Here is a 144,179-nt window from a genome sequence, read left to right on the forward strand (position 1 = left end):
CAGCACTGGGGCTCCTCAAGGCCGCGTTCTCTCCCTACTGCTCTTCTCCCTCTACACCAATGTCTGCATATCTAAACACCCCTCTGTCAAGCTTCTGAAGTTTGCAGACGACACCACACTGATCGGCCTCATCCAGGACGGTGATGAGTCTGCTTACAGACAGGAGGTTAAGGAGCTGGCTGTCTGGTGCAGTCTTAACAACCTGGAGCTCAACACGCTCAAAACTATGGAGATGATCGTGGACTTCAGGAGAAACCCCCTGCTCTCCCCCCACTCACCATCATGAACAGCACTGTGACTGCAGTGGAGTCATTCAGGTTCCTGGGCAGCACATCTCTCAGGACCTGAAGTGGGACATTCACACTGACTGTATTGTCAAAAAGGCCCAGCAGAGATTGTACTTCCTTCGCCAGCTGAGGAAGTTCAACCTGCCACAGGATCTGCTGAAACAGTTCTACTCTGCCATCATTGATTCTGTCCTCTGCACTTCAATAACTGTCTGGTTCAGCTCAGCTACCAAATCTGACCTCAGAAGACTACGGAGGGTAGTCCGGACTGCTGAGCGAATCATTGGTACAACCCTCCCCACTCTCCAAGAACTGTACTTATCCAGAGTGAGCAAAAGGGCTGGTAAAATCACTCTGGACCCCTCACATCCAGCACGCTCCCTCTTTGAACTGTTACCGTCTGGTCGACGCTACAGAGTTCTGAGAACCAGAACGACCAGACACAGGAACAGTTTCTTCTTATTCTGTATGCTTAAGAGGTGTTTGCTGTGCGGGGTCCAAACGCACTGGATAAAAGACATTTTGTCTAACTGATAGTCGTTGTCACTCTGTTGTGCATGATAGATATGTTAAACGACAAACGTGTCAAAAGCCGAACAAAATAGCGGTACTGTGCGCCACACCGACATTGTATCCGCTCGCCTCAAAAGAAAACAGCGCAGCGCGAGCTTAGAGCGAATGCGTTTATTACAGTGACCAGTCGTGATCACGCGCTAAACAATGCTGTGAGTTCTCCAGAACAAATCACGTCTCTTTAATTTGAACTACTTTAAAGCCAAATAAATCGGAGCTATTATTCTCATCAACACTGATGCAGAAACAGTGCAACAACGATCCAGTTAGAAGACGTTTCAATCTACAAATCACCCACATTTACCATAGTTTTACTGTAGTAACACTGATGGTAACAATGATAAAAAAGTAGGATATTCATATTGAGTATTATTATATTATTAATATACTAAATATGTTAAAGGAGTAATGGAATATAATTACATTATTTTGTTAATTATTCTATCAGTTGATGTGGATTTGTAATTGACAATGTCTTTAGGCTACTGTTCTTCAATGCAAACTCCATAGAAACCATATAGTTAGGCTACTTTTTTACCATGGTAATGAGGTGCTGTTCTTTTGGTTATGTATAAAAGATGAGTCTGTTACAGTTTTCACAATGGTACTGTCAAATGTACATCTGCATCCCAACTCAAAAGCAACAAATGTTCAGGAAGAGTGTTTTCAGCCTTTTTTAAAAATAATATATTTTATATAAAAAATATGGCATGCAGCTTCAAACAATGGCTTAAATCTGTTTAAAATAATCATTATTAATAATCGCAATTACAATCTCTAGGGAATAATCGACAATTATGATTTTTGTCATAATCGTGCAGCCCTACTGTTAAGCCCATGTAAAGCGGAAAACACTCTACTCATATCCTGCCTGATCCAAATAAACACACTTGCTAAACAAAGATTACAGTAAATGTAATTTAATTAACTTTAATTATGATGCTGCTATTAATAACAACCCATAGAACAATTGCAAGTCCATTTCCCTTAAACATCTTACAACTTGAGCAACATATCATACATATCATATGTGTGTTTTCTTTTTGGAAAAGTTTATATGTTACATACTGCAACATCAGCTAACATTTAATATAAATTAATAATAAAAAGTACAATAGAAAAATTAAGCAAGACCTTACTGTTTTTATATAAAATCCTGATCTGTTGTTGATGAAGACTGGCAGGATGAGTTAGAGCTTATCTTCCACTTGTTCCCTTTCGTCCTCTGTGTTCATGGAAATGAGTCTTCATGAGGCAAACCAGTTTCAAAATGAACATACATTTCAGAATCAAGCCTCTTTATAACCGACCCTTGCATCTGTCTTTCCCTTTTCCCAACAACTTCATTGTCATCTTTTTCTTTTGGTATATGTTACATTCTTCAGAAAGAGATAAAAGGAAGTGCTCTTATTTTTCTTGTAGTAATATGTCAACTCATATCCTGAAATCTCATATGGAGGAAAATGGGCTCAAATTACTGTTTCCAAGATATTACATATAATGAGTGTGGAAGGAAGTATTTGTCTATAGATGCGTTGAACCCAACCCTAGAATCATTACAGCAAAACAAAAGTAAATTAGGATGTGAATCTCTACTTATCTACTTGCATAAATAATTACACAGAAGGACACATCTGAATGTTAAAGTAAATGTTTCAATTAAAAGGTTATAAGGCACTTTATAAATTGTCATAAATAATCAGCTATTATACAGTATATGCATTAACATGATTATTGTCATGAAACAGGTCCATGGACTTCCATTCGCTCGCCACCAGAGGTCACTCTTCCATCAAATCGACTCTCACACCACACAGACCGTCATATATTACCCTGGACTTCATTTCCCATCATTCATTGCACTAAGTACGCACAGCTGTCTCAATCACACGCTCACACCTGAGAATTATCACACAATCACACGCCTTACTCAAACGATTGACTTCCTTTCACAGATCGCCGTGTATTGTTCTGCATATAGCACTCCCCTAGTGTTTGTTGACTGTTGGCTCACTATTCACTGTGGGTGTCACGGATGAGGATCGCGACACCGCATCTATGACTGAAATGGTGGTGGCACCAGAGCACACTCACAAAATGGGCGTCACAACAACCGGTCACGTCATTACTACCATTCATAAATCAAGTCAAGTCACAGCTGCGATTTCTGAGTCAAGTCACGTTCCGTTGACCTTCCAGAGTCTCTTCACGTCACCACTGACCATCCAGAGTCTCTTCACGTCACAGCTGATCAGCCAGAGTCTTGTCACGTTCTGTCTGTCACACCCAGATATTCAAGGTCAGTCCTTCAGTATCCTAGTCTGGTATCCAGTGTGAGGGATGCACCACTGGTGTCTGCACGTGTAGCTGGTATCCCCAAACCAGCTCACTTTAACCCTCCTGTTCCTGCACTAATTTCCCTGTCCGAAGCGCTTCCCATGATGGGGATCGCGTTGTGTTTGGGCAGCGCAAACCACTTCAGAACTGCCCCAGGCGATGGCACCCGCTGAAGCTTCTCCAGAGGTGGTGGCGCTTGCTGCAGAGCCTCCGGAGGCGGGGGTGCTCGCTTTGGCTCCTTGTATGGTGGTGGCGTCCAGAAATGCATGTCCAGCCCGTTGTGTCACGGTCGAAGGAACTGTAGATAAGCACTGTACCTGTCCTGTTAATGAACTCTACCTGTTTCCTGATGCTACCACTGTAGAACCTCCAGATGTGGCGGCATCTGCTGCAGAACCTGCAGAGGTGTCAGTGGTAACCGTCTGTAAATCCTCATCCTCGTCCTGTCACGGCCAAGAAAGGCTGTCTGTGAACTGTTATCCAGCCCTGAATCGGCCACAGAGGCCGCTTATGAATTTTTCTCCTGTCCCGATCCAGCCGAGGAGGCTAGCTATGAACTCTCAGTCTTGTCAATCACAGCCAAGGACTCTGTCAGCGAACTTTATGATTGTCCTGTTACTAATGAACTTGCTATATGCCCTAGTAACCCTGTCACAGCCAAAAAGGTAACCTTTGAACACTTAACCCTGCCTGCTATGAACTCTGAAACCATGAATGAAATCTCTATTTGCTCCATTACGTCTGTCTTTGCCAAAGAGGCCACTGGTGAATTATCTGTCTATCCAGTACCTGCCAATGCTTCTGGTTTTGAACTATCTGTCAGTCCTGATGTAGTCATTGAGTCTGTTGTTGAACCATCCATCTGTACAGTTTCCTTTAATGAGCCTGATTATGAACTGTCTTCCTGTTCAGTTTCAGTCAATGAGTCTGATTTTAAACTGTCTGTCTTGCCAGTTTCTATCACTGAACTGTCTACCAATTTAGTACCAGTCAATGCATCCAATTGTGAACTGTCTGTTGGTTTAAATTCTGCAGTCAAATCTGATGCTGACTTATCCGTTTGTCCAGTCTCTTATAAGGAGCCTGAATGTGAAGTATCAATCTGTCTGGTTTCAGTCTTTGAGCCTGATTTTGAATTGTCTGCCTGTTTGGTTTCAGTCAATGGACCTGATCACGAACTGTCTACCTGTCAAGTCTCAGTCAGTGAGCCTGGTTGTGAACTGTCTGCTTGTTCAGTGGGATCCAGGGAAACTGTTGATGAACTTCTTGTATTCCCTTTCCCGGTCTTTGAGACCGTAAATGCTATGTCTGTCTCTTGTGTCTCAGTTTTCCCTAGGCTCTAATCTCTGCTGTGTTCTCCTGACCCTTCGTGGTTCTCTCCTGCCCTGTCTGCTCCGCACTGCTGGGCTCCTGCTCTGTCTGCTCCGCCGTGGAGGTCGGCTGTCTGGCTCTGGTGGTCTTCTGCTCCGCCGTGGGGATCCTCGGAACCATCTGATCTGCTATGGTGGTTCTCTACTCCACTCGTTCTGCCGGCTCCATCATGGTCCCCTGTTTTGCCGGTCCTGCCTCAGTCCCCACCTTTACATGGACCTGGCCTGCCGTCCCTCCCCTGTTCCGTCTCCGCTCCTCCACCCTCGGCTTTGTCATGAAACGGGTCCATGGGCTTTCTTTCAATCACCACCAGAGGTCACTCTTCCATCAAATCGACTCTCGCACCACACAGACTGTCATATATTACCCTGGACTGCAATTCCCATCATTCATTGCACTAAGTACACACAGCTGTCTCAATCATACGCTCTCACCTGAGAATTATTACACAATCACACAGCCCATTTAAACTATGGCCGTCCTTTCACAGATCGCTGTGTATTGTTCTGCGTATAGCACTCCCCTAGTGTTAGCTGCCTTACCGAGCCATTCTGCGTTTCTGTTTAGTCTTATGTACTGTATAGCGTATATCACTCTCCTAGCGATAGCTACTCTACGGAGCCCACACAGATATCATAGTCTTGCCTTGTGTTTTTTCTAGTGTTTTGATTCTTGTTTTTGTTTCCTGGATTTACCCTTTGCCTTGCCATTCGGACTCTGTTTGCACCTCTCTTGGACTATTGCTCGTGTACCTGGATTATCTCTCTGCCTTGCCCTGTTGGATATTGTTCGCCGATCATTGACCCACGCTTGCCCTAGGATTACTCTTTGTCTTGCCTGTGTTGTTCCTGTTTGCCACTGAATGAACCTTGCTTGTTTTGTGACCTCGCCTTTGAATAAAGCTTGCAAATGGATCCGCACATCTCGCGTCTCGTTCGCCCCGTAACAATTATATTATATTATGCAAAAGTTGCATGTCTCGTGTCTGTCCAGAGTCTCATTATTATAATAAATTATTTTAACATTTTATTAAATTTAATTTCATGTTCAAATGTTAATTTCTTTATTTATTTTTGTAAGTAACTAATATAATATCACATTCTATATATATATATTAAATTGAGTTTAATAATAAATAAATATAATAAAATAATATAATAAATTCAATAAATGTATTTTTTTTTTTACTCAATTTAATATTTAAAGTTAATTTCTTAATTGTTCTAATTAACATTGTAAATAGTTAAGATAACACTCAGCAGGTCATTGTAAGATTTATACTGTATATTATATCAATCATATTACATTATATTTTTGTGGATATTTCAGATGTAATTATATTTAAATTAAGATTGTGCACTGTTTGTACAAAGGCCTCCTACCAAAGCATATTTTTAAAAGCTCTTATTTTAATCAAGAACCACAAATGTGTTATTTTAGGATATTTCGGGCCTGTAGCCCAGTGAGAGGCACGTGACAGGTTGTGGTTGATGCCTTGATCTCTGTGTTCAAAACATTCTGAGAACTCTGCAGTGAACGCTGTGTTTATCTGCCTTTCTGCTCTTCTTATGAACTCTGCAGCTGCTCACGTGCAGGGCAGCAGCTCTGTTTTCACCAGCTTTACACAGTTTTGAAATGAAAAGAAACAGGTGCAAAAGGGGAAATCCCCACATGGGAACGGCCATTTCCTCTTAAATGAAGAGCTAATATTCATTGATCCTCCAACTCATATTTGACCTACTAAACTCGTTTACACACGTACAGTACAAACATACAGTATCTAGATAAAAACATACATGCATTTGCAACAGGTCCTGTTAATTCACTCAATATGCTGAGGGCAAAAGGAAGGGTGGTTTGATATTTTAATGAGACCATTTTTCATCATTAATTACCCAGCCTCATGTAGTTACAAACCTGCATGACCTTCGTTCATCTTAAAAACACAAATTAAGATATTTTTGATGAATTCCAAGAGCTCTCTGACCCTCCACAGACAGCAAGGGTCAAGGCCCAGAAAGGTAGTCAGGACATTGTTAAAATAGTCCATGTGACATCAGCAGTGGCGGAGGAAGTACTTAAGTTTAGTACTTAAGTAAAAGTACAACTACCCTGCAAAATATATACTTAAGTAAAAGTATAATTACTACATCAACATCTTACTTAAGTAAAAGTCCTAAGTACATACTTTTAAATTTACTTTAAAGTATTTTTTTAAGTAAAAGTACACAATCGGTTGTCTCAATGTCTGGGCTGTTCAATTGTAATAATCACAAACAATTTCTATTGTGTACTGGAAAGGGTAGTTGAGCAAGCTCTCTGCAATACTGACACACTGTAAAAATCTGGTTATTTACTTATTATTACTCATTAAATAATAATTAAGCTAATCCAATTATGACATACAATTTATTTTATTTTTAAAATTGGTTTGATATTCGCATATACTTCGCGCTAAATTGCTAATATATATATATATATATATATATATATATATATATATATATATATATATATATATATATATAAATATAATATATATATATATATTTGCAAATTCTAAAAAATGTCATGATATTGACGAAAAACAACTGTCATAGTGCAAAATTGTTCACAATCGAATCAAACCTAGATATAGTTTTAACTGCATGCTTACTTGCGAATGTCAACTAAATACCCAATGTTGAATGGTAAAGAAGCTAGGGGCTGTATAAAAAGTTTGAACATTTTTTCATCGAGTCAAAACAAACAGCTATTTTAGCCAACTACGAATGTACAGATATAGCAGTAGTTTGCTCATCTCCAAAAATGTAACGTACTAGCAAGCTATCGTCCCTGCTGTGCTAATAACCAGCTAATGAAGTTGCCCTGTTAGGGTACCACTAACTTACGTCAAACAAATATTATACTGGTGTGATATTTTTGTTATGTTGACATCCGTTTTTCTATAACAGTCATAGCACCATGTCATAGCAAGTTAGTAACTTAAATATTAATAGCTACCATTGCATGTCTTACCTCTATATGTTTCTTCAAATTTGAAGGGGAGTTTTTAAACGCCAACAGTTCTTTGCGTTGAGGTAGGCACTTGACACATTGAAAACGCCAGGAGTCATTCTTTGAACCTTTAAATTCAAATAACTTGCTTAAATAAGGCCAGGGGTGTCTCTCAGAATCAGAGCTGCAGGGCACAGGCTCAAGCTCAGTCGACGTTGTTGGCTCTTCGTCCATGTTTGATATTTGGTGTCCTTTTCTTCGATTTACATCAGTTCCGCTTGTGTTGTTTCAAAACGCGCGCTCACTATTTTCGGCGTGAGTTCTTTGACCAATCAGATCTCCGATCTGTTTCAACATGCATTGGCCAGCAACGTCAAAACGTCAGTCGACCAAAAATTTTTTATGCAAGATTTGGAAGGATGTAACGACACGCATTTTAATAATGTAGTGGAGTACAAAGTACAGATAATTGCTGAAAAATCTACTTGAGTAAAAGTATAAGTATGCATTATTTTTTTTACTTCAGTAAAGTATAGATACGTAAAAATTTACTTAAGTACAGGAACGAAGTACAAATACTTTGTTACATTGCACCACTGGACATCAGTGGTTCAATTGTAATTTTATGAAGCTACAAGAATACATTTTGTGCACAAAGAATTTGTGTTCTGAAGGTGAATGAAGGTCTTATGGGTTTGAAACTAAATGAGGGTGAGTAATTAATTATATCATTTTTATTTTTGGGTGTACTATCCCTTTAAAGTGTCAGAAAATGCGATATCTGTCAGATAAAGGAGAAAAATACCATCAATTACCATTACTGCAAACGCTTTGAGGCTGATTAGGACAACTTTTTGATTATCCAAATATCAAAAGTTTTTTTTTTTTTTCTTCCTTCTGTGAAACACAGTTTTAAATAATATGGCCACTGTTTCATGCAATTACAACAAATTGGAGCTTCCAGACTTTAAATTGTTATTTACTGATAATCTCCCCCTCCAGTGATCAGTGGGTCACTGAGCTATAATTTAAGTAGTAGATCAGTCAGCTTTGTGAATGAGTCATTCAGACTGGTTTCATGAATTGGATCAACGATTCATTGAAAATGAATCAGACATCGCTACATCACTTATGAAGGTGCCACAGAGAGCTAATTTTAGCTTCAAAAAAAATTACTGAACTGCTTCAGTATACAATGACTCTTTTTTTCTGTAGATTGTCTTTTAAAGCTTGGCATACATTGTCAAATTGAAGAAAGTGACCAATAAGTCATGGGGTAGTCATGGCCTAATGGTTAGAGAGTCGGACTCGTAATCCAAAGGTTGCAGGTTCGAGTCTCTTGGGCCGGCAGGGATTGTAGGTGGGGGGAGTGAATGTCCAGCGCTCTCTCCACCCTCAATACCACGACTGAGGTGCCCTTGAGCAAGGCACCGAACCCCCAACTGCTCCCCGGGTGCCGCAGAATAAATGGCTGCCCACTGCTCCGGGTGTGTGTTCACGGTGTGTGTGTGTTCACTGCTGTGTGTGTGCACGTTGGATGGGTTAAATGCAGAGCACAAATTCCGAGTATGGGTCACCATACTTGGCCGTATGTCATGTCACTTTCACTTTCACTGTCACTTTCATATGTTCTTCAAACGTTGCATTCCACAAAAACTAAAACTAAAATAACCAAATACCAGTTTGAAGCAACAAGAAAGTAAAATCATGACACAATTTTCTGACAGAATCTTCCTATAAGGCCCTCCCAAAAAATTCTAAAAATATGTATGCATGTATATTTCTAGAAAGTCATCACAAATATTTTTTTTTGCTCATTCCCAGCAAATAGGATTTCACTTTTTAAATTAATTAATTAAATATAAACAAATAAGACAGGACTAAATCTTAAAGATGCTTAAGATAAATTGCCCTACAAGGACAAAAATAAATTAGTCTCTGAAGCTTCTGACACATTCAGTTGGTTTCACTTACAAATAATGCAAATACTACTCTCATCTGAAGCCAAACAATCTGGAACATGCAGTTACAATTCTAGAAAATATAGCTACAGTGATTCAACTAATATAACTGTGTTCCAGAACTAAATAACTAACTAACTAGCAAATAATATCTAGAGCCTTGAGGTTGAACACGGTGGTGGGGTGGGGGTTATGTTAAACACGACATGGACATCTTTCTCTTTCGCAAGGGTGAACTTTATCCCTCTGGTTTTGTATTTCCTTCCTTATGCTTCCTGTTCTGTCTTATACAAGACTGTCTTATACAAGACAAAATAAAGGTATTTTATTGTATTCTGAGAGAGGAAGTCCATGAAGGGCCTGTGATTAATGCACCTTTTGTTTAATACCCACCAACCAAGTTGCCCACCACCCTGCTGCATTCCACCTATTGAACAGCAGAGTGCAGTACGAACCACATGCACATTTACTTAAAACCGATCCTCCTCCACAAAGTGTGCACTGTAATGAATGAGAACGCAAAACCTCATTCCATCTGATTCATAACCAGACAGGTGACATTAAACTAGATGACAAATGTAGGTGTATATAAGAAGACGGGGTGAAGACATGCTGTGGCGTACTTCACATTTACAAGAACAGAACATATCTGAAAACATTCAACCCATTTGTCTCCAAATGAAAAAGGAAACGTGAGTCTTGGCATGACTGAAAAAACTGTCGTCATCACTAAACTAGCCAATAAGCTAAAGAAGCAATCGGAACAAGTGATAGTAGTCAGGTGAAAATGAAGAACCATTGTTAAAGGGTGGGCCTTTTAGAAAATGTCAAAAAAAAGAGAATGAAGACAGACCAGTTTAGAAAACGTCAGCTTTTCCCGGTCAACAGATGTAAACAAGGCTAGTTTGCGACACAGAAAGCTAGCACTGTCTTAGAAAAAGACTTGTTTCTCTGATTAAAAAAGAATATCTAACTTTTCTTCTGAAAACACAAAGTAAAAAAGTACAGCTGCTCTCAGGACAAAGGAATCATGGGTGAGAAACTCAATTTGTCAGAGTGTGGCTATTGCTGTTCACAAATAAAGTCTTTTAACTTGAAGATATCACATTTCATAGATTTAAAGCAGTTAAAAGTGCTATGCTAGTCTTATGAAAAATTTCATGTGAAGTTGCTGATATTCCCAATTAATACATTTACAGTGTTCAGAACTTCAGGGACACCGTGTTAGTGTCTTTGTCAATGTGTTTGTGCATTTGTTCGACTTTTAACATTACACAATACATGTGTTAAGCTAATATGCTAGATTTGAACAAATAGCACTTAACATTCATAGCTAGCAATAGTTAATAGTGTGTTCTGACTAGTAAGTATTTGTGTGTTTTTTGTCAAACTATTAGTCACAAGCAGTGTTGGGGGTAACACAGTACAAGTAATGCGAGTTACGTAATATTACTTTTTTCAAGTAACTAGTAAAGTAACACATTACTTTTTAATTTACAAGAAAATATCTGAGTTACTTTTTAAAAAAAGTAACCCCAGTAACTTTTTTCCCATTTATTGACTGACAGTGCACTGTGTGAGCATGCTGTTACTGTAGTTCTAGACTAAATGTGAATGTGCATTAATTCATCCCACTCACAAAAAACAGATTTAGTATTCATCAAAATGAATTAAAACAGTGAAATGCACACTCAGAATATGACACAAACCTGCAATAATTAAATATGTTAAACAACATAAATGTATGTAATCCCATTTTATTAACCAATGTCTTCGCTGCTGACATTTGATGATCCAGTTCAACCATACTAATAAGCAAAAATGACTTTAGATAAACCAACAATTGTGCTTCATTGTTTTTTTTAATTGCTGAAGAGTGTTGAAGCTTCTTCTCCTGCGTTCTACTGTACAGACGTGAATTTACTCTTCCTTCAGCCTGAGGTTTATTCATTTCACTTTTTGGTGTGAAAGGGCTTTTACGTTTGCTATAATTAGAACTTATTGTATTAAAAACAATCAAGCCCTGCTCATATTTAAAAAGTAACGCAAAAGTAACGTAACACATTACTTTCTATAAAAAGTAGCTAAGTAACGTAATTAGTTACTTTTTTAGCGAGTAATGCAATATTGTAATGCATTACTTTTAAAAGTAACTTTCTCCAACACTGGTCACAAGTTGGTAATTTAATACAATCACAGACTTCTTGCACTTGACTGTGGTGATGTCACATATAAACAACCAAAATGGCAGCAGTCAATAACAAGTAGCATAATATAGTAAGTAGCATAATATAGCTAATATAGCTGATAGCACACGTACATCTCGGAGATGTCTATTTGATGTCTGCATTTACATCTGCATGTATGTAAAACTGACATCTGAAAGACGTCTGTCAGACATTTGTAGACAGCAGATGGTTTCCAGATCAAGAGATCCTTAAGAGACATCTTGCAGACATACGTGCTATCTGGGAAGTAGCCTAACAAGTAGCAAGTAACAAGTAGCATAATATAGCTACCGATTATCGTTTGATAAGTCATTCTTTTAATTCAATGATCTGATAGCCTAGTCTTATGTTTTGCATTACAATGCATTTAAAAGGTAAAAGGGATAGTTCACCCCCCACCAAAAAAAAATAAAAATTATGTCAATAATTACTCACCCCCACGTCATTCCAAATGCGTAAGACCTTTGTTCATTTTCAGAACACGAATTAAGATATTTTTGATGAAATCTGAGAGCTTTATGACCCTGCACAGACACCTATGGAACTACCACATTTAATGCCCAGAAATGTAGTAAGGACATAATTAAAATAGTACATATGACATCGGTGGTTCTACCATAATTTTATAAAACTACAATAATACTATTTGTGCGCGAAGAAAACTAAATTAAATGACTTTATTCAAAAGAAATCTTCTCTTTCATGTCAGTCTTTGATGCACATTCATGACTTATGCGTGAGCATTCCACGTAAACATGACGCCAAAAGTTACCAAATACACTGATAAAATATTACTCTTTTCAGTCGCAGTATAAAGATCACAACACTTTACTGTCACTCTTCACTGTCATTTACAAAGAAGTCTTCTCGGGTGATAGATTTCCTGTTAAGCAATATTATATACAGTATGTGATGGAAAATGGATTTTGACTCATACTGTATATCATGATCTATATATCTGATTCTAATTTCAAAGGAAAATGTTGTCATATTTGGTCAGATTTTTTTTTGTCTAGTATATTATCCTCTAGATTTGATCAAAAATATCTTAATTTGTGTTCCAATGATGGACGAAGATCTTACGGGTTTGGAACGACATGAGGGGGAGTCATTAATAACAGAATTTTCATTTTTGGATGAACTATGCCTTTAATGGCCAAATGTTTCTTTATAAAAGTCCACAATCTGGTTGCAGTCAGATTAAACAAGTACTTTTCATTAGGTTAGATATTTACTACTTATCACTCAAATCCCTCTATCTAAATCTATCTCTACATAGCCTTGCATCTGCTATGTTTGCAGTTTTTTTTTTTTTTTTTAGTTTTTTGCTTTTTTACACATTTTATTAATGTTTATGGTTCTAAAGTGAAATCTTTGTGCAATGGGTTGAGGGAAATCTTAGCCATTAGAGTATGCACAGATCTATACATTGTATTCTTAAAAGAAATTGTAGACCACCCAGGTTCCTTTGGGACATTCTTTTCAACATACTACAATTTGTGACACACAATTTCTACAATTTAGGACGGACATGTGAGCTGGAGTTTGGTATAAATCCATAAGAGCCCAACATTAGTACTTAGTATCTTTGGTTTAAAGAATATCTTAAAATACTGACAAACGTAAATACAGTATGTGTGAAATTTAAAAGTCTGTGATGGAGTTCTGTAGTTTGTACATATATTTTAAGCTGATTATGTGATGGAATCTTCCAGATAGCTCCACATCAGAGGCGATTGGGATAGCCGCGGCGTTTGGGATCTTGGGATTGTTCGTGCTGATCTGTTTGGTGCAGATCTGCATCAAGAAAATAAAATGTTGCAAAAGTAAGCAATATCTTCATTCCTTACTAATAAACCAGCATTCATCAAAGTCCTTGAACTAATAGACAACTATGCAAGTAAACAGTGAGGATTTTTTTTCTATTCTTTGACAGAGCCTTCAGTGAAAGACAAAATTTTAAAGTAAGTTATAACTTACTGATATTTGTTTATGTTTATTTGTGGAATCATGTTCATCATGGCTTATTTCAATTGTGTGTATCTTTACAGGAAATTTGGGATTAAGAAATCCTCACCTCCATTTTCAATCAGCAGAATCGTTGACAAGAAATAATGGCCATCACTGCTCATATGATATTCTCAGAATGTCTACAAATAGTGTACATAACCACCTTTTTTTATTTTACAACACTTGAAACTAATTATTTCCATATTATTATGAAATATGTTGATTTATTTATTTTTTTTTTCTGTGAAAAGTGTGAATCTCGTTTCTGAGGTAAAGGTGTTAGTGATACTAGGGATGTTGATGATTCATAACTGGTTAAGATCATTTTCCCACAGCTAGGGAAAAACAGCACACCTTTATTGCTTTTTGTGATCGCTTCTCTTGTTGTTTTTCTCATTCTCTGACATTCTCTGAACTTCGTCACCGTTTCAGTGTCACCACAAAAACACAACAGAGCCTTCTTCTCAAGCCAAACTGTTTCCAAGTAAAAATTAGTGACTCAAAGGTCACCATATACAATGATAAAATATTAGCCTCTTCAGTCACAGTAGAAATATCACAACATCTTCATTGTGATTTATAAGAAAGTCTTCTCGGGTGATATATTTCCTGTTAAGCAATATTATGTATGTGATGAATTATGGATCTTGATTCATATATCATTATATCTGATTGTAATTTCAAAGGGAAATGTGACCATAATTGGTCGTATTTGGTCAGATTTATTAGTCTAGTATATTATCAATTCAACTTTCCACTCAAATTTGTTTTGTTCATACTATTATATATATAAAAAATAAATTTAGAAAAATCGAAGCATTTTGGACTCCATTGAACATTTCTGTTGTGGTTGCTGTTCCTCTTTGTTCTTTGGTTATCATCTTTGTTTTTCATTTGATTCACTTTATGGCTGTATCTCATAGCAGAGCACTAAACCACAAGCCAGACAGATCTTCATTAGATGTTCAACTCATGCAGCTTATGCAAACAAGTAACACGGAAAGCATTGTGGTGGTCTGTGGGAAGTGAGAGACAGCAGATAACATTTGAGATTCAACAGCTTTTTAAACCCAGCGACTTTTTTGAGACCAGGCCTGTCAGAAACATCTGCTGGTCATGCATCTGGTCATGCAAACCTCACAGGATAATAATAATAATAAAAAATAAAAAACTTTCTTTAAACCACACAGACACTGACATGCTACAATGACTTTACAACTTAAAACACTTACAAATAAAATTCTGTCATTATTTACTCACCTTCATGATGTTCAAAACAAAGTCATAATTTACCCAATTTACTCATCTGTTAAATCATGAATGAACTTGGATTATCCACAAATGGAGAAAACTTGGAAGAGTGGTGAACCTTCCCAGGAGTCGCTGGCCAATCAAAATTACTCCAAGAGCACAATGACGACTCATCCAGGAGGTCATAAAAGAACCCAGATCAACATCTAAAGAACAGTGGGCCTCAATTAAGGTCAGTGTGCATGATTCAACAATAAGAAAGAGACTGGGCAAAAACGGCATCCATGGGAGAGTTCCAAGGCAAAAGCCACTGCTGACCAAAAATAACACAAAGGCTCGTCTTACAGTTGCCAAAAAAATATCTTGATTATCCCCAAGACTTTTGGGCAAATATTCTGTGGACTGATGAGACAAAAGTTGAACTTTTTGGAAGGTGTGTTACATCTGGCATAAAACCAACACAGGATTTTATAAAAAGAACATCATACCAACAGTCAAACATGGTGGTGGTAGTGGGATGGTCTGGGGCTGCTTTGCAGCTTCAGGACCTGGAAGACTTGCCATAATTGATGGAACCATGAGTTCTGAATCTATCAGAAAATCCTGAAAGAGAATGTCCGGCCATCAGTTTGTGACCTCAAGCTCAAGCGCACTTGGGTTATGCAGCAGGACAATGATCCCAAACACCAGCAAGTCCACCTCTGAATGGCTCAAGAAAAAATAAAGTTAAAGGGATAGTTCACCCAAAAATGAAAATGTGATGTTTGTCTGGTAAAAATAAATATATAAATACTGTTCAGTTTATTGCACAGACCAATTGTTTCATGTCTTAAGACGTCAATGTATCGTCACGAGCCACAGGGTTTTATTTGGTTTTGTCTGTGTATGTTTTTTTTTTTTTTACTCTCAAAGCCGTGGGTCCCATTGGCATTATATGACTGACAGATTGCAACGGTTTGAGTAAAAAAAATCTTCATTTGTGTTCTACTGAACAAACAAAGTCACCTACATCTTGTATGACCTGGGGGTAAACAGATTTAAAAAAACATTTTTGGGTGAACTATACCTTTAAGGTTTTGGAGTTGCCAAGTCAAAGTCCGGGTTTAAATTCAATCGAGATGCTGTGGCATGACCTGAAACAGTCCTTTCATGCTTGAAAACATTCCAATGTGGCTGAATTAAAGCAATTTTAAAGTAAAAGAGTCGGTCAAAATTCATCCACATTGATGTAAAAGACCCATTGCCAGTTATCGCAAATGCTTGATTGCAGTTGTTGCTGCCAAGGGTGGCACAAACAGTTATTAGATTAAGGGGGCAATTACTTCTTCACGCTGGGCCAGGCAGGTTTGGACAGCTTTTTTCCCTTAATAAATGAAATCATTATTTCAAAACTGCATTTTGTATTTACTCGGGTTATCTTTGTGTGATATAAAAATTTGTTTGATTATCTGAATCTTTTAAGTGTGACAAATATGCTAAATAAATAAATAAATTAAAAAAACAGAAAGCTTTTCACACCAGTGTATACACACACATTTTTCGTAAGGTGTGCATCTTGCCCTATTGTTAAAGTACTTTACACTCCCTTTGTGGTCCATGGAAAAAATAACAGCATGTGGTTTTGGAGTGACATGAGGGTGAGTAAATGATGCAGCTTCCACTGACTGTGAGTGTTCTTTTTAAGTAATCATGTAAGTCATCATGACATGCATAAGAAGATTTGTTCATCCCATGTCATTTATTTGTGTATTATTCCATTACAGTTTCAGTACACACTTCAAAATTACAGCGGCATCAAATTGTTACCATGAATTAATTATTATTTTGATTCTTTGCTATGAAACAGGTTTGCAAAATGGTCTGAATCTTCCAACCTCACTTTCATTTTCCAACGATTCTCAAACCATTTGTTCAAAGCAGTTATAAGATTGGATGTCACGGAAGTGGGATTCAAATGATGACTCATTTTGACTGTTCAGTGTCGATTCTTACTTTTGGGAGAGAAGAACTTTATTTCTATCATGACAATTCTCAGAAGATTTTAGCATGGTAACGGATATTACAATGTTAATGTATTTGGTCTTGGCAGAATAAATCTAGCTACTCTGCTGCTGCTGGTTTTTGCTATTGTTGTAGATTATTGCTGCTACTGCTACAAAACAAGTACAAGAACTTTATACTGTCAATACATGCACCGATACAGTGCTGAGAGTATTAAGACAAACTGCTGCGGCAAAAATAGCATATATAATAATCCACAGCAGATCTATACAGGTGGAGCTGGGGAAGGTGGAGGGCTTCAGAGGAACTCTGGAAGCATGCCCCGAACTGCTCTAGTGAATACTAACCAGCCATTTAAATAAAGCAGTAAATTCATTGCCTTCATATGCAATGTGAACCAATCAGCTTGTGCCAAGCGCTGTGAATATTGTCAGTTTGCATTAACGACCCATCAGCCAACGCAATTTCATGACAGAATTTGCCATTTTTTGTGCACTTTCAACTTTATAACTTTGCAGATAGTTTTCACTCACATACAGCTACATTACACACTGAATGAAAGGCAATATTTGAAATGGCAAAATAGGGGCACTTTACACCTGGTCACTTCATGCGTTTTCTCTGATCGGATATCTATATCTGACATAAATGTGTCTTCACAAAACGGATATAAATCTGTTCTTTAATTCCCACGCTATATGCACATTTAATGGAGTTCACGTCAATTCTGATTCTGAAATCAATAGATATGCTCTGCATTTTATTCATTATCAGCCAATTTCAAGATCAGAGACTGCAACAGAGCACGGCATCAGCACTGGAAAGGTTAGTCTCACTTTTAATGGAGATGATTGTGTGTTGAGCATCTGTGACTTACTTACTTTACAGTTTCATTTGCGTCAGTTTGCGCGTCGGCTTGCTGAAGAGATACTAGCCCCAGATAGCACACGTACGTCTGCAAGATGTCTGTTAAAGATTTCTTGATCTGGAAAGAATCTGCTGTCTACAAATGTCTGACAGACGTCTTTCAGATGTCAGTTCTACATACAATCTAAATCATAAACATCTTAAAGACATCTAATAGATGTCTATTTGACATCTAAAAGGAAATGTCCTATAGACGTATTGCAGATGAGCAAACACCCTAAAAAATACGTCTTGCAGATGTAAATGCAGACATCAAATAGACATCTCAGAGATGTACGTGTGCTATCAGGGGCTACTCATCCACGGCGGTGCTTGTTGCATTAGAGCTGTCATATCTGACTATAACATGCCATATAGCCTATAAAACGCTCTCACACGTTTATTATTTTAATATTTTGGGAGGAGTGAAATTAGTATATGTGGTTTCAACAACCAGATGCATTTACACTTGTCCAGTTTCGTCTGGAATACGGCCCAGACCACCTCCTGAAGTGGTTTGAGCGATCGGATTTAAATGCATCTCGAATGCGTTTCGGAGGGCATTTACACCTTGTCTTTTCACAATCGGATAGCAATTAGATCAGAAAAAACGCATGAAGTGACCAGGTGTTAACAGCCCCTAAGATACAGACCACTGGATATTTACGATTAATTGAAACAAACGGCTACTGTTTGAGTGGTAGCTGTGAGAAACTACTGCTCTGTTTTGTGAATAGAGCGCTGTTTGCAGCAAAATTAATTGCTCAGATGTACCGATGTGATTCCATTAGCATAAAAAAAATGCTTGATCTGACGATATTTAGCCAATAGACCCCACCTTAAGGAAACACTTTATTAACTGGCCAGGTTTGTGTATGTATCCTCAGTTGAAATTTGCAATTGCCCCTGACAACAGCATATGAATTCATTGCACTTGTGAACAACTGGTTTAAATAGATGATGGCCTGATAAAAGTTCTAGTGAATTCTGGAATGCTATTGTGATATTTAAGCATGAGGCAGTTGCGTTCTACAATTAACTTGATACATTCAATATATATATATATATATATATATATATATATATATATATATATATATTTTTTTTTTTTTTTTTTTTTTTTCTCATAGTTACTGAGAAACTACAGCTAAAGAAAACCACAGTCTTCCTCAGCCCTTCCTACTCACTTCCTCTCTGATACTCAACCCATGCATCAGTCCACGTAAATGTCAAAACATTTTGAATTTGAATCTTGCCAAAACTTGCACTGAGAAACTGAAGTTCATCTTCATGATTAGCTACTTTGTTGAATCATGAAAAGTTGATAACAGCAATGATGTGTGTAGTAGGATATTATCTTATATCTACATATTAGGGTGGGGCAAACCCTGGGATGATACACTCAAAATATTTCCTTTCAGTGTCGGTCATGTGTGGCAGATACTATCTGTGAGGGCGACACAGAAGCTGGGAAACCGCAGTCATGACTAAGCTGATAGAAGTTTTTCTCATGTGGGAGTGAGATGTCAGCTTAACCCACAAAAACTCTACAATTTCCTCATTTTCTTCTAACCTGTAGGCATCTTTACTTTAAAGGGTGAGGCAGATAAACAAACGCCATGTCTGTGGAGTTCACTAGATGACAAGAATAAGATTTCTGCTACTGTAGAATTTCCAGAGATCTAGTACTTTTTAAATCCTATTGAGATCTTAGTTCTAGTTTTTTATGTTAGTCATTATTCTCCATTTGGGTAGTTGGGTTGATGTGTCAAGCAGAAAAGTGGTGACATTCTATACATCTAAATTATTGTATAATTATCACAGATGTGTTGAGCTGTGACATCAAAGACAGAAGACAGGAAGTACATTCTAAACCACTTCCTGTGCTTTGTCTTTAGTGTGTCTCAGTAGCTCTATAGAACTTCAATGAAGTTGATTGGTAAAGTAAGTACACAACTGTGTAAAGCGAAAATTAAAGCACAAATAAGGATTTAGACAAAATTACTAATGATCATATTTAGTTTCAGTCGGCTTTTTAAAGACGTTTTGGAAATCATGAGTGTTGAATAATGAGTGTATGAGTATCATGAGAGAATAATTGAGAGAGTATTTTATTCTATAGACATCCTTATATTTTTACCAGTAAAAAGTGATTTGTTTGTCAGTACTCATTATTAGTGCGTAGCGCTGAAACCCTACTGTAATTGGTAGAATGGCCAAGGATCAGCGATCTCCATTTAAGACTTGAAATTTGGAGGGATGACAGTACTCACACCTCCTACAACATCACCAAGATGGTGGGCAATCACAGAGCTTGGCCTTTTGGTGGTGCTACAGTATCAGAGGGAAAAAACATAAAAATGGCTATAACTGAGCAACAATTTGTCCTATCAGCATGAAAATTGGTGTGCACGGTCTTGGTCAAATGTGCCACAAGTGTCTACAAGGGAATTTGCATATCTCAAAAAACATGGCTGCCATTGGCTGACGAAGTTTGAGCACCTATTAGACAAGGTTAACAGAGGCTGATCAGAATGAAACCATTACTTTCAATAAAATAATTTGTTAAATGATTGAGATGTAAAAAAAAAAAAACTACTTTTGCGAACCTAGGTTTTTCACTCAATATGGACAAAAAACAATTGAACAATTCATCCATGCAAGTCAATCCACAAACAAAATGAGTTTGCCTTATTAATCTTTAATCCAAATCTGAAAATGCTTCTCCCCTCTAAAATGATGGGCCTTCTCTGATGACATCAGTTTGACTGCTTGGGCATGAGCATGACATCCTTACCCACGCCCATCCAACTGTCAGTGTTCATTTCTGAACGAAACGCCTACTTTACTACATGTTTGCTAGTTCTTGCCGTGTTTGACACACGTGCTGCACAACCGGTCGAACAAAGAATGTTCTCATTAGCGTTATTGAAACGCAGCATGGAGAGTAGCTTTTGATAGGGAACATATCGTTTACCACATATCGTTTCAGTGTCTGTAGTACAGAAAGTGAAACATTTTCGCTATTCATCAGCCTGACAGTTTAAGAATTGAGCATGTGTGATTTTAATGACAAAGTGTTAGGTGGGTACAAATGTTGTAGATGTGTTCTGTATCAGTTGAAGTTGTGTGGTTTCTTTGAGCAACTGATTTGCTATTGAGATTTCCAAACGTGCCTGCCATTCTACAAATGACTGCAAACACGACTTTTCGGAGAAAGCAAGTTTTCATATCAATCCTCGTGCTGTATTGCAGTCCATATCAGAATGAGGTCTTTCTTTGAAAAAAAAATAAGATCTGACAATTACTACAGTGCCAAGAATGATTTCTAAAGCAGTATGTACACTGCCCTGAAAAAGTTTTCAAATATTTCCACAATGTGGAATCGCCGTGATCTTTTGTCTCCAAATCAGTGTTTCCAATTTCCAATTTTATGCATAGAGCCTTGTAAGCTTCTGTGAGAATGTGTTAAATCTGATGTGGGTAAAGGACTTTTTGTTTCCTTCCCTACCTGAAGATGGAGGTCAGTGATTGCGGCTGAGTTTCGCTCTCTTATTCTCATTCGCTCTCTCAGTCTGTTTCGTCATATAGTGTATACAGTGACTGTATGGAAATACTGAGTAATGGGTTTGCACAAGATCTGTGAGTTCTTGCTTCAGAAACTGTGTTTATATCCAGGACTTTACCAGGGTAAAATGCTCATGGACTCTCCACCAGCTTTTTTTTATTCGTAGTTAAAGTTGTTGTGGTTTGCATTAGCTATTAAATGCATGCCATATCACAAGCATTTCCTGCCATTTTAATATGCAAAACAGTCACGGGTTTTTGTGGGTTTCCACTAGAGGAAGTGCTGTTTTTTCCTGTGTCATTAGTATTTGTATACTTATTATTACATTGGAATTTCATACATATATTCCTGCCTCATGATTTGCGTATGTTCTTGCTGGTGATATGCAGAATGAGAGGTTACACATTTAGACCACATTTGGAATTTTGGAGAAAAGCATTTGATCTGTATTTTAATTTTAAATTATTTGTGTCTTTTCCTGAAATAACACTAAAGTAAAAAAAAAATAAAAAAATAATAATAATTCAAACAAACAAAAACACAGTACAGCATGGTGTTACAACACTAAGGTCATGGGTTCGATTCCCAGGGAAAGCAAGAACTTGTGTAAATGTGTAACTTGAATGTAAGCTAAGTCGCTTTGGATAAAAGTGTCTGCCAAATGCATAAAAGTGAATGTAAAAAAAAAATAATAATAATAATTACTGGTTCTTGCTGAAGCAAAATGCAAAAACACTATAGCAACCACATAGCAACACTCTTGCAACCACCATAATTACCATGTTGCTGAGTTCTGTATAGTTCTGTATTCTGAATGCACTTTTTTATAAATATATATATATATATATTTTTTTTTTTTATTATTATTATTAACACTTTTTCCATTTCATCACATTCAACACAACTCAATATTCAGCAAATCAAAAATGTCAGTACATCCATAAAATGTAAATTGCTAAATTGTGCAAAATTGCAAAAGTGTGTATGTACAGGTTCTTTATTGTCACCTACAAGAACATTTGACCATTTACAAAACCTTTCCATTGTCCAAAAGGTTCTTTATAGAGAAAAAAAAGGTTTTAGATAATTAAAATATGCTTCACACTACACTCTTAAATATAAAGGTTCCAAAATCGTGTTTTTGCAATGATGTCATAGAAGTTCCCCAAATAAACTTTTAGAAGAACAATGATTTACTTTATTTTTACTTTCAAAAAACCTTTTCTTTTTTTACTATGAACTTTTTGTGCAGTGGAAAGGTTCTATGCATATTAAAGTTTCTTCATGGCACGATCAAGAAAAAAGAAAAGAAAAAAATATTTTAAGAACTGATCACTTAAAGGTTCTTTGGGGAACCAAAAATGGCTCTTATATAGCATTGCTGCAAAAATTCCTCCCTTTTTTTGAGAGTGTAACATAGATGAGTCACTGTATCAATGGTGGGGAAGATACATGAGATTAGACTCAGCGTCATCGTCATCATATTCTGATAGAATCTCACTCTTGGTCAACCAAGTAGAAGCTTGAATGTCTCCTATATAGTCAGCATATGGGCAAAATTATGACCTGATGCATGCAGGAAGTCACAGAGGGCAGCCCTACTTCTGACAGCCCAGTATCAGCGACACAGCCGTATTTAGCATCTCTCTGCTTCCGCTCTAAACAAGAAATAAACGCCGGCTGGACACACACCATGAGGAGAAGCAAATATGCTTTGTTCAGTGCTTTCACAATCATGAAAAAGTCTCACATCTCACGTGATTGTCAGTTCTACGTCTCCTAATTTAAGAGGCAAAGTGTCCAGCTGGCAAGGGTCTTGTAGAAGTAGTGGACAGGTGATAAAAAGTGACGACTCGCCGCAGTTCTCGTCTGACTGGAAGGACGAATCTTCCAATCCTGATACATTCACAGACTGTAAAGGTGATTTTTTCAAATAGTTTGGTCTGTCCCTGTCATTATCGGTTGTGAAAGTACAGCTGGTTTGCTCATGAGACAATGTATCGCTGTCTGTTAGAAGCTTCCTGGTTTTGCACCACATGCAAGTCTCAACATCAGAACACAAGCACGTCACATGACCAGACCGATAACCACAGCTAGGTCTGGCCATGTTGGCGTCTACTTCACATGGAATGGTGGCCTCGCTTTCAGCATCAGCTGAAGGACTCTGACTACGATATCCATCCCCAACTACTACTATCTCAGACAGGAGGTCACCGTCTGTTCCGTTGAGATTGTTGGAAGCATCCTGATTTCCCATTCCCAAGCCACTGTCCTCTTTTCTTTCACTTTCATTGCTGATATTTACTTCACCATCTAGAAAAGGGAGCTCTTCCAGGCTTCTTCTTCCACTGCTGAGACTGTCCTCGGTGCCTGTCAGACTTCCACAGCCGCTGTCTTCCTGTCCTGTAAGTCCATCTGTGCCTCGGTTCTTAATCGAATGCTGCTGTCCGACACTCACTCCGCTGTCTGTACTCTCTCTTCTCTCTATGTCCTCCCCCAAAAGGTCCTTGTTCTCATCAAATCCTTTACTGTTTCCCGCCATTTTGTTGCTAGTCAGGAGCCATCCCTTGTCAGTAACTGTTTCCACTTGGATCAGTCCAACATTCATAGGGTTCCATCCATTCACAGCAGATTTCTGTTGAAAACAAAAATTTAATAATAAAAATTAAATAAATGTTTGAATTTAATTTTGTTTTGAAAGAAATTATTATTATTCAGCAGAGATGCATTCATAAAAAAATCATTAAATAAAATAAAATAAAATAAAATGTATCGTTGCGTCCACAGAAACAAAAAAAAAAAGTTAGGAGCAAAACTGTTTATAACACTATTAATTACTAATGATAAAATGTTTCTTGAGAAACATCAAATTAGAATAGTAAAATTATTTCTGAAGGATCATGTGGCAAAGACTGCAATAATGGCTGCTTAAAATTCGGCTTTGTCATCACAGAAGTAAATTATATTTTAAAAAAATATTCAAATAGGTATTTTAAATTGTAAAAATATTTCACAATATTACTTTTTTTTTTGTATTTTTGATCAAATAAATGCAGCCGTGGTAAACATGAGAGACTTTTTTTTCAAAATCTGTATACAGATTTATTCGTATATAATGTATTTGTTTATTTGTCAACCAGAAAGTGTCAAAATAGTTTCATTGTGAATGGAATTGTGTTATCATTTAAACCAAACACTGAGATGATATATATGCAAGACAAAAACAATCCCCAGCATTTCCCTTTTCTGCTGCTGTTCCTTTAAAGGAGAAGCGAGACTTATGACACTTTATTCCTTTTTTAAGACTCCGAAACTGGCTTGCTCTAACACTTTTGGTTTTGATGAAAATGCATTTCTTTTAAAATCCCCAAGTTGACTCACCAGAACAGCAGGCATTTTACCAGGACGCCTCAGGAAGAAACAGACTGCGAATATGAAGAAGGACATGACTCCAGCTACACCAATAACAGCCATGGAGATCACCAGGGACACATCTAACAAACAAGAGAAAGTGATTTCAATTTCACAAAGAAATAATTTTAGAAACATACACAGGGAATAATAAACCCAAACACAAATCTGAATGGTCTTGAATCACCCTGAAGTTGTTTATGTTGGTGCTACATACTACTAATTAAATAAATACTGAATCATCTTTTAAAGGGATAGTTCACCCAAAAATGAAAATTAATTACTCACCCTCATGTCATTCCAAACGTAAGACCTTCGTTCATCTTCGAAACACAAATTAAGATAATTTTGATGAATTCCGAGAGCTCTCTGACCCTCCCAGAAAACAATGATCCTACCACGATCAAGGTCCAAAAACGTAGCAAGGACATCGTTAAAATAATCCATGTGGTTCAACCGTAATTTTACGAAACTACGAGAATACTTTTTGTGCGCAAAGAAAACAAAAATAACAAATTTATTCAACAATTCACCTCCTCCGCGTCTAAAATGGCACAAGGATGATGCAGAGCAGACAAATTGTTGAATAATGTCGTAATTTTTGTTTTCTTTGCACACAAAAAGTATTATTGTAGTTTCATAAAATTACAGTTGAACCACTGATGTCATATGGATTGTTTTAACGATGTCCTTGCTGGACCTTGATCGTGGTAGTAATCTTGCTGTCTACGGGAGGGTCAGAGAGCTCTCGGAATTCATCAAAAATATCTCAATTTGTTTTCCAAAGATGAACAAAGCTCTTACAGGTTTGGAATGACATGGGTAATTAATTACATACTTTTGTTTTAATTACATTAATTTTTGGGTGAGCTATCCCTTTAATGTTTTGTTGACATTGTCTAAAAACAGCATCAGAACCTTCTTCTATTTGAGAGACCTATGTAAAAATAGATGATTGTTTATTTAAATAGTGTCCATGTGATCTAAGGTACCTTCTGATGGATATATGCAGCGTGGTAATGAGGTGTTGCTCATATCACTAGATTTCATCTCCACTTTCACATGGACACAATACTCCTGCCATAACGGTAATGAAGTGAACTCTACCTCTCCATCTTCATCATCATCAATTACTGTTAAAACCTACATCAGAAAAAAAAAAAAAAAAAACACTGGTTCAATATAACAAGCAAGTTAATTTATAGCAAAAACACTTTGTAAAAAAACATTTTTGGGATAGTCCACTAAAAACCAACCTGACTCTCCTGTCCTTTTGGGTAAAAAATGACAGAGTAAATTGATCCATATGCAAAAATCTCATTGAGAAATGGCTTTCTGTAAATCTTAACCTTCACCGTATTAGGGGAGGAAGAGAGCTCAAACTCTGGAGCCAACAATTTGCCTAAAACATGGAAGGAAGATCACATTACCAATTGTACAACCTGTAGACAGTAAAATCGGATGTTCTTTATACTTAAAAGAATGTAGTATTAGCTGTGTTTGTTGCACTTTTTTTGATAAATAGTAGTCCTGCGTATACTTACTGTCATATAAACGAATTCGTCTTCCTGCTGACCAGGAAAAGTTGTAATTTCCATCAAACAGTCCAATCTTTATTTTCGTTTGTGGTTTGTATAAAAAGTTCCCAAGTTCACATCTAGTTTCTGTAGTCATGTTGCATTCTGGCACAATGTCCCATTCATTAGGACGTGAATATCTATCAAAGAAAAGGCAAGTAGATTAGCTTTGGAGTATTGTAAAGTTCATTCAAGCAAAAAAGTTGGGCAAAATAGTAAGAATAGTAAAGAAACATTTCTGCTTACTGTGCTGTGTTTACTTGATAAAGGGCATATGCAGGGGCTCCTTTAGGGGGGTCCCAGAGCACAGTTACAGCTCCCTCCCATATGTCTAAAGTCATATTTAATTCCAGCGGCTCACCTGTGAAAAAAAAGAGGAAAATAATCAGAATTATCATCAGACTTTCCCATACTTTGAATCAATGCTCTGCTCTTCCCAATAGAGAAGTGGTTTATTTGCGCTTGATCCAGTCAAAGCTGAAGTCTCACACTTGAGATATACTGTATTTACTGTGAATAAATCGTGATCAGCTGTACTTTCCAGGTGTAGGTGAAAACGCCTTCTTTTTAGTCATTTTACTAATATGGATCTCTACTTTATCAAGCAAACTGCCAACCAAAATCTTCCCAAAAAGAACTTACACAATGCTGTACAATACAATGTATTGGCAAAGGTTAGCTAGTCCAGTAAAAAATCCAATTACACAAATTGGTGTTTTCTCTAACTGTATTTTCTATGGGGGTTTTAACATGGAATAACACCTAAAGAACCTGACGGATATTCACTGGAGTCTGTGTTTAAAATCGATATCCTTGTCAAATAAAGAGTTAAATTAATAAATGAACACATATTGTCTTTGCTGTATATTCGTTTTGAAAGGTTTCAAGAAAACTGGGGGTGGGCTGGGGGGGTTGTGTCAATTTTTGCAAGGAATTTACATCGCTCACGTCATCACGGTGACAAACTGGGGACTTCAAGTCAAGCGCCCACTTGCACTTGTTTTTTTGTATGTGTTTTTTTTATCTCAGTATTACGGATACTATATTTTTATGAATATGTAATGTAAATTTTAAAATATTATTGTATATACTTACTTTATATTAGTATCTAGTAAAATACCTTGTTATTGCCATAGAAAGAGAGAGAGAGAGAGAGTGTGTGTTACCTAGCAAAATTAAGAATAAGCTTAAAAATACATTAAAAATAAATAAATGAATCGATCTTACCTGTTATGGTCACTGGGACATGTATTAACGCAACCAAAAAATTAATCCATGAAGTCCAATCCATGTTTATGTTAGTTGAGCATCATACCCAATATTAAATCCTGATTCCAGTCCAGCTCCACACAAAAACACACATAAAAACTGATAACTAAATAACTGTTCTAACAGAGCCAGTTCAATGTTCAGTTACTGCTCAGTTCCGTCCGCACCTCTCTCTCTCTCTCTTGTGAATGTGAGGTTGAGTGGTTGACTGGCTCTCTATGTATTTGCACTGTGAACTTCCCCTCTCTCTGTTTTGCTTTAGTCAGTCTTCCGTTATGGCAGATATTTCCCCCACTCTAAGAAAGCTCTCTCTCTCTCTCTCTCTCTCTCTCATGGTTATAAACATACCATCAAGTGCAAACTGTAGCCATGTACATGAACGTGTGTAAACACAGAACATAAAAAATCTACACTGTATGTGTGAATCTATAAATGCTATCCCCAATGTAAAGGGAAATACCAGCGCACACATTAATTAGGGAGAGTACCAGAGTTATCATGTTTCTTCTTGGTATTTACAAAGGAATTTTTTTTTGTTAGTAATAGCTAATTAAGTTCTTAGTGTTTGTGATTTACACTTTTTTCCCTAATCTATAAAAACGGCTATTTCTCAGTACTGAACTACAGGTATGTTTGCATATCAGCATATGTGACCACATGCACATGTGTGCATGCATATCTGCGCCTGAAGTGTTAGTGGTAATACCTGCACAGTGATTTTATGCATTTTTGCTCATCCGATTGACTATCTTCCACACATTTATTGTTTGCAGAATTATTTTTCTGAGTACAGAAAACCAACTTTGACATTTGACGGGGTGTGGTTGGAATTTGTAACCAAGTTCTGAGAAGAGAACTGAGAGTAACACTTTATTTTACGGTTACATCTATTAGTTGTTTATAAGCATGCATATTACTAGAATATTAATGCTTTATTTTACATCTCTAATCCTACCCAATACCTAAACTTAAGAACTACCTTACTGACTATTAATAAGCAGCAAATTAAGAATTTATTGAGGGAAAAGTCGTAGTTAATAGTTAACAAGTGTTACCTATTCTAAAGTGTGTCCATACTGGTTTATAATTATGTTTTTAAAGTGTGTGTGTGTGTGTGTGTGTGTGCGTGTTTGTACAAAGTTAGTGTTAGTGTTTTTTTATTTGTTTTTATATATGTTGTATTATATACTTTGACTTAAAACATAATAAATGTTTTTAAGTCAAAGTATATGTAGCATTTTGCATTTGATTTAACAAATCAATCAGTCATTAGATTAACAGATAGTCACAGACCACTCACCCAATACACATACTGGTGCCAGTATGTCTGTCAATGACTTCAGGCCCCCGGTTCCAAGGCAACCCATCTGATAACACTAGTTTTATTACTCAAACGAATGTGGGCAGAGCAACATTTCCTCTTAGGAAAGACACATTATGCCATAAAAATGGACTCTTCTCTAATTAATTAATAGATTAGAGAACGATTTTGAGCACCCTCACTACATGCTCTAATGCATAAATAGGAAAGTATTTTCTGTGGCCACGGAAATATTAGTTCTTCGAGTTTATATGAACATACACTGAATGTTCGCTGGATATTAATAATTATATTGTAATTATTTATATACAATTCCCTTTTGAACTAATTTACTACATATAGTACTACAACATAAATAAATAAAAAACATATAATAAAACTATAATATATAATAAAATATATTGTTGCATTAACTTCCATTAATTTAAGCTGTTATACAATTACGTCAAATTGAAGTGTAAAATAATAAAACATTAAAAAGTAAATAAATATATATTTGCATCAAATGTTTTAATTCTAAGCATGATGAAATACAAAGTATTAATTAAAAAAATATTGTTGTATTAACTTCCATTTAAAGTAAAAAAAGTCGTGACGTATTGTCAAGTATGGTGACCCATACTCGAAATTGGTGCTCTGCGTTTAACCCATCCAAGTGCACACACACACACACACACACTGTGAACACACACCCGGAGCAGTGGGCAGCCATGCTGCAGCGCCCGGGGAGCAATTGGGGGTTCGGTGCCTTGCTCAAGGGCACCTCAGTCGTGGTATTGAGGGTGGAGAGAGCGCTGGACATTCCCTCCCCCCACCTACAATTCCTGCCGGCCAGGGGCTCGAACTCGCAACCTTTTGATTACGAGTCCGACTCTCTAACCGTTAGGCCACGTTAGGCCACGACTTCCCCCTAATAATTTATTGATTCTATTATAAATTATATGCTCAGTTTGACTCACTCGGTCTGCTTGTTTCACTTTCCCGTTAGATAAAGAACTGAAAAGCTGTGTGGTAATCAATCCAGCTCATACCCATAGCCTCAACCAGGCCTGGAGACATTTATAATCAGTTCCCCTTGACCATGTGAAGTTATATTCTTCACTATTTGAAGAGTAAAAGCAGGTCCAAGATCTTACAAAAGAACTTTCACACACCTGATCTAAGGCTGAATCACATGGAACATGACACAAAACTCACTCAACAAGTCTGCTTTGGGGGAAAAGCTATTTTGCAGCCAGACATATTTGGTCATCTAATTATGATCTTATTATAGCCAGTGTGCAGTTTCTTAAGCAGAATCATCTCAACAAGCAAAACCATAAATAACAATAGTCGGCTCATGCATGCTCAGCCACCATGTTTCAAAATAAAGTAATTTTAATGATTTGAAAATTTAAAATATATAAATAAATAGTGTTTGACTGGATCATGTTTTTTTTGTTTTTGTTTTTGTTTTGTTTTTTGTTTATGTACTGTATGTATGTAAAATAGGTCAAACTCAGGATGAATCACATACTGAGGATCCACAATATCTAGGGCATGTGTCTATATTTAGATTCAAAATCCACATACTACTCAGATCTCCCTCGAGAGTACAAATCACACTGAGATCATCACATGGTCTCCCTGAGAAGGTTCACTGAATGAAGTTGAAGTTTAATTCAGTTACTAGAGCATTGATTGACCCAGATTAAAATAATTTGACATGAGGTGCAGTTTGTGTCCATGGCTCTCTGGAAGATCTCTGACCCCTCTTCTCATTGTCACACAACAGAACATACACAGCACTGGAAAATAACCCAAGCTAGCAGTGTGAAAACCACACGTGGTGATGAAAATACGAAAATAACGTGGTGACACAGTTTCCCATTCAGCTTGGTACATGATGTAAGGACCCATTCTGTCAAATACTTTTAAAATTAAAATTAAATTTTAACAAACCACTCGAAACTAATATTTTGCAGCCTTTTTCACAGGTGATGCAAAGACTAATAAACCTTTAACTTTCAAACTGTACTTTGAAAGTTAAATTAATACATAATCTGGGGTTTTCTATTTCATAATGTTTAAATGTTTTGCTTTAGTTTCAGTGCTGTGTTACATAAGGAAGTGTATTTGAATTTTCCTCATCACTGGGTTTCGTTTTTATATTTGGTAAAACGTGCTGGTGCTTTCTGACTTGTTTTATGGTGTTTCCATTGTTTCACTGCTGCTTTTTATTATTATTATTACACAACGTCTATTTCAGGGACGGGCCTTGTGTATTTCAGCAGGACAATGCAAAACCACATACTGCAGCTAATACAACAGCATGGCTTCACAGTAGAAGAGTCCAGGTGCTGAATTGGCCTGCCTGCAGTCCAGATCTTTCACCTATAGAGGACATTTAGCCCATCACTAAACAAAAAATATGTCAAAGACGACCGTGAACTCTTCAGCAGCTGGAAACCTATATCAGGCAAGAATGGGACCAAATTCCAACACCAAAACTCCAGAAACGCATAACCTTGATGCCCAGACATCTTCAAACTGTTTTGTAAAGAAGAAGAGATGCTACACCATGGCAAACATGCCCCCGTCCCAACTATTTTGAGACCTGTAGCAGGCATCAAATTTGAAATGAGCTCATTTTGTGCATAAAATTGTAAAATTTCTCAGTTTAAACATACCTTATGTTATTTATGTTCTATTGTGAATAAAATATTGGCTCATGTGATTTGAAATTATTTTAGTTTCACTTTATTCAAATAATAAAAAAAAAACCATCCCAACGTTTCCGGAATTCGGGTTGTAAGTCTATCCCTCAAAGCCTCGTTTTCAACAGAATTTAATTCAGCATGACATCTAAACTTGTTAAAGTCTATAGAAAAGACTGAATGCAGTCTTCATCTCACTCGAGTGTACGCCACCCGGATGACATTAATTTAATAATGTGTAAAACTATTTGATGTTGTTGTTGTCATTATTAGTCTCATTTTGAATGTCCCTATTCCATCTTTGGAAACACCAGCACTTCCCCAGAAACGATCATGGTCACCGCTGGAAGCTCCTTGCCCAAAGCAAAGAATAGCACTCAAAAGAGCCAAGACAACCTAAAATAAATGTCAAACATTGCCCTCTTCTGGTAAGATATTTTACACTCACCAGTGAGCAAAGATTATTTAATTCACAGCAGTCCCGTGTAGACAGACCTTTGACTAATAGCATAATGTTTGGTCCATTAGTAGCTTATTCTGATCAAAAGACCACCTACTTTTTGTTTTACAAGTCATTTTGGGGCAAGATTATCTAACATTACATTCTAACAGTAGTAAACCCACCACAATACTGTAGTACTGAAGTCATATTGATTGCTTACAGATCATAAATGTGTGAACTACAGAAAAAGTAGTTCTCACTTGGGCTGGACAAACTGTATTTATGATGGCTGAATATGTCTTGTCAAATGAGAGGGAACTTTCTGCCAGGAATGGCTGTAAGAGAGGGAACTTTCTGGCAGGAATGGCTGTAACTTCCTCTTTGTCCTTCCTTAGAATGCTTCCTTGTGACAACATTAACACTTCCCCATGTGCTTTCTCCTGACATAGGTTATTTTAGTGCGCCGCTTGCTGCCATATAACAATGAGATTTTCTAAATTAACTGCTTAAGTCATCAAAACACTTATACATTTTTATTATTCTCATTTCTGCTAATATGTGAGGCAGAAACTCCTTCAAGGGTGGAATGAAGCACAACACAACCTCCATGCTAACAACAATAATATTATTATTATATTTTCACACACTCACACTATGAGGTTAGTTTACATGGATAACTAATCCCCTATCATATGTAATTACATTTATTTATTTATTGCAGTAATTGATTATTTTTTTTACCCCCCTCCCCTCTTTATATAATTTCCTTCCTGTCCTACTGGCATCTCCCTGTTCTAATAGAAAGTGTACTAAATGTATTTGTCAACAGCGTCATTTGACAACACTGTATCCAACGAGCATAACTCGTGTCAAACTTAAAAACCTTCATTTTTGCTGTTTTCAAAATGAACAGCCTTGATGTTTTTTTTTTTTCTTCTGCTTTTACTCAAAAACACGAAATGCTCTCATTGTGCAGCGGTGACATCATGAGGTCAATGTGTTAATGTGATTGACTGTGAGCATGTGAGTTCACTGGGGTTGAAAGTGAGACATTCCAACTTCAATGTTCCCACTTCTGACCTCTTCTGGAACATGCCATTAATTAGTTTGTTCAGTTGTGTTTGATCAGGGTTGGAGCTTAACTTTGCAGGAAGGTAGATCTCCAGGAATAAAGGTATCCTGGTTATCCAGGTTAAAACAAAGCTTCCCCTAAAACGTGTTACCTTGAAAGATATTCAGAATGGTTCAAGTGTTTTTTTTTTTTTCTTTGTCATCAGTCAAATGTCTTGCCATGTCCCAACCCTAGCTGTCCTCATCATGAGTCTAAATATATATCCCCTATGTTTACCTGAGTCTTTGCCTGCTGTTGAATGTGTAACCTAAGCCTTTTGAAGTGCATTTTGCATCACAGTAATACTCATAATCAAATACTCACTGAATGTAGAGTCTTCAAAACTTTAAAATGATAGTACTTTACACTGTGAAATTGTTATCTGATATATTAAATAACTATAAAAAAATTTAAAAATCTAATATTATCAACCAAGTGTAATGTGTGCTGTATAACGTGTATGTGACATCACTAGTTACTGTAAATAATAGATATAATGACAGCAACAAACTGTAAATACTGTAATTACAATTATGTGACAAACTTTTGTTTTTGTTCGTTGTACATGATCTTTAGGTGGAAATCAGTGAAGCAGTAACAAGCTTGTATACGCTCACCCCAAAATATTCCAGGTGCAGAAAGTTATGCTTATTAATGGCATAATGTTGATTACCATAAAGATTTAGACATGACCACCCCTTCTTTAACAAAGGAGTTATAATGAGGCATTTACAGTACAGCTGAAGTGAATGAGCCCAATCAATAAGTATTATAGATTATATACATAAGCAGTTTTATCCATTACAACATGATTTTATTAAATTATACGCATTACATTTCTGGTTTTATGTTCTCCAAAAACTAGCCCTGTGAAAATACATTAAACGTGTATTATTGTGATATATTATTGTTATTACAATAATAGCTTATTATTTTAAAATGTGAGCATCAGTACTCCAGTCTTCAGTTAATTTCTTACTATTATCCATAGCTGAAAACAGTTAGGTTTCTTAATATTGTTGTGGAAAACATGATTTATATATATTTATTTGTTTATTGGATTTTTCAATTAATAGAAAGTTCTAAAGAACAGCATTTATTTAATTTACTAAATCTTTTGTAACACTCTAAATGTTGCTACTGTCAATTTTGATTCACTTTTACCCAATGTTATGCATCCCTGTGGAATAAAGGAATTAATAACTTTCAATAAATAAATAAATAACCCCAAACTTTAGAACAGTAGAACACTTAATGTATACAGTGACAGTTTCAGTGAGTCAGAGTTACAGTCGTGTTTTCAGTCAAATCATGTGGATCTTAGTTTCAAAGTAGTCACTTTTCTCTTTTGTTGATACAATAAATATCTGAATATACATTCTTTATCTCACTGTGTTTTAAGCTTTGTGTTACAGTGCAAATAGCCAATGAAAGAGGTGATGTAACCTATCTTTTGCCTTCATTATAGCCTGCCTTAATTTGTCAGTTTTTCTAGAATTCATTGTTTGGTTTATATTCGATTACATAATTCAATAAATAAAGGTTGTCTCACGTCTGTCATATAGAGATGTGTTCACAAAGCGTGTTCATGGTCAAACATATACTGTACAAACAAGATAAGGAAGTTCAAATAAATTCTAAGAATTCTTTCCTTGACCAGAGGCGATGGGGAGTGTAATGAAAAGAAGCTCAGTGACGGTGGATGACTGATGGAGAGAGATGTTGAATTACATGCTTCCTTTTCTGCCTTGTCATTCTCCCTTTGTGAGGTTCAGTGTTGATGAACAGATGATCACATGATGATGAACAACTCTTTCACTCATGAGAATGTTCTCATGCAGTGATTCTGAAAAAAAAAGACTGAAAATAGCAGAGATTCAATGTTAAACTGGTCCAATTTCATTTCAGCAGCGTTTAAACAACAACAACAACAATAATAACAGTAATAATATAAATAATATGTAGAAGAAGAATGGTTTAAAATGAGAGCGTAACAAAATAGAGTGACGGGAAATCTTATTCTGCATAAAATGTTAGCTTTTTTGTTTTTCTTGGCTTGGTTTGATCTGTTTGTCCATTTTCCAAACCACTTGTAAAAGCAGGGAAACATGAATGGCTAGCATTTAAATTAAATTAAATTAAATTAAATTAAATTAAATTAAATTAAATTAAATTAAATTTAATTTTAATTTTAATTTTAATTTTAATTTAATTTAATTTAATTTAATTATATTTTCGTTTATTTTATTTATTTGTATTTATTTGTATTTTATTTATTTATTTATTTTTTAAATTTATTAGATTATTTATTCTTTATTTATTTATTTATTTTTTATGGGGTGAGTAGAAAGTGCTGCAAAAATGTGCATCTAATATATTTTGGACATTTTTATATCTAATTTACTGTATATTAGATGTACAGACAAATTTCAGATATTACCATACAACCATATGGTTATATAACCATAGCAAAATGTAATTATTCCTGTGATGGCATATTTCAAACTTCCTTTCAACTTTTCAGTTAAAGTTCTTCATTATTTAATTAACCTTCATTTCATTGTGCTAATTTATTGTTTGTGATATACCTGAATTATTAAACATTATTATAATTTTAGACAGTTTTGAACTAGGCGTTTGAAACCAACTCAACCACAAGTATAAAAAGTACTAAGTAAATCAATGTTTTACAATATTCATTAGGTCTGCTTATTGCACAACAATGATTTTGTTTTAAGAACTTTCCAACAAGGACTTTATTTTGATGCAAGGCTATTTTGAGCTCATTGTTTCCACATGAGCCAGAGGGAAGGTGAGGGTAGAGCGTCCAGGGCTCTAGTGTCGTGAAACTGGTCGGGCAGGTAGATATGACACTGGCATTCCTCCTATGAGACTAAAAGAGGGAGGATAAGAGGGCAGTCCTAACTATGTCTTGAAAAGCAAGTCAGCAATAGAAAAGAGGGTCTTTGGTATTGCAGAGACAGATTGAAATCCCGCCCACCCTACACAGACACTTTGGATCTAACCATAGTCCTCATTCCTGTTTCCAATGGCAGACAATGATACGGTAAGACAGAATCACAGAGATTTGGCTGCAAAGTGAAATCTTTCAGTTTTATTTGACCTATGTTTTTTTTTTTTCACGTTACAGATTTTAAAGTTCTCTATTGTGTGGTCTATTTCAGTGGTCTGTTCAAATGAATGCATTTTTATTATAATTGCACCTGGTCATATAAATGCATTTGAGTCTGGCTTGCATGTACTGTCGGGGTCTCGAACACTCAAGAGAGACTTGAGCTGGTTTTGCTTTGTTAAAACAATGAAATATAAATTATGACTGCAAATAAAAATATAAAGCCAGTCAAGTAACTAAATAATCAAGTGTACATAACCTCGTGATTTTAGATAGTTAAAACATTAATAAAGTCCCACTAAAGGCTTTTATTTTTGTAAAGTGGAACTTTTTTAACATGCATACATTGTTTCACTTGTGGCATCTCATTTTTTGTGCATTTTCCTCCTTCATTGTTTAGCCTGTTTACTGATAAATATTTATTTGAGTTATAAATGAACTAACAATTAACAATACTTTTAAAGCATTTATTAATCGATGATAAATCCAACATTTACTAATATTTTATTAAAATCAAAAATTGTATCAGGTACTTAATGAATCTGAAATAACATTTAATTTTTGTATTAACGTCCATTAACAAAGGTGAATAAATACTGCAAATGTGTTGCTCATAGTTAGTTAATGCATTATTAACCGATACTAATTGAACTTTATTGTAAAGGGCTACCTATATGATTAGATTTATTTAAGCTTATGGTGATAATCTACTGCTCATATAAAATCTTACTATAAAGAGTTAAAGGTAATGCATTCAAATATTATATTTCATTTATTATTTACTGCCACAGCTTGCTGCTAACTGTTTTATATAATTGCTAGTCTCTCTCTTTTAGATAAGGGTGAGAGTTTTGACAAACCAGTTCCTCCACATTGAACTGGAAACATTCTCATTCTCTATTTCAGCTTCAAACACAACAAAGTGAGACCTAAACCACATCTCATTTGTCGAATGCAGGCGCAAACCTTAAGTATTATTATTTGATGGTGTTTATCCTGATATTGGATAATTTCAGATGTCTACAGTAGATCACCTGCAGAAAAATGACATGTTTTAAAGCCAACTGAGCTTTAAGAATGAATTTAAAGAAATCTGGTATGTTGAGGTAGTTAAGTAACACTCTCATTATCCTACATGGACAGAGAGAAACCCACTGTTCATTCTGGACTAAAACTGGTCTGTATTGTTTGGGTATGTCAGTTGAAGACTGTGACTCATTATTCTAGTTAAGTAGTTTTAATAATAGTAGTACTCAAGAAACCATTACTGAAATATTTGCTCAAAGGTTTCAAATTAGAATTACTCACAATAAATATGACATTAATTAATAATATACTCTCTAATACTCTTTATTATGACTGATTCATATTTGACATCATCAAGTTGGCACTGCACTAAAAATGTGACTGGTCTAGTCCATTTTTGCTGACTGGACAGGTTGAACAGGCTAAAAAAAAAAGGATCAAGCAGGCAGACAGTAATCAGAAAATCAATTCCTGGTCGAGCTTTATGCTGTATTGTGACACTACATGAGTGGTTTCTATGGTGCATGTAAACTACATGAATACAACATGAATTCAATACATCTAAGGACCAGGAGACACACCTACCAAATCCTGGCAAGGTGTGAAACCCGCAGCATTGTGGTGACATGGCAAGTGTAAACAAACGGTTTAGTATTATTATTTGGTCAAGCAGTGCAAGCACTTACACACCTACTCACTGGACTGAAGAGGGACATCTTCTGAAAGTGACAGAGAAAGAGGCCATTGAAATGGAAATTCAAGTGAGGTAGTCTGTGGCCTTCAAAGTACACTGTAAAAAAAAAAAAGTTGAGCCAATTTAAAATTTTAAGTCAACCAGCTTCAGCAGATTTTTGAGTTTTCTCAACTTATATTTGTAGGCGATTCTCAACTTTTTTCTCCACAAAGAGTTGAGAATCTTCTCAACTTTTGAAAGGGTAAACAACTTTTCTAAGGGTAAATAACCGGTGACAGAGTGTTTAGGAGTAGACGAACACTGCCACGACAATATTACATAAATACTGAAGTGCTATGACGTAATTTTTCTACAGTCATTATCTGTGATAGAAGATAATAGCGTCAGTTGCAAAAACCCAAATCAGTGCTCATTCACACGAGTGACAATCGTTACATTTTTAGAGACAAGCTGATGCATATCTAGAACTGCTCGAGATCCAGGTCCTGTGGTGTGTTGTCCACATCCTCAAATTTTTGGGAAAACCATCGAAATCAACGTGAAAATCTTGAATGATTCTTTTGAGTCTAGTTCATTTCATTTGTGGGAAGATTTGATTCTCGAGTTCAGCTCATTGATTATTGATTCGCTAGCAACATTGAAAGGCTTGAGGGAAATATATAGTATAATACTAGACAAGACCACTTATATTTGCATAATTTTTAATGTCATCATCAGAAATGAACATTTTGCATTACACAGAAGAAATAAAGTTATACGAGTTTGGAATGACATGACAATGAAAACAATATACTTTTACTGAACTATTCCTGTAAATATAAATACTTCCTGTAATATATACATCCAGAAGAAGAGGCACTCTGCATTCCATTGTTGCGCTCACAAGGAAGCAATCCATTTCATCCTAGTGACCAAACTTGTTTATGTAGGTTACAGATCAGCATAGTGACATCAACACTTAGTCTTGAGGAAAGGCTGGCAGATTGCCTTTGACAAAGTCTTTCGTAATAAGCAGTTTTCCAAGCTGCATGTCTAATGCAAATGGTATTTTAGATGAAGTTTCAAATATTGAGCAGATTGGCAGCATAGAAGGATTTTATGATGGAGCATGCGGTCAGTGCAAACACTTGGTCTCAATAATCAGGTTTCAGTAATCACCCCAATTCAGTGACCAAAGAATCTAATTATATGCTACAAAAAATGATTTTTTTTTGTTTCAAAGTTCAACAAGAACAAAGATTATTGGAATACTTTTTGCAAGAAAATACTTTTTCAGTCTTTATTCTTCAAAATTTTGAATTTATTATAATGTGTTACTTTCCGCTTTGTAATTAACTGTGACATTTACTTGTAATTTTACTAGTGAAAATAGTTTGTACATCTTACTATTTTTCAGTGCACTTTCCGTTCACATTGATCAGTTTCTGATCCATAAATCCATTTGAGCCATTTCACATGGCTATACATCAAAAAAAAAAAAAAAAAAAAAGATTTTATGCCGACGTTGATTTTTAAAGCATATCTTTTTTTGAAGAGATTTTTCAAACTATAATCAAGGTTACGGTGAAAGAAAACAAAACTAAAACTAGACCAGAACTACAAGTATATTGACATATCTGTTATGGCATTTGACTAGAATGTAGAACTCAAAGAATTCTGGTGTGGGAGGAAAGTAAAGGCATTTCAATTATTTAGGACAAGGTACACAAACAAATTGTAAGAGCACTGTGTGGCATCTTTCGTGTTTTAAAATGATAATGCTTTTACAAAAAAAAAAACTTCTCAAACCTCACCAACCATAATAGAGCTAACTGAAAAGTTTATAATCATTTATGAAAACTTTCACTTTTTCTTTTGTAGAAGGACCCTCCTCCACCATACTACTCTGTGGCAGCGGACCCACAGACACCTCCTATGACATACGAGGAGGTAATTCGTCAGGAAAAATATGGGTTCACACAGAAATCTGTGCCATATTATGTTCCAAAGGATCCAACACCAGTACAGGTAGACGCTGTCATCATCACCACACAGCATGTTGTTGGTATGTACTGAATCTCTTCAGTAACTCCGGTTTGGTGCAACTGTGAAAAATAGCTTCCTATGTAATCTGCTCTTGCTAATTGAAGCTAATATCTGCAAACTGTTTTTACAAATTGATCATAATCAAAACAGAGAGGGCAACTGACCCTTCACCGGGAGTTTGAATGAAAGGCGATCTGACCAATCATAATGTCTAATCTGCATTTTGTACCCTTTTTAATAAACATTTTGTGGCTTGTTAAGTGTTAAGTCAAGACATTTACAAATATGATTAAAAGATGAATATGGGACAAAACTACAGAATGTCACATTTTATTTTATTGGGTGATTCAACACAGATGTTTCACCAGCTAAGAAGTTCAGCACTTTTAGAGTTTCATCCCTCTATCTGATGTGATCATAAGTATTGCAACAGTTGCCTCACAGGTCTTTCTAAGTGATCAGCTGTGTCCTGTTGCATTAATTCTTCAGATATTAAAAGCAGGGAATGTGTCGTATCAGTTATATCCATTACTTCTGCATTCTGAATCTTGCATTCGATGATGACACACAAACCAGGATGAAGATGAGGGAGCTGACTTTGAGAGAAAAGCAAGCAATTTGGATGCTAAAAGAAAAGAGGAAGTCAGCTAGAGCTCTAGCAAAAACAAAGGGCATGGAGAAATCAAGAGTTTGGAAACCACCAGCGACACCAGCAACCAACAACGACCTGATTGGCTGAGAAAACAACAGTAGTTGATGACAGACAAATCATAAAAGCTGTGAAAATGAATCCTAAAAGATGTGTCTGTAAAATCACCAACAACTTCCAGAAAGCTGGAGTGATGCTCTGACAATCTACTGTCCTCAGGAGACTTTGACACAGAATTACAGATGCTACAGCAAGATGCAAACCTCTGACCAGCACCAAAAATAGAAAGGCAAGATTAGAGTTTGCAAAAAAGCACAAAGGTGAGCCAGAAGAGTTTTGGTACTGTGTCAATGGACCGATGAGACAAAGATGAACCTTTATCTAAGTGATGGGAAAAAATGTGGAGAAAAAAAGTGAACTGCAATGATCCCAATCATACAGCCTCATCTGTAAAGCATGGTGGAGGTGGTGTCATGGCATGGGCGTGCATGGCTGCCTCTGGAACAGGCCCTCTCAACTTTACTGATGACTTAATTTATGATGACAGTAGCAGAATGAATTTGGAAGGGTACAAAACAATCTTGCTTATACTAATATTCAAGAAAATGCCACCAGATTCATTGGGAAGTGCTTCATATTGCATCAGGACAATGACCCAAAACACCCTGCCAGTTCAGTCAAGGAATTTATAAGGGCAAAGAAATGGAAAGTCTTAGATTGCCCAAGTCAATCTCCAGATTTAAATCTGATTGAACATGAATTTCACCAGCTGGAGAGGAGAGTAAAGGCAGAAACTCCCCAAAACAAGCAACAATTGGAATTGGCTGCATTAAAGGCTGGGAAAAGCATTTCAAAGGATGAGACCAAGAGTCTGGTGATGTCTATGGGTCACAGACTCGCTGCTGTGATTGTGCACAAGGGATCTGCATCTAAATAATAGTTTTTAATATTTTATATCTGCCTTATGTACAACTGTCCCAATACTTATGCTCACATCAATGAGTGGGATAAAGTCTAAGTGCTGTTCTTTTTATTTGGTAAAACATATGTTACCCTGGATCACAAAATCAGTCATAAGGGTCAATATTTTGAAAAATTAAGATCATCTGAAAGCTGAATAAATAAGCTTTCCATTGATGTATTGTTTGTTAGGATCCATTGATGTATTGTTTGTTTTGGATGCGATACAACTATTTGAATATCTGGAATCTGGGGGTGCAAAACAATCTAAATACTGAATAAATCACCTTTAAAGTTGTCCAAATTAAGTTCTTAGCAATGCATTTTACCAATCAAAAAATAAGTTTTAATATGTTTATGGTAGAAAATTTACAAAATATCTTCATGGAACATGATCTGTGTATAATGTTTACTATGTGGAGACGTGCTGATATCGCGTTTGGTCTCGTTCTGTCTCGCGTATCTTGTTAGTGTCTGTGCTTGCTTGGCCATTTGTTGTGGAAAAATAAGGAAAGTGTGTCCAGCTAAATTCAATCAGTATTTTGTTAGATGGGTATAAAAAAGCTTAGTTTACTGCGGCAGTGGTCGCAGCAGTTGTAATTTTTTTGGTGTTAGAATCATTATTATACTCCTATTATACCTTTTCTTCTTTAATATTTAGAATTTTTTTTAGCTTTATTTTTTGTTTTTCATTTAAATGTTAAGTTTTGAAATTGTGTTGTAAGCATTTGTCATTTTTATTTAATTTCTTTATTTTTAAAATGTGTATAGGTAGTATTTATAGTTTTAGCTTTTAGTTTTGGATCTGTTTGTAGTTGTTTTAATACAACAATTGATTGCTTCTGTTGTCCTCATTTGTAAGTCGCTTTGGATAAAAGCGTCTGCTAAATGTCTAAATAATAATAATAAATAATGATCTTTACTTAATATCCTAATGATTTTTGGCATAAAAGAAAAATTGATAATTTTGACCCATACAATGTATTTTTGGCTATTGCTAAAAATATACCCCAGCGACTTAAGACTGGTTTTGTGCTCCAGGGTCACATATGTGTTGAACCAGCTAATAATAAAATGTGGCATTCTGTAGTTTTGTCTCATATTCATATTTTAATCATATTTGCAAATATCTTGACTCCACAATGAACAGAGCAATTTTGTCTTTACTGTTCCAGTACTTATGGAGGGCACTGTATATTTTACTGTACTTAAGTGTTTATGTTTGAATACGTTTCTATTACAACAACCATTTAAATGTTTATATTTAAACATTATGATTGGTCACATTACCTGTCAATCAAACTGCCGGTGAAAGCTCAGCTGCTGAAAAATAAGAATGTTCAAGAAAAGAAATCTTACAAATTGTGTTTACAAAGCATGTTTTTTTTGTTTTTTTTGTGTTAGAAATGTACTGTTTATGTTCTTCTTCTTACACTATATAGATGCACACACACAATGTCAATTGGTGAAGCCATATAAAAGTTATACCTCCTGACAACCTGATCTAACATGAGCAGATGCCAGTCTCTAATTATCTTTTCATATCAAACACTAATTATATTTTAAAACTTCATCAGATATTTTCTTTAAGAAACAAAATGAAAAATTATGCCAAATGATTACCTCAAGAATTATCTACATTATATTCTCCAGACACCTATACATTTTTACTTCAAACCCCCACCAATAGACTTTAATTTCAATTGAAATAAAATGAAAAAAGAAAAATTGGAAACGTGTCCATGATAGACAAGGTGCATATTTGTCTTTATAAACTGCATTTTTTAATTAATGTACAGTCCTTGACTACAATGACAGGGCTACATACTTTCAATCGTAAATGTGAGAGGTTAGTTGAGTATGAATTGTTCTTGTTCCTTTAGTTCCTCCAAAAAGGCAGAAGTCTTTTGGACGGAGTGCCAGCTGTTGGGGAGGATGGATAGGTGCGCTGCTGGTGTTGTCTCTCATTGGACTGGCCATCTGGCTTGGAGGTAAGGGAGGGGATGTATCTGTAATGACAGGACACACCATTAATGCTTCCCTTGTAAATAAACCCCTCTCCTCTTTTTTCTCTTTACCACTCTTACTTATGTGGATAGTGCGTTATGGATCCAAGTCATATTCTGGACATTATGAGAATGACTGCAGGGGACAAGATTGCAAAGAACAGGAACATGACAGCGATTGCAGAGGAAACGACTGCAAGGAAGAAGAACACCACAAGATAGAAGATGACAACACCTGCTCGAACTCCTCCGAGCAGTGTGATGGCATCCAGAACTGTCAACAGGCCGCTGAAGAGACAAACTGCGGTGAGAATACTCTCTACAGCAAAGAGGCTGACAATCAGATATATAACTGATTCTTTCAGGACACAACACAGAGAAATTAGTGGTTGAGTGGTTCAGATTTTCAGCTTTGGCTTTAAAGTGAAATTGCAAGGATGGCATGTCTAGATAAGGAAACTAGATTTCAAGATTAGTGAGAATCCGTACTGCTCTGAGAAAAGCATTTACTGTACACAGCAAGGCCTCTATTTACTGTATTATGGCACACGCTGTTGAAAGCTGCACTGCTGGTTACATTGCAAAAAACTAAAAATCTTTAAAACAACATTATTTACTTTTGGATATTTAGAAACAATATTGTGTGAGATAATAAGACCCATGGAAACAAAATTGCTTTGGCAAATTACTGAAATAAATGAGATGAATACTAAATATAAAATACTAATCAAGGAAATGTAATTTCATTGTTTTAACGTTCCTCTTTAATATTCTCAGTGAGATTTGGTGAAGGTGGAGTGTTGCAGGTCAGAACTGCTCAGGATGGTCGATTCCTTCCAGTGTGTTATCAGGGATTGGATCAGAGTTATGCTGACCAGATATGTGAACAGCTTGGCTTTAGAAGGTAAACATAATTAAAAATAAAAAAAACAATGACTGACAAGAATATTTCAGCCAAAAATGAAAATTCAGCCATCATTACATCATTATCTTTTGAAGAATAGTCCATATGACTTGTACATTCTGTTTTATTATTCTGTGTTCCATGGTGGAAAATGAAGGTCATACAGGTTTGGAAAATTATGAGAGATTTATTTCTGGGTGAACTATCGCTTTAATGCGTTAATGCATCTGAACACATTGGTCCAGATATGACCAAATATGAATCTTGTCCCAACAACAACAAGTATTTTAATATAACTGATGCCTCGGGTTTCTGTTACTTAGGGCTTATGCATCAAATCCAGTGGATAGCAAGATGTCTGTTGCCCTTACTGTAGGACCAAGATCAGCCAAACTAATACAGGGTCTGGTCAATGTCAGGTAAGACTAGATTATATCAGAGCAGATGTTTTGTTTTGTCAAGATAACAGTAGTACATAATGTATTTTGTGATTTTTGTTTGTTCAGTTTGGGCTGTCAGGATGAGAAAGCAGTCTCACTTGAATGCATGGGTAAGAATAAATCTATTTTTATTAAACCACCAGTCATATTTAGTCTCAGTTTAGGTCTAATTACTGTGATGCATAACTAAATGATACACATGATTAGGGGTGTAACGGTACACATATGACGGTTAGGTGCGTACCTTGGATTTAACGTCACGGTTTGGTATGATTTCGGTACAGCAGGGGGAAAAACTAAACTTTTTTTTTTTTTTTTAATAAACACCGGTTTACTGAACAAGTTGCTCTTTCTTTATAAAAGGTAAATGTATATAGTAGTTAAAATTTTGTTAGTGATAAAAATCTACCTCAGTTTATGTTTAAAACTATAGGGAGCCCTTTTACATTATAAGCTTACAATTAGGCCTAACAATTTAACCCAAACTTAAATTTAATTACTATTTATTTTTAAATAGATAATCAACACTCAACTTAAAAAAAACAAATTATAATAATTCTAGGTTATTTATTAAAATATATTCAATTACACACTGGCTGTCATAGCATGTTTCCCTAACAGATTAATTTAAACATACATTAAATAAATAAGACTAACATATATGAGTATATGGTGTAATATTTCGCAAAATGCTCCTCTCTAGACTTCATTTCTCTAGTGAACTAACGAGCTGTGGACACTGATGACTTGCTGAGGTAAATTAAATGCTAGGGTGAAATTGTATTTCCATGCTGTTTTGTTGATGTCTTTCTACAGTTGAAACACTGATTGAGCAATTATATGAGGCATGAGATGTTCAGTCATGTTTAAAACTAGTAGTACAGAGGAAGGAATGATCGTGTTCACTCGCGCTCCGCTCTGCACAATTCTGCAGCGCTTCACGGCTCAGACACGGGAACCAGAGCTGATCAAAAAAACACTGTATTGTTCAGTACACATGCGTACCGAACCGAAAGACCCTTACCGGAATGGTTTGTTACGTGTACCGTTACACCTCTACACGTGATACATGTGCGTAAACCTTATTAACTATATTTGTTTTTGTGGATGAGTAAATGGATGATTCTTCCCATGTTGAACTATGGAATTAAGAGGTTTTTCTTCTTTTTTCAGACTGTGGCAAGCAGCAAAGTGCCTCCAGGATCATAGGGGGCAGCGCCTCTCAGATTGGCCAGTGGCCTTGGCAGGTTAGCCTGCATTACAGTGGAAGCCATGTTTGTGGTGGATCACTCGTCTCTCCAGACTTTGTTGTGTCAGCTGCCCATTGCTTCCTAGGGTTGGTATTCACTCATTCAGCTAGTGGTGGGAGGAACAAAGTTTTTCAAATCTCTAAATCAACTAAACCAATTGCTTTACAAAATGATGCACTACCTGTGTGTTTGAGAAACTGTCAATTAGAAGCAATTAAACATAATTATCCTTTTATGTAACGTGCGAAAAAGTATTCAAATTAAATTTATTCAAATTAACCTACCCTATAAAACTTATCCAAAATCAGTAAAAATATCAGACACTCCAATGCTATTTCATGACCAATTTGTATGTTTTTTTTAGAGGTGGCTAATTTGTATGAATTTGTATGACCTCTCTCGTACGATTTTGTACGTTGTCTGTTAGGGATAGGTCTAGGGGCGGGGTTAGGGGTGGCCGTTTGTACAAAATCCTACGAATTTGCCACCTCGTAAAATACAAATGATTTTCCACAAAATGTATAAATTTGTATGAGCCAGGGTTCAAGGTTTCATTCATGGGTTTAGATCAATGGCATCTAGCACAGAACCATCATAACTTTGAACATTTTTGAAACCAAGGTTCGAAAAAGTATGACGTAACGAAGCCTCGTTTGCTGAAGGGAGGGGGGAGTGGTGTGTGGCCAAGTATGGTGACCCATACTCGGAATTTGTGCTCTGCATTTAGCCCATCCAAGTGTACACACAGTAGTGAACATACACCCGGAGCAGTGGGCAGCCAATGCTGCGGCGCCCGGGGAGCAGTTGGGAGTTCGGTGCCTTGCTCAAGGGTCTCACCTCAGTCGTGGTATTGAGGGTGGAGAGAGTGTTGACTCCCTCCAGCTACAATCCCTGCCGGACCTGAGACTCGAACCCACGACCTTTGGGTTACAAGTCCGACTCTCTATCCATTAGGCCACGACTGCCCCTGAAGTCACATGACTTGGCAAGTTCGTTACAAGCTCCAAATCTCAAAAAAAAGTATTTGCAAATATTTCATAGCTTCATGAAGCAGTGTTTCAAAAGTGCCCTCCCCTACATTCAGCACAAATTAACAGCCATGTTTATTAATTTGAAGGACACTTTAAAGGGGTCATGAACTGCCTTCTTTTTTTTGTACTGTTCTCTGTGGTCCACTTATAATGTTATCAAAATGTTTACATAAAAAAACATCATAAATTATAAGTAGACCTAATAGGCTATTGTCTCTCCTGTTTTTGATCCTGAAATGAATCCGTGGTAAAATGAAGTGAACAAAGGACCAAGTATTTACTTTATTAAAAATAAAATTCATCAAATAAATTTTATCCTTTGGTTTCTGCATAGACCTGTTTGCTGCGGTCTTCATTTACCTACATGTGCAAATTGGTGGGCGGGGCTAAACAGGCAGTGATGTAGAAGCAGGCGTTGATCTTCTTCTACAGAGGCAGTGTTTAGCCACACTACTAAATCATAAAGTGGCACATTCCACAACTAATCTAAACAAAGATGCTAATCTAATGTTCTAGAAGTTTAGCAACAGGAACTAACATGTTCAATAGCCAATGTGTATTATTTTAATTGCTTTGATTTTCAGCAAGTATTTAGAATTTATTTTAATCATTCTTTTTTCCCATTATAACATTTATTGAAATAAACATGATTTTTTTTTTCTTGATTCCAGCTCAATGAAGAATTCTGAAAATTGGCGTGTCTATGTTGGGACTATTTCCCAGAGTGCCCTTCAGATCCCCTACCTTGTGAAGAAGATCACAGTGAATGAGAACTACAAAAGTAACAACAATGATTATGATGTCGCCTTGCTGAAACTCAGTAGTCCTGTTACCTTCTCCAGTAAGTTGGGTTTTCTTGATGAAATAGTTCCCCCTAAAATGACAATGCACTGCTTTTATTTTTCTACAGTGAAACCATTTAGCACCCATAAAGTACCACAAATATAGTATTTATGGTGTATGGCTCTATATATACTCCATATTCCTAATATTCTATAGTAACATTTATCTTCTCATTACAGGCACTGTGCAGCCAGTTTGCTTTCCTACATTTGACCAAACCTTTTCTGATGGATCAGTGTGCTGGACATCTGGCTTTGGGACAACACAAGAGGGAGCAGGTACAGACAGATAGACAGATAAAAATGAGAATGAATGAAAATGGAAGAGGAGGAGAAATAGGACAAAGTGTAACACCATGTGTGATTATGTGTTATACAGAAGGTAAACATAGAACATGTAGTGATTCACAAAACGCCGAAAATAAAATAAAATAAAATAAAATGAAATGAAATGAAATAATTAAAATTAAATAAAACAAATCAGAAAATTAATATATCTCTTGCATGTGATATTTATATTCTGACAATTATTACACAATAAATATAATATATAATGTTTTAATAATATATGTAATAACATAATAATATAATAATTATTATATTTTATTTTATAATAATTATTTAAATTGTAAAATACTGTATGTATACATTATAATAGTATTGTGTTGCCTTTAAATAACGCTGATATTGTTATATATTTTATTTTTTATCCTTTTTTTCCAAAAAGGATAATTTTGATGAGAATAATAACAATCATTATTGAGAATTACCAATAAATTAAAAAGTAAAGCATCTGAACACATTACAGTCATAAATCATAAAAATAATGTCACAGTATAAAAATAAATAAATAAAAATTCTTAAACGTCCTAACAAATTATTTAATTTTATTTATGAAAAAATGCAATCTATATAAGAAATATTCTTAAAATATTATTATAAAATAATACATTGAACAATTAAAACCTTTTTTTTTTATTTTTTTTTTTTATTCATATTTACAGTTTGAAAATGCAGATTTGATCTTAGAACTCTGCCAATGTTACAGCTCTCAATGTCTATTGTCTTCTTTGAAGCTTTTAGCTGACCTTGACTGTGAGCATTTCCTTTGCTCTCACAGACCGTGCCTCTACAAGCCTCATGGAAGTGACAGTGAATATCATCAACACTCATCTGTGTAACAGCAGTCAGGTGTACCGTGGGGCCATCAGCAAGAATATGATATGTGCCGGTGATATGAATGGGGGCCGGGACTCCTGTCAGGTGGGTCTACCTCAGCTACTAGAGCACAAGTGACCTCAGGCAAATACATTATTCACTGGCCAGGTCTCTCCCAGTGCTTCTTTGTCTCATGACATTGATTTATTCTGGTTTGGGCAAATGCTTTATGCTGTTGTTCACAGTTCTACAACTGCTTTTTATTCAACCAAGTATGCAGTGCATGATTAAATTTGCTTTAAGAACTACTTTCTATAAATTATATATATATATATATATATATATATATATATATATATATATATATATTATAGGTTCAATGACGTTACACCCAAATTTTCTGTCTTATTAATTATTCAAAATAAAAAATAAAAAATATATATTTATTTATTTTTGTAAAAAAAAATATTTTGTCATATGGTGCAACTAACATAAAAAAACAATAAAACAGGAAAAGATATCAACAGGAGGATCAACATCAATAAGTCTCTTGAAATATCATTTAATTTGATCATATTATGACATGGCAAAGTTAGGTTAGATTGCAAAATGTCATGTGGTGGAAATCCACACTGAAATAAGGATATTTATGAAATAATGAGTTAAAACTGTTTCTATACAATAATATATAAAATACCTTGCGTTAAAAACTTTTTGGAAAAAAAAGTGGTATAGTTTTTTTAACAACATAAACTGAAAATGAGTACTTTTCTAAGAACTATTTATTATACTTTACTAATTACAATTTTTAATAATTGTTATACATGCGTGTGCACAATGATCTGAAGTCCATGTTCCATTTGCTTTCTCTCTGTCCTTGTCACTGGTCTCAGGGGGACAGTGGAGGTCCGCTGGTGTGCAAGGGGGATAAAAACCGCTTTTATCTGGCTGGAATTACGAGTTGGGGAGCTGGATGTGGACAAAGACAAAGACCAGGAGTATATAGCCGAGTGACCAGCCTTCTGCCCTGGATCTACAGCAAGATGCAGGTAGGAGAAACAACATGGACAACATCATCCAACATGAGGCCACATAGTTTGTTAATTCATAATATTGTTATTTTACAGCCATACTTTCTCTTAACCTGTCTATATTGTTATCTTAGCAAGAGAAGCCCTGATGTCTCTCTTCTGTATAATGTGTCCATTCCTGAGGACAACAATGGACACAGCGAAAAAGATGAAGGACAGCGCAATGCACTTTGACATGGGACAATGTTGCAATATATGTAGCCACAATTGGACAAAGACTTTATTAATCCCACATTCTCAAGAAAGAAAACAATAAAACAACTCATCCAGGGAAAGCAGAGCTCCAGGCACTGAGGAACCTGTGGTCCCTTTCTGACACTGTGATTTCCTCATTCTTTTCTTTGCATTTGTACTGTAAGTTCAGGGCACAGCTGCTGAATCTGAGCCTTTGTTGCCTCTTTGTATTGGTATCCTTGGTACATGGTATCCTTGCACTGATTCTACAAAATAATATTGGGAGTATTCTGAAAATATGTATTTAATAACCAAAGGGGTGTTAATCTTGTTTGAAAACCAGTGTCTATGAACGATGATAAAATGTGGTTGTATTGTTTTAGCCCATGTGAAGGGTCAGTCCTTTTCTATTTCTGATTAATACAGTTTCTTTATAAATCATGCCAAAATGGATGCAGTTTGTGCTTTATTCTCTGATTGCAAAATAAATAAAGAAATAAAATTAAATAATATAGGGGAGAACGGGGTGAGCTATGAAACATTCTGTATCTCATTGGGCAGTAACCACTATTGCACATTCAGATTTCCAGTGCAACACTTCAACTGAAAGAGTGTGAGGTAAGATATGTAAACACTTAATATTTGGCAACTATTTTACAATAAAAATGTTACACAACCAAGACTAATATCCAGTTATGCAACTTTTGTCAAATTTTGACATTTCGAATTAAAATATACAATTTAATGTATTTAAAAAAATGCAATTGAATGTGACAAGAAAAAAATAAATAAATAGCAGAGACATTTTCCGGGTGTTAAGAGTAAGAGTGAATATCTCAAATTCTTGAAACATTCAATACTTTTTTTCTTTTCTTTTTTTTGTATCCAAGGCATTCAGTTATGTATCTATGCAGCAACTGACTTTCAAAAATAAATCCATGTTCAGAAATATTCACTGGAATAAAAAGTGTCTCGACTAGTACCTGTGATTGCGTTTGAGGCTACCCAAATCCTGGGTAAAACATTATTGCAGAATCACCTTTGTAATAGATGTTTCTCCTAAAACAGCTTTAAATAAAAAAAACAGACAACTGTTGATATAGCCTACATTATGACAAAGCCATGATGTTGCTAGCATAGTTAAGATAATTTGGCCTTGAGAGATTGTTCATATTGAAATCCCAAACTTTTGATTGACTGTCCTAATCTATCCAAATTTGAGCACAGATGTGAGAGCAAAACTTTGAGATATTGTTGAAATCTCTGAGGTCGCACATCAGTCTTTTTTGTTTCAGGAGAATCATCTGAGAAGCTGAAGAGTTCAGTAAAAGTTTTCAGTTAAAGCTTTGCATTATGACTAATTGCTGTTTAACAGAAACAGCAGAAATATATCGCATTTGTGAGAACAAAAGAACAGTAGCCTATTGAATCATTTTGTAGAGTCACTGTGAAAGGCTCTGCACAGACTTTTAGATACGCCTTGAAGACTTGTGTTGCTCTTACATGCTTATAAAGACAAGCCAACCACTATCGCGTGCGGTGTCTCTCATTGCGCGCGTGGCGGGGCGGGAACCGAGAGAGCGGGAGAGAAGAGACAAGGGACAAACCAACAGTCAATACATTTATATCAGAAAAGAGGGGGTGAACCTTGTTGACTGCTATACAGCATCAAACGCTCGTTTAAGTGGATTTTTATCCATTCGTAACTTTTCGTTCCATCTCAAAACGCCAAAAAAATCCACTTAACAGACAACAACTTGAGGACCCTGCAGTCGTGCGGATCGTGAAGCAGCGTTTGACCCACTGTTGCCCGTCCACTTACAAGTACCCTTAAGGAGACGAGACGAGGTATGGAGTCACCTATCCAGCTACGGCGTGTGCTGTTGTTTTATAGTCTTCGAGATGTTGCATGATGTTTGCTCATTATAAAGAAGGTATTTTGGAATGACATGCGTCAAGCCTCGCTTTTACTCCAATGACATCATCAGTCAAAGTAATGTAAACATTTAATAAATGGGATAATGTAGATTTTATTTTGAGACGCATAATCTAGTTTACAAACAGCAGAAGTTATGTCGGAGTTTGATGAAGAAATGCATGAATATAAAATGCTGTAGAATGACACAGCGCGCTGTTATTGTTGCGCGAGGGTGTGTCCGAATTGCTTTGTGCGTTTTTGCCTCATTAAAGCGTCAAATTAAAATTTGCATAACCTCTGTGCATTATTTGTGTTGTTTTGACAAATTATTATCGGAGTGAAATATTTGTGTAATAATAATGACAATTAGTGAAATTCTTCGTCTGGAATGACAGGGGAAATTATGATGGCGCGCGAGCGGATTAGAGTTTAATTACTGAGAGGAAAATGTATTAGCGAATGTATAAGCAAATGCGGGGAAATGAGCTTTTAGTATGCGTGCTGAAGGAAATCCACAGGTTGGGAGGGGTCCGGTGATGACCACGACTGAGCTCCGCGCACAACAGGTAGCGCGTTATCTTCGGTACTGATCGATACATTACAAACGGAGGGCGCAGAGTTAAAGTGCTCATTATGCGGCGCTCTCTGGAATACTTGATTCTGATTGGTCAATGGTTACATATTCCTTAATAATGACTGTTATGACATATTTATTCCAAAGTAAAATCATATTATTGCAATTCATATCTAAATGTCATGTCCATTTTTGGTAAGTATTCGTGTAATACGTGGGATAATGTACACAAACAAACCCCTTCAGGGTGATACAAGACAAGGTGATCATTATTATTTTGGGAAATTATCATCTAATTGTACTCATCCCTTACAATTTGTACATTTATTAATTGCATCGCGTTTCCAAATAATGTCTGATTTGCCAGAATGTGTGGGCAAGGATTTGATAGCCATCATTTTCAGTTTCTAGGTTGCCATCACTATCTCTTTCAAAACTACAGCCAGCTTGCTGTACTAATAATCGTAATCACCTGACGGATACAGTTGCCATAGCAATATTTTGCACCCTGGTAGAGGCGGGTCTGGCAGCTCGCCAATGAAAGCTTTGTTGTCATGGATACAGTTACCCTCCTTGTGGTTGTGATGAGAGGCTGAAGGGTCTCACCTTAAATAGTCAACGATGACCTATTGTTCACAATGAAATGTTATTCAATACACTGAAAACCTAGATCTGTCAAAATCAATCTTCTGAATATAAATATATTGCTCTGCTGAAATATGGTAAGGAGTAATTATAGGTGACACACTGCATTTGACAGCTGGTGTATTAATCAGAAATCATATGAGCTACCAAAAAGAAAAGAGAGAGTATACAGTGCATCTATATTTTTTTGCAGTCTATTGTATACTAGCATTTTTTCTCATCAACACCACTGCATGCATTTCAGCAGTTTACTTATACTGTATCACATTATTTCCAAATGAAAGAGATGCAATTTAGTTGATCACAAAGGGGTCAGATATAATTTTGCACATAACAACAGAGGGAGGCAAGGGATATGATACAATTTATGATAGATACACTGTAAATAATAATATTAATAATAATAATATACTACTACTACTACTACTGCTACTACTACTACTACTAATAATAATTACCATTATTAAATAAATATATAACATAATTTAATGTGAAAACTGCTGACATGGAAAAACTATAAAAGCATAATAACAGCTAACCAAAAAATTTTCTTACCATATAGAGTGAAAATTACATAAGATTTAATTCACTAGAAATATTTTAATACATTTTACTGTATAATATTATGTTTTGTATTCATAAAAATGTTAAACTGCTTTATAATTTCCCATAAAAAATATGTTCCTACAAGTCACTGCATATTATTATTATTGTTATTATTGTTCTTTGTGTGCATTACGGTGTTTTCATATTATATATTTTTTTGCCATTTTTAATTCATTTTTATTATATTACATTGTGAAATATTTTATACACACATATATATATATATATATATATATATATATATGTGTGTGTGTGTGTGTGTGTGTTTATAATGTATATAATGTATCACTTTAATTTTTTATATTTCTTTATGAAGTTTGACATGCTGAATATGAAAAAAATTACTTTCTGTGTATCGTTAACCGTGCTAATGAAAACTAAAATAATTAATCTGTTATTATTAACGCATAACAGTTACATAGTACATGCATAATACTGAGCTACCAACAACAGTTTAACATAAACAGTTAACAAAAATGAGTCATCCAAAGCTTCAGAAGTGCACATTGGATGTGTTTTGTCTTTTATTACTAGCCCCACAATAAAATATTCTGGAATGTTAGCACTAGAAATGAAAGCACTAGAATTTTACAGAATATTGCAGAATGATACAGAAACTTCTGTTTACATCCTTGCAATAGAAAAGTGTCTTTTAAAAAATGCAGTACAATAATAATTAGCACCACAGAATTACAGAAGAACCATTACAATAATAATAATAATAATAATAATAAAATAACTGAAACATTTATTATTAATGTGTCATTTTAGCATTATTTTTATAATTGTGTTATGTTTATTATTCTATTTTTAATGTGGTCCTCTACAATGCCCATTTGTACCACACGTTAAAGCATTTTTAGTTGTTTAATGACCAATTTATGCAGAAATCCAGGTAAATCCTTGGGTTCACATACTTTTTCCTTCAACAAAAATATCACATTACCACTCTGTGTAAAGTCAAAGAAAATAAGAAAATAAATATTGATCTCAACTGTATATATTTCCCAACACATTCTGCCTAAAATAGAGATAGCAACTGGCACGAAACGTTTCTCTCCTAGCTGGTGTTTTTAGAGGGCCTAAAGAGTGTAAAAAAGAGAGCTAATTAGATGGGGAGAGAAACTGCTCCAGTTCTGGCAGAATAAATGCGTGTAAACACTTGCACTCCTCTTACACCTAGTCATGAGAGCTCTCAGCCAGCGCCAGGCTCTGTTGATGATATTATTCGCTCTCATTCATAGCGCGAGTCATATCAATGAGGTCAGAATCTCTCAGCTTCTGACATATGGTCTAGTAACTACTGCTTACACGATCAAGCAGTATTTGATGACGAAACCTACAAAAATAGCACAACATGTGCACTTTATTTGTGACTGGTTGGCATCTTACATAAGTGAAATGTGACGCTAAAACTAAACTAAAACACAAAACTACAGAGTAAATAAAAAAATATAAATGTACATAATCTAGGTCGACTCTACCAATTGTGCAGGCAGTTGTTTGTTTGTATTTGCTATTCGTCAGTAAAGAAATCAATAATTCATATGGCAGTCATTGGGAATGAATTTGTCACGGTTTATGAATCCATTGTGTTCTTCATGTCACGTGTACTTGTGTAGGTCTGTGTGTTACATGTCTCCTTGTGTTTCTGGTAATTGTCATTGTTCTGATTTGGTTTCTCCCATTGTCTCCCCCCATCGATCTGTCTGATTTGGTTTAGCCCTCATTATTTTGTATCCCCGTCACCTGTTCTCATTACCCTCTCCAGCTGCTGCTCATCTTCTCTTGGCTACTTTAACTCACTGCAATCTCTCCTGTTTGTCAGATCGTTGTTTGATGTCAGTGGATTGTTTCATCGTGTGTTCGTCCTTGGAAACTCTGGTTTGTCTTGTCTTGATTATCGTGTCTTTGGATGTTCTACGTTGGATCACTCTTCACCATTCATCACCACGCTGACCATCAAAGTCCCTGCACCACCTACCCATCCGAGAGACTTCCTTCATCTTTTCTGTTCATTTCTGCCATTGCACCGTCTGTCAATAAACTGGTTACTTGCATCTTTGTTTCCATCATCCTTGTGTTTCATAACAGAATGATCTGACCAACATGGAAGCAGCAAGTTCCAACCCTTCCATGTTGGAGGAGTTCATTCGGGCCAGCGTCTCTCGGATGGACGCTCAGGAGAAGAGCATGAGTGAGTCAGGACAGGCCATTCGTGCTCTTGTGGTGCAGGTGTCCGAGCTCACCCAACGAGTTCAACAGCTACAGGTTCCCGCTGCGCCGCCCGCTCCCCTCGCACCATCCAGCGCCGCCTACCAGTCAGAGCCCCGATTACCAACTCCGGAGCTCTACAGTGGTGAGCCAAACTTTTGCCGAGCTTTCCTCACTCGTTGCTCCATGCACTTTTCATTACAGCCGAGGACCTTTGCCATCGAGGAGAGCAAGGTGGCATTCGTGCTCACCCTGTTGACTGGGAAGGCAGCATTATGGGGAACAGCAGTGTGGGAGAACCAGGATCCATGCTGCGCCTCGTTCCAAACACTCTCCGCCGAGATGAAGAGGGTGTTTGACCGCGCGGTCGCCGGGAGAGAGGCCGCGCGGGTCCTGGCGGATCTCAGACAGGGGGAGAGATCCGTCTCCGATTTTTCCATTGAGTTCCGGACCTTGGCGGCAGAGTGTCAGTGGAACGAGGAGGCGCAGTGGGACATGTCCCTGCATGGGCTGGCTGATCGCGTCCAGAACGAGATCTATGCCCTGGATCTACCCGCTACCCTCAACGGACTCATCGACCTGGCACTGCGGGTAGACGCTCGACTCTCCCGAGCCGAACGGTGGAGGTTACCCGTTCGGCTTCCCCCTGCGGAGACATCTACAGCTCGAGCCAGCGGCGGGGACGCGGTCAGCCCAGTCTACGATCCCGAGCCCATGCAGGTCGGGCGAGCTCGGCTTTCGCGGGAGGAGAAGGAGAGGCGGAGATCCCAGGGCCTGTGTCTGTACTGTGGGGCGGCGGGGCACTTCACCTACAGCTGCCCGGTAAAAGGGCCAAACTTTGCCCACCATCTCATTCATCACTGAACCCATCACACTCATTGTATCGGGCAACCACACCGAAACCATTTCATTTTACATTCTGGACTCCCCCCTGGCACCCATTGTCTTAGGACACCCCTGGCTCATTGAACACAACCCCCGGATTGACTGGCAGCTTAAGACCATATCAGAATGGAGCAATAAATGTCATGAGTCTTGTCTTGTGTCTGCTTGTCCGTCTGTCTCTGTTTCTGTGTTTCAGGAGAAGGCAGTGGATTTGTCTAACGTGCCCACGGAGTATCTAGACCTGAAGGAGGTGTTCAGTAAGTCTCGTGCTGCTTCTCTCCCTCCCCATCGTCCCTATGACTGTGCAATAGAGTTACTGCCAGGTACGTCTCCGCCCAAGGGCAAGTTATATTCACTTTCAGTTCCAGAAAGGGAGGCCATGGAGAAATATATTTCTGATTCTCTAGCAGCGGGGTTCATTCGACCCTCCTCTTCTCCAGCGGGGGCGGGGTTCTTTTTTGTGGGGAAGAAGGACGGATCTCTGCGACCTTGTATTGACTACCGAGGGCTGAATAATATCACGGTAAAGAATACTTATCCTTTGCCGTTGATATCTTCAGCTTTCGAGAGGTTGCAGGGAGCGTCGGTCTTCACTAAATTGGACTTAAGAAACGCTTATCATTTGGTCCGCATTAGGAGGGGAGATGAATGGAAGACTGCTTTTAACACCCCCAGGGGGCACTTTGAATACTTGGTCATGCCCTTCGGTTTGTCCAACTCCCCAGGGGTCTTCCAGGCACTCGTCAACGACGTGCTGCGAGATATGGTCGATCAATTCATATATGTCTACCTGGATGACATATTGATTTTTTCATTATCTCTCCAGGAGCATGTGCAGCATGTTCGACGAGTGCTTCAGAGGCTGCTAGAGAATGGGCTTTTTGTCAAGGCGGAGAAATGCGATTTTCATGCACAGTCTGTTCCTTTTCTAGGGTACATTGTGTCGGCTGAGGGAATGCGCATGGATCCTGACAAGGTTATGGCTGTGGTGGATTGGCCAACTCCAGATTCCCGTAAGGCCCTACAGAGGTTTCTGGGGTTTGCCAATTTCTACCGGCATTTTATTCGCAACTTCAGCCAACTAGCCTCTCCTCTGACCGCCTTGACCTCCCCCAGAACGACGTTCAGGTGGTCAGACGCAGCCAAGGCTGCGTTTGCCAAACTTAAAAGCCGCTTTGTTTCGGCTCCCATCCTTGTTACCCCCTGATCCATCACGTCAGTTCGTGGTGGAGGTTGACGCGTCAGAGGTGGGGGTAGGTGCAGTGTTATCGCAACGCTCTCCGACAGACGACAGAATGCATCCCTGCGCATTTTTTTTTCTCACCGTCTATCGCCTGCCGAAAGTAACTATGATATTGGTAACCGAGAGTTGTTGGCAGTCAAGTTAGCATTGGAGGAATGGCGCCAATGGTTAGAAGGGTCGGGGGTACCTTTTATCGTATGGACCGATCATAAGAACTTGGAATATATCAGAACTGCTAAAAGATTGAACTCCAGGCAGGCTCGGTGGGCCCTTTTTTTCGGACGTTTTGACTTTACTCTTTCGTATCGCCCGGGTTCCAAAAACATCAAACCCGATTCTTTATCGCGCATTTTTGACCGTTCCGATCGCCCGTCCAATCCCGAGTGCATTTTTTCGGAGACACTTATTGTCTCCACACTCACATGGGAGGTCGAATCGAAGGTTAAAACAGCCTTACAAGGGGTAACGCCTCCGGTCGGTTGCCCACCGAACCATTTATTTGTGCCAGAGGGATTACGGTCCGACGTCATTCAGTGGGGGCATTGTTCCAATGTGGCTTGTCATCCAGGAGTCAGTCGCACCACACATTTGGTCAAGCAACGATTTTGGTGGCCTCGTATGGCTCGCGACGTTCACAATTTTGTTTTGGCTTGCTCAGTTTGTGCCACTGGTAAGACTTCTAATAGACTCCCGGATGGGCTCCTTCAACCGCTGTCGATCCCTTCGAGACCCTGGTCCCATATCGCACTAGATTTTGTCACCGCCCTCCCATCCTCCCAGGGTAACACGGTAGTTTTGACCGTGGTGGACCGGTTCTCGAAGGCGGTCCATTTTATTCCCTTGCCCAAATTACCCTCAGCCAAGGAGACAGCGGTTACAGTCGTTGACCATGTCTTTCGGTTACATGGCCTCCCGACGGATGTGGTTTCCGACAGGGGACCCCAATTCGTGTCCAAATTTTGGCTAGAATTTTGCAAATTATTGGGGGCGACTGTTAGTCTGTCATCTGGGTTTCACCCTCAGAGCAATGGTCAAACTGAGAGAGCCAACCAGGATTTGGAGAGAACGTTGCGATGTATGGTTGCCAAGAATCCTTCCTCGTGGAGCCAACAACTTTCTATGGTGGAGTACGCCCACAATTCGTTACCAGTATCATCCACGGGCCTATCCCCATTTGAATGTAGTATAGGTTACCAGCCACCAATTTTTCCTAGTCTGGAATCCGAGGTCGCGGTCCCCTCCGCTCACGCCTTTGTCCAGAGGTGTCATCGCACCTGGACTAGAGCCCGCGAGACTCTAGTCCAGGTGGGAGCGCGCACCAAGGCCAGGGCCGATCGCCACCGGTCTAGGCCTCCTGTATACGTCGTTGGTTCCAAAGTGTGGCTTTCTACTAAGAACATTCCTCTCCGATCCGTGTCTAATAAGCTTGCTCCGAAATTCATTGGCCCGTTCCCTGTCACCAAAATCATTAGTCCGGTGGCAGTCCGCCTCAGACTTCCTCCAGTGTACAGGAGAATCCATCCCGTGTTCCATGTATCCAAAATCAAACCCGTTTTTTTTGCACGCATTAATCCGCCAGCCCCGGTTCCTCCACCGCCGCGACTCGTAGATGGGGAACCCACTTATTCGGTCAATCGTATTCTGGACTCAAGACGGAGGGGACGCGGATTCCAGTATTTGGTGGACTGGGAAGGTTACGGTCCGGAGGAGAGAAGTTGGGTACCTGCTAGAGACATACTGGATCACTCCCTTATTGATGATTACAATCGACAGGTAAGGGAGTCTGGGAACGCCAGGAGGCGTTCCTAGGAGAGGGGGTACTGTCACGGTTTATGAATCCATTGTGTTCTTCATGTCACGTGTACTTGTGTAGGTCTGTGTGTTACATGTCTCCTTGTGTTTCTGGTAATTGTCATTGTTCTGATTTGGTTTCTCCCATTGTCTCCCCCCATCGATCTGTCTGATTTGGTTTAGCCCTCATTATTTTGTATCCCCGTCACCTGTTCTCATTACCCTCTCCAGCTGCTGCTCATCTTCTCTTGGCTACTTTAACTCACTGCAATCTCTCCTGTTTGTCAGATCGTTGTTTGATGTCAGTGGATTGTTTCATCGTGTGTTCGTCCTTGGAAACTCTGGTTTGTCTTGTCTTGATTATCGTGTCTTTGGATGTTCTACGTTGGATCACTCTTCACCATTCATCACCACGCTGACCATCAAAGTCCCTGCACCACCTACCCATCCGAGAGACTTCATTCATCTTTTCTGTTCATTTCTGCCATTGCACCGTCTGTCAATAAACTGGTTACTTGCATCTTTGTTTCCATCATCCTTGTGTTTCATAACAGAATTATGTTTTGTCTCGTTCGCAAGTCGTCCAGATACAGCGACGTTCAAGTTGAGCTTTATTGTCATTCCGCTACATGTGGGGACATACAGTGGAACGAAATGTCGTGTCTCGCAGGACCACGGTGCTACATAAATACAGACATACAACAATGAAGTAAAAAACACTATAAACCTATACACCACTAACCTACTGACAGAGTTAACTATAAGTATACTATATATATAAGTATTTACCCTATACAAACTAAAAAATAGAGGATAAAAAAAATACAACTATACGAATGCTTCACATAAATATTACCCTATACAAACTAAAAAATAGAAGATAAAAAATACAAACTATACGAATGCTTCACAAATACTGTACATGTGCAAAGAGAGACATTTGAGTCAGCAGCTGGTTGGGGAACAGTGCAGGATGATTTGTAGTGCATGAGCATGTAAACATCCATATATTGCTGAGTCTTTTGTGAGATTGTGCACACGCAGCAGTGTGTGTAAGTGTCCATAGTGCACATAGTGTAAAGTGTAAGTGTCCATAGTAGGGGTCGACCGATATGTGTTTTTCAGGGCCGATGCCGATACCGATTATTACAGACCAAGTAGACCGATAACCAATATATTGAACCGATATATATGTCTGGTGTAAAAATGAAAATGAATGTCAAAATTAAGAATAAAAGTGCGGTGGTGATGGCGCAGTGGATAAGACATATGCCTTTGGTGTGAGAGACCCGGGTTCGAATCCACTGTGAGACACCAATGTGTCCCTGAGAAAGACACTTAACCCCTAGTTGCTCCAGAGGCGTGCGACCTCTGACATATATAGCAATTGTAAGTCGCTTTGGATAAAAGCGTCAGCTAAATGAATAAATGTAAATAACAAGGGCTCTGACAAAAACGGCCTTCCCTAGTGTTGGTTGCACTTCTTACTCTTGTCTTCCCCCATGCATCCATCTACAATAAGGGTAATATATAAAGAGAGAGTTAAAAGTGGGGCCACTGTATGCTTCATGATTAAGCCTATGAATACTAAATACTACAGCTAAACAGCTTGGGGAAATGTAAGTATTTGGCTTCAATAATTTACATGTTAGAAATGTATGTGTAATAGCATAACCTCTCATAATTCTTCATTAATTATTTTCGGTTGACTAAATCATAACCTACAAGAGGTGACTATTCAATTCATCATCTAATGCACATCAATTGATTAATTTTAAAAGCGCAATGTATATAATACGTGTAAATAATTTAATTGTCTTCATAGCTCCATTGTAGAAGTTGCGAAGAAGACCGCAACTATTTTAATGAAACTATAACACTAATAGCCTGTTATAGGCTCACTTGGTTCAATAGCCTATTGAAATGTCCCAATTTCCATCATCCTAATCTTGGCCTATGTGACAGTAACTTAATCTTGGCCTATGTGACAGTATCTTAGTCTTGGCCTATGTGACAGTAATTTCCATTAGTTTTCATTTACAGAGCAGTGCAAATGAAGGCATAAAACATTAATTTAATTTATCTTTTAATCAAATGAGAGTTGAACTCTATTTTTTGGCAAACAAATGGGTTTACTATTAAAATTAAAACATGTAAGAAATAGCGTATTGTGTGATTGTTCTTTTAAACAAAAGTTGTAATAATTATAGTAGCATTAGTAAATAAACCAAACTTTTATTTTGACGGGTTGCCATGAGGACCTCTTAAGTTTCTGTAGCCTATTTATGATATGATGATCGTTTTACTCAAACGAAACAGTCAAATGCTCATGAAGTAACTCTCAGAGCAGTTCTGGGGATGATGTTCATGTATTTATGTCCTCATTTAGTGACATGGCAGATGCGGAAAACACCGCGAGCGTCGCGCACTTCAGTGTGTGTGTGTGTGTGTGTGTGTGTCAAAAGCGTGCGTCTGTGCCTTTCACATATACAGAGACACGCCGAACATGCAGAATTCATATTGAAATAGTCTTTTAGCAGCTTAATGTTTACAGATAGTCCATATCATGAGTCGATTTAAGTGTACTGACCTACTTTTGATTAATTCATCCAAACTTTGACTAATTCCGTGACTACGCGTTATACAGTAAATTCCATATGACTGGATTCCGCGATTCCCCCTGCGTTTCCCCCATCTCGGAAATCATAAATAGATAATATTGAGGTTTTTACAACTTCAGTGTAGTGGATTGTAATTTATTGCAACTTGAGCAACGTCTGCTGCTGCCTTTGAGAGAGAACTGATGCGTGATGAAGCAGCACCAGTTAGCAAGCGCTTTCGGTGTGAGAGTGCCTTTAGTCTTCCACGTTGATTGGTCGGACTCCTGACTCTCAACAAATCAGATGCGCGGTGGGCGGAGACTGCTCTAGGCCACAGAGTGGTGAGTTCCGACAGGCTGCATCAGAGCCAAATAGCGCGTTTCATAATTAAATAATTTTATCGGCACATCGGTTTTGAAAATGACCGATGCCGATTATCATAAAAATGCTTAATATCGGTGCCAATAATCGGCCAGGTCGATAATCGGTCGACCCCTAGTCCATAGTGTAAAGTGTCCATAGTGCACATATTGTAAAGTGTCCATAGTGTAAAGTGTCTATAGTGCACATAGAGGAGAGTGTGTTACTACAGGTGGTTTGTACAGGCCCACTCACCTGTGTGTAGCACACTTTGAATTGCACAAAAAATAAAAATAAAATAAATAAAAAAAATTAAAGTTCCATACAGTTTTTCTTTGGTGTGGTAAGGTTTGGGGTGGGGGGTGGTCCATGTTTCAGGAGGTAGGAGTTTGCATGGGGTTTCAGAGGGGGGCGGGGTGGTTTGAGTTCAGGGCTCTCACAGCCTGGGGGAAAAAGCTGTTGAGCAGTCTGGCGGAGTGGGCTCTGATGCTCCGGTACCGTCTTCCTGATGGTAAGAGCTGGAAGAGACTGTGGGAGGGATGGGTGGAGTCCTTCACGATGCTGTTGATTTTGCTGGAGCATCGTGTAAGGAAGATGTCCAGGATGGAGGGGAGAGGGGCACCGATGATCTTTGCAGCTGTGTTCACTGTCCGCTGGAGGGTCTTGCGGTCAGCAGCACTGCAGTTCCCGTACCAGACAGTGATGCAGCTGGTCAGCACACTCTCAATGGTGCCTCTGTAGAATGGGGTGAGGATGGGTGGAGGGAGACTTGCTCTTTTCAGCCGGCGGAGAAAGTGTACAGAGTGACATGGTGTTGGTGGTCCAGGTGAGATCCTCTGTGATGTGCACCCCCAGGAATTTAGTGCTGCTGACTCTCTCCACAGTCGAGCTGTCGATGGTCAGTGGGGGGTGGTCAACGGAGTTTCTTCTGAAGTCCATCACAACCTCCTTTGTCTTCTCCACATTGAGGGACAGATTGTTTGTGCCACACCATTCAGCCAGCTGTGCCACTTCCTCTCTGTAGTGCGTTTCATCATTGTTGCTGATGAGACCTACCACTGTTGTGTCATCAGCAAACTTGATGATGTGGTTGGAGCTGAACTTGGCAGTGCAGTCATGGGTCAGCAGTGTGAAGAGCAGTGGGCTGAGCAGACAGCCTTGTGGGGCACCTGTGCTCAGTGTTGTAGTGCTCGAGGTGTTGTTGCCGACACGGACTGACTGAGGTCTTCCAGTTAGAAAGTCCAGGATCCAGTTACAAAGGGAATTGTTAAGGCCCAGCAGGTTTATCTTATTTATGAGCTGTTGTGGGATTATTGTGTTGAATGCCGAGTTGAAGTCAATGAACAGCATTCTAACATAGGAGTCTTTGTTTTCTAGGTGGGTAAGAGCCAGGTGGAGAGTGGAGGAAATTGCATCGTCCGTAGAGCGGTTTGGACGGTATGCAAACTGGAGCGGGTCGAGTGTGTTGGGGAGGCTGGTTTTGATGTTATGCATGACTAGCCTCTCAAAGCACTTCATCATGATTGGAGTCAGTGCTATGGGACGGTAGTCATTGAGACAGGACACAGGTGATTTCTTTGGTACCGGTATGATTGTTGTGGATTTGAGATGTGGGGACGACTGCCTGGCTCAGCGAGGTGTTGAAGATATCTGTTAGGACATCTGTCAGCTGTGCAGCACAGTCTCTCAGAACACGGCCAGGTATGTTGTCAGGACCCGCAGCCTTGCGTGGGTTAATCCATAGGGTCTTCCTTACGTCGGCTGGAGACAGACAGAGCGCCCGGTCGTTGGGAGGTGTGGGCAGTTTTTGTGCAGGTGTGTCATTCTGCATTTCAAACCGTGAATAAAAGTGGTTGAGTGCATCGGGGAGGGATGTGTCCTCATCACAGGCCTGTGGCGGGGGCTTGTAGTCAGTGATGGTCTGAATGGCTTGCCACAGGCTCCGTGTGTCTCTGCTGTCTGTGAAGTGGTTGTTGATTTTTTGGGCATATGACCGTTTTGCTTTTTTGATGCCACAGGACAGATTGGCTCTTGCTGTTTTGAGGGCTGCTTTATCTCCTGATCTGAATGCTTCATCTCTGGTCTTTAGCAGCCCACGAACCTCTGCTGTCATCCATGGCTTCTGGTTTGCACGTGTGGTGATGGTCTTGGTGACTGTGACATCATCAGTGCACTTTTTGATGTAAGCAGTCACAGTTTCAGTGTACTCATTCAGGTCTGTGTGGTTGTTGTAGGTGGCTGCCTCTTTAAACATGTTCCAGTCTGTGTCCTGGAAGCAGTCCTGCAGTGCTGAGGTGGCATTGTCTGGCCATACTGTGATCTGCTTTTCAACTGGTTTGGTGAGTTTGAGAAGTGGTCTATATGCTGGGATTAGCATAACAGTGATGTGGTCGGAGTACCCGAGGTGGGGGCGGGGTTCAGCCTTGTAAGCATTCTTAACTGTTGTGTAAACAAAGTCCAGTGTGTTGTTTCCCCTTGTTGCAAAGTTCACATGTTGGTGGAACTTTGGCAAAACTGTCTTTAAGTTTGCGTGGTTGAAGTCACCGGCTATGATGAAAAAGCCGTTGGGGTTTTTTGTTTGTTGTTCACTGATGGCGCTATACAGTTCACGAAGCGCATCCTTAGCGTTTGCACACGGGGGAATGTAAACCGCAATGATAACAATGGCCGTGAACTCCCGCGGCAGATAGAACGGTCGACACTTCACAACCATAAACTCCACCAGCGATGAACAGTGTTTTGATAATACCGCAGCATTGTTACACCAGTCTTTGTTGATATACACACACAAGCCACCTCCGCGTGTCTTACCAGACAGTGATGAATCTCTGTCCGCTCGGAAGTTGGTTAGCCCGTGCAATTGAATGGCGGAGTCCGGGATGTTGTCGTTTAGCCATGTTTCGGTGAAAACAAACACGCAACAGTCCCTTGCCTCATGCTGTGTAGATCGACTGAGTTGAATTAAGTCCAGTTTGTTTTCCAGAGAGCGAACGTTTGAGAGCATGAGTGTTGGAAGAGCCGGTCTTGAGGGGTTAGCTCTTAGCCTAGCTCGTATACCTCCGCGCTTCCGTCCTCTCTCACACCGCTTGCGACGCTGCCTTGTGCGGGTAGCGTCAGTAGGCGAGGCCGCGGTCTCGAGGTCCGGCTCCAGCAGTAAACAAAGGCCTCGTAGCTTCTCAGTAGCCGCCGGCGAGAGTTGATGTTCGTATGCGTTGCTGATATCCAAAAGACTTTGGCGATCATAGATGAATTCTGGGGTGATTTCCTTAAGAGTTAGCGGTAAACTGACACTATTTGGAGACGAACAGACGACATTAAACGACATAAAAGCACCGTCTTTGGGACCCGGAGCAGCGCAGTGATCGATCGCGCCGCCATCTTCCTTCGAACATTCCTGTCCTCCAGGGAGCACAGGAAATATCGGTGGCCGACAACATAGTCTCAATTGACTTTAAGGGTGAATTACAGCGACTGACCGGGGAGGCTTTTACTCGGAAGGAGAAATGAGTTGGTGCATCTAACTATAGCACTCTGTCGATATGTCTGCTGAGGTCAGAGGCTGTGTTTGATAATTAAAGCCAGATGAGTCTCATCTCATGGCGTCCATGAGTTAAAAAACTGGCTTCTACTCACTTGTAGCTCAAAAGGTGCAGAGCAAATTGATCCCAACCCTAAGAAAATGGGAAATTATTCACATACATGTATGCTTTCTTACTTAGCTTTTAGTGAATGGTACTTGAGAGAGCAAATAATGTGAACAACACCTAACTTCAATCTAATGCAAAATTTAAACACTGCTCCAGTACACTGCTGACCAAAAATTAACATTAAATGTACATTCAATAGTGAAGGGAAACACTGCTTCGAAAGCTTGGAATCCTCAGCAAATCATTTGTTTCGAACCAGTGGTTTGTAGCATATTTAAAACTGTCAAAGTTGCTTGATTTCAGTAAACATGGCTTTGTTACGTCATAACTGATTCGAAATGTTCAAAAAATTCAATGGATCACCATTGTTTTTCCCATTTATGGGGCTGTGTCTGAAATTGCCCACCTTATGCCCTCAAATAGGGTGTTATTTGATGATACAGCAGTTTGTTCAGCGATGGTGTCTGAAACCATAGTGGGCGTCGAGTACACTCATTCAGTCCTATAATTTCCCCACAATGACGAGTGTACAACTGATGTACACTCATTGGCTAGAGAATACCCATAATGCACTGTGAGGGTTGTGCCAAATTAATTTCCACATTTAGCGAGAAGATTGCATGCAGCTGAATCATCCATCCATCTAGTTTCCAAAATTATTGTCCAATGTGGGTATAAATTTCTTCTTAATTGAATATTAAATAGTTGATTGAGTTCTATACATGCTAGTTTCCATTACACAACAAGCTCAAACTATGCAAAAGTGGCAGCCCCTCCGGCGCACTTAGTGTCCGAATTTGCTCACTTTTTTTCACTCACTCCTTCAACAAGACTGTATTTGTGCTCTAATGTAGGGAATAGTGAATGAGGGTATAAGGGCTGATTTCAAACACGTATTTAACAATGACAAAATAACAACAACAATACTTTCAAAATGTTTCCCTCCATTTCAAACAATTCTGAATATTAGAAAAAAATTAGAAAATATCATGTACAGACCCACACTTTGGTAAATACTTCTATACAGACCATTAACGTGTCTGTTTAGTCATGCATAGACTCCTTATTGATTTGCTATCCACACAGAAAATTATTTGAGGTCAATAAGGCACCAGTGATTTGCCGTAGTACATTCCTGTGAAAAAATAAAAAAATAAATAAAAAAAACAACATAGTCCTAGCTCTATCCCTACCAATAACTTGCCTTATGCCAAATGCCATCGATAAAATTAATTTGGCCTGAACATGATTTTTATGGGTGGGCACTCTTTACTGTGATGGATATTGAAACACAGGTGTGGATGGTTTCTGCTCATGGCTTTAAGGGAGAGGAGTCAAGCTGATCTGAAAAACAATGTCTGTTGTTTACAATATACCCTCAATACCCTGTTACATCACATGATATCAGGTTTGTAATAGCCTTTAGTAATACTGCTGCCTTGTTTGAGTATTGGTGACCTAAGATTGTATCTTCAGGTGACACTGAACTGGTTAAACAGAATAACAACTTTGTTGTTGTTATCGGCTCATTCCAAACACTTCTGCTCCTTGTGAAATCATTGAGTCTGATATCGTCCATTAGCAGACTGCAGTGCCTCTAGAATGGGTGACATGCTGATAAGACTGAAGCTCTTAAAAAAAGACCAAGATATGGGATTCAACCCCATCACAAATTTGAGATTCAAACATAGAAAGTCTCGGTTACGTACGTAACCCTCGTTCCCTGATGGAGGGAACAGAGACGTTATGTCGTGACGACATAGGGGATTTACTTGGAAGCCCCAAACATCTCTGACTTAAGAGAAAACGCCAATGAAAATTGTTATGAAAGTTATGTCGTGACGACATAGGGGTCATATGGAAAGTGCCACAACCTGAACCCCGTCACAACCTTGTGCATGCAGATGTTGACAAGCTGGTGCATGACAGACAAATTCGCTAACCTTGGTGCCCGCAGGGACCACTGAGTACATTGCTGCTGGAGATAGCCAAGCTGCTGTTCCTTTCCCCAAGAAATCAGAAGGGATATCGACCTTGTATGAAAGACCACTTCAAGTCTTTCCTATTTGTTGTTACAGCTTGGCGGTAACGACAGGGAAGCGAGCCTTCTGGAGAAGGGCGCTACGGAGGCCACGTCCTGCCCGAAGGGAGGTAACATGTGGAGACACTGATATGGACTGGCCCAGGCCTGGGGCAGTGCTACATACGACTGGACCCTGGGGCAGATCCTACCTAGGAGTAGGGAGGAGGGCTGCCAGCAGGGCCTGACAGAGCTCTGTCAAAGGGAAGACATGGGTTGACCGTGAGGGAAACCGTACCGTGGACGAATACACGTGTGGGATTACCCGAAGGGAATCAGGCCATACGGACACCTAGCCGAGTACAGGGGCTGACCGGAGACCCAGGCGAGCTAGCAACAGTACTGGGCCTGGCGTCAGACTGCTCCGCCCAGTCTGACTGCCGGGGGTGCTGGGGGACTCCACCAGGGTTCGCTGTCCGGGGAACTGAACTGGAGGAGGAAAAAAGGCGCTCGTATCCCCGGGTGAGGGGGAATGGTGCAGCAAGCGTGACAACGGCCAACTCTTCCCGCCGCTTACCTGTTACCCAACACACGGGAAGAGACTGGCTCAACGCGGAGACTGTAAAATCTCGCGAAGGTGTTCGGTGTCGCCCAGCCTGCAGCTCTACAGATGTCTGCCAAAGAGGCGCCGTGCGCCAATGCATAGGAGGAGGCAACACTCCGTGTGGAGTGAGCCCTCACCCCAAGGGAGCACGGCTCGCCTTGGGATAGGTACGCCCAGGCGATGGCATCCACTATCCAGTGGGCCAACCTCTGCTTGGAGACAGCCTTCTCTTTCTGCTGTCATCCGTGGCAGACAAAGAGCTGCTCAGAGCTTCTGAAGCTCTGGGTGCGGTCCATGTATATGCGCAATGCTTGCAGTGCTTGCAGGTTCACCACCTGATCGCGGAAGGGCGTGGTGGGAACCTTGGGCACGTATCCAGGCCGGGGTCTCAAGACAACGTGAGAGTAGTCCGACCCGAACACAAGGCACTCTTCGCTCACCGAAAATGCTTGGAGGTCCCCGACCCTCTTGATGGAAGTGAGCACGGTCAGGAGCGCTATCTTAGCCGACAGGAATTTCAGCTCGACTGAGTCCAGCGGCTCAAAGGGACCCCTCTGAAGTCCAACCAGGACGATAGAGAGGTCCCAGGAGGGCATTAGGGGTGACCTAGGGGGGGTTCAACCTCCTGGCACCTCTCAGGAACCTCACGATGAGATCATGCTTTCCCAGGGACTGGCCGTCCATTGCATCGTGATGGGCCGCGATAGCAGCCACATACACTTTCAAGGTGGAGGGTGACAGCCTACGCTCCAACCTTTCTTGCAGGAAAGTAAGCACTACTCCAATCGTGCATCTTCGGGGGTCTTCCCGGCGAGAAGAACACCAGTTCGTGAACAGACTCAACTTCAGTGCATAGGCGTGCCTTGTTGAAGGAGCTCTAGCCTGAGTGATGGTGTCTACCACGGCCTGTGGTAGACCACTTAAGTCTGCCGCACATGAAGGTTCCACAGATCTGGACGCGGGTGCCATATGGTGCCGAGCCCCTGAGAAAGGAGAATGCGCCAGGGCGGGGCTGTCGCGAGGAGAATGAGTTCGGGAAACCAGGTCCGGGTGGGCCAATACGGCGCGACCAACAGGACCTACCCCTCGTCCTTCTTGACCAACACATGCTTGCCTAGCAGTAGTAGCCGAAACTGGCGCAAGGCCAGATGCACTGCCAACAGCTCCAGGCAATTGATGTGCCAAAGCAGTCGAGGCCCCATCCAGAGCCCCAAGGCTGCCTGTCCGTTGCATGTAGCACCCCAGCCCGTACTGGAGGCATCTGTTATGACAACAACATGCCGGGACACTTGTTCTAAGGGCACCCCGGCCCATAGAAAAGCAAGGTCCGTCCAGGGGCTGAAGGAGTGGCGACACTCCCGTGTGATATACACCCGAAGTGAACCGCGGCGCCATGCCCACCTCGGGACTCGGGACTCGGGAGTGCAACCAGTGCTGAAGTGGTCTCATATGAAGCAATCCGAGCGGCGTGACTGCAGCTGCGGATGCCATTTGTCCCAGGTGTCCCACAAGTGCACCGCGACCGCTCTCTCCACCTGGGGAATGCCCGCGTACCCCCTGGCAGCCTCGCCATCGAGGGTAGTGAGGACGGAGGAGACAGACGAGCGGCTTCTGGCCGTGAAAGGGGCCATCCACGACTTCGTCAGCTCCTCATGCACCTCCGGGAAGAAAGGCACTGGAGAAGAAAGTGGTTGTGAGCTGCGCCCCGCTCCGAGAAACCAATCATCCAGCCGCGAGGGCTCGGGACTGGGCGGTCTGTTGACCTCCAGCCTGATGCTCACGGCTGCCCGGGCAAGCATGGCTGTCAACTCTGGGTCCGGTGCAGCGGTGGCGACCACACCCGAGGGGGGTACCCCCGCTGCACCTTCATTCTCAGAGGACGTAAACCCGTCCCCCGATGCTGCGATCGACATCCTATCCTCGGGAGGCGCACCGAATGAAATACTGGGCGTCCCGTGGGACGAACCAGTGAAATCACCCGGGAGCCGGACGGGACATTCGCTGCGTGAGGAGTAAGAGATCCGTGGGGACGTACCCGGCGGAGAGGCTCTTACTGTAACCCTCAGATCTCCCAGAGCGCCAGCCGGCGGTCCTCTGCTCGAGTCAGAGAGACCGGGGTGGGTGGCGGCAGAGGGTGCCAATCCTTTCAGAAAGGAAAGGTGAGATCGCAGTGATGTCATACTCATACAACCACAACAGGCGCATGAGTCATCCACGAACGCAGCTTCAGCATGCTGGAGACCCAGACACTGAAGACAACGATCGTGTCCGTCATCCGCGGAGAGGAAACGACCGCAACCAAGAGGACACGGAGGAAACGGCATCTTGAAAAAGACGCGATCGTCCGTGATTTGCTCTTTTAGATTTGCTCTTTCAGTTGAAGTGCCCAGGGGAATCGCTGGTGAAAGGGACTCCGCTGTCTGCACCGTAACGCCAACCAGAACAAAACAAAGATGAGGCTTTGTGGAGAGCAGCACAGTCTTCATCCACTTGTCTCCGAAGCAAAAATCTGATGAGTGGATGCACCTGTCGCTCCCTTTTATACACGTATGTACGGGGAGTGTCTCAGGTATGCAAAATCCACTAGCCAATTTCCATTGGCGTTTTCTCTTAAGTCAGAGATGTTTGGGGCTTCCAAGTAAATCCCCTATGTCGTCACGACATAACTCGTAGTGACCAACAGATAGGGAACTTCAGTAGTTCAATAGGTAATTCTGGTAGCACCATTGTTTTGTCTGCAGTATGTCTGAAGTTCAAATATTGCATTTCACAAGGTCAGTGTAAGTGCAGTCGAAATTAAATACTGATAAAGAGATGCCACTTCCTCAAATATGATGTGAGAAAGGTGAAATGTGTATTTTAGAGTGGAAATGTCACAGGATAATAGTTGAATAGAACAGGAACAAAGACAACATTTTGTGTTTTCTCTAGAAAATCTGCATAAACAAGGTCACAAAGGTGTTTCGCTTGTCCGAGTTGTTTTCTCATTCTAGACAAACTGTAAGTCTGTTTTGGACGCCCGTTTCCGCCACTAAATGAAAAATAAAAATAAAAAGGTAAGTGTGACATTTTATCTCACAATTCTGACTTTTTTTCTCACAATTGTGAGTTTACATCTCTCAATTGCCGGAGATAACCTTGCAATTCTGAATTTTTTTTCAGAATTGTGAGATGAAAATTCACAATTGCGAGAAAAAGTCAGAATTGTGAGTTTATATCCCGCAATTCTGAGTTTATATCTCACAATTCTGAGAAAAAAAGCCAGAATTGCGTTTGTATTATGAGTTTGTATGATGCAATTCTGAGATGTAAACTCAAAAAAAGTGAGAATTGTGAGAAAAAGTTGCAATTACCTTATTTATTTATTTTTTAATTCAGTGGTGGAAACAGGCTTCCATAGTCTGTTCATTATTGTTCAGATTTTACTGACTGTTTATACAGGTTAAATTGTTACACCAATAGGTGGTGGTAAGTAATTGTCTTTTTGAGTCATTGAGTCATTTAATTCAGATCAAACTGAATTTCTGTAAATAATTCAATGGGAACACCACTATGTTACTCCGTGTTGAAATGACTCTGCTTTGACTATGTTTAGAACAATTTTCACTGGCGGAGCAAAATATCTAAAGTTACTGTGTGTAAAATGGAAGTTGTGTAATATTAGCTTCTTGTTTATTGATCTGTTTAATTAAAAGCAATATCACACAATTGCACTTGCTCTTTGTTACTGCAATAATTTGTCAGCCAAAGCTGTCATGTCTTTAACCGTTAATTGGGTCTAGTATCATAGCAGACTAGTGACAGATTCTGAATTTGTGGCGTTGCAGGAGTGAAGAAATTTCAAACACAAATTGGAACGTTCCGTGTGTTTCAATATATATTTACCTACTTGTTCATTGAACTGTATTGTATTATGGCCATATGTGTTGCATTACACACTAAATTGAGTTACATGAGTGTAATGTGAATTAGCAGCATCATGTTAATTTCATCATTTAGTCCTGGGAACAACATTTTCTCAGAATGACCTGGTTCCCTTTACAGGTTTACCATGACACCATTCTGAGATGATGGTGCCCTACTTAACACCAGGGTGGCGATGGCAGGGTTGGTTCTAAAGGTTTGAGAAGCAGCAGGGTTGTTTGGTATTTTTAATTTTAAAAAATTATTTTTCTTGTGTGTGTGAAGACACACATATGGGTGAACAAATATCTATAACCTATCATAATGACTTAAAGATATTAATAAGTTTGAAAGCTGAAAGTATTTTGATTTGGTAAATGAATTGCTCATTTGAAAATATGGTAACACTATTTCCATAGTCCACTTTAGACATACTAACAGTAAATAACTTTGCAACTACATATCAACAAGCAGTCATTAGAGTATTAGTAGACTGTCTGCTTTATAACGTCTAACATTTTATTTTGATGGGTCCACAACATACAGCATGCTGAGAAACATATTCGACTAACCCTAATCCAACCCTAGCTGTATACTCTAAGAGTTAGTAGACATGTAGTTGCAAATTAATGAGAATTAGTTGACATGTAGTTCACAAGTAGTTCACATGTAGTTACAAAATTACTTATAGTTAGTAGAATGTCTAAAGTGGACTATCAAAATAAAGTGTAACCAAAAATATTGTTCCAGTAAAACAATGCCTTTCTTGAAACACTCAGAGAAGCATAAATGCCCTTTCTGTGGTCAAGGGCAGTTAATCTGCTCTACCCCGTGTCATTTGTCGATGGCTCTCCAATGCTTAATGTTCAAAACAAACGACTTTGTCCTTCTATAACAAATGTTGGTACAGCACTCACTGACAAAAAATCTAATAAAAAAAATTAAAAGGCAATAGAGACAATAAGACAACTTTAACCCAGACATTTCATAAAATGGCAGTAAAAAAAGCAGGGAACAGATTGTGTATTTGGGATTTATGAGTCTACAGGGAGTATAATTCAATTTGTCATGCTTTCTGACCGTGTTCTTTCAGTATTGCATAGGTACAATGATGGCATGCCAGTCAAGTACAGAGCATAATCGTAATTATGAATAATGTGAGCTAGTGAGAACTTTCTAGTCTTTCTGTACGTGGTAAACATGTAACCCACTAACACCAATTCTCACTCTATTTACTATCACTTTCTCACTCTCTTTCTCTCTCTCCCCATTGCAGTTGCCATGGAAACTGTTCTGGTCTTCCTTTTTTCCCTCCTAGTCTATGTGGCGGGTAAGTGCCCCCTCCATTTCACTCCAGGCTCCCTGTGTCCACTGGGATTGGAATAAACTGGAAAAGAATGGGGAAAAGCCATGACATGACACATTAGTGCCATCCTAGTGTTCTTAACTGAGAATTTGATCAGTGACCTCTCTAATCTGGGATCATGTGTATGTCTCTGTGTGTGTGTGTGCTCTCTATAGTTCTTCAATAGACTCTGTGTTTGTGATGTATATGTGCTTTTACATGTCTGTGATTTGCTGTCCTGCTTTTGCCAAACAAACTTCATTTTTGAAATGAGAGCATCCATTTAAATAACACTCCAATCCATCTCAGTCCTCTGAGAGACTCCACCTTTTCCACAATTAGGCCACTTGAAACTGCCAGCACATGTGCACCAGATTCATACTCACACACACACACACACACACACAACTCTATACTGGTAAAAAAATTAATAATGTATATATATATATATATATATATATATATATATCTTTTAGCTTTGTCAACAAACCCCTCACTGACCGCTAAAAGCACTTCTGACTGTCAGATTAGTTTTTATCTGGTTATCTTTCACAGTGCAACCACAATATTCCTTCCATTTCTTTCCTCCCACTTTTTTTTACTATTCCTTCCTTTCATTGTTTCTTCCTTTTTCTTATTTCCTTCATTTAAAACTCTGTAAATTACCATAACATTGACAGATTTACTTTTCTGGTATATAAACCATAGATCGTTAAAATGTTCAACAAATTTCTGTGGTCCTTCCTTATTTCTTCCTGCATTTTCCTTCTTGCCCTCCATCCATCCATCCATCCATCCATCCTTCCTTCCTTCCTTCCTTCCTTCCTGCCATCCATTAATCCTTCCATCATTCTTTCATTTCTTCCTTCCTTCCATCATTCCATCTAACCATCCATCCAGCTATCCTTCATTCACTGTCCTTTTCTTCCCTTAATTTTTCCTTCCCTTCCCTTGATCCTTCATTCCTTCCTTCATTGTCCTTTTCAACCCTTCCCTACCTTCTTTCCTTCCATCCATCCATCCATCAATCCATCCATCCATTCATTCAGTCATCGTTCTTTCCTTTCTTCCTTCCTTCCTTCCTTCCTTCCATCTAACCATCCATCCATCTATCCTTCCTTCACTGTACTTTACTTCCCTTCATTCTTCCTTCCCTTCCCTCCATCCTTCATTCCTTCCTTCGCTCTCCTTTTCTTCCCTTCCTTCATTCTTTCCTTCCTTCTAGTCATCCATCCTTCCTTCATCACTTTATTCCTTCACTGTCCTTTTCTTACCTTCTTTCTTCATTCAATATATCCATCCATCCTTCTTTCACTATAATTTTCTTCTCTTCATTCTTCTTTCCTTCATCTATCCATCATTCCTTCCTTCACTGCCCTTTTCATCGCTTCATTCTTACTTCCATCCACCCATCCTTCCTTCCTTCACTGTCCTTCTCTTCTCTTCCCTTCCTTCCTTCCATCCATCCATCCATCCATCCATCCATCCATCATCACTGTCATTTTCTTTCTTTCTTTTTCTTTCTTTCTTTCTTTCTTTCTTTCTTTCTTTCTTTCTTTCTTTCTTTCTTTCTTTCTTTCTTTCTTTCTTTCTTTCTTTCTTTCTTCCATCCATCCTTCACTGTCCTTTTCTTCCCTTCCTTCCATCCATCCATCCATCTGTCCATCCATTGTTCACTGCCCTTTTCTTTCCTTCATTGTTTATTCCTTCCTTCCTTATGATATATGTATTTTATTTTCCATCAAACTTTTTTGTCATGTTGTTTCCACTCTTCCTTCAAGCATCTGTCATGCTTTGTTCATTCTACTGTGCATCCAGTCTTTCTGTGTCCACTTTCTGTCTGTTTTCATGGCCTGTTTTTGTGTCCCATAAAGTTCCTCTGACCTTGCTCTCTCCCTGTCACCTCTTGTGTGATGAGTAAAAAGAGGAAATATGTCATTTAATTTCTCAAAGTCAAATGGTCAACTATAAAGCTATGAATGTCATATTAAGATATTTGTTAATAGATGATTTGATTTAATAAACTGCCAGGCTTGTATTTAAGACTGTTAACTCATTAAATGCTCATTCCAGTTTGATGGTGATTCTATACAATCAACAAGTTAAGACAATTTTAAATGCACAAATCCCATCCTAGACTGCTTGAAAATCATTTTTAAACTCATTTTAGTACTACAGTGAAGACAAATCAGTAAGTTGTTTATTATTATCAGTTTTCCCTCCTGTCTCACAGGCATCGATTTAGTCTAATGGATTCTTAGATTTTGATATACAACAAATTGTATTGACCCTGTCAAAAACCCCTGTTATTATGCCTGAATTGGATCACACATTCATCAGGCAATGACATATTCCTGCCAATATTGCATCTAGCTTAGGGCTCTGTGATCTTTCTCAACAAGCAAAAACACCCACTACAAACAAATAACATAATGCAACACTCTTATTCCTGTTAGTAGATGTTCTTGTGAATATAAAGATCCATAGTACTAATGATTCCTCTCTGTTTTTCTCTTTTCTCATAATGGTTTTTGCTTCTGTATGGATCTTCTTAGTTTTGTCTGAATCTCCTGCCGAAGGCAAGTTATTCTTTATTTAATTTACCACATCACTACATATTACTATTTTACCATATATGTATGTATAGTAAGCAAATGACTTCATGTGTAATTTATTATTGTTTTCCATCAGATGGAAAAGAGAAGGGATTGGAACCATTTGTATACGGTAAGAATCAATACTTACAAAAGCTTACACAGGTCAATATTTACTTACATAACAAGGATTATGTCACTTTATAAGTAACATACTTCTCAAACAGCAGGTACCCAAAGACAGTGGAATATAATTAGTATATTGGCTTCCATTACCTGTATAGTCACACTTCATACAGTCATATTCATATGTGCCTTCAGAACGCAATTACACCCTGATGCAGCATATCAAAATTAGATCTAAATTAGATTTTACACAGTATTTTGATAATCTCCAGACACTATTTAATATCTGAAAATTTGTGAATAGTCCACTTTATATTTGAATATGAATTATATGGTAGTCGATGAAAAATACAGGTCAAAATGTGCTCCAAAACGTTTTGTATCCTCTCAAACCACATTTGCAGCATGCAAACACATCACATTTGTAGTGTAAACACTAATAGGTTTTGATGCATCTTGGGCAGCTGTGAAGGACCTGTCAAATATGTAGTTAAATGAGGATCAATCCAGGTGTAAATCAAGCCTCACATGTAAAAAAAAGTTCACATCAGACATGCTGTCATCACATCACAGTCCTTAGGAACTTCGAGATGACACTATAAAGAAGAGAAAGATTAGACAAAACCTCTACAATTGCAGATACTGTACATCAAGCTGTTCAGCCAGATGGACAGTTGTTAGGGAAGAAACCAAAAGGCCAGTTTCTAACTGACAGAGCTCCAGAGGTCTTTGGCTGCCCAGACATCAACAGCCACTTCAGCAGGTTTGGCTTCTTTTGGAGAGTGGCTAGAGGCAAGCCACTTCTGAGTGAGGCCACAATTTCAACATCATGGCTTGAGTTTGCTAGAAGCAAAAACCTGCAATCTGCAGAGAGATTATTTTGGAGTTTGAGTCCAGAGTTTAGCTCTTGGGCCTGCAAGCTGGTTACTAAATAGCCTGGCAGGCTAATCTCATCTTGTTACCTGTATAAAAGACGCCTGTCCACAGAAGCAACCAATCAATCTTGCTAATTGATAGGGGATCAAATACTTATTTGACTCATTAAAATACTCTCACTGTTCAAAACAGCAGGGGATCAAATAATTTTTGTATTTCTGTATTTTATTCAGCCAGAGATCTGTGTCTAAGGCAAAAATAATAATAATAAAAAAATAAAATAAAAAAAAGTATTTAAGACAGTGATTCAAAGTATATGGCAAATTTAGTGGCTTTTTATAATTCTTAGCCAGATCCCAAACTAAAATTGCAAATCTATAGTGACATATATATACTTTATAAAATTAAAATGTTTAATTTTATTGGAGTATAAGTTTTATAAGAAGATACTATTTCAGTATTCAACAAAATGTCATGTTTAATTCAATGTGTTACTCTGTCTACATAGAATATTCCATATTTTTTAATAATTTTTTGTTTGTTTGTTTTTTCAAAGAAAAATAAATCTCTTCATAACTTTTAATTAAAATTCAGTAAATAATTATCCCTAATAAAATACAATTTAAAGTCCCATCCTACATATTTATTTTTGTATTTATTTTTTATCTTTGAATATCCCGTTTCATCTGAGAATGTTGCATTATACAAGTAAACTTGTTTGCAAACTGAACTTGTGTGTGTGTGTGTGTTTTCCACATAAGCTTGAGTCTTTCTTCAAAGAAAACTCCAAAAATTAAAATCCTTTATTTCTCAACCAGACTATGAGAGTTTGAGGATCGGGGGTTTGGCGTTTGCTGTGGTGCTGTTTGCTCTTGGAGTGCTCCTTATTCTCAGTAAGAAACTTCTTTTTATTTATTATTATTAATTCATCATCATTCAGAAGCTAAATCGTGCAGAAATTAGTGGGGAACAAAAGAGACCAGAACACAATAGCTAAACTGAGCTGCCACACAATAGATAATTAAACTGCGGTGCTTTTATTCAACTGAGCATGAGATGAAGTTTAATTATGAAATACAGATGCATGAATATATGTCACACTCAGTGGCAGAGATATACATGAAGACATGCTTGCTATCAACAGTTCAATCGGGTTACAAGAATAACATATGTATAATTATCCCTTATTATCCCATTCATTATCACAAAATAAAACCAGATAGTTTGTTTGTATGATTTGACATTCATCCATTTGATCTAAATCGTTTTGCTTGTGTGCACCCTGCAGGCCGCAGATGCCGGTGCAGTATCAACCAGAAGCCCAGGTTAGTCCTATACAGCCTCTCTGATTCTCTGTCATGTGTTCCATGGGTTTATAACCATCAATTATCATTTTCTTTGTACTATCTATTTTCTCAGGGCTCCAGGAGATGAAGAAGTTCAAGCAGAGAACCTCATGGTCTCCAAAGGTGAGATTCAGTACTATCTCTTGTAACATTGGTCATTTTTAAGAAAATGTTTAACTGCTGTTCTTTTATTATTCTTTCTCATAAAGCCAAGGAGACCCCTAAAGCAGAGAACTGAATCAGTCCAGGTACAGCGACTTTCCTTATGAAAGTGTGATTATGGAATCAGAAATGACCAAAAAAAAAGCTTGCTGTATTATGTAATATCGGCTTTATTTCTTCTCAGTGCTTTTGAACACATAGCTGTGGCTGAACGACTTCACTGATGCTGCGGATGCTGATGATGATGAAGCTGATTCCAGACCATGGCTATGAGAGGATAGAGATTAGACAGAGATTTGTGTGGGGAGGCGACTATGACTTGGATTTTTAATGGCCCATTGTCTTGTACGTAGACCTCTAGTCCTGTCACGTGAACAGTAACCGTATCCGTCTTTTTGTCAGTGCCCTTTTGCAACAGTCCGTCTTGAGTGAGTTGTTTTAGCAAAACTAGCCACTTTCTGCAGATCATTCTTAACATTTTTGGCTCCTCCCCAACCAAACTTGTGTGTGCGGTTTAAAGGAACAGTTCACCCAAAAATGAATATTTTCATTTTGTTCCAAACCTGCATGCAGTTATTTTACTTATTTATTTATTATTATTTTTTATGTTGAACACAAAATAGAGATAATATTAAATATTCTTTATGTAGATCTTATTATATAATGACAAAACCTAAGAAAACAATAAAAAACATCATAGTTTTATTTTTTGGATGGACTGTCTCTTTAAAACAATTTTGTTTTAACGTCCAACAGTGAATAACTGTTACTGTAATTGTTGGTGAGACCACTTGTTATTGTCATTTGTGTCGCACCTGCTGTTTTTTCTCTTGTAGATTGTATAGATTATATGCACCTATTTAAAGTATTTAATATAAGTAAGCATTAATTCATATGTGATGCAGAATATATATTTGAATATACACTGTATGCATATGTACGTGCGTATGAACAGATCCTGTAGAGCTTGTATGAATGCGTGTGTGCATGTACGCCCACATTCAGGGCTCCTCCTCCCGACAATCTTTCTATCATTGTACCCAGACCAAGCACAAAAACAACACAGTACCACCACTGTACCACGGGGGGCGCTATACCGCTGTCCTCTGATCAGCTGCAACACTGCCGGGCTCAAAGCCCCCATTCGGACCCACAGTCTAAACGTATGCGGCCTGAGAGCGAGACCACAGAAGCAGTTCACTTCACCATAGTGCCACAAACCTGTGTCCTTTACCTTTACTAGCACACGGCTTCTGTAGCCTAAGTATTCACTTTCTTAAAGGAACAGTTCACCCAGAAATGTGAATATTTTATTATCGTCTACTCACCCTCATGTCGTTAAAACTTTACAAACAAGATGGTTGTCGTTGTTATGTGGAGCACAAAAGGAGATATTTTGTTGAATGTCCAAGCAGTTGTTTCCATACGGTAAGGTAAAGCATAAAGTATACAACCGCATGTACAGCCAAATTTTATTTGTGTGCGAACACAGGCAGTAAACACATACGCACAAGGGAAGTTTCATTCTTATTTAGTGTCTGTGTTATGTCTATCTAGAAGTTACGAGCAACAACAACAACAACAAAAATAGTTTCTTATTTGACTGTGAAACAATAAGCCAGGGCAGTGTTGCCACCTAGTGGGCAAACTAAATAGTGCAAAATGAGCAGCTAGAAAAGCATGTAAATCAAAGTATACTTTGGCCTTAAATATTAACTGCCCTTACGAAAATTAACCGTGGTTTTATTGTAGTAAAAGTGTTGTAAAAAGTTTTTTTCTTTTTGGTGCATTGATTAGCATTTGTATAATACAGTTTTACTACAAATACCATGGTTAAACTATGGTTTCTGTAGCAAAGTAGTTTTTTGTTTTATTTGTAGTCAAACCGTGGTAAATTTTCATAACGGTGGGACTTTGGTGCAAACAAAAAGCACCATAAACCTATCATAAAAGTATTTAATATGACTTGTAAAACATATGATGATATATACTCAGGAACAGACTGAAATTTAAATCATTATTTTGTGAAAATCTCCAGTGTAGCTCTCAAACCTCTTTCGGCGTTCTTCTACGTTAGTGTGCGCATTTTACGTCATCAACGTCATATTTTAACGTTAGCCAACATGAATGAGATAGATGGGAAGGTTTTCAGCAAGCGACTTAAATTTTGATCTGACAGTCCAGAGCTATGGTGAACTTGGCTTTCAAATTACATGAGGTTGAGTAAACAATGACGGCATATTGATTTTGGGGTGAACTAACTCTTTAATATCACTCGTATTTATAAACACTGTTCAATGGGACCAAAATGTCGGCCTCTAAAGAGACCAACCTTTGCATTTGTGTGCGTCTGCGTACGTATGTGAGTGTGTGTGTGTGTGTGTGTGTGTGTTGTTCCACACATCACTTGCTGTGATAAACCTATGAGAGCTGTAGAAATGTAGGTCAGTTTATAAAGAGAGAAGTGTTTCACAGAATATTAATCACATGTATTCAAGAACACAGTCATACGCTACAGATGCTTCGCTATTAGAGAGGAATTTAATACATATTCGACTCATATCTGTGCAGCTGCTGTGTATGGCTGCTCTTTGTGCTTTGAAATAAAGTATTTGTCTGACACAGGCATCGGTGTGTGGATTCGTTTTTTTTTTTTTTTTTGGTCCATTGCTTATAGCCTACTTCAAAGTCGAGACAGAATATGGCCACGATCATTCCCAGCGTTTTATACTGTGATGTAATTGGACATCCCTTGGGCAATGACTCCAAAGGTTGGGCTCACCGGTATTTTATCATAGTTTGAAGGCCAGTGTTTATGGGCTAATAAATGTGTTTCAAAGAATGGCTGGGCGGTCAGATTTACGAATGCTCTGGGAGGCAGGGAGGGGTAGAGGGATGAAATAAACCTGGACTAAAGACGCATTCTCACAGTAGTCAAGACCTCAGGAGGAAGAGCAGCTTTCCCCAGTACAGGTGAGCTGAGATGGTAACTGTGTTATGGATTTCTGCAGAATGTTAACCATCAGAATTTCTAAACTGGTCAGATTTGACAAGAACAATGTGTTTTTATTGGTTTATGTTCATGACATGACAACTGAGGTTTGGGACATTTGGGGAAAGTTAGGTTGCCTGTTCATACTCGTGTTCTGTCAAAATTCACTTTGTAGGGGTCCCAGAGACCTCTGTGTAGTTCAAAATGACTTTATTATATTTCTCTTAAATTATTTTTAAATGTTTTACTGAGTAAGCTTAGTCAATATATATATATATATATATATATATATATATGAATCTTTAACTCTATGCCTTTTATTATTTTTATTTTGTTTATTTTTCAGGCTGCTTGACATCTAGCATTATAACTAAATTTGGGGTCAAAATATGCATGCTGAAAAATACAATAAAACAAATCCAAATTGATAAGCAAATACGTGCAATTTTGAGGCCAGTGTAATCCATACAAGTAAAAACAAAATGCTAAAAAAAATGTATTTGAAACTTTAAATAGCATTTAAGCAAATACAATAAAACATATAGCATTTTGGGGTCAATTTAAGCCCATAACATTTTTTTTTTTTTAATACATTAAAGCAAATTCTAATGGACACATGGTAGCAGTTAGCATTATCTTAGCATATTAAAATTAATTAGATTTATTGAAACAAATAATTTTGGGGTCAACTTGTTACTGTCACACTACACACTCTGGAGAAGGGAAAACTTCTTTCTAACATAGACTTTTAACAACGAACTTAGGAGATGCAGATACACATAAAATGACAATCCAATGACGTTCAGACCAAACACAGAGGCAGGGAAACACAGAGCTTATAAAGGACAGACTAAACTAGATAATTAACAACACACCTGGAACTAATGAACTGATAAACACATGAAACGAGGACAGGAACAGGAAGACCAAATATAGGCACGAGAGGAGGGGGAGAGATACAGTCACTTGCTGTGATAAACTTATATACATCAATATTTGATATGCATATATATTCAAACAGACAAATTGTAGGAAGATGTATTCATTGCAGTTATTAATGTTGAGGTCGATGTGATCCATGCAATACAAAAATACAATAAAAAATAACTTAGTGTGACATTAAGCATGTAAAAATTCACTGCATGCATTAATTGCAATTAATAATTTAGCTTTTATGTTGTATATCAGAGATGCTTACTTGCAAATTGACATTTTACGTAGCACTTTATAGTGTTCATGTTACAATGTTTTTGTCACTAGTTAGTAAGTATGTGTAATTTTGGGTGGTTAGATTAAAGGTTAGATCAAGAGAGGTTGCTTTTGAGCAAGGTATGAACAATAAGCCAAAACCACTGTGCCCTAGAGCAAAGAATTACAGAAAAAAAGTTAATATCATGGACCTGAAGTGTTTGTTTGTCTGACAAGATCTGCATGTAGAATTGAAAAGCAAACTGCCCTGACTAAGGCTTTATGAGTCACATTCTCTTCAAAGCAGCATGAGTTAATCATTACTCGTGAGATATGGATTGGGATGGGAATCAATATAAGCACTATATCCTTAAGAAAGCCTGGAGGAATTGAAATGAGAGAAATGTCGAGGGTCTGGAAATAAACCTTTCTTAAACTTTTTTGGCTGTATGGCTGTTCTTGAGTTGAGCTGTATGACTCTTTCTGTTCTTCAGATCAGTGTATTGGTTTCAGGGTTCTTTAGAAATTTGAATTAGAATCATTTGTGCTTCTGATGTAATTTATTATATAGTACACAGACTAAATTAAAATAGTAATAATAGAAAATTGCCTACAGATTTTGAATGCATTATGAGGGTTAAACTCGTTGCAAGGTTATGGAAGGCAGTTGGTGACAAAAGTCATTAAACGGAAAGCGTGAAATTTGACTGTGTCAGCACACACTGTTTTTCTGCATTAACGCAACTACACGCAGTGCAGCCAATGAAATATTAGCATATGCGATACAATGGTATGTTGGTATATACGTATACAAACATTAGATGTCGTAATGGTATACTGGTATGCTTGTATGCACACATCAGATTATATATTTGTTCATGAGGGATAAAGCATTTGTACATTGTGGGTGATAACAGTTTTATATCATGATTTGTCTTTTCCTTTTTAGTTGTTTAACATTCTTTCTTACAAAGTGCTGGGTTGTTTCAACCAAACTTTGGATCAAATATGGACTAACGCAGCTGTTGGGTTAAATTTGTTTATTAAATTTTTAACTCAAATGTTGGGTTTAGTCCATATTTGACCCAAAGCTGATTTGAAACAATCCAGCATTTTTTAGAATGTAGATAGAAAAGTCTTAATTTACATTTTAGCATTAATTAATTTACTCTAGCACAAAAGATATCAGTAAAGCAATAGCGCAATTAATAAAATTAATAATAAATATGTGGATAAATCTAAAGGTAAAACTGATTTTTAAAGTATTAGACGTTCAAACACGGCCAGAATGTGTATGCATTGATGCATGTTCAAATTCGTCATCTTAATGTGATAAATCTGTGCGTTTATACATATATAAGAAATCTGGCTAAAACTAACACCTAAACGCAGCAAGAATGTAATTGTCTACACTAGGTTTGTGCCCGAATAGCGAATATGTATTTAGAAAGGCACGGAAAACTAATAATGCATTCTACGGAGCCACAAATGGAACATGGTTAGCCGTTTGTTAGCAGTAGCCTGTTACATTACAGTACATAAAATTTCACTTACCACATAAACAGAGAGAGGAAAGTAGAGATGACCGATATGATGATGTCGAACGATTTGCCGATACTGAGCACTACTGACAAACCTCTAATCTTGTGAAATGTGTGGTAAATAGTGCCGCTTCGTAGTAAATTAGGCTGCGTGTGATCGCGAATCTCAAAAGTGAAAGTAAAAAGCAAACGCCCGTTCATAAATTATTTCAATGTCCAGCATATTAATAATAGCTCCCTGAAAGCACTGAAATATATTTTTCTCGTATATATCGTATTTATTCCCTTTACGGTTGCTGTAGTACACATCATTACCTTTCCGAATACCGGATTTGGATTCGGGCACATCCCTAGTATACACATATAATAGAAACATGTTCAATATTGCTGTGTGTTGGCAAATTTCACGTGTCCCATTTAAAGACTTTTGCCCCCAACCACCTTCCATACATGAGTTCCGCCAGTAGTGGGCACTCGTGAAATAGAAACAATGAAGTACATCCGAGTCAATGACAGACTGGAAGTCAGCAAGGACAGTGCATAAAAAGCGATGTGGAATTTTGGTGAACGTTTACGAAATTACGAGAAAAGGAGATTATTGCTTTTCAGCCGCAACAAATTAGCGTGTACAGATATAAACATTAATTACAACATTGATATATGTGACCCTGGACCACAAAACCAGTCATAAGGTTTAAATATATTTGAAATTGAGATTTATTTATCATCTGAAATCTGAATAAATAAGCTCTCCATTGATGTATGCTTTCTTAAGATAGGACAATATTTGGATGAGATACAGCTATTTGAAAATCTGGAATCTGAGAGGGTGCAAAAAATCTAAATATTGAGAAAATTGCCTTTAAAGTTGTCGAAATGAAGTTCTTGGCAATGCGCATTACTAATAAAAAAAAAAAAAAATTAGATTTATTTACGGTAGGAAATGTATTAAATATCTTCATGGAACATGATCTTTACTTAATATACTAATTATGTTTGGCATAAAAGAAAAAATCGATAATTTTGACCAATACAATGTATTGCTGGCTGCTACAAATACACCTGTGCTACTTATGATTGGTTTTGTGCTCCAGGGTCACATATTCACTACAGCGAATTCAACTCAAATACACTGAACTGCATGCAGTTCCTTTAAGCAATAAGTAAGGACTGTTGCATTATAATGTGTTATTATGATTTACATTACCAGTTTTTGCCATTCCGCACCGTAACCCAGACAACAGCCATGTCTTCTGGAGCAGGTCAGTCTCATTTTTAAGAGTTTGCTTGCATGCACACTGTTAATGAGAGCTGGGGAGAGAATATGTCCATAAAAGTGTGTCCTCCACTGGGAGACTGTCTCAGACAGAGGGACTGTGCAGTGATACAAATATAGAATAACACTTAAAACAATCACATCATTATGGGTTTATGGTATGTTATTGCACCAGTTGTGCATTCAAATTTTATGATGGCTGATTTTATGAACATGGGTGTTTCTGCAACTATATTGTACTGTGTATTCTACAACGGATGTAATATGTTTAATATTATTCTGCCTTGGAAGTTACATTTTAAACATCTTTGGGTTTTATTTTATTTTAATTCATTTTTTTTATGTGTGTGTGTATAAATGTGTTTTTTTGCAAAAACTTTTCTCAATGAAATTTTTTTAATTAAAATTTGTTTTAATTTTTTTAAATAAAATGACAATAAAAATAGCATTAATAAATTATAAAAGTGTGCTAATGCATTTGTAATTAATTTTTAATAAAATGAAATAAAATACACCCAAAAACTAACCATATAACTTTATTTTAATGGTCATTAGTTACATTTCATTGTACTTATAAATGCTATAATAGAGACATTTTTGTATCTTGGTTTTAATTTTTATTAAAATGAAGTTTCTCAATAATTTGTTCCTCGCCTCATTCCCCTTAATATCTTAGGCAGGTTTTTCTTGCAACAGTTGCCTTTGGCTTGCTTACTCTGCAATAGGGCATTACGTCTTAACATCTTTGAAGCAATATATTCTGAAAGCGCAATTCAAATAAAATAAAGTGAAAACCTACTATGTTATTTGCAGGCCTGTGTTTGCATGTTATTTTAGGCATATATTGCAGTTCAGGCTGTTGTGTTGGACTGTAAAACTCAAAATGACAGTTATGCCACATGTTTTCGCCTTGATTTTCTCTTCTATCTCTGTTATTGCCATCACCTCTGGGCAGAAGTAGGGCATGTCTCGACCATCAAGCAAATACAGAACTAAATCCTTTTGGCAAATCACAAACCCCAAATGCCCAAAATGTCACGTTTTTCTAGTGTACTCAGAGTGTATAATAGTATAGTTTTCAAAAATGTGTACTTTTAATTAAGTTTGCATTTTCAGGCCCCAAAACATTGTTGTCGTCTAAATGAAAGGCCAAAATGCATACAAAAGTTTTCCATTTTTAGCTGAAAACAGTGTTGTGTAAATGGCCCCTTAGTGATCTGATTTTATTTAACAGTATAACCAGGGATCTGATGTAACCCCCTTTGCAATCATTAACATTTTTGTTTAATAAGTAACAAATTTTATGAAGCATTTTTTTTTTCTCAGTAACTGTAACAGATTACAGTTATATTTAGTTTGTAATTGAATTATGTAATTCCGTTACATGTAACTAACTACTCCCCAACACTGCCACCATTGTTGTAAATTTGAACTCGAATAATAAGGTATCAGGAATTGTTTGACTGTGTGATTGATAGGATAAATATTCCAGATTGACTGCATATACACACAGTCTTCTGAGGGTTTCTTACTTTAGACTAGTTGATTAGTCGGTTACAAAATTGCTGTTAAAACAACTTTTAAATTAGTCGTTACGCACATCTCTAGTTATAATAAAGTGTAATCGGCCTCAAAATGGTGTGAAGTGTGATTATCTTCTGATTTCTTTCAGTTCAAAGAACTTTATGCCTTATTTCATTTGATTTTATTCTGTCTCTCTCTGTTTCCAGCCCCTACAGTGGACCCTGATGCTGATTTTTACTATGGTAAGGATGAGCAAATTCCTCTTGAATACTTCAGTTTTGTGATTATGTGGACAAGAATAATCTGATTAGCTATTAATATTGGAAGATTGTCATATTCTTAATATATGTGGTGGCTTTTGCCGGTGCTGTGAGGAATCATTCTCAATGTCTTGGGGTTTTGATGAGAAGAGACTTTATTATCATTTAGATAATAAGGACACGACAACTCTGCAGAGCAAATCTCCAGAATCTGTTTATACAGTTTTTTTTTTTTCTCTAGGTGTGGTTCAGTGCATTGTATACATGTTTGCCATGGGACCACGATGTAGTCAGTTGGCAGTCAGGAGGCCTTACTTTTATGTTCCGTGAAAATAAGGGCCCAATTATATATTTTGCCTAAAGGAAAAACAGGACAAGCAGCTCCCCCTATGTCTGCACTTCTCATACAGGCCTCTACACACAGGTAGAATAGTAGAATAGGTTGATATATAAATGGCTATTTTCACATTGATTATACTCAAATAATTTATATTTAGATTAATAAATATCTTCGTCGTATGCCATATCTAGGATAAGATATTCCAAATTCTACAAGGCCCATTAATAAGACCAAGAGCTGTAACTATTTAATAACCATTCTAATTCTTTAGAATAGCAAGGTCCACATCTGACACTGAATAACAATATCATTTAAATCATTTTCAGAATGTTTTAATCAGAATTGCGTCATGTTTTCCTTAGTCAGAATATCCTCATTCAGAAGTTGTTCTACCTCTGCATTTCACAGACTATGAGAATCTGCGAATTGGAGGCCTGGTCTTTGCTGGGGTCATTGTGGTACTATCTGTCCTCCTCCTGACAGGTAAGTTTTAGCCTCTGTGTGTGTGTGTATGTGTGTGTGTCGTATGAGTCATATCAAATCACTGAGGTGTAATGAATGTCTGGCTCTGTAGGTAACCGCATCAGACGGTGTGGCAAGCGTAAGGTAAGCACCCTTAACTTACTGATGCTTTTCTGGTGACATCTAGTGGTCAGTGTATAGTACAAATAATGGGTAACACTATTTTAAGGTGTCCATAATACAGAGTAATTACCTACTTAAGTACTTAGTAGTATCCGTTGTACTTACATGAAACAAAATGTACTTATCATGTACCTAAGTTAAGGAACAGCCCGCACTTACAGTTTGTAATTATGTAGATGTAATAGGCAGCTACTGTTACACATATGTAACAGACCGAGTTACACAGCTACTTATGTAACCAACAGATTGTTACATATGTGTTGCAGACTTAAACAATGTAATTATAAATGCAAGTACACAGACATAAGCTACTTAAAATAAAGTGTATCAAGATTGTACTTAAGTGTACTTCATATGTATCTATACTGTACACCTTATCTAGCTGCACCTTAGTTTGATTTAACCCACCGGTACACAGCATAAATACATGTAATGCATTTCTAACTGCATTACAATTACATAATATTACACAAACATAAGCTACAGCGGTCACACTTTATATTAAATGGCCCTAATACCTGTGTACTTACATAGTAACCAGATGTGTATGATGAATGTAACCACAGTGTAAGTACACATTGGTACATAGTATCTAGAGCTGTAATATTTCTGTAACTACACACATGTAACAACCCTCAGAAGGGTATGTGTAAGTACAAATGTGTAACGGGACATTGGTAACACCACTTTTTTCACTTCACTAAGTACTTGTGTAACAGGAATTATATAACTACATTTTGTAACAACAATATGTATAAGAGTAATTGGAACAATTTTATCCATGGGGTGGAGATGGGTGGGTTTAGGATTGGAAATGGGATCCAGGGGGTGGAAACAGGTAGGTTTAGGGATATGTAAAGTGGGATGAGTTGGATCTTGAGTTGGTGCACCACTGTAATACCAGTGTAACTCCTCAGGAACTGTGCACTTAATATAAAGTGTAACATTCTGGACACCAACCACAATTTATATGTAAACCTAACTTGCCGGCCGCTGCTGTGCATCAGAGTAATTACATGGTAAATCCATAGGAATTGTTTACTTAATATAAAGTGTAACACATTCTTTACCAAAAAGTGCTGTTAGTCCATTTGTACTTTCATTACCAAAAAGTGTTGTTACCAATGAACTGTTACACATTTGTACTTACAAATACCATTCAGTGGATTGATACATATGTATAGTTACACAAACATCAGAGCTGTAGATACTATGTACAAATGTGTACTTACACTGTTGTTACATACTATGTACACATCTAGTTAATTACATGTGTATTAGGCCACTTAATATAATGTAGGACCGTATATTAAGTGCATGACTTTGATCTGAGCTGACAGTCTTTAAATGTCTCTGTATTTTGTGTGTTTGTCAGGCAAAGCATGCGGATGAAGAAATTTAAGATGGCTCATTTCTATACTGGATAGTTTTGAGATGTGAACAGTCTGTAAATAACACTTAAATTTTTTATTTAACTGTTAAACATTTCATTACAAACATTGATTTGGAAAAACTGTTTAGGTATGGTGTTGAAGACCAATAAAGGATATAAAGGTTATATTTCATCAGATGATTTATTTATTTGATATATATATATGCAACATTTCTTCATGTACTTTACTAATTTATTAATACATTCTTTACCATACGACCTTCTGATAATATCCAATATTAAACACTAGAGGGCAGAAAATCTCAGCTTTTGGGATACAACCTGCCACACAAAATCAGTTGTACATTTGAACTTTTCTTACAAGTGTTTATGTGCAATAACAATACTTGATGTAATGAGTACTTGGTCTTCATTTTAGAATTAGAATATTTTTTTTTTTTTTCCCAGGTCTGACTGTGACAAAGAAAATGTTACATATAATGTTACATATGTATCTAATGGCATATAGTTAATTTGTTTTTTTCCCTCATAAATAACTGCATAAACACAAACAAGTATATAAAATAATGGCAATAAAATAAATTAATTTACAGTAATTATTATTGGTATTTTCTTACTAGCATGGCTGTTTCTTTAACTGTTACATTTGCTAAATCCAAACATTTTAATACTTCATATTCTTCTTTAAAACCTTATGTAACTGGTACATTTCCACTTAAATTATAATGTTTTGCTTGAGTGGAGTTCCAGGAAACATCCTTAAGGTTTGTTTAACCTGAGCAAACACAGATTTATGCAGATCTGTGCGTATTCACTAATCCTGAAAGATCATTTCTCCAGATTAAAACCTGCTTCCTGTGCAAAGATCACAGATAAACTCACCAGCGGAACTGACCGGCTAAATTCTGGACAAACAGTCTGCGTCTCACATAATTTCAATTTCAATTTATTTATAAAGCACAACTAAACACAACTGCCATTGACCAGTGTGCTGTAAAACGTAAGTAACCACAAACAGAATTAAAAACAAACACAAGGTCACAAATAAAACTGCAAGACACAGGGCAGAGCAAATGCAAATAATAAGTCAGATCAAATAAAAACGTTTTTTAACCTGGCTTTAAAAATGGATAGGGGCAGTTCTGATTTCTGTAGGAACACTGTTCCAAAGTCTCGGAGCAGCTACGGCGAATGCTCGATCACCCCTAGACTTGAATCTGGTTCTAGGAACCACTAAGAGCCTTAAGGTGTCAGACATAAGAGCTCTTGCAGGTTGGTGGTCTATCAACAGATCCGAGAAGTAAGAGGGTGCTAAGCCATTTAAAGACTTAAAAACCAGTAAAAGCACTTTACAAATAATCCTATAGCGCACAGATAAACAATGTAATTACTGAAGGACAGAGGTAATATGCTCACGCTTTCGAGCTCCCATTAGGATTCCATCAGTCACATTTTGAACCATCTGAAGGCGGTTTAAGGAGGATTGACTGATCCTTAAATAAAGAGAGTTACCAGACTTCTCAAAGATACTGTAGATCTGAGGTGAAGCATATACAAGCAAAATAACATGGGAGCTAGAGTAGAGCCTTGAGGGATCCCACAGCTCAAAGGTACAGAGGAAGAGTGAAATTTGCCAATATTAACTGAGAAACATATGTTCGTAAGATAAGACTGGAACCAATTTAAGGCTGAACCTCTAATGCCCACAACCTGTTCTAAGCGGGACAGAAGAACATTGTGGTCTAAAGTGTCAAAAGCAGCGCTCAAGTTTAAAAGTACCAGAGCTACAGAATCTCCAGAGTCGGTAGCTAAAAGAGCGTCGTTGAACACTTTTAAAAGAGCTTTCTCAGTGGAGTGAAATTTCCTAAAGCCTGATTGGAATGCATCAAAAATTGTGTAATCTACCAAGAAACTTTGTAGTTGATGAAAAATCACTTTCTCTATAATTTTTTGCTAAAAAAGGAAGGTCAGAAATGGGTCTAAAATTTGATATAACAGAGGAATGTAAATTCCAGGGGAGAGAGGGGTATGATGGTCAGTTACTTAGCCTTTTGTCAGATAATACAAACATAAAAATAAGGGTCTAGCATAAACTATATTTTCAGATGTCTCAGATCAGCTGAAATTACTAGAAAGCATCTGTAACAGATGTAGATACAACTACTCAAAAAATATAAATGAACAGAAGCATATTTCGAAAAAAATAATGATTATAACAATGAATAATAAAAGGAACTTTTTAAGTAACATTATTGTTATTATTATTATTATTGATCTGTTATTCTTATTTTGTAAGATTAATCCCCCTAATTTTTGTAAGATTAATTTTACAATGTAATATTTAAAATATTTAAAATATTCAGAATGTTTTCAATTTTTCAAAGAAATCTGCCAATTTCTTAACTGTACTTAACGCTTGTGCAACCTTATGAACATTTTTGTCCGTTTTAGTTTTTTTTTTTTTATAATTTTGCCTGTGTTAATGCTAACTGCATAAAGTTTGGCTCTTTTTTTAATGAAAATTGTAATATTCCACCCTCATTTCCTTTAATAAGTTTATTTTACACTAGGTACAAAAAATAGTTCCTCTCAGCAACTTTTGGACAAAAATGTCCCCATTGAAACCCATTAAATCTGCTAATTTTAGTCACAGTGCCATTTAACTGTAAAATTATGCATTTTTTGTTAATAGGCTTTCATTCTGTTGGCAAGGCTTCAAATTTTATTTATTTAATTTTTTTTTTTTTACCAGATGGTGCCATTTTTTTCAGGTTTGGCCTATAAAGCAAATAATCCATGTATTCCTGTTTTGCTGGCATCAAATGGGGAAAATTTGATTCTGCGCCCAAACAAAATCTTACTGAAAACTCATTTTTTGAGATATCAACCTCAAATTTGGAAAACAACTTGTTTAGATATATGGCTTTGATTTTCTTGCAAGTTTAGAGTTCAACATGTTTCATAAAATATATATTTTATATTAAATATTGTTCATAAATAATGTTCATAAACTTAAACCTGTATAACTTTTTTTTGGTTTCACTTTTTAAACTTTTTTTTTTTTTACTTCAACAATAATCTGCCATGGGTCTTCTTTAAAATGAGACCAAATTTAAGTCTGTGCTTCCAATCCTCACATTTGTATGTCCGTTTTTTGACATGGACATTTTTGTCCTCTGTGCAACTTTTTTTCTTTGTTTTTATTGATGCACAAGGGTTAAGCCAGTGTGATGGAATTCTCTGTAATCGCTTGCAAAGTTCCCTAATAAATTCAAGAGCTGACATTCAATTTATCTGGGTCATATTTCTCTTCAATAGAACTCTCATTTTCAGATGTCTGCTTTTCCTTAAAGATTTGTTTTTTGTTCCTTTGTTCAGTGTCTAAACGATATCAGTTCTGAATATTAGTCAACATTGTAACACAAGATTTTAAATCATATTGACCAACCACTGGTGACCAAGACTGTGTACATCTACAGATGTAAAGAACTGCATGGTTAGACGAACCGAAAGAAAGGAAGAGCTGGAGATGAGCCAGGGCTCAGGAAGTTTGAAGTATTGTTCTGCAAGCTGACAAAGAGCATTAATCACCTCTCCAGGCCTGAGCTTAATTATGCTTGAATAAATAAGTCATTAAAGGCAGAGACAGGGCCTGTCAACCGCGCTCATGAGCTGAAGCGCTCTGCTAGCATCACCCTCATCTTTTTCTTTCACTTTCCCCTCTTTCATTCTCTCTTGGTTGCTTCACTTCTACGTCTACGAGTGTGATATTGCGTTAATACAACAGTTCTTAAATGCATAAACAAAATAACAAAGGAGTGTCTTTAAAAGCCACGGATTTAAATCTAAAGTTTGACAGTTGAACAGCTGAGCTCAAGTTTCCGTTACTAATTCCAAAATGTCACTTTAGCACTAGTAATGAATCAACATTGATTTACTTCATAAAAATGTAATTGTATTGCTGTATTAAAAGCGGTGTATTATATATAGTAGAGTATTACGAGAGAGACTGACTGAGCGATCGTGATTACCGGCATATGATACAGCATTCATTCTTCAGATTAATCTCATATTCCCATGAGTGCCATTTCTGTCCCCAGGACATTATAGGTACAAACATGCATAAAGATTAACTATAAATTACATTTTATTATTAAGCAATAAAATAATAATTTAAAATATATCACTTGAAAAATTATTAAAAACTACCTAAAACGATGAAAATATAGCATTTGTACATGTCCCCAGTGTCTAACGCTACATTGAAACATAATGTTTCAAATCCTATTTTGCATTTTTGTGTACCTCCATATCCCATCTGTTCTTTAAATACATTTATTTCAAAATAAATGTATAATATTTAGGATAAAATACACATTTTAGTCGTGTCCCCAGGTTTTCACTCAGTCCTGTTACCCTAACACATTCGCCCCTCTAAAAAACTGGGACAATTCCACAAGTCACGTTTTCAACATAATATTGCAACATCTGGATCTTCTGAAGGCAATGAAATGATCGAAAGCATGTGGTCTTATTTTCTTTTCTGTATATTTGATGATATTGTAACGGTGGCTGGGAGCGTCATTATAAATATACTGTCCTGTTACCTAAATTATTTCTTAGATGTTACTTGTTTATTTTAAAATTACAAATCTTTGGTGAATCACTATAATTTGCTGAGTAGTCTCATAATATTAGCATGTACTCCATGCGGCTAGAGTATATGTATTTGCTAATTTTATCCTAAAATCTCAATCCTGTATCTTTCAGTTCTGTTACTCATATACTCATATATCCTATACTTAAATATAGTAACTGAGCAAAAGTAACAGGAGTGAGTAGTGTTATCAGATTTATTAATGTAAATATTAGGCTACATCCATATTAATCAAATTAATCTTTTTCTCAACGTTTTGGCCTTCTATCCACATTGAGACAATGCTTTTGCCCAGAGAAAAACTATGGTTGTTCCTGCATTTTATAATACATTTCTGCAAGTATGACAGAAAATGTACTTTAAATTTTAACAATATTAACAGAAAACAATATTAACAGAAAAACTGAAAAGATGTTATTTGTACTAGTCAGTACTAGTCAACACTTTCACTATATTGGTGCAGACATTAACACCTCACATGTGTAGTCAAACCTGTATACTAATATAATGGATACTCATTCCTGTTACTAAAAAGTTTTTTTTTATATATATATAATTATTTAAATTGTTTTTTTTTTTTTTAAAGAGAGCATTTGAGAAACAGTATCTCTTCCGCGGCTCGGTATGCTTTAAACTCGATTCCTCAGCAGTGGAAGTCGTCATAGTTGGGTTAACTTGAAGAGGAGTGAATGACAGAGTACCACAAATATATTTGTTGCATTCCCTTATGGTCAAATAGCAAAAGTCCAAAATAAAATCAAATAAACAAATAAAAATAAGAAAGAAAACTCCACGATAGTGTTTTCATGACTTTCAATAAAAGGGAAACAATTTGAGAGAGTCTGATAACGGCAGTCAGAAGAGAGAACGATGTCAAATTTACTGTCTGCTGCATTAGAAATATATTAACATATAGATGTGAATATAATTGAATCGTAGCTTTATATATATACACATATACAGTCATGGCCAAAAATATCGGCATCCTTGGTAAATATGATCAAAGAAGGCTGTGAAAATTAATCTGCATTGTTAATCCTTTTGATAATTTTTTTTTTTTTTTAAATCACAAAATCTAACCTTTCATTGGATAATAATAATTTTAAATGGGCATGTACTCCATGCGGCTATAATATATTTCTGATGTGCAGCAAAAGATAATTGAGCTTCATAAATTAGTGAAGTGGCTTTAAGAAAAGAGCTAGAGCAGAGAAAATTCCCATTTCCACCATCAGGACAATAATTAAGAATTTCCTATCAACAGAAAATGTTATGAAACTGCCTGGAAGAGGGCATGTGTCTATATCGTCCTAATGCACGGTGAGAAAGAGAGTTTGAGTAGCTAAAGACTCTCCAAGGACCACAGCTGGAGAATTGCAGAAAATAGTTGAGTCTCGGGGTCAGAAAACCTTAAAAAATGGTCAAACAGCACCTACATCACCACATGTTGTTTGGGAGGGTTTCAAGAAAAATTATCCTAGCTCATCCAAAAACAAACTCCAGCATATTCAGTTATCAGACACAACTGGAACTTCAAAGCGGACTAGCTACTATGGTCAGACGAAACTAACAAATGAGCTTTTTAGCAGCAAACACTCAAGATGGGTTTGGTGAACACAGGGATAAAAAGTACCCCATGTGTACAATGAAATATACTGCTGTATTTTTGATGTTGTGGGCCTATATTTCTGCTGGAGGTCCTGGACATCTTGTTTAGACACATGGTATCATGGATTCTATCAAATACCAACAGATAAAAAATCAATAAGTAACTGACTCTGTTAGAAATCTTATAATGGGCCATGTTTGGATCTTCCAACCGTACAATAATCCAAACACAAACCTCAAAAACAACACAAAAATGGGTCACTGGGCACAAAACCAAGCTTCTGCTATGGCCATTCCAGTCCTCTGATCTGAACCCTGTAGAAAATGAGTGAGGTGAACTGAAGAGAAGCACCACCAACATGGAGCTGTGAAGCTAAAAGATCTGGAGTGATTCTGGATGAAGGAATGGTCTCTGATCTCTTGTCAGGTGTTCTCTAACCTCATCAGGCATTATAGGAGAATATTTAGAGCTGTTAAACTGACAAATGGAGGTTTCAAAAAGTATTGAATAAAAGGCTGCCGTTAATTGTGGCCAATGTATATTAGAGAAAAACATTTATTTCATAATGATATTTCCCCCCATTTTAAATTCTTATTATCCAATGAAAGGTTAGATTTTGTGATTTTTTTAAATAAAAGATCAAAAGGATTAACAATGCAGATGTGTGTGTGACCCTGGACCACAAAGTGTCAATTTTTCGAAATTGAGATTTATACATCATCTGAAAGATGAATAAATAAGCTTTCCACTGATGTATGGTTTGTTAGGATAGGACAATATATGGCCCAGATATTTGAAAATCTGATATCTGAGGGTGCAAAAAACAATCAAAATACTGAGAAAATCGCCTTTAAAGTTGTCCAAATTAAGTTCTTGGCAATGCATATTACTAACCATAAAGGAAGTTTTGATATATTTACAGTAGGAAATTTACAAAATATCTTCATGGAACATGATCTTTACTTAATATCTTAATGATTTTTGGCATTAAAAAAAATCAATAATTTTGACCCATACTATGTATGTTTGGCTATTGCTACAAATATACCCCAGCGACTTAAGACTGCTTTTGTGGTCCAGGGTCACATACACACACAAATATATATATATTATTTTTCATTATGTAATAGTCAGTTCTGTTCCTCAAATTTATTTTATTTTATTTTAGACCAGTGTTAGATGTTTTCTTATTATTTCTACTAACTTCTGACAACTTGATTGCAGGACAACTGCAAAAACTAAGGGCACAGAATCAGGTACATCCGAGTACAGTTTATATTTTGAGTACATTTAAAGTAATAGTTTACCAAAAAAAAAAAAAAGATTAAAATTCACCCTCCGCTTTTTCAAACGTGTATGAGTTTCTTCTGTTGAACATTTTGAAGAATGTTGGTAACCAAAATGTTGATGGTAGCCATCAACTTCTCTAATATTTTTTTATTTATTATTTTATTTTATTTTTTAAAAATTTATGCTCAACAGAAAACAGAAACTCATACAGGTTTGGAACGAGTACACAATGACATAATTTTGGGTGAACTATCTCTTTAATACCTCCAAGCACATTGGATATCAAGAATACAATACACAGTCCATGAGCATATAATTTTAAAAATAACAAATTAGTTAACTTTCTACAATTTTGCAAATGGAAATAAGCTGAAACAAGTATATCTAACCTTAAAAAGTGTTGCAGTTTTGACGTGACCACACCTCAATGAGCTTGCAGAATAAAGTGTAAATAGTGGTCTGCTTACAGGTTTATGTAATGGTGAGAGGGTCAGTACCTGTAGGTTCCCACACACGGAGAAGTGTTCAAGTCTGAAGGGTATACATGAGTGCACTGGGTCTTGTTGAGGTGGGTCAGCATTTTAACACCCCTGCTTAGAGCTTTAGGATACACTGGTTTAACCAGGTTGTAACTTGTAGTGAAACTAAATCCACTTGTTTGGCTTTGTAAATTTGGAGGGGGTGACTGTAGCGTGGGAATGGAGATACAATCTAAACACACAGGTCTGGATGGAAACTTGTACTGTGGATGGAAACAACATTGTACTGCAAAAGATAACTGATTGGAGCCCAAGACCTAATGAATATTAATGTCTAATGTGGTTATTCTAGATAGATAGATAGATTGATAGATAGAGTCTGCATTGTACGATCTTCCCACTAGATGTCAGTAAGTATTCTAATTCATTCAAATGCACTGCATATCGTTATCACTCACTGTCTCACTCTCACATACACACCCAGTCCAGGGAAAGAAAAAAATAAGTAAAAAATCATCCCTTTTTGACCTCATCAGCAAGAGAAAGATTCCATTTTGTGATAAGAATACTTAAATTAATTTGATTTGCAAAGATATAAAAGATCATAGACTAGGTCCTCTGTGGTCAGAGAAGTCCATACAAGCACTCATACCTTTCAAATTAATTAATCGAGGTATAATCTTCACATTTTCTGATGATAAATTATCATTCATCATCAGAATGATGAATGATCATCCACATTTTAAGGCTAAATCTGGTGTATATATTTTTTTTATTTGACTTTGGATTTTATGAATGACTCTATATATGAGAATGTATAAATCAGCATAAAACATTATTTTAATCGCATATCCACAAATTCCCAGCTTCACCTTTTTCTGACTTTTCTCCTCCTTTTCTCCAGTTCCTGCTACACTGTTTCTGCCATCCATAATGGCGAGAGATTCTTGTAAGATAAACACATGAAAAAAGAGGAAGATCAGGAGATTTGCAAAGCGAAACAACCAACCCCCCATTTCTCTCTTTTCCTCTGTCTCTCTTTCTTTCCCTTTCTCTTTCATTATCCTCCCCTGCTCATTTGAATAAATTAACACCCCCCTGAAGTCTCGCTTCACCACCTTCCTCTTCCCCCCGATCTCTCCCCCCTCAACAGGCTGCAGAGATAGAGAGAAATCCAGAAATATCCTCCTGTTTCCACACACGTTCATTCACTTACTCCCTCATGCACATAGACACAATCACACCCACCCTCTAATACACCAAATTCATCCCGAAAGCTTGGGTTCAACAGTCTCATCTCTGCTAAAACAAAACAAACCCCTCATCAGCACCCAAAGGAAAAAAAAAAAAAAAGAAACATAAATTACGAAATAAAAACATTTGGTTTTGTAAAAAACAGACTGACGCGCAGCCGCAGATTCATGGGTCCCTCCCTCAGCTGACTGACTTGGTGCAGATCACTGACTCATTTGACTAATGCTGGCGAGCGTAACATGGCGTACGGTTCTTTATCAGGCTGGCTAATTAGCGCCAGTGCAGCTCCAGCGAAACTGGGCAAGCCGTGCACCACTGCGCCGCCGTGCTAAACCAAAGCAGCTCACCATCTGGGCCTCCTCGGCCGCCATTTTGGATCTGCATGGCGCTAGTTTGCATAAAGTACTCTAATAGGCAGCCTGTACTGCAGGGGGAACTGAAACGGGGCACGTTAGCCACCATTACGGAAGACTAGCATTTAGTGCCCTCCCGTTACCTGCGTGTGGCTGAGGTGGGAAGGCGCCAACCCTTGCCCCCTCCTTTCCACTCCGCTACCACCCTCTACCCTCAGTGACCTTGCAGGCATTTTGTTAGGGAGGGGGCTCTCTGCATTAATACCAGATACATTAGCGTTAATATGATTCTACCATGTAGCCGTGGCCTGAGGGGGGACTCTGATTGTCTGCGTATTAGCATTACCGTTCTCATTAGCCCACCCGCTTCTGCCGTCTCCGCTCTCTCTCCTTCATTTTCCTCATTGGCGTACACTCTCTCTCTCGTTCTCTGCTTTTCTCCAGGCAGCAGATGAGAGAGAGTGATGCAGATGATTTGTATTAGCAATGATTTCAGCAGTAGCTGCCTGCCTGCAAGTCAGTGGTCACTTCCTCTCTGATGCACATTGTGTGGATATATACACAGTATCTAGACTTCTTTCAGCCAGCGTGGCTTGTACTTTCTTTCTGAGTGTGTGTGTTTCTCCATAAGTGTGTGGGAGGGTAAGGGTAGCATTCCATCTTCTATATTTCCACATGTTACATAACTGAGTATAGAGAGGCCTCAATAGGAAACAAAGAGTCCGGCTGATCTGCTCAACTGCTCTCTTCTCTGCTTATTCTATCCCATACAAACCACTGCAGGAAGTGGTGTATCTTAACCAGCAAACTTCAGTATACATTTCTGAATTTCAGAGGTATCTAGGAGCTTAATAACAGGTAATTCCAATGTGTGTGGCCAAGGTAAACCTCTGTGTTATTGCCAATTGCAGAATCGTAGTCGAGACCAGCTCATCCTAGTCCCAGTCCAAGATTACAGAACTCAGGAGTGTGTCCACTCTGTCCTGACTTCTACTGGTCTCAATCTTGACTTGGACTCGAGTCAGCTGGTCTTGACGACAACACTGACCAAACCAGATTTTTTTGTGCCATTGTACTTGAGCCTTTTGGTCATTCATTTCAAACGGGATTTGTTGCTCTCAAGCTTAAGCCAACCCAAAGCTAGGGTAGCTAGCAGGTGAGAACAACAAGGAATGTTGTGACCACATCACTCTCAGAAAAAAATAAATAAATAAAATGTGCAAGAATTGAACCTTGTTTGGGCATTACCCTCAAAGGTACACATTAGTTAGTACTTTATCTAACCTACAAAGGCACATGTTATTACTTCAAGGCATACTCAAGGTATTAATGTGAACTCTTTAAAGGTACTGCCCCAGTGTCAGGTAGTTCTACCCCTAAAAAGTTGGCAAAAAAGTTACAATTTCAGCATTTTTTTCCCTGACAGTTATAATGTTAGGGGCCTGCAAAGTTACTCTTTGGTATAGCATCATTGGGTGATAGAAGTGACTCGCCCTTAAAAAAAAAAAAAATGTCACAGGGCCCATTGTCTCAAACCAGATGGCAGTTGGGTCACCGAACCCACTGATTTTTGTTAAAAGTGATTTAAAGTGACTTCAACTTTATTTCACTCAAAATCCAGGTTTTACTGATTCCCAAAAATGTACATGTCAGGTATTTAGCTTTGTCAGGAAATTTACTTTACTTTTTTTGTTGGGAATTTTTTTTTTATATACTTTTCATTCTTTTCAACTAACTCTTTTCATGCAGTGAATTTTGTACTCTCTGAAATGCAAACTTTTCCACATAGAGCCATATAAAAAAAAAGATTGCTCTTATTTTTTTTACTCATATTTTTAGCTGAAAACATAATGAGATTAACCAAAATATGCAACTTTGTAAATGTTCCGATTTTGTAGAAAGAAATTTGGGTGGAATTCTGTGGGCACAAACTAAGTTACCTAGAATTTTAGCAGTTGTCATAATTTACATTTGATGTACCCTTGCCTTGTCCACTTAATTCCAGGATGAAAGGTTCTGCTATGACAACATATATTCACTAATGATTATTCAATTTAAATGATCTGAAATAACTAGATGAAATGACATTGGATGAACTGTTCTGTTGCCGAGTGGCCAGGCATAGCCTGTGTCTGGGGCTGGGTAAGGATACATCGCTGTCATTATGTGTAAAATCACACATCAGTGTGATGGATTTCAGTTTCGGTTGGTTCTCTGACAGGGCTGCACATAACGTCTAATCAATAACAGTACAGCACGTTACAGTTCAATAATTACCCGAAGTAGATGTGGGTGTGTGAAGCCAGAGAGCGCTGGAGCGGAACCATCAAGCCAAACACTGTAACCATTGGTTGCAGACTATCACTCTACACATTGTTGTCATTTCTTAAGTTGCCCTGGGGGGTAGAGTGCCACACTGTTATTTTACACCCAGACATGTACTCTGGCATTGTTACATATCATTGTCAAAATAATCCATAGAAATCCATCAGACTGCTTTCTTCCTTTTAAGATGAAGTGTTTGCCAATTTCCACAAAAAATGTCAAACGCTATACAGATTTGTTTTATGTGGATTATAAGGGTTTAACAATGCTGTTCAATTACAATTTCCGCTGTTTAATAAAATCTATTCATTTAAATATTTATTTTTGCAGACTTGGGTGGTGTAGAAAGCCACTATAGTCACCAGACCGAGAAAGCCGGGGTGGTCTGTGAGCGTTATCCGCCACTCGAGACAATACACGATACGCTCCTCACATGTCATTCCTCTCATTTTGAGCGCGGAACAATGCCGGCGATTCAGACATTCCACAGTGCGCCTCTGAAGCACGCGTTCTCCTTCATTCGCATACATTAACGCATAGAGAGACCGTGACAGGATCTCGTGCAGAGTATCTAAGGATGCACGCGTGGCACTCAATGAGCAGTGACATAAAAGAACTTATACACGGAGGGTTTACGCACAACATTTGCACGAACTTTAAAACAGCTTAAAGATGATCCGCGGGTCTTAAATGGTTTAAGGTGGTCTCCCAGTCTGGACTTTTCCGTCCGTTGAAAAGTGCCTAAAACCAGCCAACAAACGCTGGGAGAAAGGACAAGGTTTAACTCTTTTTCTCAGCAGCGTTGCATCAACAACATTTCTGGCGGTAAAAGGTAAGCCGTTGTCATCGCGAAAAGTGATCCGCCGTGCGTAAAATGCAGCCATTTAGTTCCCAGGTGCGCTATATGGTCACATTGAGTGCCACAGAATGCCCCGGCTGTCTCCAGCCACGTGGACCGCTCACAACAACAACAACATGTTAAGTCCTGTCCTCCCTGATGCACTCAACCCACCCCCACCAACAAAACTCCGCGCGCCGTCCTCGCCGCGTCTCTCTCTGGCCCCGCACCAGCACATCTCCATCTCGCCGTGCCATTAGACTACCGAAGGAGGGGCCGCTCGGATGACGGTCCCGCGGAGGGGAGGGTACGAGAGGCGGGACCAAAGTCTTCCCAGCTTCTCGGCGCTGGCGAGTCCGGGACTAGGGCTGGAGAGATCGCCGGGGAGCATCGTCACCACTCCTGCACGGAGCCTCGCCTGGCCGAATACTGCACAGTGCACACGTCGGGATTGCAAAACATTCCTGAGAAATATACCTGCTATTTATGGCATGTGGCTGGTAACTTTACTCCTGCTGTATTCTTTTCAAGAAGGTATGTAGTCAGTTATTTTTTTTTACTGCTTTTTTACTTATAACAATGTTGAAATAAAACGTCACGATGTATTAAATTAAATTAAGTGGAAATGTGTGTGCACAAAAATCGCGCTGTGAAGTTTATTGATATATTCAGCGTTATTTTATTGCGCTCTCACATAACTGGATTTCAAGAAGTTTCTTTCACTCCAAAACTAATTCAACTTCGTTCAAAAATGTTTTTAGTTGCTTAAAATGTGGGAAATTATTTCTCTAGTCGGTGATTAACCACGAGCAAGAGATTATGAGGCTGTAGGTTCTGCATGTTCCCGTGCGCAAAGATGGGGGAGATAGCATGATTTGTATGCAAGATATGAATATGCTGTTGAGTTATGAATATGTAGAACGGGATTAGATTTTGCATCGGTCGTGTGCATTTACCATACACTTTTGGCCTTCTGTTTGTACTTTGCTGGGTGGGAAAAGTAGAGTTGGTCAGTGAGGGGCTCGAATAAGAATGTAAATTTCCTAGGATTTGAATATGTCTTTTCGTTGTTTATAGTAACATGCTGCTATATGCCTTTAGGGAAAATAATAATAGGTATGTTGTAATAAAAGTGCATGTTTTTGTAGCAGAGGATGAATATATCTGCATAGATCCCTGAAAAATAGAATGGCATATGCAGCCTCATTTCCAATTAGCACTGGTGCAATTAGTGGTCCTCCATTTTCTATGCCAACAGATTCCTGGTTTGGCTGTGCTGATGGTGGGTTTGATAAGGCACATATGAATTTGTATAAATGCAAAACGAAGATGGTGTTTTATTGCAATCATAATTAAGGTTATTAATTTGCTCATTCTGTTAGTTTCACGCATCAATTTCTGTCATGATGTCTCCTCAACAATTTTGTTTTTGACACCTCACAGCATATATACCCCTCCTTCCCTCACCCTCCAGCCTTGGAGTTATGCTTTCAGTTTTTGCTCATATTTTTATTAATTCATTTATTTTATTGTTTCCCTGAAATGATCTTACGAAATATTCCCGGATGAAACCACTTTTCAAACGTGTGTGCCTATTTTGGAGTGTTCTTTATCTGATATTTCTTTGTCAAGTATGGATATTTATTTACCCACAAACAGTTCAAATGTAAATGCTTTGACTGGTTTTACTGTGCTTGAGTTTAGATGCTTTAGAATTGAGAAGGCATTTTGATTTTGTAATATATATTTTTAATTTACAATGTCATTTGTTCGGGGATGTAAGGTCAGAATTATTCTCTCTCTGCCAGTGTGTGTTTGTGTGTGTGAGGGTTTGTGAAAGAGAACTGTGGTGTGATTATGTGTGATTGTGTATGTTTGTGTGTGTTCTTGTATGGGGGAGGAAGAGTGCAGTGGGGCGTAAAGTGCGTAAAAACCGAGATACGGAGGTCGCAAACAAACTTATTTTTTTGCCATGTTTTTGCCTTTTTATTTTCTAGCGCTCATAGTTTATATTGTATTGTCTGTAATTTTCCCAATATAGGCCTATTTCTTATCTTGTATGTTGAGACCTGATGACACGGTCGATAGGAGATGTAAAACGCACATCAATTATCATACATGCATATGCATTAGGACTGCGTATTTTTCCGAGAGGGCCGCGCCTCCATCTTTTCCACTTTCAAGGAATGTAGAAACATTTCCCTTTAAAAAACGTTTCCCCACATTTCCCGAAAGAATTGTATGTTGTCATAAGAACACATTTTAGTTGGTTAGGAATAATCAGTCATTTTAAATGTATTATTTTGCATTATCGTGACCCGGGCAAGTTGTAGCATATTACCCCCCCTGCCTTCACACCTGAACCCCAGTCTGGGAAACCGGATCCAGGGTAAATTGCCGTCTCGAGGGTCAGCTTGTCTTTTTATGGAAATACAACTAAATGAAATGAAAAAGACACAGATGGATGCTGCAGTATTGTTTGTGGAAATTTCCATTGTTATTTGCATGGGAGTTATAATTTGATTAAAAATATAACTATTATTATTATTAACAATAACAACAATAATAGCAAATAGCTATTTTTGTTAAACTGTTAAATAATGCCATAGTATATTGGAGTTTTTTTTTTCGTGTTGGCTTTATATGGAATATGGAATATAATTTTTTTTAATTAATTTATGTTATTATCCAGATGTTGTGTACACTCGGTGTGATATATCTCAAATCTGTTTAGAATATCAAACAAATCGTTTTAACAAATATTTGTTGATCTTTATTCATTTTATTTATGACAGATTTGCTTCATAGGATATTTAATAATGAATAAAGGGGTTGTAGGTAGTGTGTGTTCGCGTGTGTGTATCTGTGTCTCTCCAATATTTATTTTAAAGATCAGCAGTCGTCAGGTCGTCAAATTTGTGTGGTGGCTGCGATTTTATCCGGTCTGATCCGATTTTCTGATCATTTGCCTAAATTAAAATGTGATTGAAAGGAGCTTGCCACGTCAGACCTTTTTAGAGTGAGTCATAATAATAATAATAATAGTAATAACTTGCATATTTATATCTAACATCAACAATAACATAAATATCTGAACATAAAAAAAAAAAAACTAATTTGTCCACTTTTATGCGTTTTCACCTCCAAACTGCTCGCAATGTCAAACCTGCTCCTCACATCAGGACACCTCTATCCCACCCGGTCTCCCCCTCATAGAAATATGCAAAATTGCCCCCCCCATCGAATCCCCTGTTCTTCCCAGCTGCGCAATTAGTAGGAGTTCTGCCGCATCCCCCACTCCAAAAGTAAATCAGGTCATTGGCCATAAGGACTCCATTTATTTCTCTCTCTCTCTCTCTCTCTCTCTCTCTCTCTCTCTGTGGATCTGTCTATCTCTCTGTTTCGTTATACTCGTCATATACACCTGTTTCCCTCTTCTTTTTTATGTAATTTGCCGGGAGACGCATTGCGTTCATTATAATACGATATTTCCTGAATAAAAATAAAGATGAAATCCTTGTGTGACAGCAGCATGAGTCACAGTTATAAACACCTTACTCTCATAAACTGTAGTAATCTGTACTTGAACTTATCGTCTAGTTGAGAATGAGATGGTTTAGACTGAACAGGTTTGTCACATCAGTGTTTTTTATTTATTTATTTTTTTCTCCCACGAATTATGACTGTCCTGAATTGATTTTTAAAACCCAAACCGTTCCTAGCTAAATAATTTCACTCATTTAATAGTCCAACATACACTTAAAAAAAAAAAATAAATAAAAATAAAATAAAATAAAACATACAAAAAAGTTTTAGAAAACTTTCACAAAGTATATGTGTTTCATTCCTGTGACAGGTGGGAAATAATAATAAAAAAAATGCTTCGTTGGTCAAGAAAGTTTAAAACAATTTTAAATCACGATTAAACATGTTATAGGGAAATGTGGGGGAAAAGACATGATTATCAACGATTATCAGTCAGTGGCCTATTTCTTTCTTTTTTTCTTTCTTTTTTTATGATAGACTCCATGTATTAAATATAAGCTTTTAGCTGTAAGTTTATTATGGCATGTTTTACATGTTTCCTTTTATGGAACTGTTTACACCAGACAAGCAAAACATCCATATAAACTCTTACCAATCTGAACTCTTGTGTCAAATAAATCACTTTAAAATGCATCAGACCCTTCAAACTCAGAAGAAAATTGGCGCCACAAATGTAACGTTGAGATTTACTGAGTTAAGCGCAGAGCTATTTTTTCCCTCCATCTAAAATCACACCCCGCCGCTCCACCTGCCATTTAATCTGAAGTGCGGTCAAAATAAAAATCTGCGTGTCACTCTGGCGCTCCGCTTCGACAGGTGACCGCTGTTCTCCTTTCAGAGCTCGTGCGCCGGCGAGTTAAGCGCGTGAGCCTCCGGAGCACCTGCTGCACGCGGCGCGTCCGGGACACTTGTCCATCCAAGGACACCATGTGCAAGACAACAGATCTGGAGAGTCAGAGTAATGTAACATCCAGTGTCAGGGCGCGAATTATGATTTGACAGTTAGTGCACTAGTCGCTCAACAGAAGTAGCCTGAGGTAACCATAGCAACAGCACTTTTGCGCGGTCCTTTGCGAACAATCTGCACTGCAAAACAACATAACTATCAATATATTTTTATCGTAGATTTAAATATTACAAATATAATCACTCACACAAAAATATAATGATGTGTTTAAAACGTCTCTAATAGGAAATACATAAATAGTAAATATAACTAGTGATTAGCATTCTCTTTAATTGTATGGAAAAGACTATAGCCTAGCATCAATATTCAGGTCTTTTCTATGCTCAGGGCCCTAATGTGGTGGTGTATGGCAGCACACAGGTGTTGTTGTTGTTGTGTGTGTGTGTGTGTGTGAGTGTGTGTGTAGCTGTCTAAAACTTATTATTTGATACAGTATGTTAATTTACAAATGAACCCTATAGTAGTCCAGGAATGCATGTAGATTAAAATGGATCAAATATACAGGAAAATGCTGATTTGAATAAGATTATATAATTTGTCATAATTTTTTAACAACCATTAACATTGTAATAGATGAGATTATCAATGGTTTGAATTACAAGGTTTTTTTGTTGTTGTTGTTGTTGTTCATATATATATATATATATACGTATATATATATATATATATATATATATATATATATATATATATATATATACGTATATATATATATATATATATATATATATATAGGGTCATAAGGGTCTTCTTTTCTTTTTTAATTGAGATTTATACATCATCTGAAAGCTGAATAAATAACCTTTCCACTGATGTATGGTTTGATAAGGCAATATTTAAAGGATATAAGCATCACTTTTTATTTCTCCTCTTTTCTACTACTTGTTTCACTTCTGTTTCAGTTTTTATAACCATTTCTTACTATGTGTTAGTAAGTTCTTGTTTTTAGCATGTGTGTTTGGCTGTGTTATTTCTTAGGATTACTTATAAACTACACTGTCGTGATTTGTATTTGTTATCTATTTTAATTTTAGTTAAATAATGTCTGAATTTATTAAGTCGGTATAGGTATTTTAGTAAGTTTTAGTTTTATTTAATTTGAGTTATTTTAACACTTCAACAAACTAAATGTATGTATGTGTGTTTGTGGTTGTACATATACATATATATAGTTGTTGTTTTTTTGGTGTTTGGCTTAGTGTTATGTTATCATTATTATACTCTTATACCTTTTGTTCTTTAATATTTTGAATTGTTTTTAGATTTGTGTTGTATGCATTTTTCATTTTTATTTAGTTTCTTTATTTTTAAAATGTGTATAGGTAGTATTTATAGTTTTAGCTTTTAGTTTTGGATCTGTTTTTAGTTGTTTTAATACTACAATTGATTGCTTCTGTTGTCCTCATTTGTAAGTCGCTTTGGATAAAAGCATCTGATAAATGACTAAATAATAATAATAATAATAATAATAATGTTTGGCCAATATACAACTATTTAAAAATCGGTAATCTGACTGCAAAAAAAAAATATATATAAATAAATAAATAAATATATATATATATATATATATATACACACACACACACACACACACACACACACACACACACACACACACACACAGGTACATCTAAAATAAATTAGAAAATCGTGAAAAAGTTCATTTTTTCTTGTAACATTTCAAAAAGTGAAACTTTCATATATTTTAGATTCATTACATGTAAAGTAAAACAGTTTTTTTTGTTTTAATTTTGATGATTAGAGCTTACAGCTCATGAGAGTCGAAAATCTGTATTTCAAAATATTAGAATATTTACATTTGAGTTTCATTAAATGACCATCCCTACAGTATAAATTCTGGGTATCTCTTGTTCTTTGAAACCACAATAATGGAGAAGACTGCTGACTTGGCAATGATCCAGAAGACGAACATTGACGCCCTCCACAAAGAGGGTGAGTCACAGAAGGTTATTACTGAAAGGTGTGGCTGTTTACAGAGTGCTGTATCAAAGCATATTAAATGCAAAGTTGACTGGAAGGAAGAATTTGTGTAGGAAAAAGTGCACAAGCAACAGGGATGACCGCAAGCTTGAGAATACTGTCAAGCAAAGCTGATTCAAACACTTGAGAGAGCTTCACAAGGAGTGGACTGAAGCTGGAGTCAGTGCATCAAGAGTCACCACGCTCAGACATCTTCAGGAAAAGGGCTACTAAGCCACTTCTGAACCAGAGACCACGTCAGAAGCGTTTTACTTGGGCTGTGGAGAAAAAGAACTGGACTGTTGCTCATTGGTCCAAAGTCCTTTTTTCAGATGAAAGTAAATTTTGCATTTCATTTGGAAATCAAGGTCCCAGAGTCTGGAGGAAGAGTGGAGAGGCACAGAATCCATGTTGCTTGAAGTCCAGTGTGAAGTTTCCACAGTCAGTGATGATTTGGGCTGCCATGTCATCTGCTGGTGTCGGTCCACTGTGTTTTCTGAAGTCCACAGTCAACGCAGCCATCTACCAGGAAATTTTAGAGCACTTCATGCTTCCTTCTGCTGACAAGCTTTATGGAGATGCTGATTTCATTTTGCAGCAGGACTTGGCACCTGACCACACTGCCAAAGGTACCAAAAGCTGGTTCAATGACCATGGTGTTACTGTGCTTGATTGGCCAGCAAACACGCCTGTCCTGACCCCCATAGAGAATCTATGGGGTATTGTCAAGAGGAAGATGAGAGACACCAGACCCAACAATGCAGATGACCTGAAGGCTGCTATCAAAGCAACCTGGGCTTCCATTACACCTGAGCAGTGCCACAGGCTGATTGCCTCCATGCCACGCCGCATTGATGCAGTAATTCATGCAAAAGAAGGCCCAACCAAGTATTGAGTGCATAGAAATGAACATACTTTTCAGAAGCCTGACATTTCTGTTTAAAATATCCTTTTTTATTGATCTTATGTAATATTCTAATTTTCTGAGACACTGAATTTTGGGTTTTCATTATCTGTAAGCCATAATCATCAACATTTCAAGAAATAAAGACTTGAAATATTTCACTCTGTGTAATGAATCTATATAATATATGGGTTTCACTTTCTGAAATGAGTGACAAAAAATATTGACCTTTTCATGATATTCAATTTTTTTTAGATGTACCTGTATATATATATATATATATATTATATATATATATATTTTTTTTTTTTACAAAACAAAACTTAGTAACATACACTGCAAATAAATTTTCAATATTGAAAATCGCATTTAAAGTTGTCCAAAAGAAGTTCTTGCAATGCATGTTACTAAGTTTTGATATATTTATGGTAAGGAATTTACAAAATATCTTCATTGAACATGATCTTTACTTAATATCTTAATGATTTTTGGAATAAAAGAAAAATCTATAATTTTGACCCATACTAGGTATTGTTTGCTATTGCTACAAATATACTCGTGCAACTTATGACTGATTTTGTGGTCCAGAGCCACAATTGGTTAAACTTTCTCACCTTGTGTTACAATACTCCCCATTTTCCACACTGTACTTAGTGAATCATGTGCAGACAGGTTTACCTCTGATAGTTACATTCTTCAAGAAATTTTAGTAAATTTCGCTATGGTTTCATATTTGTAATTTTAGCTTCCAGTCAATTGCTCTAATAACAGGAACCACAGAATTTCAGATTCCTGCAGCTCCTGTTGCAGATTATGATATACAAGCGTTTTACTTAGAGTTAAAGAGTGGCAGGAAGAGTATATAAAGTGTTTAAACTACAGTTTATAAACTACCCGAAACATGGGAGATTTAGTAAAATTCAAATTTTATTGACTCTTTTAAAAATGCATTGAGAGGACTGACACTCAACCTCCAAATTCATCCTTTGAAGTCTGAGCTACCTCTGCAAATGCTAGATTTTTTTTTTTTTTTTCTGACGCTGCAGTAACGTGAGAAATAAGGGGGTGGAAAACCCTTACCCATTTCAAAATCCAATCCCTAATGCATTTTGAACTGCGTTTACAACCTCACGCTCTTACATGATCATATTTGATTAATTAAATGTATGCAAAATGCTAATTATATAACCAAACGTATAGATATATACCTCTTCTACTCTCCCACTTTTCTCTCACTCTCTTCTCAAAGAGATTGCCATATGTTGGAGGTTACATGTGATTGGTTTCCAATCCACTCGAGCTCACTCACGCAAAGCACTGAACAATCACAGGGACAACAGTGGCAGGCAAGATTTACTCTAATATACCAGAACAAATGTAATCTAAACACAAGTGTACATGTGTCCTCCTCAGCCTAGCTATGAAGAAATGTCCGACATGCACACATACACACACACACACACACACACCTCATTGTTGCTATCATAAACCCATTTATAACTGAGTGCAGTGTAGGGCTGACTTTAGATTCAGCTGTAAGTTACTCAGCACCTGTAGTATTGATTTTTCCTCGACTGCGCCATGCATAAATGATTATCAGTTTGATAAGTGGCTTGTCTGAGGAAAGGTATAAAAAACAAAGGCGGAAGAAAGTCAGCTCCTCTCTCTCTTAATCTCATGAGTCATTTTAAAAGGTTAAAGAAAACATTATGACACTGAAAGCTGTTAAAAAAAATATGCGGCGTTGTAGCGCGATACAGACAGGCTTGACAGCGGAAATGGCCCTTGAACAATCTGCGAATAAATTAATTGGGAGGCTCGGAGGCAAATGGATGGTTGAATTGTGCCGTTGTCGAACAGTTACATGCCCCAAAAAATATGCGTCTGCCTTTAGACATGTTTATGTAGGTGAGACACAGTGATCGAAAGAGAGATAGTGTGTAGATTTCTTTGGGGACAGGGTGTGAAGATCTATGCGTGTGAATGCGAGAGAGAGTGTGTGTCTAAGCAAATGCAGATGAGCGACTGAGAGAGCTGCATTATGCATAGCGGCTCACCATTGGCAATAGCCTGGGCTGTCCACAATACATATTCAAATGCCATTTTCATAGCGACCGAACAAAAAAATATATGTATGTATGTATGTTTATGTTGTGCAAATGTGCAAGAAGAAGGACCACATAAAGAGAAAGATGGGAAAGAGGAAAATGGAAGGCGATTAACAGGGATAGATGGTGAGAAGGAAGGAAAAACAAGATATGATGAGCAAAGATATTTTTGAGCAGGTATTTTTTTCGGTTCGAGGAAGTGGGTGGAGAATAATGCGTCCATCTTGAGAGTAAGACAGATAGATAGGGAAAATGGGCATCATTAATGGAGCATTTCAGCATTCCCAGCCTTTTCCCTCGTTTGGCATATGGCAACGAGAATGGCAAGGAGCTGCAGGGCTTCGTTAGCCCTCACACAGAAGTCATCTCAGAACAAAGGGAGAAGAAAATATCCTATTGCCCTTTCTTTTTCCTCTCCTTAAGACCCTCCTTAATTACTGAACATCTACCCTAAATGTCTCAACAATTGTCCGTGGACATATGAAGTCCTTGGACATAGAGGTCAACCATTTCTGCATGGCTTGTGTGGATACTGCTGCTGATGTATTCCGTATTTTATTTTTCTGTGTTTTCATGCATAGCATCAACAAATATCTTCACTCAAAATACATTTTTGTTGTTTAGGGTGACCAAATATCATCTTTTTACCTGGACATGTCCTGGCTGTGATGACTAAATCACCTGAAGTGTCCAGGTTTTTGCTTTGTTTTCCTATTGACGTGTTCTCTACATACATTATGTTTTCTGAAAATCCTACCTTTTTGTACATTACAATCGGCCCATTATGTACAATGCCTGCACACTATTGGTCAAACTATCTTACAGTCATCACCTTCAGCAAGTATGAAAACAATAGATTTTTTTTTTTCTGCTTGTCATAGCAACATATATATATATATATATATATATATATATATATATATATATATATATATATATATATATATACCTAATGTTTTCTTAAACAAATTCTCCTCAAAAATGTCTGCTCATTATTTTTCTATTTATTTTTCTTTCTAGTTCAAAAAATTGTCTTATTTTGTGGCCATTAAAAGTAGCCGGGTATTCGGACATTTTTTCATAAGCAACATAAATATTGCTAATATTTTGTAATATTTTATTAGGTTTTACCTGTGACATTTGCTTCAAATCCTAGATTTGTCAGTGCAGCTGTGGCACTACATTGTTTATTCACTTACAAGTGTAAAATCAAAAGCTCAGAATAGAAGAGTTTGGAACTGTGCATGTTTTTGTGACAATCAGCAATATAATGATGTCATTTTCTGCAGCTTTAAGTGAAGTGAGTGAAGTGACATAATTCCGAGTATGGGGACCCATACTCGGAATTCGTGCTCTGCATTTAACCCATCCAACGTGCACACACACAGCAGTGAACACACACACACAGCAGTGAACACACACACACCGTGAACACACACCCGGAGCAGTGGGCAGCCATTTATGCTGCGGCGCCTGGGGAGCAATTGTGGGTTCGGTGCCTTGCTCAAGGGCACCTCAGTCGTGGTACTGAGGGTGGAGAGAGCGCTGGACATCCACTCCCCCCACCTACAATCCCTGCCGGCCGGGGACTCGAACCCGCAACCTTTCGATTACGAGTCCGACTCTCTAACCATTAGGCCACGACTTCCCCCAAGAGGTCACACTAGCAAAATTTAGGCAAAAATTTCAAAGGGGAATATTCAACAGTTAATAGTGTAGCGATGCATGAAACATACCTCACAAATAACAGATTTATTTTGGTTGGCACAGCAAACTCACGTGACCAACTTTTTTGCACTCACACAAAACTCACGATCACAATGATTCCTATTGAAATAACTGGAATTTTCTCCGAAAATTTCGCAGAGCAATGGTAAACGTGATCACACCTTTAGGGTAATCAATCACATGCCATTTACAGCTCAGGTTATTGGCTCAAAAAGTTGTATGATCCTATGACCAGAGGTCTTGTGGTAGCCCAGAACTCAGAATGGGAGCACTTTCCTATCAGCATCCCAATAGTGGCACCTGTTGGTGTGGAGGACAAACTGCAGCTGTCCTGCTCTACCATCACCCAGACAGTGGGGGCGATATCCCCAGGCTGTCCCTTTTGGATCCACAACCCCTTAACCAGAACCCCACTGTGAGATTATAGATATTGCAATCTTTATTATGGGGGTTTATGCTTTAGGCTATAATCTGTAAAAGCAAAAAGGGGTGGGGGGCAGGGGGACTAACCAGTTGACCTGTTTTTCATCCCATTTCAATAAGACCATGACCATATTTCCCAGTGTTGCTGTGTTTTGTTCAGATCTACTGTGAACTGATGTGTTGTCATGCAGGCTTTCTGCTATTGTCTATATTTGCTTTTGCCACGAGCGGGGCGGCGTTTGCTGTTGTTTGTCCAATAATAAGAGAGAGATGTTTTTATATTCTTGAAAGGAGCTTTTACAGATTAACAGATGTTTGTTTATACTTAGTTTTAAGTTGCGTTTCCATGGAGAGGAGAAGATTGGCGCTGTCTATAGTGCTGAAATGTGTTTAGGGACCATTCAGTCACTGTCTATGGTCCTGAAAAGGGCTCTTGGAATTATATTTGACACAGCTCAGAAACCAGGATAGAGTGCACTCTGCTCTCGTCCCAAATAGCACTTAAGGCTGACGGCAGCCAGGGACTGCTCCATTCTGAGCATGTCAGGAATCTTTGCTGTTTAACTCTAATGCTGGATCCCAGAGGTTCTTTACACAAAAGCGTAGGTCAAACATTTGCTTCAAATCCCAGATTTGTCAGTGCAACTGTGGCACTATATTGAAAGCCAACCTCGAATGCACAGCAAAGCTCAGTCTAGTCCAGCTGTTCTCAACTGTGTGTTTGTGTGTGTGTGTGTGTGGGGGGTCATGGCCCAGTAGGGGGCCTCAGTAAACGTGTAAGGGGGCTAAAGCATTCTCAAATTACTTATAAGTAAATGCATGAATTGAATAAATAATTAAATAATTCAATGTTTTTTAATTAAGAATTAAAATGTAAATTCTTGCCAATATTTATTTATTTGATTGATTGATTGCAGAATATAACCAAGTAAAATTGACAATATTTTAATTTGTGCTCTCAAAACCTGACCTCTAATTGGATCTAAAACATTTGCATTTCCACTCCTAAGAGATATTTACACATGCTGTGTTTCCTTTAAACAGTTATAGGTTATAAAGAGTGAACAATGTGGCAGCTATTTATTTTGTTTTCTTCCTTTTCTTCCTTTCAACGTATTAAAAAAAAAATAAAAAATCTTCACATTATCACAATCACATCATTTAAATTATTTAAACGTATTAACAGCCAACATTAATAAAACTGTTTCAGCAGAAATGGAAACATTATAGCTGTGTAGGCAGTCTTTTAAATAATAACCTAGACTGTATAGGAGTAACAAAGGTTGAGAATTGCCAGTCTAGACGTTGTTCTTATGTAATCCAGCCTTTCATGCAAAGCGTTAACAAGGAAAAGCATTTTATTTAATTCCTGTGTAACCTGTGACTCCTGATGGCACATCCATTCACTTCAGCCCCCCATCTAACCTACCACTATGCACTCTCTAAACCTGGTCCTGTCTGGACTCTTGCCCCCTGGCTCTTACCCACCTCTGTAATCTGCCCTCCCCACAGGGCAGAGTGAGAGGGGAAGTGATAGAGGCCCTCCACCATGCTGCGATTATCAGGCCAGGAAGGCTCTGTGTGTGTTAAATGTGAAAGGAGATTATATGGATTTAACTCTCTACGTCTGGCGTACAAATTCCAATCACATAACATATCCCTTCATGTTCTATGGGAATATAAAAAGAGAGGAAGAAAGAGTGATGGATGGAGAGAGAAAGAATCCAAACCCCCACCTTACCCAGTAAAAGCTTTAGCTCTAATTTCAGCCTTTCAATTCTCTAGCATCACTTGTTTCATGTTTTTCATTCTATGTTTTGTATGTATTTATGTTTAACGTTTTGCATGATTTTTTATTTTTTATTTAATTGAAATAAATATTGTTACTGTCCTTTGTAAGCCTTTAAATGGAGAGGCATATAACTGTCAAAAGTAAGAAAAATATAATTATAGTCATTACAGGAATAGAATAGCTTCTTGTATCTTTCGAAACCAATTTAACTTACTGTTTTGCGTGGCACACACAAAGCAAGATATTTTATAGAATGTTCAAGCTGCTCTTTTCCATAAAATGAAAGTGAATCGAGACTTTCGTTGCATTAAAACAAGCTGAATTTTAAATTTTATGTGAACTGTTCCTTTATTATTTAGTGTTATTGGGTATGAATTCCAATTTCATATTTATTTTTATATATTGCGATGCTGTCTGTTCAATATGTGGAAGCTTATAGGTACTCCAATGTCATGGTAGCATGTCACCATTATTCTTTCGAACACAATGAGAATCACAAGAATGGGGGTTAATCCAGGCATTGTTGACATAAACCTGGTGGGGGGCATTAATTAAATGTAATTGCCTTAGAAGAAAATTCTCTTGCTTTGGGCTTGTGTCTCCCTTGGCTTGGAGCCAGAGCTGAGCTAAGCAATTCTCTGAATACAAAAAGATACAGAGCTATCCCACCCAAACCATGTAATCCGTAATAGAGCCTGCAGATAATAGAAATGCCAGAATGGTAAATCGCTAAAATGCCGCCTTTAAAGGACATCATTAGCTACGCTGCTAAATTAGCACGCGTTAATTTACGCAAACCACCACTTTTTCATCTTTTCTCACAGTAGTCCGGATTTGGTAATACACCAAGAGCGAATGATTGTCTGATCCACATGAGCTGTCAGAGAGGTTTGTAGATACATAGCGGGGGTTCTATGACCTATTTATTCTCCTATCAGATGGCAGCATTCAGCACAGCTCACACCGCACACATATTAGATTAGTGATATTCTTTAATGCCTGCCCTACAACTGTGCTGTTATAGCTGCCATTTGGGTTAAGGTTGGATAAGTTGCTTTGGTAAGGAAGCATCTGCCAAGAACATGCCAATGAAAAGATGTGAATGGGGAGTAAAGATCCACTATTGCTGTGGACAAAGTTGGCTTTTGTTTGGAAGCCTTCCTGATTCTTGCATCTGGCTTTGTTCTGTGTTTGCTTTTGTGGAAACTGCAGCATTTTCTGTTTTACAAGGAGTCATTTTAACATTCTATAGACCTTAGTAAGGGTCATGCCATATTTAATTTTTGGCATGAATGAAAATGAGATTATGAGGGTTAGAAGTACTCTGTGTTAAATGGATTGTATTGTTCTTTGCAACATACAGATTGGTCAGCCTACGAAAAAAAAAAAAAAAAAAAACTTGCAAGTTAGCAAAACTTTTGTGATCTAGGTCCTTTAGTGTGTTCCATTGTAAAGACTGTAAAGGCCTGTTTACACCAAGAAAGATAACTATAAAAATAACTATATAGTATTGTCTGTCTATTCTAAGCACACGCTCGTCTGCTGCTTTAAGTTCTCAAGCTCATTATATCAGGATTGATTCTGATTGAGTGTCAATGTTTTTATCATTCATCAGCTGGAAAAAAATTGTAATAACGATATTGTTTCTCTGTGCCTTTATCGTTATAGCTGTGGTGTGGACTCTGCTATTCTTAATATTGAGAACTATTTTTAGAACTATATATTTATTGTTGTCTTTATAGTTATCATCATTGGTGTGAACAGGCTTCAAGTCTCTCCTTCACAGCCTTGTTTACATCCGTGTTAAATTCAGTATGGCATCTAACCTGACTAAGATGCTAAAGAATCTTGGGTACATTTTCCAAAAGTATAGTTAGCCAACTGGTTGCAAGTTCTGTCGTTATCAGCATAGTTCAAAGTTTTGGTGTTTTCCAAAACCATAGTTCCAATTAATATTTGCTAACAGTATTGGAACTACAGCTCTCGACCAGTGGTTAGAAGTATAGATTAATTCTATACATCTTTCAGTTTATCAAGAGGATGTCAACACAGTTTTTAGAGAGTGTGAATGTGCTAATGATAGAACATGCAACCATAGTTGGCTAAAAATGCAGCCAACAAATACAGCCTTTGAAATGATACAGCTATTGTTTAATTCTTGAACCAATTAATTAGCATAAGTTATTATTACCACCTGTGTGGCGCAAATTGTAACAAATATGATGAACCAACGTGGTTCGAACAACAGATGTGTGATAAAGTTCAAATATACTGACTTGTTCCAAACAATGAACACGTGACAAAGTAACTGCGGCTTTTGGAAGCAGTTATGATTAGCTACAGTAGTTAACTTCTCCAATGATGCATCATACTGTGGTAATTATGCGTTAGTTGTGATGTCAACATTAAACGTGTTGAACCAACGTGGTTGAAATGACAGATATGCGCCAAAGTACAAATATGTTGCACCAACTTTTACGAATGATAGATGTGCGACAAAGTTACTGAGGCTTTGGGTTAGAGTTGTAAATAGCTTCAGCAGTTAATTTATCCAATGATGCATCATACTATCGTAGTTAAGCATCAGTCGTTATGTCAGTCGTAACATCAACATCAAATATGTCAGACCAACTTGTTTTGAATGATTGACGTGCAACAAAATTATCTGTGGCGTTGTGATAGAGTTATGACTAGCAACAGTAGTTAATATTTCTAATGATGCATCATACTATGGTAGTTAATCAGTTGTGCATGTCAATATGAAATATATCGAACCATATTTTTCCAAACAATGGATGGGTGACAAAGTAACTGCAACTTTGGGAAATACAGTAGTTGTGACTAGCTACAGTAGTTAAATTTCTCCAATGATGTATCATGCTAGTTAAACATCAGTTGCGACGTTAACATCAAATATGTTAAAGCAATTTGTTTTGAACAGTGGACATTCTACAAAATAACTGCAACTTTGGGAAACATTCGTGACTACCTGCAATAGTTAATTTCTCTAACGATGCATCATACTATGGTAGTTAAGCAGCAGTCACGGTGTTGACATAAGATATGTCTAACCAACTTGTTCCGAACGCCGGATGTGCGTTAAAGTAACTGCTGCTTTAGGAAACAGTTGTAACTTGCATCTGTAGTGACTAGCTGACCTTATAGATTGTGCACTTGGTAAACGACAGGCAAAATAATAAGATAAAGGACAATTTTTGGTTACATCATCTTCCCAATCCAGTTAATGATTTCTAAATTTGAATTGAGTTGTGCTGACCCAGTGGGAACGTCTCTGGGATAATCCAATCAGAGCATGGTGTGCACTTTACTAGACATGAATGTGAGGTGGAAGTTTGCCAGAATGACACACAGTGCTTCTTTTATTATTTCAAAGTGCAGTAACCCAAAGGTACAAGTATGCATTGGCCCCTTTACCTGTCCAGGTGCTAATTTAAAGAATAAAATCTTTGGTCACTTCACGACTGACCATGTTGTCTCTCTTTCAGTGCACAGCGAGGATGTGGTCTCGACGCGGCTGTACTTTGTGAATGCTTCCCTGCAGAGAGTGACCTTCTCCAGCTCAGTGGGGGTGTCCCTGCCCTGTCCTGCGGGTGGCGCCCCCCATGCCGTCCTCCGCTGGTACCTGGCCACCGGCGACGACATCTACGACGTGCCACACATTCGCCACGTTCACGCCAACGGCACGCTGCAGCTCTACCCTTTCTCCCCCTCTGCCTTCAACAGCTTCATTCATGATAATGACTACTTCTGCACTGCCGAGAACCAGGCCGGCAAGATCCGCAGCCCTAGTATCCGTGTCAAAGCAGGTGAGACATGATTCCATCCATCCATCTGTCTATATACTTAATGTATTTATTTTAGGGCTGTCAATAACGCAAATTAATTTTAACGGCACTAATTTTATTAACACGCGATTAACACAGCACACATTTTCTGTTTGATCCATGGCCTAGCCCTTACTACAATAGTTGGAGAAATGGAAATAGATGGAGATGCTGACAGTGTTGCCAACTTTGCAACTTTTCAGACCACTGTAGCAGCTTTTTTTTTTTTTTTTTTAAAGCATCTAGCGTCCAATCTTTATAGGGTTTGCCCAAACCTTATTTAGTTTCTGAGACTCGCTGGTACTGCTGCGCGAGCACAAGGTCTCTCTTTCCGGCTGCGCACACACCTCTTTCTCTCTCCATCCACGTCTGCTCTGTTCAACGAGCGGCTGAGAGTAACAGTGCTTTTAGTTAAAACAGATATTATGTTGCTTCTCTAATTTAGACAGAGGGAGAGCTGGTTATTTCGTCCTAATGGGTCACGTTTTAGTCACTATTTCATATTCATTGCATTGTCTGACAGAAACAGTAAAATATATCAATGAAAACTGTTTTATTGAAAAATACAGTAGGCCTATGTGGGCACAGAGAGGCAAACAAATGTAATAATAAATAATAATTTTGCATGTTCAGAAGAAGTGAGCTGCCCTGTCCTGCGAAAATGTAAACAAGTTTGTGTAAGTAAATTGCTCAGTGAAAAGAAAGAGAAGTAATGGGAACCTGGTATTTATTTTTTTCATGTGTCTAATAGACATGAGCAAGTTCTTTGAAAAACATCTATGATCTTTGAAACATGTCTAGTCTTCATGCTCTATGTTGAGTAAGGTTTCACTAATAATAAACATGCATTGCATAAAGCATCCATATTTGTAATTGCCAATGTTGATTAGAGTATTAAAAACTTTAAAAGTATTAATTTAAGGTACATTTAGAACAGATAAAAATGTGGAATTAAGTTGTGATTAATCGCGAGTTAACTCATGACAATCAAGTGATTAATCACAATTAAATATTTGAATCGATTGACAGACCTAATTTATATGGTGGTGTAGTGCAGTGAGCAAAGGTCAGGGTTGGCAACTACTAAGTTTCTTGGTCAGATATCACAATGAACAGGCCATGACCGTTCTCAAGTAGTTGCTCATTAGCATGCATATTGACTGTGTATTAGTACTTATAAAGCACATATTATTGCCTTATTCTGTAAGACCATATTTTAGATCCATCAACCCTCCCCAATACTTAAGCTTTAAATCTACCCTAAATGCACAAAATGAACATAAAACACTATCCAAAACATTAAAAATCCATTTCCCAATGAAAAAGTAAAGCCATGCCGTGATTTCATTCATTATATTTCAATGTTCCTCATAATTTGGAAGTTTAAAAAGAAGTGTCACATGGATTTCTGAGCTTACTTTTTCTTTAGGATCATTCTCAACACTTACATCTGTGATGGCCTGGTCATTTCTCTTACAGTTTGATGCATATTAAATAGCAGCTCCTTATACATTTTTATTTACAGCCATTTTATTGGTGCTTATTTTTTTGATCCTGTGTATATCCTTCCTATAATATGCACACGTATAGGGACCATTTCGTACTATGAACTTGTTACTTCTTAGCATGTCTATCAATAACATATTGGCTGTTTATTAATACTTATATAGCACATATTCTGCATAACCATATTCTACATCCATAATCCTACCTAATGCCTCAACTTAACAACTACCTTACTAACTATTAATAAGCAGAATATTAGTAGTTTATTGAAGAAAAAGTCGTAGTTAATGGTTTACTAATAGCGAGAATTGGACCTTAAAATAAAGTGTGACCCTGCACACTTGTACCCTGAAAGACTGCAATGGCTTTAGTTTTCTTCAGCATCTCTTTGCAGACCATATTGCTCTGAGAAAAGGGCATAGTCAACGAAGTAGCTATGGCAGAGGGGGGCACGTGATGTTACAGGTGGAACATGAGTTCTTAACTCAACATCTGCAGTAACAACAGAAGTAGCGGCCGCCATATTGCTAACCTAAATATGAATGTAAGTGCCAAATGGATGTCCCAGTGGCCGGCCTGTTGACCTGGCTGCTTTAAAAAGCAGCACACAGACGGGCACACGGTGCAACAGACAGTTGGCTGACTGACCCTCCCACTCAGTGCCAAGGTCACCGCTCGTGAGTCGGCCGCCCAGCAACAGCGAGGGATATCCATACACCTCCCTACACTCACACACTCACTCTTATGCCAGCCTGCGCAGTGCCAGTGTCCCTCCTGTCTCCCAGTCTCCATCTGTCCTCTAAGCTAGAGTTCCCATCTCACACACACGCACACACACACGTACGCGTTCATCTACCCTGAATTTCCCAGAAATAACCCCATCGAGCAACGCCGATCTCAAACCTTTATAAATAATCAGCTTGAACGATTCTTCAAATGTAACCAGGCGAGTTCGGCCCATGCTACTTTTTCCACCTTACCCGCATTAACATTAAAGTCTCAGAGGATGGAATGAATTACCTACCAACCGGCGACAAGACGGGGGTGACTTTCGCCTCAAATAATTACACTAATTAATCAATTAAGTGCTGAGATGCAGCAAAACTGCTAGTGGACCTAGCAACCCACACAGAGCCCTGAGGAACCCAACACTGGGGCTCCCTCACCAGCCAATCAGATCCTGGCACTGAGGGGTTACCATGGGTACGGCGAGGGGAGGGGCAGGGTGTGGCGCTGAATGTCTCAGGTGGCACTGGAGAATGATGACAGCTGACAGCTCACTGTATGACACCATCCCCCCATGCATGTCTCTCTCTCTCTCTCTTTCTCTCCCTCCTCCTCTTTTCTCACCCACTCTCCTGCATGCTGATCCTGTGCCAATAATAGCACGGGCACCTGTGTGGATAGCTCTACATTTATGAAAATCTCCCTATGAGGGCTTCATATGAGTGTGTGTGTTCCTCCTTGCACTCACTGTTCATTTTTCATTTAGCCTTTTACAGTGTCTCAATTCTTAGCATGTCAATTGTTTGTGTCCCCATTGTCCTGTATACCATAGGCAGGTTATATATCTGTCTGTCTGTCTTTTTTCTTTCTTTCCTTCCTTCCTTTCTGCCTTCCTTCCTGCCTCCCTGGATGGATCGATCGATTGATCTATCTCTCTATCTATCCGTATCTGTCTGTTTGTTTGTCTTATGTCCGTCCGTCCGTCTATCTATCTATCTATCTATCTATCTATCTATCTATCTATCTATCTATCTATCTATCTATCTATCTATCTATCTATCTATCTATCTATCTATCTATCTATCTATCTATCTATCTATCTATCTATCTCTGTCTGTCTATCTTCTGTCTTTCTGTCTGTCTGTCTGTCTATCTTCTGTCTGTCTGTATATATCTATCTTTCTATTAGGGGTGGCACGGTACACAGATGTCATGGTTCGGTACGTACCTCGGTTTCGGGGGTCACAGTTCGATACAATTTCGGTACAACAGAAAAAAAAATAAAAATCTACTATGCTCAGTTTCTCTTCATTTATAGTAGTGCAAATTACATTTTTTTCCACCTAGATGTGAAAATACTAGATAAAGATAAAAAAAAACCTAGATAAAAAAACACACACACACACATCCGTTCCAGCATTGCTAACTCGACAGCGCAGTTGGTACTTTATCAAAATAAAATACAGTGAGCCAAACATCAGCGCACCCGCCTCTGTGTCACCGTTTGAATGCGACTGAAGTACAAAGCCTATAATTTACATAAATAATAGTTTAGTATTCAGATATGTTACATAGCAAATATGGAAATATTATGGAATATTTGGATTTGTGACGAATGAGAGAGGTAGGATACACGAGCACAAAGCTCCATTTCACAAACTGTTGAGTGCGCAAGCCTTTAAAGTATACTCCTTTGTCGGTCTATATGAGACACATGGTCATCTATCTATCTATCTATCTATCTATCTATCTATCTATCTATCTATCTATCTATCTATCTATCTATCTACTGTCTACCTGCCTGTCTGTCTGTTTATCCATCCATCTACCTACCTACCTATCTGTCTATCTGTCTTTGTATCTGTAAGTCTCTCTGTCTGTCTGTCCGTCTTTCTATCTATCCTTTTACTGAGTGTAGTGGGAAGCAGGTAATTGACAGGAGGATAAAGACGAGTTAAATGCAGAGATTTGCTTAGCAGAAGCCATGCTGTATTAACTATAACACCTTTATAATCCTAAATACACAGTATCATGTTTAATAGAGAGTGTCCTACATACTGTATTGAGTTTGTCTAAAATCAGCTCCAGGGTTAAACACAGACCTCGTGCGACGAGTGTGGCAGGTACACTGTGACACAGGCTCACTCTTCCTTTCTTTCAGCCCTTTGTTTCTTTGGCTTCCTGCCTCCTGATAGGACATGTTCATTTTTTATTTTTTTTTCACCATTACATTAATGAGCACCTTTCACCACCTCATTCTTATTAAATTGAGATATTTTCCTCTTTTTTATACATCTTGCGTCATGAATAAGTAAATACGGTATTTGGTTTCTCTCGAGTTAATTATTTAAACGATAGTGATACAGAACTCAGTCCTCCTGGTGTGCGCAAAAGGAGAAAGAGAGCACCAGCCCATGTGTCAGTCCGTTTCCAAGCAACCGATGAGTATAGTCAGGCATCAGTAACATTCTAATGATGCCGCACATAAAGACGGAGAGTCATTTGCCCATAAAAAATTCTATCTGCTATTGTTGTCGGCAAATTCGTCTGTGAATTTTACGCATGCATTATTGAAGCCTTAGAGATGTTTTGGCGTGTTTATGCTCCTTCGACTGCTGTAAAACAACATTCCACAACCAGGTGTAGCGCAATCCGAGTTGAGGTGAAAATAAAACTAGCTAATAGAGGGCCGCTTTGAGTTAGTTTATCTTTAGAAATCCAATAAAGCCCTAGACTCGCAGTCAATCAATGACTGAATAAATGATTATTTGTAGACTATGGAGTCCTGAGTGTAAGAGGGAGTTCTATTGATCTGTTCTATCGATTCAAATCTCATCTGCATCGGTAAGAAGCTGGTTAGTTAACAGTGGGCAAATATACACAGCCTGTTTTAACTTACTCAAGCATCTTTCATTTACATATTTTCATAAGCCAGTTAAATATTGAGAAAGAAAGAAAAAAAGAAAGAAATATAATGACTGGGCTCAAGGATTCATGACTTAACTATCAGACAAAGATACTGATTCGCCTCGCTGTGGGTGACACTGGCACCTGGCAGAAACCGTTATTAATGACCAAGGAAATTCACCCGCAAGCCAGGCGTTAATTATATATAGAAATAGAGGTAGCGAGTGAAAGCGAGACAGGAGGGGGTGGCCTCAGAGCGCGGTTGTGGGTGATTGCCACATTTCATGAATTCTTATGATCGGTCTCTTTTTTGATGGGCTGAAAAAGCTGTGTAGTTGAATTGGCCGCGAATCCAATTGCAATACCCACAGAGTTCTCTGAATACATCCCCCAACTGTGTGATCAAATTTGCGGCGTCATGTTCCTGAATGAGATGCCCTTGCTCTGCGTCTTGCATTACTTCCCCAAAGATACGAGGGAGAAATTAAAATCCGTAAGTAAATAGATGTTGATGAAAGACACAAAGCAAATTGAGTCCCTGAAATTAAAATGAAATTCAGCGCCTCCTTTAATCTGCTCGTGCTCCCCTGTTGCCCTTTACCGTAGGAGGATCTCCTCGCCTGTAAATAACATCTTCGTACCCCGCTCGCTTTGTGTGTTCTTCTCGTCTATTGATTTTCTCGTCCGGGTTCCGGTTTGTCAGGTGCAGAGAGGGTCCCTTTAGCAGGGTCAAATGTTTCTGACAGCTCCAGAGGCTGTGCTGTGTTGTCCACTCGCTGTCGTCTGCATGCATTGCCAGGGTGATTTATAAAAAGGCCACTTCTTGAACATCTCTTGACGAAAAAAAAAAAAAAAGATCCAGTCTCCATCTCACAACCCACTTATGTTTAATAAAATTAATGCATTTCACCCAGATCAGTTTATTTATTTATTTATTTTTTGATTCACAGAAAAGGACAATCTTCTGGGATTTTTTTTTTTTCTCAAATAATAAATGGAAAGATTTTATATAACTATTAATATGATTGTTGTTATTTAATTTAATTTAATGTAATTTATTTAAATTAGTGTGTACAATTGACTGAAGTGTTTATTTATTATTATTATTTTTTATTTTTTTTATTTATTTATTTAGTCATTTAGTAGACACTTTTATCCAAAGCGACTTAGAAATGAGGACATAAGAAGCAATCAAAAAAAAAAAAAAAAAATGTATTACTCTTGGGTCTGCCATTCATATGATCAGTGATGTTGTGTTAGATGGAAATAAAATAAAATAAACAGAAAAATCTCACTTTTATATTTATTTTTGAACAAGTCTGTAAAAAATAGAAATTTCAAATTTCAAATACAACATTTTATTTAATTTAAAAATTCTAACTTCTGTTTTTCTTCCGCCTCATCATGAACAGTGTTCAGGGAACCTTACACAGTTCGCGTGGCGGACCAAAGGTCCATGCGGGGCAACGTGGCCGTCTTCAAGTGCCTCATCCCCTCTGCTGTGCAGGAGTACGTCAGTGTGGTGTCCTGGGAGAAGGACACTGTCTCCATCATTCCAGGTAAGACATACCTTGCATGTTTGAGCTGTTAAAGTAACCGCAGTTTTGAAATCTGTTTTATGTTTTCCTACATTTTAAGATCCTAAATCTGTAAAGGAAGCCTTGTTGAAACTGTAGTTTGCAGTTTATTTGCTCTGTCATTCAAAAGGTGGGAAGGTCATTCTGGTTTCAAAGTGTGGAAAACGATGAGTGTTATTTGGGAGTCCAAATAGGTTCGGGTCAGCAACCTTAGGCACAGACACTACCCCCCCCCCCCCCCATCCTACACCCCCCCAAAAAAAAATTCTGCACTGAAAATGCAAATTTAATATGGCTATAAATATATATTTTTTGGTGTATAATTTATTGGATGAAAGATTGGTAACCCTCTTACTGGCTGCATAATGAATTAGGCCCAATCTCCAAAATAGATTTTGGACTTTAAAATTGACGTGTTTTTTCATTGAACATTCATCTGAGGTGTTAAAATCTAAACGAAAGCCCCTGTCTTTCCTTTTATTGTTACCCTAATGTTCTCAATATGGTCTTAAAGAACTCTGTTAATCAGTCTTAATTAATTTTGGCCTTCCTCAATATCTCCCATTTTGTCTGGATGGAGCAGAAACCGAAAAATAGGACTATTCAACAAAATGGAGCTGAATCAAGACACGTAATGCTCTGTACTGTCAGAATGGATGATTCTCACTCATTCCCAATATTATCTAACATGGTATGCGTAAAACATTACACAAAGATTTTCATTGGGGTAATGTCCAGGGAGGTTTGTCTGATATGACTAATATGGTTGCAAATTCAGCCTAAATTAAGCTATGACTCACTACATCTAACTAGATTGAGACCAAATGTTGGTTTGTAGTTATTGATAAACACATTTTGCATAAAAAAGTTTGATCTTATCGTAACTTAAAAGCTACTTTTCATGCTAGGTTTTATATTCTGTTATGGTTTATTGTTAGGATTTGTGCCTATTATGTAGTGTTATTTTTGTATAATTTATGTACTTTTATAGTAAGCATTTGTATTTTTTATTTGTCTTTAGTTGTGCTGAAAATCCTTTAACTAATTTGGTGATCCCAGTCAAAAAAATTTAATAAAAATAAAAATATATATAAATGTATAATTTGTATTTTTATGTTTTATTTTTTTATTATTTTAATACTTAAACTTAATTTATTTTATTTAGTTACCAAGGCAACATTTCTAATTGTCATTTAAATATTCTAAATTTGTTTTTCGCCTAATATTTACATTTAAATTCTACTTTATTTCAATAACAGAAAATAGTTTTAATAGTTTTTATTTTAGGTTTAAGTAACAGTAATGACTTGTTTTCAGGGGCGCAATATATATCTACTGTGCTGAGACCTCCCTAATAATTCCCATCCTGTATATGTGTGTTTGTTTGTGTGATAAATCCAGTCTGATAGTGAACAAATGCTTTTCCACTTTATCAAATTCCCTCTAAAGGCAGCAAAATGATTCTGCCAAGAGTGCTTTGTGTGTGCGTTCAAACAAGGTAGCAGTTTTCTTGAGTAGCGGACTTCCTAGCTCAAGTGGTAGAGTGTGTGTGTACGTTTGTGTGAACCCTGGCCTTGTAGTTGATTGGAAAATCAATAGGTGCTGCTTACACCGGCCAAGTCAGATGGAATCAGTGACTAGAGTCTCTCTCTTTCTCTTTTTGCTCAGTTCATCTTTCTCAATGGAGGTGTGCGTCTCCCTGCCCTTCACACTGGAGCGCTCATTGATCCGCTTTAGCCGCTGTGTCAATGTGTATCTGTATAAGGGGTCCAGAGGTTTCCAGCAAGTATCGATTGATTACATGCTCGGATTCCCCTCTCTCTTGTCACAGATGCAGACATGTGAGTGGTCATCTACACTATACGGCCCGTATCATACGGGGGATTGTGGGAAAACGTCCGTAGAGATATACACATTGGCGGTGCGTGTGTTTGTGTGATTCCAGGCCAGCGATTTTATTGTTTTCTCCTCTATCTGTTGTGTAGCATTGTTGTGGCTGACCATGACTTCCAGCTTAATTGATTAACCAGTCGCTTTAATGGATTAACAGAAGGTCACACTTCCAGCTCTAGCAAACTGACTCTGACACTCTTTGCTTAAAGATTACCCAACACATCAATTGAGCTAAAAAATTCAAATGATCTGCTGCTAACCCTCTGGTTTATCTTGATAAATGTAATAGACTTTAATTATGATGTGGAATAAAGGAAGGCTCCTTCAAAGGCTTCTCTTTACAATGTTATTATTGTTGTCTATTGTTGTCAAGCTCAAAATGCATTTGTCTATATACAGTGGTGTGAAAAAGTGTTGGCCCTCTTCCTGATTTTTTTATTTTTTTTGCATGTTTGTCACACTTTAATGTTTCAGATCATCAAACAAATTTTAATATTAATCAAAGATAACACAAGTAAACACAACATGCAATTTTTGAATGAAAATTCAAAATTTTGGGCCACCCTTAGCAGCAACAACTGCAATCAAGCGTTTGCGATAACTTGCAATGAGTCTGTTACAGCGCTGTGAAGGAATTTTGGCCCACTCATCTTGGCAGAATTGTTGTAATTCAGCCACATTGGAGGGTTTTCGAGCATGAACCGCCTTTTTAAGGTCATGCCACAGCATCTCAATAGGATTCAGGTCAGGACTTTGACTAGGCCACTCCAAAGTCTTCATTTTGTTTTTCTTCAGTCATTCAGAGGTGGATTTGCTGGTGTGTTTTTGGATAATTGTTCTGCTGCAGAACCCAAGTTCGCTTCAGCTTGAGGTCACGAACAGATGGCCAGACGTTGTCCTCCAGGATTTTTTGGTAGACAGCTGAATTCATGGTTCCATTTATCACAGCAAGTCTTCCAGGTCCTGAAGCAGCAAAACAGCCTCAGACCATCACACTACCACCACCATATTTTGCTGTTGGTATGATGTTCTTTTTCTGAAATGCTGTGTTACTTTTACGCCAGATGTAATGGGACACACACCTTCCAAAAAGTTCAACTTTTGTCTCGTCAGTCCACAGAGTATTTTCGGGTCAAACACTTTTTCACACAGGGCCATGTGGGTTTGGATTTAGTTTTCCCTTCATAAAAAAATACCCTTCATTTAAAAATTGCATGTTGTGTTTACTTGTGTTATCTTTGATTAATGTATACATTTGTTTGATGATCTGAAACATTAAAGTGTGACAAACACGCAATAAAATAAAAAATCAGGAAGGGGGCCAACACTTTTTCACACCACTCTATATATATATGATGTGTACACTATATTCAGATCTTCTGAATGCATATGACAGCATTATACAAGCAAAAGACCAAAATTAAAATTATTCAATGAAATCTCAATGTAATTGACATCATTGAGAGTTGGATGGAGGAGAAGATTTCAGTTTGTATGATTTAAGTTAATTTTAATAATTAAATTAATAATAACAATTTGATGTATTATTTACAGCAATAATAAATATTTTAAAAAATAATACATTTTATTAAATTGTTTTAATTTTTATTAGATTTTAATCATCCAAGTTCAATACATATTTGATTATAAATATGTTACAGTTAAAATGTTTGGGGTTAGTATTTTTTAATGAAAGTAATACCTTTATTCAACAAAAGTGACAGTGAATTTTTTTCATTGTTACAAAATATTTCTATAAATTCTGATTTTTGAGCTTTGTATTTGTATTTTTCAACACTACTACTACTACTACTACTACTAATAATAATAATTTTAAATGTTTATTGAGCAGAAAATCAACATATTACAATGATTTCTGAAGGATAGTTGACACTGAAGACTGGAGTAATGATGCTAAAAATTCAGCTTCGCCATCACAGGAATAAATTACATTTTTATTTTTTGTAAGAAATCAGCTATTTTAAACTGTAAAAATATTTAATCTCAATTGTATTTTTGATCAAATTAATGTAGCCTTGGTGAGCATAAGACATCTTACCGCTGAACGTTTGAACAGTGTTACTTCCCATGACGTAAATGTTGTGTATGTTGGGAGATGGTCACATGTGTTTCTCTCCTCCCTCTTTCTCTCTATCTCTCTGCCAAGCAGCGGTCCAAATCATCCGCAGCTGATTGCAATTAGCGGCAGCGTGGTTTCCCTGTTACACAGTGTGCAACGGATATAAAGGAGCAGAGAGACAAAGCTTGGGAGGAGTCCCTTATCTGCTATCCCAGAGACGGTGTTTGTTTAGTTGCTCTTGAGCAATCTGGGATCTGTAAACTTAAAGTGTGGTTACAACAATGTTACTGTTGAGACTCTGTGTGAGTCTAGTTTTGTGAAACTGTGTAGGGAGTTGGGCACTGATTTATTTGGGTTTAACCTCTTCTAAACTTTTTTCCTGTTTTTTCTTTAATCAGGGAGAGAGGTGAGATTATTGTCTTTTATTTTGTTTGGGAAGTTATTTTGTTATAACCTTTAGAAAGACTGTTTTGTTTGTTATTTTGGCATTTGCTCTCTCCTGACGACTTGGTTATTTAAGTTGATTAACTACTCTGATATTGCATATTTTCAATATGTATTCTTTTTGGTTTATGTTAAGCTCTTGTTAAGTTAAGCCGACATTTTGATATTCTTTTGATACTTGATGTTTAATAGAGGGTTTTGTGTGAACCTTTATTGGAAGTGTTAAGGGTGAAATTGATAAGAGCTGGGATAGAGGAAAAGGAGATTTCTCAACGTTCACTTATTTATTTAATCACATGTTTTGACTTTGTTACTTCTGCTCTGAAACCCCTAGACTATAGAGGGGAACGTAACAACAGTAAAAGTGTTATCTGATATAAAATTCTGAGAAACTTGAACTTGACACAAACCCCATTGGGTTCAAATGAGGAAATAGAGCTTTATTGGAGCGCTTGCAGTTAAGAGTACCACGGTGTTACCATGGCAAATGTCTAAAAGAAAGAGAAACCGGTAATACGGTGCTACTTTTTATTAATAGTTTAATAGCAGCAGGGTTCACTTGTATGCGTAGGAGGGCTGGAGAGAGAGTGTGTGTGTGAAGCAGTAAGCTGATTGCTGCTGTGTGACTCATGTTTAAGATGGCAAGATGTGTAAGAGGATCAGAGAGAGCAGTGAGGTGTTAGAGCAGGATTTACAGGTTCAATTACACTGCCTGTCATTAGTCTCCTCTTGTTTAAGCTGAGCATAATAATAAAATAAAAAAATTACACCAGGCCAACACGCAGATTTTCCTCACCACCATCTCAGTTTGGTCCATTGACTTCTATTGTTCCTAAATAAAGCCTATTATTATTACAGAATAACCTTAACTAAACCCTGACCTCAGATATGAATTCATTGTTGAAATGATTTCTTGTATTATAATTTAATGTTTAACATGTGATATTGAGCTGCAGCTGCCACAGAAATTACACACTTCACTTTTGACCCTAAAATACAGCTGGCATTTATACATGTAGGGGAAAACAATTAAATATCTAGTGTTTTTATATATATATATTTTTTTTTTAAGGCCATCCAGGAGTTTGCTTCTTCATCGGAAAAGATTTGGAGAAATTTAGCTCTACTTCACTTGCTCACCAATAGATCCAAACAGCTGATAAAAACATCTGTCCATAATATTGTCATCTCACCTGAATCAGGAGAGAAATATGAACAGATCAAGCACTGTTTACAAGCAAACGTGGTCCAAAACCATTATGCCAGTGCATTTTGATGTGAGAGGACAATAGGGGATATATTTTTTTTACTGTAGGAAGCGTTATTATGGATCATGGACTGTATTTAGGCCAGAACACACACTTTTCGCTTCACAAGATGTAAATTGATGGACTGGAGTGGTGTGGATTAATTGTGAATTATTGTGATGTTTTTATAAGCTGTTTGGACTCTCATTCTGATGGTACCCATTCACTGCTGAGGATCCATTGGTATAATGCTAAATTTCTCCAAATCTGTTCTGATGAAGAAACATCTTACTCATTTGTTTTTTTGGGGGGGCAAACTATTTCTTTAAGTAGCATCTGGATACATTTTTAGCAATTGTGAGCTCAAAAGCATAGCTTGATTAGACATACCATCAGATACAGTAATGTGTGGTTGATCTTGGGGTCTCCCTTCAATTCTGCCCCTTTTTGAAAGTGTCATTCAGCCATTTTGCTATTTTCCATTGATGACGATGGGATGAGGCTCATAACATCCAGGCAATTCCCTGTGCGAATTTAATGAAATGCAAAAAAAGATGGAGGGATGCTAAATTATTGATCTGAAATGGAAAAGAAATAAAGAAATAAGCACGTCAGCATGTGCGATGTGGAATCATTATGCTGATAGGACTATTTATATGAAGGACGAGGAAAAACTGCATCTTGTTTGCAGTAAATCTCAAATAGTGGTGCAGTTCTGCATCAGCCTAACACTTCAAGGAAAACCAAGCAAAACTGGAATAATGGGCAAAAATCTCTCATTTTTTAGTGATAAAATATATTTTAGCAGTAAAATGAAGTCCGTGCTCACTTCCAGTGTGATCCCACTCAATATACTTTTCCTTTAAAATCAAGTTATAGACACATTGCTGATCTGTAATAATCGAGCTCTTCACTTTCAGTTGCACTTTTGTTCTCTGTTTGTCCTCCTTGTCTTGTCCTGTGTTAGTTTAACATCACTGGTGTATTACAGCAGTAGATATTTTGCACATTTACACTACCATGCATACACTATTAAACTCAATGAGTGACAGAAAGTGGCAGTGCTGCTGCTCTCTTATGTGTCAAACTTTGACTACCTGATAAGTCCAAGACTGTTGCACTTGAATACATATACATAAACTGAGAGAGGTTAATAATGACTAATCTGGTGAATAAAAGAAAAGGTGAATATTTTAATGTCTGAGTTTCAATAGCATGAACGTAAACAAGGAATGGGTTTGTCAAGGCTCAAAAACATCATAAAAGTCATACGTATATGCTATATTCCAAGTCTTCTGAAGTCATTCAATAGATTTTTGTGACAAAACAGACTGGATTTTGGGTTGTTAGTCACTAATAATCTGTATCGTTGAATCAGTGATTTGAACTTAAAAATTAAAGGGGGTCATCGGATGCCCATTTTCCACAAGTTGATATGATTCTTTATGGTCGTAATGAAAAGTCTATATCATACTTTGGTTAAAATTTCTCAATGGTAGTGTAAAAAACACCTTTTTTTACCTTGTCAAAATCAGCTCTGTTTGCAGTGAGCTGTTTTTTAGTCCATGTTGTTTTAAATGATAATGAGCTCTGCTGAGCCCGCCCCTCTGTTCCGTGGGGTGACGAGCAGACTGTAAACTTCAGTTGCGAAACTAGCTAACTAGCACATTATTAGGATAGGCGATTTGCAGAGATTCATAAAAAACCCTTATACTCACTTATACTCCTTATACTCATGATTCGTGTGAACATGGATGCATTTTGCCAGATCGGGATCGGCGCATTCTCTTCAAAAACAAAAGTAACATTAATCCTCTGCATCTTCAGCGGCTCAGATGTCGGGAGTAAATGATAACTGCTATATTCATTATTACATCCAACAACAAAACACCTCAATCACTTAATTGGATCTGTCTTCCCCTGCACTGGAGTCGACACGACCGCTCTCACCGCACTCAGGGCGGGTCTAAGGTAAGACCGCCTTGTCAATCAACTATAGTGGGAGCAGTCCAGTGTTAATTTCGTCAACGAAGACGAAGATTAAAAATATTTATTAGCAAACCTTTTTTCTGTGACTAAAACGAGATGTTGACAAGTTAAAACTAATATCTGATGATAAAAACTATTACGAATTTATGCCGCGTCTTCGTTAACAAGAGTAGATGGGACTAGAATGTTATTTGAGGACGTAAATAACTGAAATAAATGTATACTTGTTAAGTAATCCTACTGTATCTGAAAATGAGTTTAATTTGTATCTATACCAAAAAATTACAATTTATTTCAGTATTTTCAAATTCAATCCTTGATTCAAATTTCTCATAAGCTTAATTGATTTGGTCTAAAGAGAGAAGAATTAATGACTATTTTTGTTTGAAGACTACGTATAAAATATAGCTACCAAAATAAATGTTGGTAACTGCAGTTTGACTAAAAGTAATGACTAAAAGTTGACAAAAATGCAATGACTTTTTGCCAACTAAAACTATGAAAGACTCAAATGACTAAAATGTGACTAAGACTATTAAGCGTTTTCATCTCAAGATAAAGACTAAGACTAAATCAAAAATGCCTGCCAAAATTAACACTGGAGCGGTTTGTACAGAACTACGTCATTCTGACAGGAATCTCAGAACAGCCGGATTTGAGAAAGGGGGATTTAAAATAGGGATTAAAAAAAAAACACTGGTGGATTTTTATCATTATAGGATGGATGTGTACACACACTTTCAACACACATTTATGTTCAAACAACTTGTAATGTGAATATTGCATCCGATGAACCCTTTAACTGATCGCATACACTACAATACTCTATGTCAAGATTTTAAGACTTGGATTAAACTGCTTATTTTATATGGATTACTTTTATGATCTTTTCTGTACATTTGAAGCATCAAAGTTTTGTGGACTTTTAATGGAAGGACAGAAATCTCTCAGGTTTCATTAAATATATTATAATTTGTGTTTTGAAGATGAATGAATGACTAATGGGTTCGGAACAACATCAGGGTAAGTAAATGATGATAGCATTTTCATCTGTTCTTCACGAGAGTTTACATGACTTCTGAATACTTGGGATATTGTATATGACTGCTGTATGAACTACTTTTATGTTGCTTTTTGTAATTTTTTCACTATTCACTTTCATTAAATATTAAAAAAAAGAGTAGCCTGGAGATTTGTCAAAAATTCACTTTTTGTGTTCCTTGGAAGAAAGAAAATATGGGTTTGGGACAACATGAGGGTGAGTAAAGAGAATTTTTGGTTGAACTATTTGCTTAAAGTGTTCCTTTTTGCCATTGGTGTTAGTTTGTCTTGAATAGTGTGAAATGCTTTCCTGTAGCTCAAATAGTAGAGCATGGCGCTAGCAACGCCAAGGTCATGGGTTCGATTCCCAGGGAAAGCAAGAGCTGATAAAAATGTAAAAACTGTATCTTGAATGCAATGTAAGTCACTTGGGATAAAAGCGTCTGCTAAATGCATAAATGTAAATGAACGCACCAGTGTGTGTGTTTGCATGAGTTTTCATCAGGCAGTTTTGTTCAGATCGTTCTCCTCCTCTTCTGTAAGCCCAAAACAGTGTGAGTTTTATCTTATCTCCATGGCAACTAGTAAGAAACGACGGTCGGAATGAGGAAGGTGTGAGGATGCATCGCAGTGTGATTTTATTTTTTTTTGTTTTTTTTTTGTATTCGCGTACCACCATGGCGCCACACACATATACAGTCCAGTGCTTTCACAGTTATGCGCATGCCACAAACACATTCCGAATGGCTGACAGATTTCCTGCTGAGAGGGGCATAAACTCCAACCTGGACAGACTTCCCTGAACCAAACACTTCAGCAGAGAAAGCTCAGAGGAAAAACACTGAATAAGAGAGTGGATTTAGAGGCGGAAGTGAGTAGATCCGTGTTCAGGTTAGTTTTGAACAAGTGAAAGTGAACTGTGTCTGTTAGAGAACTTAAGATACTTCTAGATTTATACATTTATGTGGACACCAGCAATATATTACACCAGTGTTATGATATTATTATTTATATACTATTACAATACTTAAGAATTTGAATTAACTTTTATTTTATACATCAGTTATACATCATCTTATTCTTATTATTTTTGTTATTATTATATACATACTTTTGATAAAGTTTTAGTTATTTTAGTACATAAAGTAGCTTAACTTGACTTAAGATTAAAATAAGAAATGTTACCTTGGCAACTAGCTAACATAAAACAGATATATTATAAAAAATGTTTTTTTTTTTTTTTTTTTTTTTCAGTTAATATTTATTTCAAGTAACATAGTTGTATTGTATTGCTTTATGGCTCAGTTTTAGTTTTACTTAACTATAATAACCATGTTCTATATAACTTTAAATTTCACCCAAGCATACTTATTTTGTCCAATGAAAAATAAGTCCACATTTACCCTTATTCTTCCAAATGTTTATTTATTTATGGTAGACCTTAAAAGAAGATTTTTAGTGAAATGTTCATGCTGTTCTTTTCCCATTCAATAACAGTGAATAGAGAATGTGGCTGTTGAGCTCAAAAATGACATAAAACTACCATTAAAGGAGCACTGCGTAAGTTCTGAAATTTCTAACAGTTACTGACACCAGTGGCCGTTAGAGGAACTGCAGCCAGTCTCATGCTCATTCTCGGTGCACACTAGATAAGGCTTTTTTTTTTTTAAGCTTACGAGGAGTTTCCGTGGGTGTCTGGGTTGTGCTGGAGGCTGGTCGCTTCTTTCCGTCCGCAGAGTCCATTTCAAACACTACTGCTTAAACGCAGCGATTGCCGCTGTAGACGAGAACGCGCATGACATCACATTTTGTGAATTTTCACGCCAATTCGGACCCGACTCCTCCAGACACAACTGAGCCTACAGGCTGGTAGAGGCAACCGTGGTAGACAGTCAAGGTGTCATTCTTCCTATTACATTATGGTTGGCTCATAAATGGACAAATGAAAACTCTATATTTAAGTAAAAACCTATACATAGCCCCTTTGAAGTTATCCATATGACTTGTGCACTATTTCAAAAGTCTAATGAAGCTCATATGGAATGCTTTTACAACACTGTCCACAGCTTGACAGCTCGAGTCCCCATTCAATTTCATTGTATAGAAAAGTTTAAGCTCTATTTAAAAGTTAGACCTGTCAGCTGGTGATGGTAATTTGAGTTCACACTGTTCCAGAGGAACCCGTTAATGATCAATTGTCACCTCATGTGCGTGTATGCTAGTGTGTGGCTGTACATTGTAATGTGTATTTGTGTGTGGGAGGGAAGTCCTAACATGTCCTAACATGCCCCTCACACGTCATAAGTTTCAGTAACACACACACACACACAAACACACACTCATGCATTATGGAAAATCTTAATACAAATTGTCCTCTAAAGTGGGCCTGAAAAATAAATCAATAGTCTGAACAGTCAATGGAACGTATGGGTTTTATTTGGAGGTGCTGACGGAGCGTGTGACGGATGAGGGAAGAGGGGACTGAACTCTAGTGGGGACTCACTCGCTGAAGAGCAATTACACCACACTGATTCGACTGGACGTTTCTGTCCTACAGTGATTTTTCCAGTCATATTTATTTTGTCGCTGTTCAAAATATACACTGATTTGTTTGGCCTTTTTGCCACTTTTTATAGGTCTTGCACCAATAAAAAAGTTCCATAGCATTACAATGGATTTTTTGGCATGGCATTGTGGTAATATTATATTTTTGGACATTTATCATGGCAATATCAGGGTGTTATTTGAATTATCTTGAGTTCCATGCATATTCATGGTAAAAGTACCATGTTACTAATCCACAACTTAATACGAAGACATTTAAACCCACATATACACAGTAATATAACTTTGTGTTGAGATATTTTAACCACATGTGGAAGTTAGGTTTTATCTTGTTTTTTTTTTTTTTTTTTCCTGGCAATAGTGTAGAAAAGAAACATAAGAAAATAAACCTTTCTTTTGTACTTCATAACTCTATATTAAATAATGACAAACATAGATAGATAGATTTTTTTTGTGTTATTGTCATTATTTGTGTTGTTTTGTTATTTTACATTTTGTTTATGTACAATAAAATTTCAGTTATTTGACACTTTTATGCATCTTGTGGGGATGCACCTAAGAAATTCAGAGGGTCTAGACTAAACATGTATACTCATGGTCCTTTAGTCTAAACATGTATGTGTGTGAAAGTGCATACTCATTTGCTTATAAACGTACATATAAAATGGCTCAATGATTTGCAGTGAGACTCAGCTGATCACACACAGGCCTCTGTGTCTGCCAGCAACAGCCATTTTCTACCAATCTGCATATTTAGACCCCAGAATCTCTACACTCACACAGTGGGAGAGAGAGGTGAAGATGGAGAGCTGCTCTGTGAGCGTTAGTAATCAGTGCTCTCTTTAGTGGAGCGTGCCTCCACTCCAGCTGCTCCCTCAAACAACCACACCATTCTCTCTCTCTCTGTCTGTCTGTCTGTCTGTCTCAGGGTTAGAGAATGAGTGACAATATTCCCTCAGAAAGTGGCACAACAAAAATAAAGAGGGAAGGGACAAAGTAAAAGACAGAAAGAGAGGCAGGTGCTGAATTATGCAGACAGTGAAAGAGTGAAGAAAGCTGTGGTGGGGCCGGACAGATGGACAGAGAGAGAGAGGTACGTGCTTTTAAGTCCCAGTATCACCACAGCCTCTGGGGAAAGAAGGGCTGATGGCCACATGTCCACCCATTAAAGACGCCCTATCTGTGCCTTATTTATTTATCCTGGTCTCTGTGTCTCCATTAAAGAGTAAGGTGCTAAAGGGAAGAAGCTGTAGAGGCGTCCTACCTGGTGTATTTGTGTATGTTTGTGTGTGGGGTAGATGAGAGAAATGGAGGCGTTTACTTATTGATGTGTGTTTACAGGGACAGTGGTGCTGGTTTGAGCAGAGGGTTGGAGGACTGGGCTTGTTTATTCACGACCGTGTTTGGATGTTTTACAGGGAGAGCAGGTGCAAAGCATCACCGCGTGTTTAAGAAGAGACACCACCGTCCCATTGCCCACTGAGAGAAAGAGAGAGAGAGAGAGGAAGAGAAAGAGGGAGAGATTCAGCCAAACATTAAAATCATGCTACAGGATAGATATACAGACAGACAGACAGACAGACAGACAGACAGACAGACAGACAGACAGACAGACAGACAGATAGATAGATAGATAGATAGATAGATAGATAGATAGATAGATAGATAGACAAAAGAATGATAGATAGATAGATAGATAGATAGATAGATAGATAGATAGATAGATAGATAGATAGATAGATAGATAGATAGATAGACAAAAGAATGACAGATAGATAGATAGATAGATAGATAGATAGATAGATAGATAGATAGATAGATAGATAGATAGATAGACAAAAGAATGACAGATAGATAGATAGATAGATAGATAGATAGATAGATAGATAGATAGATAGATAGATAGATAGATAGACAAAAGAATGATGATAGATAGATAGATAGATAGATAGATAGATAGATAGATAGATAGATAGATAGATAGATAGATAGATAGATAGATAGATAGATAGATAGATAGACAAAAGAATGATGATAGATAGATAGATAGATAGATAGATAGATAGATAGATAGATAGATAGACAAAAGAATGACAGATAGATAGATAGATAGATAGATAGATAGATAGATAGATAGATAGATAGATAGATAGATAGATAGATAGACAAACAAAAGAATGATGATAGATAGATAGATAGATAGATAGATAGATAGATAGATAGATAGATAGATAGATAGATAGATAGATAGATAGATAAACAATAGAATGACGAATTGATGATAGACAGACGGATGGATGCATGGATGGATGGATAGATAGATCGACAAAAGAATGACAGATAGATAGATAGATAGATAGATAGATAGATAGATAGATAGATAGATAGATAGATAGATAGACAAACAAAAGAATGATGATAGATAGATAGATAGATAGATAGATAGATAGATAGATAGATAGATAGATAGATAGATAGATAGATAGCTAGATAGATAGATAGATAGATAAACAATAGAATGACGAATTGATGATAGACAGACGGATGGATGCATGGATGGATGGATAGATAGATCGACAAAAGAATGACAGATAGATAGATAGATAGATAGATAGATAGATAGATAGATAGATAGATAGATAGATAGATAGATAGATAGATAGATAGATAGATAGATAGATAGATGAAAAGATGGTGTGAAAGCGATAGAGAAGGAGCGACAGAGCGATAGGAAGCTGGGAGAGGAAGGCGTGCAGTGCGAGAGGAGAATTTCAATGGCACTCCAATCATCCAGCCAGGCTCGTTAGCCCAGGGAACATTTGCATAGAGCCTCAGTGAATTCATTTGGCGCTAGCCAGAGAAGATGGCTTCCTTTCTACGTGCTTAGTTATGCAGCAAACCCCACACTGCGTCATCCGCGTGCCACATACGCGCATGTGCCGGCATGTTTGTCATCCGTTATGTATTGTTTATAGATAATATTTCCTTGAATCTGTAAGATCTTCAAGCTGGATCCAAAAACAGAGCATCTTTTTTTTCATAGCAGTGAAAACATAAAATCAAATGTGCAGACTAAAATGAGACCTGCTTGACCAACAGTACTAATTAGTCTCTAATGAGGACCCCAGCCTTGATATTAACCTGGTTTAGTGGGTGTGGCTGAATGTGTGTCAGTCCGGTTCACGCTCTGGAAGGGTGTGGGCTGCCTAAATGTGGCAGTGGAGATGTCATGCATAATTAGAAATGTGGGGGGTGTGTTATTTGAATTATTCCATGGGTCCCAGAACAGAGATTATTGCTGTTTGATTCAAGATTCAAGATTCAAGATTTTTATTTGTCACATACACAATTATACAGAGTATAACCAGCAGTGAAATGTAGGTCAGGTCCGCTCCAAGGACAGTGCAATTATAAAGAATACAAATATTAAGAAGTAGTACAAACATAAAATAAAAGATAAGATAAAATAAGATAAAAAAATATAAATATAAATGGGCAGGTCAGTATGTTGTTGACAAATAGTAATGAGAGGAATGTGCAAAAAATAATCAGCAAAAAGTTGTACAGGGTATTTGAATAGCAGCAATATGAGGTAGAGAAAATTTATGAATAGCTTATTGATATATGATATTTACATGGAGAAAAATTATGAATAACTTATTGATATGGTGATATTACATGGAGTCAAGTGATGTTATGACTTAGAGTTTAGGAGCCTGGTGGCCTGGGGGAAGAAGCTCCTCCTAAGTCTCTCAGTTTTTGCCATCAGGCTACAGAAGCGCTTACCAGATGGAAGCAAAGTGAATAGACGGTTACCAGGGTGATTAGAGTCCTTGAAGATTTTAACAGCTCTATTTTTGCAGCGTTTGAGGTAGATGTCCTGCAGAGAGGGGAGAGCAGACCCTGAGATGCGCTCAGCTAAGCGCACAACTCTCTGTAGTGCTTTGCAGTCCTGATTGGAGCTGTTTCCATACCACACTGAGATGCACTGAGTCAATACACTTTCTATGGTCCCTGAATAGAAAGTTTTCAGGATTGCTGGTGAGACCCTGAATTTCCTCAGCTGTCGCAGATGGTACAGTCTTTGCCTGGCTTTCTTAACCTGTGTTTGGATGTGTGTAGTCCAAGTCAGGTTCTCGGAGATGTTTACACAGAGGTACTTGAAGCTACTCACCCTCTCCACAGGGGTCCCACTGATCCTGAGAGGAGAGTAGGGCTGCTGCTGTCTCTTCCTAAAGTCCATGATCAGCTCTTTAGTTTTCCCCACATTCAGAGAGAGATAGTTGTCCTGGCACCATGATGTGAGTCTCTCTACCTCATCCAAGTATGCGGTCTCATCGTTGTTGGAGATGAGGCCCAGAACCACAGTGTCATCAGCGAATTTGACAATGGATGTGGAGCTGTGAGAGGACACGCAGTCATGCGTGTAGAGAGAGTAGAGCAGGGGACTCAGGACACAGCCCTGTGGGCATCCTATGTTCAGAGTGATGGAGTTTGAGGTGAACTGGCCAACTTTCACCACTTGAGGTCTGCCGGTGAGGAAGTCTTGAATCCAGTCACAGAGTGAGGAGTTTAGGCCGAGGTCTGTGAGTTTAGATGCCAGCTTGATGGGGACTATAGTGTTGAAAGCTGAGCTATAGTCAATGAATAGCAGCCTTACATAATTCCCATTGTTGCTGTCCAAGTGTGTGAGGGAAGAGTGGAGAACGTGAGAAATGGCATCGTCCGTGGATCTATTTGGGCGATAGGCAAACTGAAGAGGGTCCAAAGTATCAGGGATCGAGGAGC

The 144,179-nt window shown here is 37.7% G+C and overlaps 4 protein-coding genes and 1 long non-coding RNA gene across 10 annotated transcripts in view; 4 read left to right on the forward strand and 1 right to left on the reverse strand.

Moving 5' to 3' along the window:
- The first annotated feature begins 10,093 nt into the window (after positions 1–10,093).
- Positions 10,094–14,582, forward strand: LOC306853953. The gene is made up of 4 exons (XR_013782791.1): positions 10,094–10,560; positions 13,470–13,580; positions 13,691–13,718; positions 13,806–14,582. It is a non-coding gene; the product is annotated as an uncharacterized lncRNA (long non-coding RNA).
- Positions 14,583–22,361: 7,779 nt separating this feature from the next.
- LOC306853947 (uncharacterized protein) lies at positions 22,362–27,980 on the reverse strand. 2 transcript variants are annotated; one of them, XM_079391670.1, is made up of 8 exons: positions 27,706–27,980; positions 27,574–27,598; positions 26,725–26,839; positions 26,446–26,618; positions 26,158–26,303; positions 25,894–26,044; positions 24,872–24,984; positions 22,362–24,125 (listed from the first exon to the last, which is right to left on the reverse strand). In XM_079391670.1, the coding sequence occupies exons 3-8, from the start codon at positions 26,817–26,819 to the stop codon at positions 23,244–23,246; spliced, it is 1,560 nt and encodes a 519-aa protein (XP_079247796.1). In that variant the 5' UTR covers positions 26,820–26,839; positions 27,574–27,598; positions 27,706–27,980; the 3' UTR covers positions 22,362–23,243. The 2 variants fall into 2 exon arrangements, with proteins under 2 accessions (XP_079247796.1, XP_079247795.1); XM_079391669.1 differs by lacking the exon at positions 27,574–27,598 and having other exon boundaries at positions 27,706–27,939.
- An 8,254-nt stretch (positions 27,981–36,234) lies between these two features.
- On the forward strand, positions 36,235–51,680 carry tmprss13a (transmembrane serine protease 13a). The gene is made up of 13 exons (XM_079392780.1): positions 36,235–36,384; positions 40,031–40,214; positions 43,688–43,795; positions 43,904–44,116; positions 44,588–44,714; positions 45,038–45,133; positions 45,221–45,264; positions 46,328–46,490; positions 48,107–48,276; positions 48,458–48,556; positions 49,398–49,540; positions 50,329–50,484; positions 50,601–51,680. The coding sequence occupies exons 1-13, from the start codon at positions 36,367–36,369 to the stop codon at positions 50,613–50,615; spliced, it is 1,536 nt and encodes a 511-aa protein (XP_079248906.1). The 5' UTR covers positions 36,235–36,366; the 3' UTR covers positions 50,616–51,680.
- Positions 51,681–52,229: 549 nt separating this feature from the next.
- fxyd6 (FXYD domain containing ion transport regulator 6) lies at positions 52,230–82,786 on the forward strand. The gene is made up of 9 exons (XM_079391779.1): positions 52,230–52,548; positions 74,987–75,040; positions 77,611–77,634; positions 77,747–77,782; positions 79,470–79,544; positions 79,940–79,976; positions 80,071–80,120; positions 80,207–80,245; positions 80,344–82,786. The coding sequence occupies exons 2-8, from the start codon at positions 74,992–74,994 to the stop codon at positions 80,233–80,235; spliced, it is 300 nt and encodes a 99-aa protein (XP_079247905.1). The 5' UTR covers positions 52,230–52,548; positions 74,987–74,991; the 3' UTR covers positions 80,236–80,245; positions 80,344–82,786.
- Positions 82,787–104,407: 21,621 nt separating this feature from the next.
- Positions 104,408–144,179, forward strand: part of LOC306854179 (cell adhesion molecule DSCAML1-like) — a gene marked incomplete at its 5' end in the record, with an annotated part of 143,209 nt that continues 103,437 nt past the window's right edge. For 3 of the 5 annotated variants that reach the window (XM_079391995.1, XM_079391996.1, XM_079391997.1), the window contains 3 exons: positions 104,408–104,657; positions 121,078–121,398; positions 127,968–128,114. In XM_079391995.1, the coding sequence (XP_079248121.1) occupies positions 104,408–104,657; positions 121,078–121,398; positions 127,968–128,114 (718 nt within the window). The remainder of the gene's footprint in view (positions 104,658–121,077; positions 121,399–127,967; positions 128,115–144,179) is intronic. The other 2 variants (XM_079391998.1, XM_079391999.1) reach the window with 1 other exon arrangement.

The sequence above is a fragment of the Barbus barbus genome (genome assembly GCF_936440315.1).
Source record: "Barbus barbus genome assembly, chromosome: 34".
Lineage (NCBI taxonomy): Eukaryota > Metazoa > Chordata > Actinopteri > Cypriniformes > Cyprinidae > Barbus > Barbus barbus.

Bases quoted from the DNA above. Each gene is read 5' to 3' on its own strand.
- LOC306853947 (XM_079391669.1), bottom strand. From the start codon at position 27,769: ATGGATTGGACTTCATGGATTAATTTTTTGGTTGCGTTAATACATGTC. The intron at 26,045-26,157 runs GTTGGTTTTTAG...TTTCTGATGTAG, and splicing joins CAAAAGGACAGGAGAGTCAG to GTTTTAACAGTAATTGATGA. The intron at 24,126-24,871 runs GTGAGTCAACTT...TGTTTTCAACAG, and splicing joins GTAAAATGCCTGCTGTTCTG to AAATCTGCTGTGAATGGATG.
- tmprss13a (XM_079392780.1), top strand. The intron at 44,715-45,037 runs GTAAACATAATT...TCTGTTACTTAG, and splicing joins GAACAGCTTGGCTTTAGAAG to GGCTTATGCATCAAATCCAG. The intron at 48,277-48,457 runs GTAAGTTGGGTT...TTCTCATTACAG, and splicing joins TAGTCCTGTTACCTTCTCCA to GCACTGTGCAGCCAGTTTGC.
- fxyd6 (XM_079391779.1), top strand. From the start codon at position 74,992: ATGGAAACTGTTCTGGTCTTCCTTTTTTCCCTCCTAGTCTATGTGGCG. The intron at 77,635-77,746 runs GCAAGTTATTCT...GTTTTCCATCAG, and splicing joins GTCTGAATCTCCTGCCGAAG to ATGGAAAAGAGAAGGGATTG. The intron at 77,783-79,469 runs GTAAGAATCAAT...TTTCTCAACCAG, and splicing joins ATTGGAACCATTTGTATACG to ACTATGAGAGTTTGAGGATC.